The following is a 144,179-nucleotide window of genomic DNA, read 5'->3' as shown; positions in this document are numbered from 1 at the left end:
GTCTTTATTCATAAGCTCAGAAATTCTGCTGAGTGTGTCAGCCTCCTGTTGTGCTGTTGTGGTTGAACATGCATTCTTCTGTTTTAGGAATATTCCTTGCAGATCTTCTCTCTGACAATAAGTTCTTGTTCATTTGTTGGCTTGATTTTGCTGAAAGGATGGGACAGGTAAGCTTGTGAAGAAAAGAATCCTTCATCTTAACTCCTCTGTAATTTTTGCATTTGTCTTCTTACCTGCACGATTAACAGGTTAGCTGATGTGACAGTTTTTTCCTTTTTTAATAACTTCAGGCAGAATTTTATGATTCCCATTGAGTGTCTGTCAGCTTAAGTGTGGCTCTCTGGGCTTGTATACCATGAGATGAAGTGCCATGTTAGAGATACCTGGCTACCCTGAATGACTTGGTCTGTACCCATAACGCAACTCAGCTCCAAGCAGACAGGAGCTTCAGAAATGGAAGCAGCAGAACTGCATCAGCCCAGCACTAAGCCCAGGCTAATTAGATCCCGCGAGAAGCTCATTGCATTACCTAAACCTTTTCAGCATCTTAGGTCACACCTTGTTTTTCCTCCTCTAAATACGTGGTATGGCTGCTTAATGTCTGAGCAGCACTCTCAAGCATCACACCAGTGTGTCCCCATTAATTGTAACTAGGGAACATTGTCCTGACTTTTGTAATAAAAATTTCCATTCTTAAAGCCCCTTTGCTTTTGGCACCTGGCTTGTTAGAGGAGACAGTGTGTACAAACCTAGGCAGCAGGAGAGAGACACACCGAAGCCATTGTCAAACGCCTAACAAGAATGGCTCTGTTATCTGAAGATCTGAATGAGAAAAGTATGACACCTTTTAGAGAGAGCGCTACTGCACACAGAGTAGCAAAACTACCTTTCCCAAACAGAGTTGATGCAATACCACGTGACAATGACACAGGATTTATTTGAAGATGTTGTCCTCACAAGTTTTTCAGCTTGTATGCTCTGTCTGCAAGCATAATAATGATAGTTGAGCCCAATTAACTTTTAAAAGTCAGCTGCAAGGATGGCTGATATTGCTGCCCTTGTTTTGCTGCTTTGAAGACTGTCATTGAATTTTTTTTGTGTGCTGCTTTCTTCTGATAAAACAACTGTGGGAGGAATATATGTGGGGATGAGCAGGTGACAGGAAGGAGGACTGGTGATGGTGATATCCACCAGGACAGAGGTAGCTCAAGGTCACAGCATTCAAGCAGGGTCCAAGAGGTCCGGTCTGCTCTGAGCCCTGCTGGCCCATCTCCTGTGCAGCTGTATGAGCCCACAAATGGTGAGCCCGCAGTATCCAAGTCGCTGTCAGTGCTGTTCTGGGGGTTCTTCCATGTGGACTTCATATTTTACTGTAGTAAAATAATAAGTGAAGAGCCTTAGTCAATGTCTGTAACATCTAGTTAATGTGTATTTTTGCAGTTGTAGAGCAAAATGCAGCAATAGACGACTAAGCCATTTTGATTGCTTACCTAAGAAAGCTCAGCTTAGAGGCAAAATCTGTTTTTTTTTTTAAATGTGGTCCCAAGTTTATCCATCTTTCCAGATGAAGCATGTGAGGTGCCAAGAGCCATTGTGACTTTCTGAAGTCAAAGAGTTGGCTGGTGTAAATTTACCTTGTCCATTTAAATTAACGGAGCTAATGTGATTCTTGCTAGCTCAGGATCTAGCCCCAAGACTCAAATTAGAAACACCAGGTGCGTTACTCTTGTGCCTCCAAGTTGTTTGTAAATAGGCTGCAGATGTTAAAACATTCATGATTTGTAGGGTCTGAGCGTGAGGTCCAGAAATTATCTACTGTGACTTCAAAAGTCAGACAGGAGGAGGAGAAAACTGGAGTGCCCACTCTGCTTATGGAAGGAGAAAATACTACTGTGGAGAGGACTCAGGGAAAAGTGCAGAAGGGAGAATATAGGAATGGCATGGGAATTTTGTGTCCGTTGATGTGAGAGAGGCTTACCCTTGAAACAAGACATTTAGCTTGCTTATCTAGTACAATGTTACAGCAGATAGATGCCAGTTTTAACTGATTATTGCTTCTTAAAAAATATTTAGGGTGAGCAGACACACTACTTACTGAAATACTGCATAAGATACCGTTTATCAAAAATAGCTGCCATTTGGCACCTGCTGTAATTGCTATGATGGAAATAGCAATACATAACTATCAGAAGAAAGGGTGCCACACTTTTAAAAAGCTTACAGCTGTTTTATGTATGTCTAGTGGCCAATGAATAAATGATGCGACATACATTTTACAGATCTGTGAAGTAATGAATTTGAGATTAAATCATACTTAATGATTTCAGGTGCTAGACATGTTTAATATACTGAGAAAAAAATTGCTTTTGAATGTGAAGTATGAATATAGTTACAAGTATGTTGGATAGTTCCTGGGAGTACCTTCTATACCCGAAGAAAATTATTTGGGTTCAGCAGTGCGCCCACTATAACACATGAAGAGCAGACCTACAGCCCTCATTTCAGCTGTTTAGTTCATCTTCTAGATGTCCAGTCACTAAAAGCACGTGCTAAATATTCTTGATTTTACCTGATCCTGCCACTGCTTGCTACTAGAGTCTTCAGCATAAGCCATTACAAGGCACAGAGGAACACAGCTGAACACGTTCATAAGTGTGTGGTGAGGATTTTAAAAAATAATAAGAATGAACAAATTACATTACTTTCTTCCTGAAAAAAAAAAAACCAAAAAACAAAAACCTTCTGTTCATCAGTTACAAGTCTTTCTCCAATAATAAGAAAAAAAAATTATTTTTTCTTCCAAACAAAATGATGTCTGATTTTTTTTACTCACTGGAAGGAAATGAGATCATCTTTAAATCATGGAATTTTTTAGTCATTTTTTAACTCTTAAGGAGAAAGTGCATTGTCTGCCAGGCAGATGAATCTTCCATCAAAGAATTTCAGATGTGATTTTTTTCTTAATGTAATGAGACACTATGTATTTTGTCCTCAGTTCTCTGGAAGGGATCTCAAAGAAGCAATTAATATCAAACTGAAAGACTGACCAACCATCTGCCAATTCCAGCACATTCAATACAACTGATGCTTTATTCAAATACAGAGTCAGAGTACAGACTCTGCCACCAGAAGAATTGATTTAGCTCAGATGGGAAGGCAAGAATGATATGTAATTATACATGCAGTGAAACCTGCTCTTGTAAGACTTTGATGCAGTAAAAGTCTTTTTCTGCTACAGTAAATGAGAAAAGATAGCGGGAAACTTTCAATGTGTAAGATTCAAGGCAAGTCATACTGAATCTTTGCTTGTCAAGAAGTTGTCTGGGGAAGGGGAGGAGCTGCCTCATTACAGGAGGTTTTGCTGTTTAATTTCAGATATTCAGAGATGCTAAAAGGATTAAACACTCAAATCTGATTTATTTTGGTGGAATTGGGCAACATAATCCTCAGGCAACACTTAACTCTCATGCTTTTGACATCACAGAAGGCAGCTGCAGGGACAGGAAGCTATCCAACAAAGGGAGAGGAAATCCTGGGTTGTTTGGTTCAACAGAATATAAATGAAGACGACATTATAATGAATAGGGAATTAAAGTTTGCAGAAGACATTTTGTGTCAGCTTATGACCGCTGATGTGGTGACAGCCTATAAATCAACTGCAAAGTCATCTGGAAAAGCCACGTGAGATTTTCTACAGCCTTGAGAGAAGCTGTAGGTCTGCACTACATTTTTCCTCAGTTGGTTTGCTTAGTTGCAGGGGTATGGGTTAGAATCTTGTCTGGAAACAAGGGCATAAAATCCTCACATGGGTTACCATTTCCATACTTACATAGAAAGTGTCCTCAAGTCACTACGCAGGATGTGTAGTGAGTTAGAGGAAACAGGATTTCTCAGAGTAGAATTTTAATGGCTGTTGTAGAGATTCTAGGTTTTGATAAAGAAAAATATCATAATAGTGATCAAAAGTAAAAAGGATATTTCAAAGAATACCTAATTACACTTCTGTGAGAAGAATACTATGTTGCTGTGTGACATGGACAGAAATCAGGAAGGGTCATATCAGTCAAGCTGATCTATGCAGCATGGAGTTCTGGCAACAGGCACAAAGCACGCAAACTTTCACAGAATTTTTCAGAAGTGAAAATGCTGTTTTATTTATTCCTGCAACTCTTAGAACTTTTGCTTTGATATTACACAGAGCCAGTCATTCAGAAGAAGTTGATTTTGAGTCACCAACAGCTCTAGCATATGAGTAAGTTGAAGTTCAAGAGTTCTACAAGTAAAGTTTGAAAACAGAACTTGCTTCTTGACTCAAGTTCTCTGGCCTTAGGATGAACTAAGCATCTTCATTGATCACCTGTTGATTCTTGTATGAAGCACCTACAGAAAGCACATTGTCTACACACTTCAGATACAAGTAGTCAGTCCTTCCTCCTCAAAAATGCCCTAAGGTCAGCTGTTCAAACAATGCCTGCTTTGCTTTTAATACAAATTGAAACTAATTAGCAGCATGTGAAAATGATTGCTAGCAACAAGCCAGTGTTTATATAGCCAGGCACTTTATAAAGCTGGGGTAGCAGGTTCTCTGTGGTTGTCTATGGGAGACTTCTGTATTCATTTTTAATCACATAGTAGTGCTTGAACCAGACCTTTGCCTGTTATACTTTACATTTCACAGGTCAGTGACCATTTATTTGTTTCTGTAAAGTAAGGAAAATGAATTGACATAATTTTCAACTTTGTTGATTTATTTTGATATGGAGGAAGGAGACTTTTTGGGACTAAACTTTAACTGCTTCTGTGTAATCTGACAGTCTTGCTGGATCTACCATATCTTTTTAAATAGCGCTGCTGACCTTTGTCAACCTACTGAGCTCAAGGAAGTGAAACTTAGTGAACTTAAAATAATTCAGATTCCTTAGCAATCCTTATGCCTGCTGCTATTTTCTGCCACTGCTGGGGAAAAGGGTAGAAGACTTCTAGACTGGAGTCTAGCTTCTCCACACCCAAACTTGCTTCTTGTTCAAGGCTCTTGCTCTATCCACTCCATCTAGCTGCACCTCCAAACCATCTGCAGGTAATAGCACTGTGGGAAAGTTAATTGGAGTTCATGTTTAGTATCAAGAGTTTACTTATCCTGTGCACAGCTTCTGTAACAAGAAGCTCTGTTTTGCCTTTCTCAGCACCCTCCCGAGGCAGCTGTAGCCCCCATGTTTAACTACCTTGGTATATTGGCAGAATGATAGCTTTGATGACTGTTTACAGGTGGTGAGGTGGTTCTGTATATATGGCTGTTTTCCTTGTATTTCGAGATAGTGTTTCCTCTTTTTGTTGTTGAGCATGTCTGTTCAACAACATACAGCATCAGAGAAGCAAGTTCTAGACCAGTTTTCTGGCTCTTCAGGCTGCTTTGCACTGTTCTGCTGCAACATTGAGACCTGCCTTGGCTGAAGGATAGCCCTTGTCCAGAATCATCCACAGTGCTTTCACCCTGTCACCCCAGTAGGTGCTGTCACAGGAGGACTTGCTATCTTGGAGGGAAACAAGGGCACAGGCAAATCTTTAGGCTACTTTCACTTATACTAAGAATTGAGTCAAAATGCAAACAGGATAGATTTCTCTGCACCAGTTTCTTTCCAGCAGCCAAGAGCTATCTGCAGACTTAATGATTTGGCTGCCTGCTGAGAGACTTAATATATGCAACTAACTCCCAAACGATTTCTGCCCTAAAAAATACCTTTTTTATTTCATTCTCTTCATCGTTATGCCACCTAACATGATAGTAGAAAGGGCATGAGTAATTTTTTAGGATATTTCTTACTGCAGATGTGAAACTCTTAGTGGCCCTTATAAGTTAGTACATATCTAAATACATGATCAGACCCTGAGTAAGGCAGGAACAGCTGGTGTATTGGCTGCTAAAGGCTAATCTTCATTTAAGATACTCTGATTGCAAATGAATATAGTGAAAAAGTATGACTCAAACCCCCTGCTGCTCAGAATGTTCTGTTTCTATTCGTGCTATTATACTATTTTTTTCTAAGATTGGGAAGATTGAAAGATGAATGAGATTTCAAAATTGAAAGGAAACATGTAGCTTTATGAAAATTAAATTTTTATTTCTTCCTGATAGCACTAAAGTTAAAAATTATTAACCTTATATTTCTAGTTCCCTTCTCTGAATTTCCAAATCTGTGTTATTTCTTATGAATCTTTGTTTAATAAAACATGAAAACCCTGTAGCTGCTTCCACTATAGTGATGGTTAGTCATTTCTGTTGTCTCAAGCTAAATTAATAAGAAATAGAAGCTATCTTTAGAAGATGAATAACTAAATACCTCTGGTAATGCAGCAAAACTAATTGCGCCACCTATTTCTTCACAGTGAAGAGTTGTCAGATATAAATTTTCACTTTAAAAAAAATCACAATTTATTTACACAATTTGTGATGTGTAATAATGGTATTTATTTTACACTTCACAATTGTATTTAACATCCTTTGACTACTACTTCCTTTTATGGACTTTTCCTCAGGATGCATTCTAACATTAGTATTTCTCATGCTTACAGGGTAGGTCTTCAAGTCTTTACGTGTTTTTAATGCTGCTTAATCCCTTTTTAGTCCTTCTACTCTGCTTTTTTCTCTAATTTTTAACTAAATGTTTTAAATCAAACTTTTAAATATTTTTGACGCTTTTACAAGTTCTTAATCAAATGTATTTGCCAAACTTTGTAACTAGCAGAATACTTTCCAATGCCTTATCGTTGTTTTTCTTTGCTAAATTCATCATTCACAAAAAAAAGATGTTTCCAAGTTCTTCACAAAGACTACTTTGTAGATAATATTACAGAAATGCAGAGAATTATTTGGGTGAACTTGGTGATCCTGAGTGTTCATTAACAAAGCAACACAAAGACCAGAATTGTTTCTATGGGCTATGTGTAAAATGGATCTCTAGTTTACAGTGAGAAAATAATAGCAATATTATTTCATCGCAAAAGGAAATACCACTGTAGGAAATGAGAAATCATGCAGACAAATAAGTCGATGCAGGAATGCTTCACTGTAATGGAAAGATGAGGCTGAATACATTTTGAAATATTTCTCCTTTTTTTAAGTTGAATGTTGTGGTTACTCTTTCACAGTCTACCACAGAAAAGACTGTACAGAGTGTGTCTGTATATAGTTTGAAATGCAAGCATTCACCACTTACTTTGCAGGCTTGAAAACATGAAAAAGAAATTTTCAGGTGTCTCCTAAAGGTATGAGTTTTCCCCTGACTACACACAGGTTTATCACAGCAACTTGAATAACAAAATTATTTTTACGGTGATTAACATATGTAGTACAACTTGTTTGCTGGTTCATGATACACAGACTGATTGTAAACAGGAAAAAAAAAAATTCATGGATCCAGTTTCCAGTGGAGTGCGGTTGTGTGTTCAGTTGCTTCTGTATTTAGGTCAATAGCATATGAGAAATGGAGAGAGCAAAAAAGGCAAATGATTGCCCTTCAGTCTCATCTCAGAACCCCTAGCCAGTGTCTGAAACATAGTATGCTACTTTTCTACCATTTATAGGACTTCATGCGGTATTTGGCGTTATAATAGCTTAGTTGGGGTAGTCATTGTCAGAAGTTTATTGTAGCACTTATGAAAAGATCTCATTTGAGAGTTCTGTGCAGTGAAGGCCTCTGTTAACTGGTCCACAGAAACTTTGCAGCAGCTGGTGCAAGGTCACTGCGCGTCGGAACCACCACCCTACAGAACTGCCTGGGGGAGCAGGAGGAAGAACTCATTTCTCTGCCCGCAGCATCACTGGCATTAAAGGTATCGATAGTCACTGCTGTGTAAATTTTTTCGGTGTGCACAAAAGGAGAGAAAAGCACTAAAGCACAAGGTACCAGAAATAGTATACGCTTTAACAAACCAGCTTTTAAGTGAAAGCCTTTTGGCTTCAGTTTGAACAGTAGTAAATTACAACATGAGACTCCTACAAGAATGTTGTAGTTAGCAGAAAGGTATTCATACATGGATTTTTAAAGCCCAGAGAATTCAGAGTTAAGATTAAACTCACATGCCATCGAACACTTGAAAGTTTGAAGATTTATGTTTAAGTTCCACAAACTTAGTTGGCTTGCTCCCATGGATGATAGTAGCCTCCCCAAATTCTTTATCTGCGTTGTAGTAACTGTTATTTTTTAAAAGTAAGAAGTCAATAAATTTGAAAAAACCATTGCACTTGTACTTCCACAGAAAATCCAGGAAAGGATCAAAGTGTGTGTTTGTATTGTTGGCTGGCTCTTCTCTGTTCCTGAGCTGCTGATGAGCTAAAATTAGAATGTCAGGATGGGTTGCTGGGAACTAATCGCTAATAAACTCTGGTGCTGTGTGTTTAGCTCTGACTGATATATCAAATGAATCATGATGTATCTTGCTTTTTTGTTGTGTTTTTGCCATGAGATGGCAAAAACTGAGGAAGGAACGTGGATTTTATGTCTTCTCATAAATGCTGAAAAACTGCCTGTCTTTGAGTTCCTGCAAGGCACAGAATATTGTAATAATTATACAAGTATCTTTTCTACATAAACACAAGATTATAGGAAATTAGATCTTAGCCCTTGCTTTGACACTTGACTTGGGGAGTGAGGAGAAGTAGGGAGCAAATTTTAGAATGAGGGATAAATTACAGATAATCACGAAAATAGTAGATGGGGCGTTATTAGTGTACAGTCTCCAGGAGTATATATGAATGAGGAATCTGTTCTGTGTATTGGAAACAGAACTGTTATCATTGTATAAATAATTTATGCAATTTAGTGGTGAGCTTTTAATTTCCAATACCTGTGTGTTGTTCAAGAGTTATGAAGCCTGTATCTCTCATACAAATCCCAAAGTGACAGAGGCACTGCAGAGTTCAGAGCAGAGCTTCCAGAAGCTTAAACAATGTCAAACTTCACTGATGCCCTTTCCAGTCATGTGGATCCTGCTAGCTTTGCTTCTGGATACAAGTCAAATATAGCTGCCTGTAGAAGTAATGCAGAAATACATTACCAGTGTTTGGTTTTAATTCTCCCTGTGACCTGGACAGCTTTTGAACAAATTTGGAAGCCTAATTAAAATAATGTATTGAAAGCTGTCACTAGATTTGAACACAGAGTGAGGAGGTAGTGACTCTTTTGATTTTTTTTTTTTAAAAAAAAAGGCAAGCTGGGAACCAGAGTGAAAAATAAAATCCTCTCTTTATTTGATGGTTCCCAGGGGTTAAAATGAGCACACAGTGGAAATGTTTGGAGAAGTCTCTGTTTTCCATTCCTCCTTCTTGCGCATTGCGAACTCTGTTTTATGAGAACTGCAGGTAATATTGGCTCTAGGAAACAAATGGCTGACAGTTTTCCAAGCTAGCAACAGAGTATCCCTTACACTGCTGCTGGCTGGTGAAGACCAAAGGCTTTTTAGCAGTTCTCAGAGATAGCATGGTTTGATTAGAATCAGCACAGAGTATGGCATTCCGTGCTTATCTACAACACGCATCTGTTTTAAGATTACAGTACTTTCTATAGAGCTGCAAAAAATGTGTTGATTTGTTGCAAGTTAAAGGGAGATAGAGCTCACAGTGTGCTCACGCAGGATAGTGCTCCCTCTAAAGCCAAAAGCAAAGCTTGCTGTGACTTCATATATGTGAAGGATTCATTCTCAGCTTCAGAAACAAATATAATGAAAAGACAAGAGAGAGAATATAAGCACTGTGTAATAGCCAAGACCTGAATCAAGTCACTGAGGACAAAGAGTCAGCCTCTGACCCCATCCAGCCTGCAGATAAGCAATTCTTACTTCGGTGAAAGCCAACAGAGCCTTTTCCCATGCCACCCCTTTTGAGGAAAAGGAACTGTGGAGGTTGGTGTGAAGGGAAACCACGCACATGATGCGGTTTGTTTGGCTGTGAGAGAATGTACACATGTTAAGGTGACCCACAACCACCAACTTCTTGAGATTATTTCTCAGCTGTGTCTGTGTATTCATACTTTTCTTCTGAAACAGGGATTTTTATTTAATGTCATCAGCATAATATATGCAGAAACATGCACAGGCACAATTTACTATATGCTGAGGAAGGAAATGCTCACTTTGTACTCTGTAATATCCAAGATCAACAATCATCTACTGCAGTTATAAATACCAATTAAGATTTTCCAGTGTCTGATACTAGCTAGGACCTTCCATGCTTACCTTTCTACTGACATATTGCAATGCAATTTGTGCTTCTCTTGTGATACTGTAGCAGAGACAAAGCTTTGAATGGTCTAAAATTAATCTCAACAAAAAGGTTATTAATTTTTTTATTATTCTTAAAACCCCAGGTTAAATTTAATAGCAACTAAGAGTCTGGTGATTAATCTGTGTTATTCCTTTCAAAATAAACACTGTTATAGTTCCATATCCCATCAGCTCAGTATTTTAGATTTCCAGTTTTGCAATCTTGAGCACCAAGACGACAACTGGGAGTGCAGGCAAAAATTTTCAGAGAAATTGTGTTCACCTCTTGGAGGGTTGTAGGAATATTGGAGGGATTTATTAGTGCCTTTTAATCAATGCAGAAATAATCATCTTAGTGTGATCCAGTTTGATTATGTGGATTTGTATACTTGTGCGATTTGAGAATATAAGCAGAGATGTTTTTGTAGGAGGTAATGGTAAGCAGTAATGCACACTTTCTTAAGAGGCTGTGTCATTTACATGGATCAGTTTCAGTGCAATTAGTTTAAATAGGAAGGTGACAGCAAATACTACCTGCCATTTGTAGTATATTACATAAATAGGCATAGTACAGAGCTAACAGAAATGAAATCTCCCATATTTTCCTTTCTTCAGTCTTAATGCCTAAAGATATTGAAAGCAAAATCCTCCCAAAAATGCATTGTAACCTTTTTCCCATTCACAGCTGAGTAATTTGTTCTTCTCCCAGCCAGGCCTAGAAGAGCTACCTAGTTACGTGTTATTTATCTCTTGGAGTGAATTCCATGTGAGCATTAAGACCCTCTTGTCTTTTTCGGCTTGTGACTGAGGTCTGTGAAGACTGATCTAACTTGTTGGTAGCTTGGTAGGGTGCTGCTGAGCAATGTCACACCCAGGAACTCCCTTTGTTGTGATTCCCCTTTGGTTGCAGTTGGGAGTGATAGCTGCTCCTCAGGTTTCAAAACCTCCAATATGGGAAGTCTGGCTTCCCGTGGTGAAAAGTGAGTGAATGAGGATGAAGACAGCTATAGTTGACGGTAGACACAAATAATGTGGCTTTTCTTGTGATTGTGGCCCTAGTCATGGTTTCCAAAATACCTGACACAGAATAAGTATCCTCTTTATTTTCCTCTGCAGCAAACAAGACCTTATTTCCTCCATAATTTATAGAAAGGAACATAATTGAGAGAGATGAACATATTTATTGCCTGAAGTAACACAAATTTTGGGAAAAAATGTTATGAATAACATTCCTTTATTACTTTCTTGACTGAAATCTACAGAAGAAAATACCTTGACCTTGTTCAGGCTTGAAAAATAGCAGGTGCTCTTACTGAGGCTGCCACAAATGTTCTGTGAGTCTTGCATGTTATGATAAAGCAGTACAGATGCGAGGAAAGCAGATCATGTCCATCAGGAGGATGACAGAAAAGGAAAGGGGCCTTCCCACAATTTAGTTCAGTATTTGGTTCCTTGAGGCTTGTTTCATTTGAATTTGGGGGTTCCACAGTCCTCCTGATGTCTGTCATGACTAATTGCATAATCTAAAGTTTTAAGCCACTTAGTATACGGAATGGCAAAGCTCTTACAAAAGGATGACCAGCAACATATAAAACCCTTCATCATTACATTGCTTGAATCAAAACCACTTGCATGTAAGCATTAGCTGGATAATACAACAAATTGCTGCTCTCTAAGTGTGAAACCAGCCCTAGGAAATCTTGCACTGTTATGAAATTTTGTGATTTATATTGGCTATTAAGAAATATTAAAAATCCCCAACGATGCAAAAGTGCATTGTAGCTGGAGGGGATCTGGAGATGCTCATATTGTGAAGTGATTCTTTATAAGAACAGCTCTTCTTTACTTGACAGCTGCATTATTCACTCTGATATGCTTCCAAAATATTTCAAGTTGTGGATTAGTTGCACTGTTTTAATTACTAAATGCAGGCTTTTTTAAGCAACCATGCTTCTAATGCCTGAGGAATTTGCCCGATGCTCTTGTAAATGTGAAGTCTTTGTTAGTGATAGGCATTTGAAGAATAGCTCAGTAGTCTGAGGGCTAAATAATATCCATATAAAACAAAGATATATTTTCATTTTTCTAGTCCTGCATATGAAAAAATGCTGATCTGCCATAAACTCTGTAGCCTTCTGCCATTTTTCTAACCCTTGGGGAATGCAGTACAGAATGGACACTTGTTCAGTGACTAAAACTTCTTGTCAACCTCACAAAGACTTGGCTTCCCAACCTGATGAAAACATTCTTAGGAGTTTATATATAGCACTGATTCTTTGAGCAGTATTGTTTGTTGACAATAATATTGTTTTAGTTTCTCAAAAGCTCTCTTTACAGGAGTAGTTGAATAGTAGCAGACTAAATGCCACAGTACAGTCCTATGTGTTGTACCACTTTCTTCTGCACCCGTGGACATAGAAGATGCAGGTGTTGGTTTCTCTCACCAAATGTATACTGTTTCATAATAACCATGGGCATAAAAGTATTACTGCATGAAATACACCTTCAGAAAATGTGAATACAGCTTCATGATTTGTAAAATAGAACAAAAACAGTGATTTTTGGATCAAATTCCCAGATGATATCAATTAATTCATATTTGTTGAAGTCTTTCTTTTGTCATATGCCACCATATGGTTTAAGAGAAACAGTTTGGCATAGTCATTTTATCCTCGCTCAGGATTCATCTACCTAGAGAATTTGACATCTTTTTCAGTGATATGAAGTCAATACAGAAGTTGAGCACTTTTTCCCCCACCCCATCAGGGTACTCTCATTTAAAAGTGGACTTCTTTTCACTGTAGTTTACACGATACATTATTTGAAGTGCTTTTAAGGATTTTTTTTTTTTTCTACTTCAGACATTAAGCCTAAGCTTCCAGAATGCCTCTGGGTAGATAAGTGAAGAGAGTTCTTGACTTGCACAAGCATTTTAACTGCATATTTGCTTGGTATGTGTTTGTGGTGACATAACTCATTCACACAATAGTAATTCATAAATGAGGAGGTCTGTAGGTTTCTAATTTACTGTTTAGCACCCATTCTTGTAAAGCTGCCATTTTGCTTACCCACAGTTGTGAGAAAACCCTATTCTCCCCACCTCAGTTTTACATTATGCTCACAGACATAGTATAACCTCATGTAACAGATACAGTCCCTTGTGACATGTTATAATACAGTAGGCCAGCTGGTAAAAGTGGAATGATGCAGAAACATCAGTAACTGTTGATGTCGAGATAAGACTGATGTGAATGTTGTGCTCTGGCCGAATCCCAAATTAGAGCAGAAAACACAATCAGCTGAGGTAGGTATGGTTTGAAGCAGCACTCAAAATGATAGCATCCTGTAGCAATGTGCAAAATGCTCACTAACTTTCAGAGGAACTGAGGATTCTCAGCATCTCTGAAGAAGGCCCCTTCCTGAAGAATAATTCAGGGTGAAGTCAGAATACATGAGAAAAGCTACTTTGCAGAAATGCCTCAGCAAGAACAGTGGTGCAGTTTACACCAGTCTGTCATACCTTCTCAGAAATCAAATTATGTTAAAACCCAGGCTCCTGAGGATGTGGGCACATTTTTACAGCATTGCTCCAGGAATGTTCAGCCAAATCATATTGATAAAAAACATGAGTTTTGCTTGCTTGATTGTGCTGAAAGATACAGGCTGTGCACTGGCTGAAAATCACTGTAAGATGCTTATCACGCTTGACCTCTTGGGAACAGAGCTATACTTGTATGTACAGCTGGTCAAAATTCCTTTTTTTATAAATGTTGTCTTGAGCACAAAAATATTGGAGTTTCTTGTCCAGAATATTCTTGAAAGGAGAAGGGGAAAGTTCATTATCTAAAAGAAATGTTTTAAGAAAACTTTTTAAGAAAGAGCCATGCTCCAGAAAAAGCAGATTTCCTGTGTCCCCCCTTGTCCTGTCCCGCCCCCCCCCCCCCCCCCCCCCCCCCATTTGCAAACATTTCTGGTTGACTAAATTAACTTTTTGTCTTTGCTCTTGCTTCTTTATGGTGTTCTGACCTGGAACACACCAAGCTCCTTGCCTAGCCTAGTGATAGTGTTGCCAGCATTGGGAGTTAGAGCAGACCACTGGGGACTGTAGCTTCTGCTATTTTTCACTTGGTGTTTAGAAACAACCCTGAGACCTAGAATGGCTGAACTTTTACTGGGTCTTTGGCCCCGCTCCCGTGCTAGTCTTCTAAGTGGTTTCACATACAAGTTTAGCATCAATCATGCATTACGGAAAATTCTGTAAGAGGCTACTGAGATCCTCTTTCATTGTTGAAAACGTTCAAAATCTGACCCACAAAGTTTGATGGTACGAGTAAGAGTGAGCTCAGGAATGTTACTTGGTGTTTAGAAGTTTTTTCACTGAGTTCAACAAATACAGGTTCTGTCTCTTTAACACTCATTTTGCTCATACTACCGAAAGTTAGATAGTTTCTAATTTGGTACCAAATTGATCTTGTCAGTGGAAATAACCAAGTGCTTAACATGTTCAAATAGGCTTTAGCTTCCAGAGATAAAAATTTGTAAGCATTACAAAAATAAAACTGTCAGCTGTGGAATATCCAAAGCGTAACTTACTGATGTAAATGGTATCTGTCACCTTCCTCCATTTCCAAATGGAATCAGACTGCCAGCAAAGGGCAGAAATATCTTAAAAAGGGATACTGGAATGGATGTTTTTTTCAGATGGAAGAGACATAAGAATGGCCAGGCACCAAAGCTGCGTTCTCGTGGCCAAGGGGAGGGGAGAATACAAAGAAACCTTAGGGAAAAGAGCAGTCTCCAATTAGTGTCTAGTTTACCAGAGAAAACCTTTTTAGATGCTCTTGTTACTAGAATGGGGGAAATAAATGAGAGTTTTGAAATGAATATAGACCAGCTTCAGAAAGTTTCACCTGATGATGCTGAGATAAGTGAGCATACCTGGAAGAACCTAGCAAGCCTATGTTTCAATAGAAAATACCTATTTAATTTTGAGGAACTAATTATTCACTTTGATTTACCAAAACTGTGTAGTTATTCAGCTCTGCAGTCAGTGGTGAGATAAGGTTGACTTAGTGTCATGCTAGAGAAGAAAACTGGCTTTCACCACAGACAGTCGGTGTGATCCTGAACATGATGTGTCTCTGTTCATGTTGGTGATAACCAAGTAAGTTGTTCTCGATCAGTTCTGCAGGAACTAAGAAAGGACAAGGAGAAAGTAGATGGAGATGTCAAATGACAAAATTATGAAGATGACCTTAAGCATCCATGTATTATTTTCTTTCCCTGTCACATAAATTCCAAAAATCTGAAAGGACAAAGCTAGAATGAGATGGGGAGGGGAAGGTAGAAGACAGCTGTGCATATTTTTCTAAAGAAATTTAACACAATGAAGACAAGAACTTGAGAAAATTCAGTTTCCGTTGCTGTTGAGATTTGATTTGTTGGGGTTTTTTTTGTAGTCATCAAGCAATTGCTTGGCCTTACTTATTAGAAATCCACAAAAGCCACTGAGTTTATGAATCGAAATGGGAAAAAAAGAAGAAAATTTTAAAATTCACCCTCTTATTGTCTGCACATGTCCTAGTGTACATGCTCAAAGACTTCCAGTTTGAAATACAACATGGCAGAGAAATGAACAAAATTAAATACAAGAATTCTCCAGTTCTAATGATGTGCCTTTCAGGGAAAATTGCTCTGCTTACACAACTCATTACCTTTTCTATGTAATGGAAGAAATATTTACCTACCTCAAAGGAATTTATGACTTGGATCCTGACTCTGATTTTATGGTCTCATAAATGGTAATTTCATCAATGAACATTTTGGCTGGTAGAAGGACAGAGGAAAAAAGTCTTTTTTCAAAATACAGACTGTTGCAGGTGCAAATCAGCAAGCATTAGTATTTCCTTAACAATATTTGGCATGACATAAAATTGTAAATAGATCCCCATCTCTCAAGATTCCCAAGCCACTATTAACAATAACGATACAAATAAAAACTGTTTTCTTTTGTGTCATGTTTAGAATCAGTAGACGGTGTTGTTTGCTCCATCTGGAAATTTTAAAAATACATAACCTTAGTGTAGCAATACTGCTTTTCCACTACCTTGACAATACCTTCTAGACTTGAAACAGACTTTGCCTAGAAATGGAATGCAAAGACATCAAAATGGAAGTTTGCATCTAAAGAACCAGAAGAATTCATCTGATGAGGTTCTGAATTCCTTATCTTCTGGAATTCAACAGCAAAACTCCTGCTGACTTGGAGGGTGGCTTCAAACCTCTGTCCATGTCTGGTAAATTAGAAAGAATTGATAATTTAACACGTCAGGCCTACCAGGTTCTTGTCAATTTACTGCTTCCTCTCTTCCCTGCAAACCACTTTCTTTCTGGTTCTTTGTTGCAGGCCATGCTTGCTTTGCTGTGCCTGTTCTTTAGACATTTAGGATGGCATAAAACAGACACTCTGTGCTTGGAGGAGATAGTTGCGTGTATTGAAGTGGTTAACTTCAGATACAAAAGGCTCACTGCTCTGCCTCAAAGACTGCTTTTGCTGTTGTATGCACTTCTTTCTCCCTAATGTCTTGGCATAGTCCCTCTTCCAGAAAATGTCAAGATTTAAATTTAAAATGTTGCATTGCCCCAGACTTCCTACCACTGGTAAAGGGGGGGAGACAGTGTCAGTAACCTCAGTGATTTTTCAGTCAGGCTTTTTCAGCAAATCCAAACAAAGTCGCATATGTCTCAATATAAAAAGGTTTACAAGATTGCCAGTTCCCTCTCAAAGCAGTCTGTGCTAAAGAAAATTATTTAATTGCTTTGCACATTATAAATTATTAGGATATTTGCAAAACTTCCTAAGTTTTGATGTTTTTAGGAGTGGAAGTAATGACCATAGTTCCCTTCCCTGCTTTTACCCCCTAATATAAAATCTGATGCTAATGTGCCAGCAGTTCTGATGCAGGAAGGGTCCAGGCAGCTGTGCCATGACTTCAAGGTGGCCAGGAGCCTGCCTTAAAATTTTCTTCATCAAAAAGTCCAAACTGCAGATGAAAACAACAGAATTCCATTCTCATATAAGCAGTCCAAATGCAGGTGATGTTTGCTTCAGCTTCTGAGTTCTGAATCTCCTACGCCACTGCCCTTGATTAGAGATGCGAAAGTTTTAGTACCTTTGAAACAGCTGCAGCTTCTGTCCTTACGTCAGAAGATAAAAATATTCTGCTCTTTTTGTCTAATTCTGTTCAGTTACTGTAAAATTAGTGCCAAAATTAGGGATTCTGGTTTTAAGGTTACTAAAAAAAAAACTGGTAAAATTACATCAGCTATAAGTTTCCTAGAGTCGAAATAAACATACTTGAATGGCAGAAAGTGACACATTTTCTTTAAAAGGTTTTTCTGGAATTTACCTTCTGTTCACACTGGCTGCCACACAGCACATACTTCTCTTCCTGTTCATGCTTTCTGTGGTTCACATGTGCATTGGTAAAAGCAGTGTCTTAAACAGCTTTTTATTTGTGTACTAAACTCCATGTGGGACCATATGAACCAAATCCTAAATTAAGTAATGGCAAAGATTGTGTACATTTTCCTCCTGCCTTTTTGTCTGTCTTGTAAAGCAGATCATTTTTGCTCAGGTTTACATGGCTACCATTCAAATAATCATGTAAAAATCAGTTTTCTACGAGTTTACAAAGTACTAAACATCTGTAAAAACAGACACTAAGGATTCACTAATTATACCACTAGTTAAAAAGAAATTTCTCTCTTGGAGCTGTAAATAATTTATCTTATGTTATATGCTTGGGAAGAGTACAGTCTCTCTTTCTTTAGAGGAAAAGAGTTGGAGTTTATTCCAAATGTTACAAAGTCAAGGGTAGAAAATACAATTAAAAATGACATTTTGATCATAATCCCCCTTTCAGATACAGTATGCAAAAGAAAAGGTATATTTAGTAATGGATCATTTCACAGAAAGTCTTAAAATATCATTGCTAACCATATTTTCTATCTTTGCTCTGTGTGTGTAGATAACCACTTGTTCCATTTGCCACCTACACACTGATAAAGCTTTAAGCCCCCTTCTCCAGGTGAAATGATAATCCAGTGGTTAGACTGAAATTTGAATTTGATGAGCAACTTTGCAATGGACCTATACCTGGTGACCTGTTGCAAAACCCTTATTGCCTTATGCAAACAAAAGGCGGTAAATGCTGCAATGTTTAGATCTTTTCTGGTGATATCTGGCTTGCGTAGACTTACTGGGCCTAGCTGGGCTGGTGGGACACCTTACCTAGAGAGACACAACTTAAAATGTGGGAACATTCAGTCTGGGGAATCAGGCTAACTCAAGTCTGAAGGAAAATACACAAAATGGCTAGCACAGGATCCTCAGTACTAACTGCTTTATCTGCTTTTACCCCGCTGCCCCTTACTAGTGTGACTGACTCCTGGCCTTGTTTCAGCATCCCATTTCCTTGAGAGTACACACCATCTGCTTGCTAGACCAATCCTGAGATTTCACCTGGAATGGAATAACTAGGTGTCTTTCTGGACAAAATTAGCAATTACGTAGGGTTTGAACAATGATCATTTCACTGGGCAGGAGGGTCCTCTGGTATTGGTCCTCCAACTAGTCTGGTCATCCACTGCCATGCCAGAAAGCATCATATTGGCACATGACCTCCTGCAATAGTATAGAGAGATTAATGCTTAGAGAACCTTTAAAAAGTTTTTAAGATGTCTGAACCCAAAGGAGGGACCACAAGGGACCTGCAGGACAGATGGGATCTTTATTCCAGTGCTCCTCAAGCTATGCCACATGAGATAGGAGAGTTCATGACTGTGATATTGGTCACCTATAGGGATCTGGAGTGGCTTCATCTAGAGGAGTTTAAACACAGCATGGAAACTAAATGTGATCTATACTAAGGTCCAAGGAGCGAAACTACCATGTAGAACACACATATTGTGCATGGCATGAGCCATGTGCTAGAAATGCCTTTGACAGAGGAAAAAATGAAGGTGCATGGGACAGCTGTGGAGCCAGGGTTTGAATTAAGTGGTATGCAGTGTGGATTGACTGGCTGGTGCTGTGTGTGGTGAGGCAAGAGCAGTGCCAATGGGAGCTACTCTGGACCCTTTGGCCAAAGTGATGGGCCCACCCCTTGGTGAAAACCACAAGCGGAAACTTGTATAGTTCTGTTCCCCAGTGACAGAATTTATATTTCACTGTCAAGTGTGTTGTAAAGTGAATAATTCGGAGGCGCTTGGACATTACAAAAGAGAGTTGTGTAAACAAATGCTAGATACACGGTGGATTCCCATTGGCCCTTGAATCAGCAAGGCAGGTATTTAGTTCTGCTAAACAAGGATGGATTTAAACAAGAGGAGAAGGTCAGGGTCTCCATTTTGTTACTTTTTTCTCTTTGCTTTGGCCCTAACAACACCCGCTGCACTGCATCATGCTGCTAAGCACATCAGAACAGTCAAGACAACACTTCCTAAAAAAAGCCAGTTGTCATTTCATACTAATTTCCTGACAGGAATGAAGCTAAATTGGTTAGAATTTTTTTTTAAGCAACATCAGCATTTGGCAAATAAGGATGCATAAAAATAATTGAATATACTACACATTTCACTAGAGCAAGCTTGACTAGTTCCTGCACTAAATTGCATATGTGGATCCCACTGTTTCATCTGAGATCATCTCAGCAGGAATGACTACGGAAATGCAAATTTACACTTCTGCTGAGTCCTTGCAGAATTTACACTATATATCAATAATTAGTTTAAAGATCTTGGAATGGTTTACTTTCTTTCTTAACATTTAGCAATTCAAACATTCTGCTCTCCAAATTAGATAAAATTATTTAAATCATAAAGATCTTTTCAATTTCTGCTCTGGGCCTCTTTTCGCTTGCTGCGGGAAGTTCCAGGTTTCCCTGTCTGTCCTTCATGCAATATATGAGTAAGTCCATTCCTTCATCTAAAATATGCAGGGGACTTTGCACCAATGGTCTTTCAAGAAATGAAAAAATGCTCATTTTTCATATAATTTCTTGTTTTACCAAAACCAGAGTCAAAACAGGTGACAGTATTACTGTTCACGCAAAATCCTACAGATGTTTTGCCATCTATTGTTTTCACAAAGCTTCCTTCAAAAATACTGCAAGCTAGGCATTGTAATGACTGGTGAAGCCTTCTCTGTCTGGAGGTGTTCGTTATCTTGTTAGACTGATAGAGTTATTAAAAGATACTCAAGTTCTTGTGTGTGCGAGCTGTTTTCAACTTCTCCCACAGGCTATCACAACCAGATTGACTCCAAGTCTGTAAGTACCCAAAACTGGCAAGCTCCTAATTGCATTAATCCTTGTACTATAGAAGCAGCAGCAAAAGACCAAGAAGGGTGTGCTAAAAAAAGGGGGGGGGGGAACACACAAACCTCCTAATAACATTGTCATGTTTTCTGCTATTAGAAAAATCCACTTTTTCCACAGGCATCAGAAGGAAAGAAACTTACTTTCCTATGAATTTCTTGGGTGATTGACATGACAGTCTAAGGTGCAAGGTCTTGCTCAAGCCTTTCCAATGGTGGGGCTGTTTAGAGGGGCTTTTGATATTGCAGACTTCCTGGTATCTAACAAGCACTGTGCCTTTTTCCCTCACAGGAGGCACTGGTAGCCTGATTGTACCCAGCCTTCATGGAACTGCTAGGACCTTACTGTTTCCGAGAGTGCCCTCATTCTGCTGTGTTTGGTTGAGCATATTATTATCTGTCCTGGATGGACAGATAAGCACAGCACTTTGCAAGCACACAGTTGCGTGAGGCTATGCACCTTACTAGCAAGGGTGGAAAACAACCTTCTTTGTCAAATTTGCACTTTGGGATATACTTGATTTTCAGGGTAATGTTAACTTTCTTCCAGTTCACTGTAAGATTATGATACATGCCACTCCATCTGCCAAAATTCAACTGTAGAACATATTTAGGGATGTTTAAAAAAATCAGTCATTCTGAGAAATAAACTGCACTCGGATGAGCTCTCTTAATATAAGTTGTTCTTCCTGTTACCTCTGCTCTTTAACTCCGTTTCTGAGAGCAAGGATTATTGCCAGCCACAGTGAAAGGGATAGCACATTTGTGCTGCGTGCTGAAGGTGCTTTTAGCTTGAAACTGGTGGTCCTCCTTGAAATAAGACACTCATGGGAAATGTGTCTGGAGGCCTGACCAACTGAGGCATGCTGCTCTGGGTTCCATTAGCTGCGGTCGTGTTTTGTCATAGGTCAAAGCATGCGAGGAAGTCTAGTATGACAGAATTTCTAGCCATCCTAAGAATAGAATGGGTTGGATGTTCTCCAGTGTTCTCTACTCAAATCTTTTTTTTTGTCAGAAAATGGTGACTCATCACTTCTGGAATGATTTGTGGAACTCTGTCAGTTTTAGCAAACTGACAGCGAACCCTAAGGTTTTCTTCATTGCGCTCTGCCTGGCAGGAGGTTGTAGACCCCAGCAACAGTCACTTCTTCAGCACCATGGGACTTCTATGGGTTTTTATACCTGCCAGGAACTCTCACAGGCATTTGGAGGCCAGAAGCCTAAGGAGCCTTTGGACCATTTGGAGTTTGGCCCACTGTTATGCAGCTGAGATCTCATGCTGGGGCCCTCTGTCAGGCCTTTCGTGTAGACACTGTTGAAATTTTCCAGATATAAACTGCTTTTTCTTTGCTAAAAAATAGCTATTTATATCCATACAAGTAATTTACAGATACTTTGAGTGAAAAAGGGTCAACACATTTCTTTCTTTAATTGACCTAAATTTAAAGTTTGAAAAAGCCAAAAACCACCACAAATTCTCAAACTCCAACATTTCGTTCTGCCCAGAACAGTCCTGCTTCCATATCTGGGAGAAAGAATGGTTGAGACGTTGTTTTATGTTTTTGATGGTGGCTTGTGTGGAAAGCAGGACTTGAATAAAGCAACTAAAAAGCCTGCTCGGTGTAAAAAGCCTACTCTGGACACCTTTGCCAGTGAGCTGGGAAGCTGATTCCTGCACTCCGTCTGCTGCCTCACCAATGGACTCTTGGGGCTTTGCCGTTTCTGACTCTCTCTTGTTACCCTGTGATGGTCTCCTTTTTCGCTTTCTTCAACATTTTTTTTTTTTAAATCAGTTATTTTACATATTTGGAAGCAAAATATTTGGGAACTTTTCTCTTTCATGGGAAACTCTTCAAATTTCTATTTTTTTTATTCAAAAAAAGGAAGAAAAAAGTCTCGAATTTCCTGCAGTCAAGAAATGTCAACTTTTAATGTGATATTCTCAGGAACATCCTTGCTAGAGGCCACAGCATTGCAGCATTAGGAATGATGGGAGCTGGATAGGATAGTTGGAGGCAATCTGAAGTGTCCATTTTCTGTGATGTCATTTTATTTTTATCTGGGAACAGCAGAGTGCTAGTGCCTTGACAGCCAATGTCACAATAAGCTCTGGTTGTAATGAAGGTATGGATGCAGAGGTGCCTGCAAATCATAAGAGGTGTGAGTTTTGGATGCAGTCATCTGTACTACCAAACCTTGCTCACATGTTGTGCTGTTCTCACATTGGGATTTTTCAACTCTTACTTTTATTAAGAGCTATCGTCGCTCTCAGAAATTAAAGAATTTGGGGAAAAAGCAGCACATTTTTGAAATCTCATCTCTGCCACCCCCTCCCAAACATCCTGATGTCACCTTTTCCTTCCATAAATGACTTAGAATAATTAGAGCTTTTTAATAAATCTGAAATTATCTGTTTATCACTGAGTGATGCTATAGCTCTTCAACAGTACTTGTTAGCAGGGAGATGTTGATTAGCTGATCACCCACAGTTTCTTTCCTTTCTCAATCTTGGGAAATGATCCTGGTGAGACTAAAATGACATCCAATACGCTGTTTTCTAAAGACTAGCTTTTTGGTTCCATGGAAGGAGAACTGCCTCTTTCACTCTGCTGTCAAATCTTTTCCTCTGCACTTTCATTTTTGCAGAGCACTGAATATCTGCCTGCCAGGGAGGCTGCAGGTGTTGAGTGTTATTCCCAAAGTCCTCTTCACATTCCGTGCTTGCTGTTGTGTTTCCCCAGCACTGCTCCTGCCTTTTTGCTTGCGAGATTGAAACATGCATTCAGTTCTTGCTAGGCCTTTGTTGCAGGGAAGCATTGATTCTGGTCTTGTTCAGTCACCTCTGACACTAAAGGTGTCTGCATGTTCTCTTTGAAGCAACTACAAGCTTGAAGGGAGAGGCCGTAGTTTGCATTAGACCAGCTGAAACACTTGAAGAATACAGACAAGTCTTGACATACGCAAACCTTTCCTCTGGTCTGAGGGAGAAGCAACAAGCAGGCTCACACTAATTAATATTGCTAAGCCATCACGGCTACAAAACCACCACCACTATAGTATTGTAATGCTTTCTGTAAAAATGCCAGAGAAATAGAAAACAGAAAACTGGGGAGGGGTACTTTGAATTTTTAGTATTCTGCACGAGAAACAGTTCCCCAAACTGAAATAATTTTGTTTGGCATTCTTCCTAGACTTATGCTTGCACTAATCTGACTCCACGGTGAATATGATCACTTAACATGGCTACAAAAGCATTTATCAGCAGGCATCTTTAAGATTGCCTTCCTCTCTTTCTCGCTGTTTCAGTTGCCAGGCCATATTCCCTCAGCCTTGCAGCGCTTCATTTACTTTCCAGTCTGAAGGTTTGTTCTCCAGTGTCTATTCATATCCATAATAATGCCTTTATGTTTACAAAATATTGGGACCGAGCAGGAGACTTATCAGTTTGTAAATAAGAGCAAAATCTATTAGGCAAGCAAGGAAGCAAGAATTCATCTTTAAAATCCCAGATTAGAAACAATGGGTATAAAATTGGCTTGCAACTGTATCCATTAAAAGGAAAATAGGGCTTGTCACTCACTGGAATTTACATTTTTTCTTTCATGCAAGAAGTAAGCTTCAATATATGGGTCATATTAATTACTTCTTAACTTCAGCCATCTTAAGGTTTGCCCCTTAATCTACATGAATTATCTTAGTTCTGTCTGGAGACAGAGGAACAGAGGCAGGCAGCTCCTGAGAGTAATTCAACCCACCTCTCTTTAGAGGTGTGGCTGTCTTGGATTACCTTTCTTCAAGATAGCTGAAGCTAGGTGAGATGAGCCCTATTTCCCAAAGCGAAACCCTAGATTTTCCTCCGTTCCCCCTTCCTATTACTTGACCTCTTTTTTGCACAGGCACTAAAGGAAAAAAAGTGGGTATAGAATCATTTGGCAGAATCCCTGCAGGATGATGCCTCTTTTCTTGTCACTTTTTTTTTTTTTTTTAAAAAGCTGCAGTGATATGGTACAATCTGTAAAGAGTTCTCTACGTTTGGCAGAAATTTAATGCAAAGCATTTATCCCCATGTTGCAGAGGGCCCTAGAGGTATGGTAATCAACACTTTATACAGCCCATGCGGCATTCTAGGAGACATGCTGTAAAGCAGAGCCAGACTCAGTGGCTATACAGTCTCGTGTCTGCGGTAACTCTCACACAGAGGGGAAAGTGGGGATTGTTGTTCCACAAGGAGGTTTGGATAGTTTAATCCTGAGGATCCTAGTGGTAAAGGCAATATGGCTGAAGCAATTTATGTTTAATTTAAAGCCTAGAAGACCATGAGCATTCTCTGTACTGATGGAACCAGTGAGGCACAGTGAGGCTTCTATTTGGCAGAATCAGACCCTTATTTACAGTTCTACTCTATAAAGAAAATTATATATAGATACACTTCCTTTTCAAGGCCAGGGAAATATGACCAGAACAGCCCACTTTGAGGGGGGGGGGTCTTTAAGTTCCCATAAATATTTACCATGGTGTGGCCTGATGCTAAACTGAGCTGGAGAGCAGTGGCTCTTCAGACTGTACGGAGACCCCCTGTATAGACTCCCTGTATGGGGCGTTCTCTCCAATGCAGATAACATTGCTGCTTAGCCATAGCACTCTGCAAAAATGTTACTAGTCAATGTGCAGTAACAACCTTTATTGGAGAAAAATGCAGTCTTGCAGATCCCATCAAAAGATCCTTCTGCCTTTAGCAGAACTGGGGAGTGACTCATTTCCGTACTGATACTAGAGCCTACTCTGCATCTCACAGGCATCTCACCACTTTCTAGGAGCCTCAAAGCCCACAGAAGTAATTTCTGGGTAAACCTTAATTTAACTATTTGAAACAGATATTTTTCCCCAAAATAAAAGTGCCATTTCTCATTGGTTATTCTACTCTATCTTTGTATTTCTCTTTTCCTTAGAAATGGCTGCAACTGCAACAATTAAATTTATGCTTTTAAGAATAAATCTACCTGGAGCCACTTCTACAGATATGAAGTCATTAGACTTTGGCCTTTTCTTTAGATTTTTCCAGGAAGCCACTTCTCTTTACAGTCACCTCCATTCACCCAAGAAGAAAACTGTCATACAGAAATACTACACAGCTTGAGAGAGTAATTGGACCATTTATCAGTTTGGGGCCAAATCTCATCTTCAGTGATTACCTTATGCCACCCTATTCACTCTAATGGTTTTGATGTGAAAAGAGATGGAGCTGATAGAAGTTCAGCCTATGCTTTCAAGCCAAGACTACAGACAACAAATCCAAAGCATGTCGATTTAATGGATACTGATAAAGCCGATGTCTTGGCAGAAACATTCAACAGTGTGCTTAAGTGAGCAAGGCTAGTAGGCTAATGTGTGCATGGTTCAGTACAAACAATTGCACCTTATACTCACAAAGTATGATTAGTAGGAATAAGAAATTCAAATTCTGGTAAATAAACTAATGTTTGTTGCACCAGTAGTTGCGCAGCAACAAAAATGGAAGAAGAATTTTATCCCCCAACATGCTCAATACTAGTCGTGTTAAATTTCAAGCACTCTGATCCTGTGAAACATGCAGATAAACCTAGTTGCAAGGATCTGAGTAGTAACACAGAATTATTAGCTCCGTTGCATTTTCTTCAAATGGATAATCAAGTCTAAACTTGCAGCTTCTTTACTGTCTGACACTTTGCACCTAAGTTTCTGTGTGCGTCTGTCTGCGGAGGTAGCTAAGGACTTCCAGAAGGCCATTCACTGAGCATAGGTGGGGAATATGCTCCTAATTCCAGGCCCTCAACTAAATGGATGGAAATAATGCCAGCCACAGTTTTTCCAGGTGCATATCAAAAGCCAATTACATGTAGTCAAGAGGCAAATCTTATGGTGCCTGTAATAGGTGTGGAAAGCACAGTGAGGTATCATCAGTGTATGTGACATGCCCTTGAAGTTTCTCATCCAGAAACACGAACGGTTTCTGAATAGGGGAACAGATCTGGGAAGCAAGGTTGCAAAACTATATCACTAAAAGAAGCAGTTAAACTGCTGTGTGGCCTGAAAGGCATTTGGGAAAGCATGGAATGAGAAGGCACCACTCAGGGATGCCTTAGTATTAAGTCTGAAATTTTACAATTGCAAAAGGAAGGCAAATAGACTCTGTAAATCCCTTCACTATGATGGGAACAGATGTAAGAGGGGGTCAATTTTCTGGAAGCTGGTTATTTGAAGGTCATTCTGATTTGCATCTTATCATTTGAACTTTACTTCCCCTTTGTTTCCTGAAATGCATTAAGTTAGCTGCCTAAGTAGGAGATGGATTAAAAGCTCCAATAAGCTGATGTCACTCAATTCTTTTCACTGGTAGCTCTATTATTACATAATCATCATAGGAACATAGAGAAAACTAATTGGGAAGGGACTCTTGGAAGTCAACTGATCAAACTACTGCTCAAAGAAGGCTAATGAAAAAGTTGAGAATTTCTAACTTCAAAATCTTCACTGGCAGTGGCAGAAACCATCATCTTTGATTTCAGTCACTGTGGTTAGTGCAGAGACCGGGGAAAGAGGGAGACATTTTAAATGACCTCTTTGATTTTCCTGTATTTTTGTGCTTCTAGGTCTGCCTGGCTCCCACTGTAAATTGAGACCTCTGTAAAGTATGTTTTGTTAATGGGCCGTGAGAAAGAAAATACAATTTTAGCATTCCCTACTCTGCCTGTGTCTTTTGTTCCCATTTTAGAGGAGTGCCATTACAGTGGGAGCTGAGAGAAGAGATGGAATGGGGTCATTCCCACAACCTGTGCTGAGGGAGGAGGCTCCTTTGCCTAGTCCCACAGTACCTTTCATGCTGAAAGATCAAATGTAAACCCTTCTTATGACTTCTGTTACACTCAGAGAGTTAGTACAAAGGACAGATACATTTAAGTTTCAAATAATCGTGTTTGTTAATACTCAGGGCCCAGCTGCATACAAACCTCTGCTGTCCAGAGATAGTTGGAATCCGTCCACATCTGCTGGATTTCAAATTGGCATTTTATGTGTCTCTCAGAAAAGCAGTAAGAGGCACGTAAAGAACCAAGATACATTTTTCAGTTCAGAATTTCCCTGTAATTAGAAATATTTCAAGGCCTCTTTTTCTATTTCAGTAATCTAAAATGGAAAAACTCATCATAAGCAAAAGGCAAGAGATTTTCAATCCGCATGTGAGACATCATTTATCATTAGGAGCTATGAGAGCATGACCATTAATTTTTTTCCCAGGTCTTTTGTATCTTGTATTTTTTAACTCACTTTTGTACTACATTTTTGAATGATAAAGTGTTCAATTCACTGCTTAGGGATTGTTCTCAAACTCTTTAATATAAACCACATCCATACAATACTGAAGGATCTGACTTAAATTAAATCTACAGAAAAAGGGATATTCAAAGTTCTCTATTTTTATGAGTATATCATTCATCTTCATCTGTCACGTCAGCATCTCTCTGTACTGTAAGACTGTGCACTTGTCCATTCTAAATTGCTTAGATATCCTTGAAAAGCCAGAAAAAAAATCAGAAGCAGTGAGCATTTTGTCATTACCTTCATGGAGCCCAGAATTCAGCTTCTAATTAAAGGAGTGCTACTTGTACAGAAGTCTCTGCTCAGTCACTGCAGAGAATTAAGTATCAGGTGTGAGAGGCTGTGGAAATGATGCTCAGCTTAGTTATGCAAGTGTTAGTCATAACTAAGCACCATGGATTGAAATGGAGGTGCAGCAAGGTCAATCAGCTGCCAGGCAAGAACCAGGTTCATTAAGTGCTAAGGGAGTGACTTCCAACACTTTTCCAGATGTTGCATTTTCCTGTATCATTGCAGGGTGAATGGGAAGCTGTAAGCAGCAGTAAATAACAGAAGATATGATAAAGTAGATGGGGGAGGTTAACTGTAACCTTCCTATGAGTTGTTTTCCTGCTACACGTTGCTTTCCCCTGCAGTCGGTTTGCCAGCCCACAGAATGTCAGCTGTCGCAAGACACTGGTTTAGGCACATCTGCCAGTTCTCCAACCAGTGCAACCTGGCTTCCACGTACCATCTAAGATGGCACATATATACGCACACGAACCTGAAATGTTGTTCATGGAGGCTTTCAGTGGTCTGCCACCTTTGGGAACACAGTAAATCGTCTGATTTATCTGTGCTCCAAATTGTGAAGGAATTTGCTCCTGGTACTTTTGGTACCACAGTTTCAGTTCTAAAATTTGTCAGTGATCAGAAGTAGATTTGTACAGAATCTGCTACTTAGAGTAGTTGTGCAGCATATACGCTGTAGAGAACATTTACTTGCTTTTGATGGAGTTTAGATACAGGTTGTCAGAACAAAATATAATCCAGTATAACTCATCACTAGCAACCTGGATAATTTTTAGAGCTTAAATACGCTTAAATACTTCTTCCATTTCTTAAAGGGCAAAGACTAGACTTGCTTCACTATGCCGTCTCTTGTGGAGGAATGCTATCATGCATAGGTCATACTACCTCAGCTCACAGTTACAGGAGCGTGCATAGATATAAATCAACAGTACCCTTAAAAAAACTGATGTCTTTTACGAGCCCTTTTAAATGATTTTTTTGCTATTTATAATAGGGACTGTATTTATTAATAGATTTTATGGAGAGTTTTGGACTTTTCAGTTAAATCAGATAAAAATATGTGGGTTTCATCTTATTTGTGCTGCTGTAACTCCATTGCTTTTAGTGTTCCAGCAGGCAGTGAAATTCAGAGGACAGTTAGACTTTTTTATCTACATTTATAATGAAGTTAATATGAAATTTAGTTTCCATTTCACTTATTCCTAGATGAGCTGTCATAAGAAAATAAGTTAGGGCAATACCATTTAGTCATGGCATATCTAAGAAATCCCAAAGCTTGGATTTCAATGACAAAACTCGGTATCCAGAGGTGATTTTTGTTTAATATTCCCTACCATGTCACTGTCCTGCAGTGGACACGTGTGAGTTTTTAACATTCTGGTCTGGACACCTGCAGCTGCTCTCTCTGTTAACAGCTTTCAACACTCCAAATCTCCAGCAAGCAGAAATGTCCCATTGCAGAGCTGTGTCCTTGCTGCCCATCTGGGGAAAGATCTGCTTGACTTTATTGTCTGCCTCCCCCCGGTGCTTCTAAGGATACCATGTGGTGGGGTGACTAACGGGTGAAACGCTCTTCTGGGAAGAGTTAGCACAAAATACAAGGAACCTGAAAAGAATGAACTTACTGTGTGGCTGGAGGGGGGTGAGTGTGTGTGTGTATGAAATTCAAACCAAATGTCTTGCAGAATTAAGACAGGTTTGCAGAGAGACCTCCTGTGTTCAGATTGTAAGCTGATCATGTTCTGCAAACAGAAAGAGATGAAAAATGAATGCCGTGGAGCATGCAGATTCGTAGTCACCTAGGAACCTGGGCACGTGTGAAGCTGCTGACACATAAGCAGACACATTGAAGTCGGTGCCTGCTATTAAGCTTCTTCCTGAATTGGGACCTGGTTGTGAATTATTATTGGCTTAGTTCTAATTCTTGCCACAAGGGACTGCTTTTAAATCTAAATTCAGTCATTAATGTTTATAAGGCACACTGAGATCTTCCAACGTGTATGGCACTATTGAAATGTTAAGTGTCGTTATAACTCATGCTTGCAAAAGCAGCTGAAGATGGATTTACTTTACGTGGTAGACGGTAATGGCTCACTTGGAACAGTTACACATTCTATTGGTTAAATAACAGGAGTGTTATAAATTGTAGCAGTGATATGTTTACATAATAGACGGTAACCACTCCAGAGGAGCCATAACAGTCAGCTTAATAATGCGTGTTTTGAAAATGATGTAAATATATGTATATGTGAGGAAGCAAAATGGCTGTAGGAGATAGAGACCTGACAGTTCCTGGTAAATACTGCATGTTTTCAATGCTGTATTTTGAAGTTTTTATGCAAACATGTCCATCCAGTGGCTGAACAGGACAGCAGAGCAGAAAAAGAGTTGTATTCCAGGGGCTGTCACGAATGTATACATCAGTGCTATTAAATGAACTGTAGATGAGCTACACAGTGAGCTGCTGAGTTTGCAAGTCAGGCGGCGCTGCTAAAAGCTTTCAGGCGTGTTTGTTCCCCAGCACAACTCCTTCCATCTTCTCGTCCCTCTTTTGGCTGTATACCTTTGCATAAGCTTCCTCCCACACTTTAAGAAAGGTGACCAATTCATTTCTGCCAGGCACGTTGCCTGTCCTCCATCTGCACAGTGCCTCAAGAAGAAAAAGTCCTCCCAGCTTTGTTTTCTGGCTCTGTAGCATTTACCTGGCTATTTCTACCTTACCTTGCCTTAATTTTTAATATTCTGGGTAGTAACGTTCTGGTAAGGAATGCTGTTTTATGAAACAGTATGAAACTGTATCTTCGTATACCATAACCACGCTGTTAATGGTTGTACTCATTACGTGGGGGGGGAAATAATGCGGTAGCATTAACTGTAAGAGTGAAACCAAATTCTTGACTGGAACTGTTCTGCGGATGTTTGTGAAACATTTTTTTAACAAAAGCAAGAATGCCTTTTTGAACAAAGGAATTTTTTTCATGGGGAAAGTATATTTTGATCAAAATAATTCATTTTGGAAAGGAAAAAGGAGGGGGAGCATACAAAAAAGGCATCATTTTAATTTCTAAAAAAATAAAAAATTAGGAGGAAAATCATGATACACCTTTTTTTAAATGCCGTGTCAAAAATGGTCATATCTATCCACTTTATTCCATAGCCGTGTTGATACACCTACCATGACATAGTACATAGAAGAGCTTTACCCATACTTCTTCTACCTTTTTAAGAAAACAGCTGGACTGTATCATTCTCTTTGGTTTCCTCATCCATTAAAAAAAAAACAAACACACACTCAAAAATAAAACTTTTTAAGTATTAAGGATAAGCTAAGAACACTTTAAAACCTATTTTTAGGATTGAAACTATTTTTGGTACCCTAAAATAACAAGCCTAAAGACAGGAAAAATTGTCATCAAGGAGCTCTGTTAACCCCCTGTGCTGTGGTAGCTTTGTGACAGACCAGGAGAACTGTCTGCTTACAGCTTTTGTAGAGCAAGAATCATACCGTTCTTTCCATATTTATCTGGTTTCTGTTTCTCTCTAAATCTGTGGAGTTTGGGCCGCCATGAGAGAAAAGGTTTTCTGGAGGACAAGTCACACAGGAGTCCAGAAATCACACTGCCTTTTCAAATCTGAGCAGTGCTGTGCAGGGATGCAGCCTGCCACGCAGGTCTCCTGGTGTGCCCCAGCCCTTCAGTGGAGCCCGCACAAAAAGTCCTATCGCCTGTGGAGGATTCCTCTGCTCCTCCTTGCCCCAGCTGGCACAGACAATGTGATTCCTCCCCTTGGGTCATCTGGGGTGACATGTGAGGAGGAGGAAGTCTGGTGGAGCTGGAAGAAGGGGCTTTGAAGGTATAGTCCATGGACAAACTGGGATCAGCTTGTTAATTATGGTTCACACTAAAAAATTGAAAAAAATTATTGGAAGTTAGGACGGGGGGCGGTGCTTGACTCCCCCCGAGCTCTTGTACATCCCGTTTATTCCTTAGGCATCTCCCTTTGCCAGAGGATGAACCTGGACTGCAGCTTTAACACTGCCTTGCAGCTCAGCCCCAGCACACACTCGTTGCCCCCTCCCCTCTGCTGTTTGGCTCTCCAGTCTTGTCCTCGGCATCTACAGCAGAAAGCTGGGGAAAAGTCAGGAACAGAAAGGTCTGGGCATGAGTCCTGTGTCAAAGTCGAGAGAGAGGAGCAGCTTTGAACATAATACAGCTTTCCATGTTCCTAACAAGGATTGTTTAGTGTTAGAATAAAACTTACTGTGGGGTTTGGTTTTGGGTTTTTATCTTCTTGGCCTTCAATAATGCCTAGGAGCTAAATAGATTTCTACTATTACCTATTTCGGATGCCCATTTTAAAATCTGTTTTAATACCTTGATCTGTATTTACCCATGATTTTGTAAAGATTTTGCTTCCTGGAGGATTCTCTTCCCAAACCACAATATCTCAGTGTTAGAGTACATGGCAGATCTAGAGGTTTACAGTAAATTAGATGAAGCATAGGGGAGGAGGGGAGTTTGGATTTCATTCTTATCTGTGTGCAGCAAATGGGTTAGCATGAGGACATGCTCAAAAGATTTATTTTCTTTTCCTGTAAATACAATGGAGGGATGAGTCTTTTCAACTACAGAAAAACCACACCCTGCCATAGCAGGATCCCCACCCTGCCTCTGCTCAATCCTTTTCACAAAAAACCCATGCTGTGGGTAGTACAGATTAGTTTTAGATGAAGGAAGCAAACTGGAGAGGTAACGATGGAGGGGTGTCTTTGACTTGCAATGCTACCCTAATCATCCAGGAAAATGCCTAGGGACTGGACCTTGTCTTACACCAGCAATTGCTAAAAGCTCTGTGTCTCATCAACGTTCACTCCAGCTGTGGGACTGGGACACTTTCACTTCTCATATGAAATGGTCTTAGCTCTTCCCAGGCACAAGATTTGAACTGAAATGTAGTATTTACAGTATATCCTTCTCTCATTTATTTTGCGACATCAACTGTCATTAAAAAGAGACTTACAGGAAATATTAGGGGAAAAGGCGAAAGTATAAGAGTTTCCATCAGCAAGATGCTGGGAAAGTGAGAGACACATAGACGAAAAAGGAAAAAAGAAATTACTAAGCAAACCCAGCTGACATGGGTTGACATTATTCTTCCTAAAATCAAAATGTCGTGGCAGCAGCAAGCAGCAAGATGTATAGTGTGATATTTTAACTGGGCTGATTTGTGGTAGACTCACAAGAGTTGCAGAGAGACAACTTCAGATGACAAGTATATTTTAACCAAGATGCAGGTCTTTCTCTTTCCCTCTTTGTCTTAAAGACATATCACTAGTCCAAAGAGTAACCTTTGCTTTCTTTTTCTTACTCAAGCAGTAAGAGAAGCTGGATGGAAGAAAAGAGTTAATCTATAAAGTAGCGAAGTTCTTAAAATCTGGATTTTGGAAAACATATTTGGGAGTGTTAATTGGGGGATAAACTGTTAGAGTTTTCTCCTGCAAGCTCTTCAAAGTTCAGCCCAGTAACTCCAATTAAGTTGTTCTGAAAAACAGTTTATCACCGACAGAAAGTCCTTGTCCTTGATACACCAGAAGGACGAGATGCTATCCAGAGGGACCTGGACAAGCTGGAGAGGTGGGCCTGTGTGAACCTCATGAGGTTCAACAAGGCCAAGTGCAAGGTCCTACACCTGGGTCGGGGTAATCCCCGCTATCAATACAGGCTGAGGGATGAAAGGATCAAGAGCAGCCCTGCTGAGAGGGACTTGGGGGTACAGATAGATGAAAGGCTGGACATGAGCCGGCAATGTGCGTTGGCAGCCCAGAGGGCCAACCATGTCCTGGGCTGCATCAACAGAAGCGTGGCCAGCAGGTCGAGAGAGGTGATTTTGGCCCTCTACTCTGCTCTGGTGAGACCTCACCTGGAGTACTGCGTTCAGCTCTGGAGCCCTCAGCACAAGAAGGACATGGAACTGTTGGAGCGGGTCCAAAGGAGGGCTACAAAGATGATCCGAGGGCTGGAGCATTTCTCCTATGAGGACAGGCTGAGAGAGTTGGGCTTGTTCAGCCTGGAGAAGAGAAGGCTGCGGGGAGACCTCATTGCAGCCTTTCAGTACTTAAAGGGAGCCTATAGGAAAGATGGGGACAATCTTTTTAACAGAGACAACAGAGACAGGACGAGGGGTAATGGTTTTAAACTAAAACAGGGTAGGTTTAGGCTAGATATAAGGAAGAAATTCTTTACAATGAGGGTGGTGAAACACTGGAACAGGTTGCCCAGAGAGGTAGTGGAGGACCCATCCCTGGAAACATTCAAGACCAGGTTGGACAGGGCTCTGAGCAACCTGATCTAGTTAGTGGTGTCCCTGCTCGCTGCGGGGGGGTTGGACTAGATGACCTTCTAGGGGTCCCTTCCGACCCAAAACTTTCTATGATTCTATGATTCTCAGTATCCAGTGAGGAGTGGGATTGACTCCTGCACATTATATCTAAATACTTCATCTGAATAACAGAAAAACTGTTTCTCTCTCCTTTCCTCCTAATACTCATCTTGTGCTGATGACTTAATTGTAGCCCATATTTTGTTTGTAGTATTTTTGGTGGGAAGTTTCAAAATGCCTAGGCAAGTCTGCTACTTCTTGCCACTGAAATACAGGCTTAACTGGGAATCGTAGCTATTTTTTATTAGCTTCAGAAGTCTAATTTTTTATTCTTCCATCTGTTGCTAATTTTTTTTAACAGATTTCATTTCTGAGGCATGAAAAAGACAAACATTTTACTGGGTTTTTTCACCTGCAGGACCTGATTAAAAAACATCTTTCTGCACAGAATATGCTTAGCCTGTGACACCGTGGGTGGGGAAATCTTCTAAATCTTCACGTAACAGGAGACAGATTTAGTACAAAACTCACATTTTACTTATATAATGTATTTTGCTTTATTTGTTTTATAATTTTCTGATAATTTTGATGAAGGCATTTGTATTCAAAAGAAATATATGCAGTACATGTATAGGTATGTATACATATATGTATATGCATGTAATTCTAGCGTGAGTGATCATGGTGCTTTATAGAGATACTAGACTATACATGCTACCTGAATGTACCGATATCTGCGTTATCAAATCTGAAAAGAAATTACGTTAACTATTGTGACTCCGAGGGAGAGTTGGCAGTTGAATAACTAAGTGCTTCCCTGCATGCCAACCTGTACCAGGGCAGCAGGGCTGGTGTGCTCTGAGACTGAGTAGGACCCTGTGGTGGTGCTGCTTAGTTCCTAAGGCATCTCCATCTCTCACTCCCTTCCCTTATTTCTATGTTGAGTAAGACAGTTTGAAGTTTGAATATTTTGTCTTCTTCCTTTCAATATTTAGAGGCATTTAAATAAGTCCCTTTTGAAGAAGCTCTTTGGCCTGGCAGCAGGAATTGCTCCTTAGAGGAAGGCAGCCAGCAAAATACGCTAGAAACAAAAGAAGAAAATGAGAAAAACAGCCCCAGTGGGAATGATTTACAGGCAATCTCAATGAGATTAGCAAATGGATTAAAAGCCAAGTCTACAAAAGGAGGCAATGCAGAAATAAGATACTGATCTCTCTGCAAGAGACAGTGTCCCAGAATTTGGGATCAGCTCAACTGAGCAGTAATAAACAAACAAATAAAATCAAAAAAAGTTTACAATAGTTGGGATCATGAAAAACTTAAAACCATTCTGAAAGCCATATTAATACAAAGCAATCAGGAGAAACAACAAAACTTTTGAGTAAGCTACTGTATACTGCACCTCATAAGAAAATTGTCTCCCCCTGTACCCACTATCTAACATGTACATTATGTTACAAGACATTCTTAGCACTGGCTGACCATATCTTGGTATTTTGCAAAGCACCTTATATGCTGGGCTTTGTTTCTGTTCAGCTATTTCTAGTAGTCAATGCCTGTATTTGCTCTCCATCTTCATCCCTTCCTGAGAAACCTGGCCTCCAAGTCCACACACTTCAGTCAGTTCTTGGAAGGTGGTTTGGAATCTTCCACTGATTTTTTTTTTTTTTCTTTTTGCTCAAAAAATCACTGATACTATAATTTTTAGGAAACATGTACCACTTATGTCAAAATTTTAATCTGAAAATGTTTTTCAGTTCCAGAAATTTGTGGTCCAAGTGTGAGAGTAACAAATTATTTCAGTCTACGTTTTAGTATCTCGTGTTTGGAAGAGATCATAGGTTTTTCCAGATTTAAGGCATGGTGTCTATTTTGGTTTCCCGATCCGTTAAAAGAATCTGACAATGGATTAGGAATTAACACAAAACTTGCTCTAGGCCTCTTGGTGTAAACTGTGACCATGAATGAATTTATAGTAGCAAAATGCAGTCAAGCCATCCAAAGCAATATTTGGCGCAGTACCATGGTGGATATTTCTGAGCTACCTTATGTTGTTCCAGCTCTGGGCCCCCTGCACTGCATTCTGTTGTACAGCAAAGACATGCCGAATTCAGGCTTCGAAGACTTTGCTGAGTTTACCATGAATTATGTTACAGATCAGGGTTTTTTTCACATTAATAGTCACTGCCCTCTGTTTACCACTGGAGCCCACACTTGAATAATTCTAGTGATTTGCCCAGTACCTATTCATAATCAAGTAGACAAACTCCTTAGCCCAGTAAAAAGAAAATCAAAACCGATCAACAATTTACAATCAGCACATTCCCATCCATGCTGTATTTTAAGGACAGATTTTTAAGTGCAGTGAAGTGCTATTCATAATGGAATAACACTGAGGCATTTCCCACACTACAAGATGGGTTCTTTTAACTAGACTCAAGGGACTGTTATTCCCTGGCCTGCATTTCTAGCTCAAGGACGTGGTAGAAAGAAGTTCAGCCCGAGAAACCCATGTGGCACCTTGCATTTGTTGGCAGCTTTGAAGGTCTCACCTTCGAGGCCAAAACTGGCACTGTCCTGGAGTCAGCCCTGACCTCTCAGCTGAGATGTTGTCTGCATGCCAGAGCTAGCTCACAGGGAGTTAGGACATCGGGCATAAAGGCACTCAAAATCCAGCTTGTTCTGCTTTGCTACTGGACACGTAGTGGGGGAGCTAAAAGCAGTCACCTGGGGAGGTAGGACGGAGAAGCCACTGCTTCCTAGCCGCAGCCCCAACCCACTGCGCTCCAAGAGAGCTTGAGGAATAGCGTAGGGAAAACTTGCGGCAGTGCTGCCAGAACTCAGCATTTGCTACAGAAAAAGGCCTTTGGTCTGTAGTTCTGCTCCACGCCAGCAAGCATTACGTTCACTCCAAAAGTGTTTAAATAATTCTTTTGAGGAGAAAAAAGGTTTTATGCTATGAGTAGGGGGATGCAGAAAAGGAGTAAAGAAAAAAAAGAAGAAATGCATCAAAGTTAATTAAAAAATATTTGCTGCATGAAGCAGTTGTGTAGCATGCACTTAAAATATAACATTGGTAAGAAATCAAAATATGGATTTCTTATATATTCAGAATGAAACTCTTCCCTACAGTATCCAGTATCTGAAATCACTAAATAACTGTGAATCCATATGAGAAGTCGTTTTGAAGTTTTTTTAAAAAAAGGGGGGAAAGAATAAAAATCGACTAAATATAACAGTTTGGAAAGACTTTACCTGGAAAACAGATATACCTTTTAGGGTATTCATGATCCAGTGGGACAAGTACTTCTTCTACTGCTTTGATAAATGACCTTTTTTGATGCTTCAGAGTCAAAGGCAGAGCCACTTTTCAGAGTGAATGAAGCTGTGTGAATCACGTGGTCTATGGCAAGCTCTGGAGTGCTTAGCAAATGAAGTCATCCAGACAGGATTAAACAGAGTTATGTCTCCGTAGCAGAGCCTTGTTTATGGAAAATGAGTTTGGGTGATTGGCTTAGCCTAAGCACATACTGTTCTTTTTTGCCTAGGCACACACGGCTTTCTTCAATAAAGTAGTCCCGTCCCAGGCAGCGAGTGTTCCTGGTTTTAGATCATAGAGGTGGAGCTTGGGGGAAGGGGGCTGGACTATCTGTTCCTCTGATTTCCCATGGCCTTGGCAAGCTGCTCAATATATACAGCACTCTGTGCTGCTGGGGTTTTTTTCTAATGAAATCCTACACTTTCTGAGGTCCCTGTGTCTTTTCCAAATAAAGCTGCCAAGAAATACACGAAGCATATATCAGCTGCAATTAGAAAATGGTGGTTCAAAATTACGTTGGTATTTTAACGCATAAACATTCCTATTCTTATCCATCTAAAATGCATAAATTCACCAGCTGCAAGGTTTTGCCTTTATTCAGCTTATGAAAAATTCTGGCAGATCAGCAAATTTAGGGCACAAGAATGGTTTATTTCTATACCTATTTCCCTTGTAATTTCCTTTTCCCATTTCAGTCCCTCTGAGAAGAACCAATTAACTTCAGACATTTTCCACATTCATTAGTATCTTCATTTAAAAAAAGGCAGAATTCTTTCCAGACTGGTATTTTATGACCAGTAAACTATGATAATGTTGCCTATCAGGGTGCAGCAAATAAGGGAGGTGCTAAAGATGTAAAATCTGTGAATAAATAAAACTGTTCAATTCTGCCTCTGTACCTGTGTCAGAATGGAACAGACATCATTACAAAACAGCAGGTTGCTAAATAAAATGTTCCTTAAGAAAGCAGGTTAGAGGCCGTAAATGAAAAGGTGATTGCCAATGCTATTGGAGCTAGTTGCTGGAAAAGAACCTGATTAGCACCTTCAGCAGGAGAACAAACTTGTGACTTCAGCAAAACTCTTCAACACTCTCAGGCATGTAAGGAGTCACTAAAATGTCACCTGGGCTACCTGCCACAACCAGAGCAGTAGCACAGCCAGGGAGACAGGAGTGCCCCATCTGGATGCCACCCGGGGAGTCCTGGACCCACAGGACATCTGCTGCTGGTACTGCCGCGTGCTCCTCTTCTCCCTCCTTCCCTCTCTCCTCCTGCCATTTAGAGATGTCTCATCCGCCCTGCCATGAGCACAACCAGTAGCAGAGGCCAGTGATGGGTAGGAGCACGGTAGATGTGGGGAGTGGGAGCAGGTCCTTTCACATGTGTGCGCTTTTCACGTGATTTGACTGGCTGAGTACATTGCCCAGAGTGGTGCTTAGGTGTACGCTCGGGTTTGGGCCTGATGCTTTGCTCCTTTGCTTCTTCGCCACAGTAGAAAAACAGTGTAGGAAAGAGTTACTTTTGCTGTGTACACATGGTTGATTCTTTGCTGTTTGTCACTGTATTTCTATGGGCTACATTACAAATAATTTTTTCATTATTATCGTTTCTAATAATTCAGTGAAAAACACCAGCAGGTTCTTTTCCAATGCTCTTTTTCTTTTTTACTAATGAGGGGGCTGCAATTGGCTCAAGCTGTCCAGCCAAAATCGTATGTAATACCCAGAAGTCCTCAGATGGCATAAGACCAAGGTAGCTGGTTCTTACACCCACTCATCTTCACTATTTGTTATGGAAAGATGAAGCCCAGCACAGATTTTTCCTGTCCTTCAAACATTTCTTAAATGATGTAGGGTGAACATTAGAGACCAATCAGTAGTGTACATTGGAGTAATGCCAAGTTTTTGTTTTAGGGTTAGAAAAGCCTGTGCAACAGCAATATGTCACACTTCCTCATGCAACTCTCTGTATTTCCTTCTTGCCATGCTGAGCAAGTTGTCATAGAGCTACCGTTTTTCGCTAGACTGGCAGCAACTCTGCTCTGACCCGTTTACCCCAAAGGGCTCTACAGTCTCTTGCAGTGACAGCTGCCCAGCACAGACAGGTCTGACACTGTTTTTTGGTGAAGTTCCAGAAACTTGCTCTGTAATTCTTAGCTGAATCTGGTCTTTCCTATTATTATGGTTTTTAAGCTGCCAAGCTTGGCCAGCATTTCAGATTTACGGTTTGTGGCTACAGTCAAGTACAGTTAATTCTGAAAGGAACACTAGGGTCTAGTTGCTGCTTGAATAAAACGACGTTAAAGGTAGAAAGAGAAAGAAGAGGGAAGGAAAATAAACGCATTTGTGATGGAGCAAAACTGTCACACCAGAATTAAATGAAGGAACCTTTCATAATTCTTAAACTGATCTCACCAAACCTCTGCTAATGTTAGAGAAGCATTTGGTTAGACACCTTTAGTTCCCAAGCTCCTGTTTCTTCAAGACACCACTCAGAAAACTCAGTGTGCTATTATGTGAAAGATTAAAGTTTTCTTGAGTAAATTATCAAGCAAGATTACAACCGCCTTCAATGACTGCTTGCTAAATATTGTTCCTCTGCAAAAACAAAAGGCCCCATTTTTAAGGCAAGAGCTTTGTATACAACTGCTACACTGTAGGTTCAGATATAGATAAAAGAATTTTAAATGCAAAATTTAATATGAGAAACATAATAGCTGCTTGAGTTCTTGATAGGCACAATATGAATGGTGAGTTTCTGATCTTCAATACAAACAGCGCTGAATACAGCCTCCACCTCTCAGTCACATTTGCTGAAGTAATTTACTATCTATTATCATGTTGCCTGAATGGTTTCATTACACACAGAAGACAAATCTGAGCCAAGTATCTCAAGCATCTTTCAGAGTTTGTAAGCACAATATCTTATAATGGAAAGCATTCCAGAGTGCTGAAAAAATCTCATGCTTAAGAATGTTAAGTATAGGACAGTTCACCTCAGAAATTATGTTTAGCCATTTAAAATAACATTTTCGTGATTTTAATTAGCTTAATTCTTCAATATCCTCTACTTAAAAATACAGGAAGCAAGAATTAGACAATGGATAAAAGAGCTCATAATAACTGAAACACTATATCCTCCCAAGAAGTCAGAGATTTGAACTTTGCAGGACTATCAAAGTCCAGCATATATTTTCTGTGCACTAAGCTAAATATTTTAAAATACCGTAGAGAGTTTTAAAAATAAATACCTTACTTAGAGCATTATTCCTCCTAAAAATATTTTTAAGAAACACAATTGTATTTTTGGTTTCTATATTGTTCAAAAGAAGAAAAGAAAGTCTGATGAAGCAGAAGCCAGAAAACGGAGCAAATGCTGCAGTGTTCCTGTAGAAAAGTAAACAAACACCCTCACCCCCCCACTGTGGGAGGAGATGTACTGAGCTACCCAGGGTGAGACTGTAAATGGCAGTGCAGGCAATCACATACGCCACCTTAGGAAAGGGAAACCAGATTTAAAGCTAAGTCAATCCCACTACATAGAATAAAAAAGATAAACTGAACAAACACAGGCATTCTGTTGGCTTTACTTGTCCCTGCCACACATCCATGGATTTCAATGGTCAATTAATGATTTGGGAAGTTTCTACATTTTCATGGGTCTACTGCTTTTTCGGGGATATAAACTCTCTCCTTGATAGTATAATGCATGTGCAGGATGGATACCTGCAAAAATAAATGCCAAATGTCCTCAAGTCAAGCTTAGAGCTCTGCATTTCAGTGTTGTCTGTGAAGCTGATTGTACAATACTCACTCTGTTCTAATCAATAGTGATATCTAGCCTCTGCAACCAGGAAGATGTAGTGATAGAGCCATAGCACCTTACATGAAAAAAAGATGTCTAGTGTTTGTGAATGTTTTCTAAGTGTTGAATAACAGCTGAGACTCTGTTCTGATGGTGCAGGTACCTTTGCAGTAGAAAGACCAGCAATACATGTTACCCAAAACAATATCTGATTAGTGCAAGAATAGCTGCAGCTAAATTTTGTGAGCCTTTTGTCTCTTGAGTTATATCTTCAGGTATGATCCAGCTCCTACAGAAGTCAACAAGAGTCTTTCCATTGACATTCAAGAGAAGCAGGATATAGATAGACCTACAAAGTCAGTAGCCTTTGGGCAAAGATCTTTTGGCTTCAGCTGGAGAGAAAGCAGCCCAAAAACACTGTAAATATTTCAGGATGGAGTTATATACTTGTGCTGACACAGCAGACAGTTTCTTTTTATCTGGACATAAAGAGCATTTCAGCCAACTTCTGGATTTTAGTTGGTTAGAGCAGAGTTTTAAAATTCAGAAAACGCTGCATTACAAGTGGCAGATGTATTCCTCACTGTTGTGGGTCAACAGGAAACAGTGGGAAAGAAAGACATCTTGAGAGAACTTGCCATGTGCTATGTTGATGGACATTCAGTAAATGGCTGCATGTTCTTGGGGGTTAACTGCAACTTTGGATTTGCGCATTTTGGCACATTCATGGATCAGCAGAACTCTAATGCAGCCTTTCTTGGAGTTTTTGCTTGACTGGAGTTGTGTAGTGTGAATGATGGATTCAGAAAAGCTAAGCCTCCTCCCTGTGCCTGAGAAGATCCTTCAGAGAGCCATTTTCCATGTTTGCTCAAGTTTCCTGAAGAAATTAAATATGTGGAGTGAGGCTATTAGTAGAACTAGTGGAAGGGGGTGGGAGAACCTCACAGATCTTCACAGCCAGAAAATTGCTATGGGATTCAAGTTCTCCAGCACAAGGACATGTTAGAAGTGGGCCAAGAACAAAGGCGTAAATGGATCTCAGAAATCCTCAAAGAGACCAGCTGGGATTTAAGTAAATGGACATTGAGCTGCCCGTGTCTGGAAATAAACACACCATATGGGGGAATAGAAGTACATGCACGGTGGGGAAGGCAGGAAATCTAGTTTCACTATTAGATCTGGCATATGTCATGCATTGACTGATGTTAATGAAGCAGACTATATTTTCATCATTGCCTGGTAACTCTGCCCTGTTGATGTATTTGTGCATGCTAAATACGTCCATGTAAAAAGGATATTTTCCTCTCTCTCTCTTCACCTTCTCTTCCCTTCAGTGGACAAATCTGGAAGGTGGTTACTGCCTTTACCTCTGCTTCTGCATGACCCCTTCTGAGAACAAACACTGTATATGAAAGCTTTCCCCCGCAAATTTTTATAGCTTTACTAAAAATGTTGTACACACACTCTTAAAAAATGTCCTATCAGCATAAAATAATGTGGAAGCTCCTTTAGAGTAAATTACTGTAGGAAAAACATATCCTTCCTCTCCTCATACAACATCAACACATACCATTATTACGTATGTGTTCCTGTCTTGAGTCCAACCACATGTACTGCTACATATTGAAATGTCTGTACATTAGACAGTTACTTACTTTGAGAAGCTTCAAAAATCACAAGCAAATTTTTAAGCACATTCTGTGCTTCGTCCTTATGGCCCAGTTCCTGTTATCCATCAAGTCTGTTTTAAAATAGGACGCATTTTTGGTACTGCAAAGTCAACAGTGCTGGAAAGTTGGCAGGTACGCTTGTTTAAACAACATTCCCAACTAGTCTCCTGGCAGGTGTTTCCAGAGTACTTTGAGCACAATTCTTTGGATGGGATATCTGCCAAAGTACATAGCAACAGGGAAAAAAGTGTTTTCCTTTTACCGTAGTTGGGACAGTGCAGTGTTTTAGATGCTGCACTGTGCACCCATTCCAGGAGCTTATTTTGGCACAGGGTCAGAGCATATACAATGGTAAAATACTCAGCATCTTCCTCCCTGTTTAATGCAAGTGAGGTCCAGAATACCAACTGCTAGGTTATCTTCCTGGCAATAGGCCAGCCTCTGACATGCCTCTAGTCTTTCAGCTATATAGAAACCCTTTACCTTAGAAGTCCTTACCATAGACCATCATGCTGAAGAGTTTCTGCAAGTTCAGAATGAATGTTCATTTCACAGCTGGCCAAAAGAACAAAATGCGAAGACTGGGTGAGGCAGGAGAGGGATCCGAGAAGCCTTGTCTGCCTGGCAAGGATTTCTGTTACAGCTGAACCTAACTTTGCTTAACTGAAACCTGTCCTTTAGATTTGAAAAACACACGGCTGGTTTTATAATCCTTCTGGCAGCCTGTCCACTTCTCAGTATGTGTTCTAGACCTAAAATTATCCTCTGTGTTATCCGTGCAGAAATAGTCTCTTAGATATATATACTCTTAGATACATACAAATGCTTTTTGACCTAAAATAGAAACAGGTATGTGGAACAGTAAACAGACATCAAAGGCTAAAGGAAACATCAACTGAGGGATATGCTGTTTTGAAACTTAAACTTTAATGCTATGCTGAAATAAGCCCTGTTCAAAGACATGGTCACAGCATGCTTGGTTGATAAACGAGCACTTAGTAGTCTAATACCAGAGCTGCAGCTGCAGATGACCTGCACTCATGCAGCCTTGGCACAGGTTATGGAGAGTGCTCTGTGGCACAAAACTGGTTTCCAAAATAAGAGCTTTCATCTCAAATCCAATTCTGGCTCTTGATTTTAAGGAAAAAGACCTGTGTCAAACCAAAGCACTTGCATTTTCCTGGGTCTGTAGACAGGCTAACACAAATGTTTCAGAAGTGACCTACTCCAATCACATCAGAACCTTTGACCGTTGAAGCAACTGTGTGTAAGCATCCCTACTGCCAGTTACTTCGCTTGAGCTGTTACTCTGCATGTGACACAACTCCATACCACCTCCTTACTTCAACCCCGTACTTACCTGCCTCACCTGTTATATAGTAAACTACCAATGCCTTCACCTTTCTCATTTGTAACTTCTGCAAGTTGGCGTAGGTGCAGAAACCTGTAGTATGCTGTAAGCTGCAAATGGCAATAGTATGGTGTAAATACTGAAGGAAGATAAGCAGTGTGGGTGGTGAATTTCTTCTGTTTCATTTTGTAAAAATCTCCACTCTCTGTTAAAATTGTCTGGCACAGAATTTTCAGGTTGCCGGAACAGGCTGCCATCAAATCCAGCTGGCCTGTCTACAAAATGTGCAGACTGGCAAGGACGGTCCCTTGTCCTTTGTAACTGCCACCCTTCCTGTTTCACTGAGCCTGTCCTGTTTCCCACCTAAAATTCACCTTGGCCTGAGCTAGAAACAGGCTGTTCTCTAGGGCCTAGGCTTCTCTAGGGAGTTGTGACTTTGCGTATCTTCAAAACTAACTTCAAAGCTCTCCTGCTGTGAATATTTTGCAGGTGACTATTTCTATTACTTTTCTTTGCCTTTTATGCGTAAGTAGAACGGGGAGCTTGTTTGTATTATTGTATGTTATATAGGTTAGGGGGCCTAGGAATACGCATATGGGCAGGCATGCTGTGGGACTAGCCACTCTGCAAACACGACACAAACACAAGCAGCCCAGCATCGGATGCCTCGTTGTCCGGGTGTAAGGGGTGGATGAGCAGGAGAACAGAAGGACACAACTAAACACTACAGGGTGGTATGGTAGGTCTGAGCAGCCCTGCTCTTACTGCTCTGTGCCACTATGAGCATTGCAGCAAACAAAAGTTTTCAGCAGGCTTTAGAAGAAAAGCTAACTGTCCAAAACAAAGCAGGAGTCATCACTTCAAGGGAGCCCAGCCTAGATAAGATATTTACTTACTGTTGTTGTGGGGGAGATTCCACAGTATGTTTTTTCCAGTAAATCCTTAATAAATTGTTTTATATTACTTTGTGTAATAACTGTATTAAAGAATGAAACAAAGAAACATGAAACAAAGAAAACATGCAATGAATCCAGGGGAATCAGATATTCAGTTTGCAGTTTTGGTGCTTGACTTACGAAACCAGTTCTCAGCGGTACACATAGATACCTGAGTATTACTGTGGCATTATAGCCACATTAGCGAAGTGTCCTTTTCTCTTGCTTTGTAGACATATTCTAGTTGTCAATCATTCACTCTGATGATGGCTCTGTTCCCAGGGAAGAAAGTAACCCAAGAAAGTAAATATAAATGGTTTAAGTCTGGGTGAAGCAAAATTTGAGTGAACATCTCCAGAAATGTTTATAGTATTTGCCAGTCTGCGTCGCTCAGATTAACAATAGAGTGAAGAATACTAGTACTTGTACTGCTTGTAAAAAAAGCTGTTTTCTGAGTTGTTATTGGAATCCTAAGCATTTCCAGGTGTTGTGCATGGTTTACAATAGTAAGGATGGACATTTTCCCAGCCTGCTTTTCCTTTTTGTTATGACTTGTTCTACACTTGTGAAGGACACTAGACTGACAAGCCTAGAGAACACTCATTTGTCTTGTCACAGATCATATACACTCCTGATATCTAGGCTTTTCAACTCTGACCTATGATAATATTTCTTGTTGGACTTCATTTCTTTATGTTGAAGCTGTATGCCTTCTCCAAATAATGGAATAAGACCATCACCATTTTCCATTAAAAAAAGGAAAACTTACTCCATTCAAGTTGCATAAACCCACCGTGGACATCAACGCGAACACAATCACTTTCAGCGATGATAATACTTTCTTAGTCATTGCCAAAGCAAGGCAGATAAAGGCTAGTGACATAAAAACCTCAGAATTACTTTATTAATTCTGTAAATCTCTGGCTTCCTCAATCAGAAGGTGGACCTGCTGCATCTGACAAGTGGTCAGGCTGATGGAGACTGCTGTTCGAGGGAATAAAGAATTTTTGATTCCTTAATAATTTGGATTAGGCATATATTTTCAAGCAACTTGCCTTTCACTTCCGGGGCTTCCCAAAAACTATTACTTTGGAAGAATTTTCTTTTAGCCAGTAAATGCTTCTGTTGGGGTGGGTGCATTCATGGTGTAGTTTTTCTTAAGGAATACCTTTACACACATGTGATCTCACAGATTTGCACCAGTCAGACAGGGCCTTGGACCTGGAGTTTTGGAAACAGGAACAGAAATTTTGGAAGAAGGTCCAGACCTTGGGGGACGCTGACTGCCATTCTTACAGATACTTTTTGAAAGAGGAATGCTCCTGAATGTTTTACCTCCCTTACAGTTCTGGATGTAACTTTACTCCAGTGCTGGCATAGCTTTCTCTAGAGTGGGCAAAGGTCTTACAACCAAAATGGAATTTCTGTGAGTGTGGTTACAACATGCTTCCTCCAGACAACCTGACAAGGAAAACAAGAAGGAATGTGCTGAGCAATCATTGTGGGGTTTTTTTTACCAAGCATGCCTGTCATCCTCTTTGAACAGTCATTTCTGAAATTTGTGGGAGTTTATCAGTAGCACTGCCAAATTACCAACAAGGATTCAGTATTAAATCAACTGTTCAGACTGCAAAGAAATCACCACGTTTTCCTCTGTTGAGTGCAAAGTGCATAATAATAATTCATTGGACATTTTCCTGCAGAAAATAGGAATCACTAAAAGCTTCAGAACAAAATGTTTTCTCAGCCTAGCTGAATGGTGACCAGGCTGCTGAGCTGGAGCCAGCTTTCAGATCCCTGTTTGTTTGGAGCTGTGTCTAGGCATGACTTCTGCATCAGCTTACCAGCACACGTCCGTGGAACAGATCCTCTGTCTAGTTTCTCTCTTCAGCATGTGCTGCCATTGCATTCAGCTGCCAGAGACCAAAGTATTAGTTCTGACACATCCCGTTTCCTTTGCTCATCTCACTAACTGAAATACGGCCAGAGCTCTAACCTTTGGATTTTGTGACCAATTAATATATGGGACAGAGAATACCAGCTGGCTCAGTAGTCTGTTCCATTGCAAGGAACACAGACTTGGAAATCTCAGCCCACACAGGACACAAGTATGGAATAACAAAATTTAAACATAGGAAGGACAAGAAAGAAGTAATGCATTAGAACTGCCTACTGGAAGGCAACTCACTTTCTAGGAAGACATGAGGACAGGGCTAGAAAGGCAAAACAGATTCCAGATTCTTTGGAAAGATGCTGTGGCCAGGACTCTTAGGACAGGATTCTCAGAGAAGACACTAAGAGAAGATCATGTATGTAATGTAGACTGTTTTCTTACAGGCTGCTGTCTCCTGAGCTTTGTCAATAAGGCGTCTCATTTCAACAGCTGTTACAATTGTGTTCTGTTCTGTGACACCATCTAGTTCTAAATATTCCAGACTTGTTTTAAAAATAGCTGCAGGACCCAATAACTTGTTTCCCAAGCAAAAATATGAAATTGTCTTCAGACTTCTATATGTAAGCACAATTGCTAGGCTTGAAACGACTGCTCCCTCACAACATCTTAAATATCAGAGACATCCAAATGATTGTCCACATTTTGGACACATTTTTTTCCGCCTGTTTGTAGTCCAGTTTTAATTCTCAGCTTCTAACTTGCTGAACAAAAGTAGTGAATGTGTTTCCAATATATCCTTATCCTTTATATATTTACTTTTTCAGGGACATTGTAGCAAATAAGTTCACTAACAGCATTCTTGGAAACTGTGAATTTTAAGTGCATATTAGGATCCATCTGCAGAAAATAAATTTTTGACTCTTGAAACCTAGTTTTTAGACAAGATAATCTCAAGCAATCATGTTCACGCAGCTTAAATAATTCCATGTCACCTCAAAACTATTGCCATGCAACCAAGTCATTGTAACAGACCATCGCCGTGCTTTTAAACCACCGCTGAGCAGAGTCAAATGAGTTGCTGCAAATAACCACTAGTTGTTATTCTGCCATAGAACAGCAAAAATACCCTGTGGTCAATGTGTACAAACCAGACTAAGCCGCAGTATTTGAATTTTAAATATTGAATATCCTTACCCAACCATCTGCGAATGATACAGTCACTGAAATTTTGAAAGTGTATGTATTGGTGGAAAATTGGAAGGTGCCCACAGATTTTTTCCAAAATGTTTATTTTATTGAAATATGTGATTTGTTGCAAATTATTTACCATTTCTACTAATGAGAGAAAAAGAGAAGAGAAGAAAAGGAAAGGCTGAGAGAGTTGGAGCCGTTCAGCCTGGAGAAGAGCAGGCTTCAGGGAGACCTCAGAGCAACCTTCCATTACCAGAAGGGGAGCTACAAGAAAGCTGGAGAGGGACTTTTTACAAGGGCACATAGTGGTAGGACAAGGGGTAATGGCTTCAAACTGAAAGAGGATAGATTTAGATTAGATGTAAGAAAGAAATTCTTCACTATGAGGGTTGTGAGACACTGGAACAGATTGCCCAGAGAAGCTGTGGATGCCCCCTCCCTGGAAGTGCTCAAGACCAGGTTGGAGGGGGCTTGGAGCAACCTGGTCTGGTGGAAGGTGTCCCTGCCCATGGCAGGGGGGGTTGGAACTAGATGGTCTATAAGGTCCCTCCCAACCCAAACCATTCTATGATTCTATGACTCTATGAAAGCCGTACCAACAGCTTCAAAACAGAAAATGGAAGTAACATTAAATATCTTATGCTACGGTGTAAGGCAGACATTTGTGCACACAGATCAGGCTTCAACCGATGTAGCAAACCTTGTAAGATGGAATTCATATCATATCACTTCAGTCATCTAGAAAGTAGACGTTTAATTTAGCAACAGCTTTATTTCGCTCTATACCCAGTGGCAACCAAACACCTCCTGAGAAAAGTCATCCACTTCAGATGGGCTGAATACTCCTCCACACGGTTACAGAGGAAGCCTCAGTAACAAGCTCAATAGCTCAGACAACTATTTTTCAGTAGGTTAATGTTAGGTGAAACAAATCCTACTTACAGGAGGGCATAGCTTCCACTCAGAGCCAAAATTACAGGCCAAAGTTTGTGTGCAGTAAACGCATTTACATTATGCAAAGAATTCTTTGTCACAAGGGCCCCTGTCTGATGAGGGACAAACACATTCATGACATGGTTGCCCTGCCCCTGGAGTGGTTCTTGCTCTGCGAAGCACAACAGCCCTGGGGCTGGCAGCACTGGGAAAGAGCGGCTCAAGGAACAATGGGCTCGTAGCTGAGCCACGCGCAAATGAGGAAAGGAAGCCATTTATCATCTCTAGGCCGTAATGGAGAGCCACTTCCTATCAATTAGAGACACACAGAAACTGAAAAAAGAAAACAAGAAACTTGCGTATTATGACCTCAGAGCTGGCTGATTCGTTAATGTAAAACACAGGGTGGAAAAAAAAAGGCTGATAATGTGGAATAGTGGGGCATGACTGCTGATCTCATAGAAAAAACATGTGGAAAATACTATTCAAAACACTGGCAAAATGACTTCATGTGAAAGGCAGATTGCTTCTCTTCTAGTGGGCAGAATGTTCCAAAGGAACCTGTGTGCGTCTGCCTGTGTGCTCTTTCCATTAGCAGGCGTGCAGATGGCTTGGGTGTCACAGGGCCAAATGGGCAGTGTTTGGTTCACATAATGTGAGTATCTTTATCCTAGGCTACATTAGATTACATCTGAGATATTTTTCCTTCCTGAGCCCTGGCTGTAAGGTTAGGAGCATTTTCTGTATTTTTGAGGGCTTAGGGGGCAAAAGTGAGTTGCTTACCAGACGCAGTCACACACCTCTAGCTTTCTGGACACAAATGGTAACAGAAGCAGAATTAGGAGCAAGATACAGCCAGTCCTTGTTTTTTAAAACTGGAGTCTGGAGCATGGGCAGATGACCCAGGGACAATCCCTACTACTTCCATTTACTAACCACGTACACTTTTTATTATTTTCAGGGTAGTTATGACTGGCTTTCAGGTAGATCTAAAAAACCACTCCTGATACTGTAAAAAAATAACAATTTACAAGCACTCTTTCATGTACTGCAAAGAAGGTTTAGCAGTGATGGCTTTAGGAAGAGATAGTATGTTTCACTAAAATAGGAGATGTCCAGTATTTTGTGTGGAAGGTGGTGCAGTATCTCCTATAAGTTTAAGAGGAATTTCTCCATGTGCTTATGAATTCTGGCTCCCGCTATTACACACTGAAGCACTACGCTCTTTTTTGCTATTATTGGCAGGAAAATGAGTTTGACGGGCTGATCAGAGGCTTGAGAAACAAAACTGTTGACCTCTGTTTCTCATGCTGGTTTTCCTGCCCTCACAAAATCTATAATAAGCCTGGGCATTGAATGACATCCCACACATGCTGAGAAATGAACACCTACTAGAATGAGACCCCAGATGTCCCTTTGGAGGTGAACATGGTCCTCTCCTGAACAGACATCTCTCCATCACTTGACCGGAGGTAAATGTGCCGCATCAGCTCTAATTGTGTTACCACAGTCTCTGTCACCTCCTTCCTTCCCAGCAAACCTATGCTTCCTATCTGTGTGTTTTTGGAAACATCAGAGTGAAGACAAAACTGAAGTTTTAACCCTTGCCCAATACAAAAAAGCTGTGGAGTCCTTTTACTCTCAGTACTAGGTGCCTGTTTGAGCATTGGTGTATTATTTTGTTCTGGTTGCCAGCTTCTCTGACACCTGGTGCTATGACACAGAGGCACTTTCTTTGACAAGCCTAGTGGCTAAATTAATCATTTTATTGCTCATAACTATTACATGCACCATCTTGCCTTGGTAGTATTATCATCTGGCTTAAACTAACATGCTTCATGTAAAAGCAATCAAGAGCATCCGTTTTAGGCAACAGTATTTTTGTTAGGTCGGGCACTAAGCTGGCTCCGATGTAGCTTACACTGGCTTTTGGGTTTTTTTAAAGAGCTGTGCAGATGCCATGGCAACTGACCCAGGCTAAGAGAGGCGGGCTGGGCATTACTAAATGAGGCTTTGAGGTTTTTAGTGCAGTTCACTGGAGAATAACCTGACCTTCACATGTGTGGCACTCAATCTGGCTTTTAAACTATTTTTTTTCATTAAGAAAATGTTTTTATAATTTCTGACCTAAGGCAAAACAGCCTCGGCATTTCCAAAGACTCTAAAGATTGTTAATATTTGACTAGTCCCTATCGCTTCATCAAACCGAGCACAGGGATGGCGTAGGGGATATGGAGTGTATCAGGAGTTTGTGTTTTTCTGTTATTCATATAGGAAACATACAGTGCATAATAAAACTTTATTCTGAGTTATTGCGTTTACCAAGAATAGATCGAAGAGCTGCAATAGTCTCCAACAGAGATCAGGCACACAGGCATTTTTTCATGCTATGTGGTCTAGAACTAGGAGCAGCATCGTAAAAGAGAGATCTGTAAAAGGCAACACCTCCCTGCTTCTGTTTAAATCTAAAACGGAGCTAGAAACCATTGTCTCATAAAGAACTGAGATGCAATCAGTAAAACTTTCTCTCGTGGAGGTGCAACGTGTCCTGGATTCTGGCGTACTTTTAATAGGCAGATTTTAATCTCATTTTTGGGGGAAGAAAATTACATCCTGATGTAAACCTTTCAGATAGGTGCCTCCTGACATAGAGAACTGGGCAAAATGCCATATTGCCTAGATAAGAAGGTTTTTGTAATGTAAATTGTGCCCCATATTTTCTTCTAAGAAAATTTTCTTTGCTCTCTTTCTCTCATTTTTAAAACAGCTGCAAATATGTCACGTACATTAACGTAGGGTTGAAACTTTAATCCTAGTTTGATGAGATCTATGAAACTGATATGTATTCTGCAATGTGGGAATTAATCCCAGGTGACTGCTTGGCAAGCCTGGCGTCTCTAGTTATCAAGTGCTAGTCTCCTACAAGTACGCATGTGATTGGTGTGTTTTCCAGTGCGTACAGTGTATTCTGTGTTACAATTTAATGAGATAAAGACAAGTGGAATGTGCACACTTAAACAGTTTGAATGATAGTATTTCCTAACCCACATCACCAACAAAGGCTCACAGCTGTTCAGGCTCATTCCAGTGAATAATAGCTTTCAAAGAAAAATGAACCATAAAAAATAGTAGAAATCAAAATGTAATTAGAGGCAACTGGTAATCTCTCTGTCCTAATTACAGTACTGCAATTGCCCTTACTTCACAGAGAGAGCTCCTGGGAGAATGTTGCCCACTGGATTCTTCAGGGAAAAAAATGAAAAACCCCAAATTTTTGTCCATTTAATTCTGGTGTGGTTTCTTCCTTTATCCTAAAGACTGTCAGGTTCATGTTCTTTTAATTTCATTGTCTGGGAACCTGTTAACTGTGATATGGAAATGACAGAGAGAAATTGAGGGTTTCTGCAGTCTTACGGAAGTATTAGGAAAAGTTTTAAGAGAGCATGCTCTGCATCTCTGTAGAAACTAGTGATTTATCATTTTCAAGGGAAATTGTTTAGAAAGTACTTGAAACCAGTTTTATAGAGCAGGATGTATAACTTCATAAATTTTGAACTTTGTGGATTGTACATGTTTCTCCGAATTAGATCTACCCTCTTTCTTTGCTCCTCGTGCTTCATATCCCATTTCTAGGACATGTTTCTCTAGTGCCTGGTTTTGCCCTTTGCTAGACTGTCCGTATTCTGAAAAAAGTTTATCTCTTTTTCCCCCTCTTCATCTTCTCCATTGTTATTCCTTTCCTATAATAAGCTGTTTAATACTGTGGGTTTTCTAGCAGAGGCTGTTGTGGCTACACTCTGGCTGTCTTCTGTAGGGCTTGTGCTTCCATCTCGGATGTCTCTCTGCTCCCCAGATTCCTTCCACTGCTTCATTTGACTGTGAGGGTGGGATTCTTTCATCTAAGGATAGGTGTCCAGAGACATTTCAATTCCTTAAGATATTCCCCTAAGGCGTTCAGTTGTCTGTCGTGAAGTCTCTCACAAGGCCTGTGTCGTATGAGGATGTCTTAGATACTCTAGGACATCTAAACTGAATTCGTTAACTGTGTTTAGGTAACTGAATGGTTTCCTTTTAAGCCCTCTTCTGCTTCTCTGGCAAAACGCAACTTATTCTCTCAGTGACAAATACACAGTCTGCAGGCACAAGCCAGCCCGTCAAATGGCTCTTCTCTGACTTACAGACTTCCTGGGAAGCTCCAGCCATTGCTCTGCTTGTGATTTTTTTTGCAAAGTATCTATTTCCAGTATCTAAGAGTTATACAAAGATGAGTAAGTCACTGTGCCACATCAAGGTTTATCCCTTGATAAACCAAATTTTCCACTCGGATATTGAAAAAAGAGAGGCAAATTATCACCCGTACTTGAATCCACATCCTGGCTTATCTCATCATACTTTTTCATAGGAGGCTTGAGAGGAGGAAATGCGTTCAGAATTCTGTCCCATTTCTAGCACTAAATCCTCATTTCCCAGTTTGTGATTTTCACTTCCCAGTCTCTGATAACCCTATTTCTCTTTACTTTTCCCACATGAGTTCCAGTATGAATGCAGCCCAGTCAGGAGTCTTGGGTGCAAGTCTGAAAGACTGAACAAAGGTATCACCTGGTCAGATTCTGATACCTTTTTAAGTGTCCTAGGCCCTAACTCCATACAGAGCCTCTAGAGTAACTGTGAAGCACAGCACTACTTCAGACACATAGATCTTTGAAAACAACGGCAACAGCCTAATTCTGCACCCGTTAATATCTTACGAAACCCCAATGAATTCAGCATAATTCATCCACGAATTTGGCTGCCCTTTTTCTTTTCGGGGTAAATAGTTGACCTGAAATGCCAGATTATGAAATAAATTACAGAAAATGTGGGTTTTTCTAAGAAATGAATCCAATGTAACCAGAGAATATGCCTCGTCAGTCTGGACTCTGTCACCCTGGGATTTTATGTGTGCAAGTATTACTGGAAGTAGTCAAAGGAAGTGATCTTTGGGAGCCCTTTCTTATGGAAAACAAAAGCCAGGCAACACCATTTTTCTGAGAGGGTTGAACAGTGCTTCTTAAAGACATGCTTAAGTGACGTGGGAAAGCAGAAAATGGGTTATTTTGCCAAATTTTGTATCTCCTCCTCAATATCTTTGTAAAGGCAGGCTGGGAAATCTGTGGGCAGTTGTTACCAGCAGTAGTATTGCCTAATTTCACCTCCAAAAAATCCATCCGTTTTAGCTTAGCTTCCTGCCTTCAGACTCAGCCAATATTTTGAGATAGAAGTCAAGATAACAAACATTGCTGTGCACTTAGGCAGGTATATAATATTGTTCTTGTGCTTGTGTGTGCGCAATAGGATTCCCTCTTGATCTCTCTAATTAGCTCATGCCCTGAAGACTGACTGAAGAGAAGTAACATTTCTACATCATAGCCTGGTCTTGTGGGGCAAAATCACAAGACAGCAGAAAACACACACTTGGCGGTGGAGACAAGTAGTCAGGCTTCCTTCTATGTTTCTAATTTTGTTTCTTTTTCGTGTGTGCAATTGTGAAGGATTAATCACTATTTTGTCCACCATTGTCAAGGCCTATGATGAACATTTGTGCTAGAGAGTCTGGGAGCTTGGCTCTTTTAACTTGTGCTGACAAAGAGCAAGCACGAGAAAGTAGAATCATTCTTTTTAACATCACAGCCTACTGGTGTTAAGAAGTTTTTAAGAAAAAAAGAAAAATAAAAAGGAAAGACATGAATGAAAACAAAGTTGGCAAGACTTCTGGTGTCCTCACGGCAACATGGGGAGCTGAGGCGAGCCTGCCTCTGTCCCCCGCCATGCTGCAGACCACTGGCCTTACTTGGCAGCTCAGCCGCCACTCGCTGTCACAGAGCATCTCCCCACTCTGCCAGGTGGCCAGCGGTCAGTCAGCCCTGTCTCAGGAATGGCTGAACTGCATCTCTTTGCAGAGTGTGGTAACTATGACATTTTGCAAAAGAACCCAGAATTGTCAGTGGAAGCTTTTATAAAGCAACTGGAATCACTTATTTGTAGTGCTTTCCCAGACTTTTCCCGCCTCGCAGCTCTGCTAGATCACTCTTTGCTCTCCTCCATCTTTATTTTCTCACGTTCTTGTGTAGCCACACTGAAGTCTATTGTTCAAAAACATTCTCTTTCTGATTTGCAGGGTTTATGTCCCTGCACATAGTACAGGGCCAGAAATCAGTCTCCACTGAACGAGACAGACTCCCCCTTATTGCCTTTTAACCCTTTCCTTAACCAGTGTCCTGCGTTCGGCCAGGACAGGGTTAATTTTCACCAGACTCCAGGAAGGGGCACAGCCAGGGGGTGGGGGCTGACCCCACCTGGCCAAACAGAGCCCGGTATTCCATACCATGTGACGTCACGCTGGGTTCCGGTGGGGGGGGGCGCGGCGGGAACTCACTCTCGTGGCTCGGGAGCGTGCGGCGCCGGTGTGGTCTGAGAGAGCGGGTCTGTTTTTTTGTCGTGTTTTCTCCTTATCTGTATCGTTGTTGTTCCTGTTTCCCTCTGTTTGCTGTTCTGTTAAACTGCCCTTATCCCGACCCACCAGTTTGTGCCTCTTTCTTTTCATTCTCCTCCACACGCCGGCGGGGGGAGGGGCGGCCGCGTGGCGCTTTTGTTGCCGGCGGCAGCCGAAACCAAAACAACCAGGAAGCATAAAGGGGATGTAAGGAATCAGGTTCAAAACTCTTAAAAGGATAGAATGCAACTTTGCTGGGAAAAAGCATCCTAAATACCTCATTTCCAAATGCAATGATTAACAATCAACAATATGTTTTTGTCCACTCTGACAGCAGAGTTAGGCAATACCATGCAGCACCAACTTCTATGTCACTGATCGTTGAGTCAAAATATTTTCTATGACAGCATTTCCACACAGCTGGAGAAATAATCATACAAGCAAAAGGGCAGCAGCTGTCAGATTTCAGCTTCTCACCAGGAGAGAAATTCTGGGAATGTGACAGACATTTTTAAGTCCCCATCATCTGTCCAGTCCCCCCACCTCTCTCTCTTTCTTGCCTTCATATGTCTTAATCACCAAGTAAAAGAAATTACTGATACGGTATAGTTCTGGTTTCCAATTCATATTGTCTGATATTTGCAAAAAAATACATCCATAAATAAAAGTAGAGCTCTTTGTCTTAGGGGTTGGATGTCTCAGCTTGAGCTATTAAACTGTTCTTCAAGAATCCATCAGTGTGGATACCCATTTGAATCCAGTAATTCCAGGCTGTGCTGTGAAACAAAGACAGAAAGGAAACCTCCAAAACTGGAAGCACACAGCAGCCATTGCCCAGCTTTCAGCCCACCTGAACATACAGCTTGCCTTTTTTGGCATACTCCTAAGTCTCACAGTAAGAATACTGCTTACAAGCACTGTGGCATGAGCAGTTTCTTGAGCAGCAAACACTGATTATCCTGTGACTGCAAGTCTGAAGAATATGGATGAACTGCAGGAAGAGAAAATTACGTAGCAGGCAAGTGCAATCAGCATAGTGATTTTCAGGGTAAATCCTTCAGGGACCTCCTCTGTCTTTGGGAATAGTTTGAATCTGTGCAGATTTTCTTGAACCATTGCAATCTAGAGCATTTTTCCTCACACAGAAGAGGCACTATTTTCAGTTTGCAAATCTTCAGCTAAAGCAAAAGAAGAGTTTAGTACTCTTGAACTGTATTATATGCATCTCATATACATCCTCTCAGCAATACTACAATGCAGAGAAATAGTGCATATTTTTTTGTTGTTGTGTTAAGACTTGCTTTTACTTCTTTGATTCATTATGAAATAGTTTTGCATTATGGGTGCTCACCTTACCATCTTCTGTAGGTATAATCTCTGTGGTCACCTGTAACAATAAACTCCTTTTGACCTCAATAGCAGCAAGAATTTGTATTAGGTAGAATCAAAGAAGAGAACACAGACACTCAGAAAGCAGGAACACCAAGCAGATGGCAGTCTCAGATTTACAGTCTGAGACTCTACTGGTTTCATCAATATCATATAAATAGCTAAATGCATCTAGTGGTAATTTTGTCATACCTAATCATGGGGCCGCAGCAACGGAAGGTGTGTTCTGGAAGGACTTAACAGCCTCATGCAGGGACGGATTCTTGGACCTCAGCTCCTTTGGGCCATTTCAGTCATAAACTGTCCATCCCATTGCTCTCATGGGTGCTAAAGTGGGTTTTATTTCATTCAGTTTGGAAAGCTTCTTTCTGGTTCTTGCATGGGTGCTGGGGCTTTTGAAAATCTGGTCGTTTATTTGAGATGGTCAGCCATTCTGAAGGCAAGTTTCTGCTGCAGTGTTTTCCATGCTTATTCATGCAAAACAGAAGTGTTGGGAAAACCTCTAACCTGTTAAAAACCTACCAACAACACAGAGCAGGCATAGCTATGCCAAAGAAAAAGGTGTCTTTTGATATCTTGTGTCATGAGGAGTCATACAGAAGGTCTCCACTAGGAGGCTCTGCCAATTAATCCCCCTTAGCCCAACTCCTCTGGTTCAGTTCAGCCTTGTGAGTGAGCTCCTACCAGCAGATGAGGGTTGGCACCTTCTGCTAAGTGTTTAGAGTACATAGATTTTGCTAGGGTGTTAGTGAAATACCTAGAAGGGAATTCTGCCTTTATATATGTTACCTTACAGTTACTGCAAAGTGTGTCCACCCAAGATTACCTCGTCTTGTCTTCCTGTACACCCAGTGCCAAGCAACGCAACCACCACCACTTGTACCATGTCAGAATGCCTATTAGCAACTATCTAGATGAAGAACAATCAGCTCAGGCTGAACTGAAGTGTGTCTGGCTGAAAGGGCAAACACTTTGAAAAGCTGGCCAAAATATTGTCCCCACCCTTCCTCAAAGATATATAGCCATTACTCATCAAAGTTATGGCTAACTCCTCGCTAGACTTGGATGATCAAATTTGCACCAGTTTCCAGAAATGCTTTCTCTCACCTTCAGCTCACTAGAAAACTCTGTCACCTCCTTGTAGATGGGCATCTTGCCCCAGTGGTTCATGCAGTTGTCACCCCTAGCCTGAACTCCTGTAATGGGTGTAGAATCCGAAACCTGTGAATGGTTCCAGAAGGTGACTGCTGACATTTTCCGTAGTGTAATGTGCCTTTAGCACGGTATGTCTGAACCCGAGTCCCTCAGCAGGCTTCCACTTTCTCTCAGTACCTGTTTACAGCCTTGGCCATTGTTTTCATAGCAACTGAAGAGATGTCAGGGACAGCTGCACACCTCTGATGTGCTTTAGATCAGAAGGTTCGGGAAAAAATATGTGAGAACTACGCACAATATGAACCTAGTTTTGCTTTGCTATGTCTGCATCTCTTGCCAAGGTAATCCTGCTGTGGAATGCTCTGCTGGATTCTGATCATCTTTATGAAATATTGCCATTTTCCCTATGTGACTGGGTGGGGAGGGGCTTATTGCCTTATATGACACAATTCAACAGCTGGTTTTATTCCATAATCTCTTCCTCCTTTCTCCCAGCTTTCTCCCACCAAAAAACACTTAATAAATGTTAATCCCACATAGCATATACAAAGAATCCCACGCAGGCAATCAAGGACTTCACTATTGCTTTTGATGTCCTGTGGAAGGCACCCAGATAGTACCTTGTTCTGTTAAGGATTAAGTCTTAGTAGCTCATTTTTTCACCTTCAAGCTCTTTCGAGCTTCTGTTACTTTTATTCCAAGGGAGGCCATAAAGGTTTTCAAGTACTCTGAGTTTTAAAACGATTTGAATTCTGAAGTTCCATGAATGAGACCTCCTAAGAGCAAAAGTCAGTTTGTGTGGTTTATTTGCTTGGCTATCTGTGGACTATAATTTGTTTCAAAATACTTGAATACTGAGATGTTCTCTGCTGCTTCAAACCCAATTTGAGCTTGTTAAGATCTTGTATTTCTGATGTGATAACAAAAATGTTGGAATTATTCAAGTAAAGGCAACTGTTTCACTTAGAATGAAAACACAGGAGGGTGGAAGGAGATAGTATTTAGAGCTTGCTTCTAAAACAGTGAAATAGTTTAATATTTAGGGTTATTTTGACAAGTGACTAAATCCAAGGGAGTACAGGTCAAACCACTGTAGAGAGGATAGTTTTCATATGCTAGTAAAGAATGTGAATAAGAGTAAATGAAACTGAAAGGAATACTCCATCAAAATGCGTGTTTTTCTTTGGAAGAGCAGATACGTAAGGGTTGACACAGAAGTCTTAGATGGAAGTGAGGATATGCAGATTGTTACTGCACTGAGGCCAAAACTTCAAAATGCATGCAAGAGTGTATAAATTGCATAGCAAAAATGCCTTTGGTCTTCAAAGTATAAATCACCCTTAAATCAGTATTCCTGTCATACGCAAAATTCATGGCAAACTGGCTCGCCTTCACCCTTTTTAATTTTAGATTATCTTGTGGATCTATGAGGCCCATGGCCAAAAGTTTTACCTGGCTATATGGACCAGGACCAGACTCGGATTCTGGAAATGTGCATGAGCCTAAGATGTGAGGCACCACCTGGGAAACAGAGAACTGCCTTGACTTAAACTTAGCAATAGACCTGACTGGAATTCGTATGACATAAAGCCAGCTGTAAATTTGTGGCTAACACAGATTCTATGGAGAGGAGGATTAAAAGCTCCTTCACAGCAGTCAGGGGTTGTTGCCTTGGTTGTTTATATAGCAAGGGAGCAGTTGTGTGTCTGTAAATCTCTCTCCCAGTTTCCCTTTCCATGGCCATTCTGGCTTCATTCGTTTCTGGCTAAGGGACACACACTGGCAAAACAAAGCCTTGCTATGCTTTGGGACAACTTCACAGCCTAAAATCAACATCTGATGCATGTAATTAGTTCATGAAGTAGACCAAATAAGGCTTATAGAAAACATGTATTTATGTATGACTGTCAATGTTTTGGGAGTAGGGCCTGGGTTTTGGAGCTGTGCATTCAGTGATATACACAATCAGATGACAATTGCTGATTGCATTTCCATGTTACCACAATGGGCACTCGCCATAGCAATTTAAATTTAAAGATTGGACCAGATGACCTTTTGAGGTCCCTTCCAACCTGGGTTATTCTATGATTCTATGATTAAATGAATAATTTGATCTATTTCATGCATGTCACGAGTGCAAGAAAAAGAGAAATAATCATTCCAAACTGCCACTGTTGTAGAAAAACTGGGTAGGTGGACAGGTACATCCAGCACAGACGTTACTTGTGGAGCCATTCATGGAATGAGCCGTACTCCCAGTCACAGGGATTATTGCTGGGCAGTATGGACAGCCCAGAGAGTTTAAACACGGCGTTTGGTGTGAAGTTAATTAATAAAATTCACACAAATACTTCCATATAAATTTCTACGTCCCTGCCAGACTGATGTTGTTTGTCCCGAGGCAGACACCATGAGGCTGAAGCCATGGCTCTTCCTTTCTGCCATGCATGGAGGAATTTCTGCAATAAGTGCAGATTTATACAAGTAAAAAGAGCCTGGTGCAAATGGCAGAGAAGCTCAGAGAGGAGGAAAGATTCATCAAAAAAAAGAAAGATAAAGAACCTCACTTTCCTAGTAGCCATGGATTAGAGAAGTGCTCTGCCCTGAGCCCACAGCCAGTGAGAAGAAGCAGCTGGAGCTAGACAGATCTGCAGCCCACACTTTTCCTAGCATTCTCACATTCTTTCAGAGATTCCCAGAATTTATGGCCAGAAAGGACTATTAGTTGATCTAGTCTGACCCACATTTTTTTGTTCTGAATTACTCCAGTAATTTGTGTTTAGTTGCAACTTCTATCTTCTCAATCTGAAGACATTGAGAAATACAGTATCCACCACTGCTTGCAACTGTTTGTCAAATGATCAGTCATCCTCACAATTTTCAAAAGAAAGTATCTCATTTCAAAGGCATCTATTTTAAGATTCTGGTCATTAGTTATGTATGATTTTTTCCTGGTATTTTCTCCAGATGAGGGTAATTAATGGAGACTTCTCAGTCTTATTCTAGGTGGCCGTCTCCTACTTGTGAAGGTGACTTCCCGCTCTGAATTAATCTGTAACAACATAAGCCAAGAATAAAGCTATCTAACAGTGTCCATGGAGACACAGCCATGGTTTAACTCAAACGATTCATTTTAGTTTTGTATTTTTCTTAGCACAGAAGACTATCCCCCATCACCACCCTTCTGTAGAGAGCTTGGGCCTTGCTACAATACAGCTAATGTACAACCATGGATATGTCATTCTGTCCCTCACCATTCATCCAACCTTGTACGACTACAATCCTTTGGGGTGATAGCTGTACTTGCATTGTACTTACACTTATTTATGTACCATAGTTAGCACCAATGTCCTGATCTCATTAGTAGGTCTTTGTGGCAGTGAACGCTAATAACTGACGAGAAATCTCTGACAAGAACAAAGAAATGTCACTGTTCTTCAGTCTCTGCAGATGGGAATACACAGCAGTTCCAGTGGTTTGTAAGGTCTTCAAATCTAACCACTGGCCATATTTTTCATTTACATATGATCACTTTTATTGGACGTGGAAAACATCAATAAGAAAAATAACTTAAGAGAACAAGCTAATGTCGCACGTTTTTTGCAGTCACCTATGTCATTCTTTCCATCTCCAGCTGTGCTGATTAATCTTTTGAACTCTACAAAAGCTTCTGTGTTCTTTATAGCAGGATAGTAATAACAGTCACCATAGTTATTGCCAGTGCTTCTAAACCCAAAAAGTTAATTAAAAAATAAATTGCCTGTTTTCATTAACAACCAAGTTGCATTATTTTGGAATTTTTTTAATCATTATTCAAATCTGGAGATTCTTCAGGGCAGTCTGAAATTAAACTTTAGTGGTTTTCTGGTTATTCCTCCATTCGATCATTTTAGGGGCAAAATAGAGTGTGTAGGCGGAAGAGAAGTGGCAGGAAAAACAGAAAGATAAACACTTGAGAAAATTCTAAATACCTTTAAAGATTTTAATGGAATATGCTTAGGGAATGAAATACCTTTCCCTTTCAAAGCCTGCAGAATATGTATTTCTTTAAATTTCCTAAAAAGTCCACCAAATCTTGTCCTTTCTAATGTCATGGATAAGGGGAACTCCTGGGGAATACAAGACTAAGCTGGCTGATCCAACAGATCCTCTTAGGGAAATCATAAAGAATGTTTCTTCTGCAACTTCCTCAGATCAGGGAAGCCTGCTATATTTGCTGCTTCCCTGTTTTCCTTTCTTTGTGGAACACCAACACAGAGGAGTTATTTCTCAGAGGTATCACAACAAATGAATGCACAGGTCCAGTGGCTGTAGCTCGCAGTGAAGGAAAACAACATTCCTGATCAGCTGAGCAATATGACTTGCTTACGCCCCTAGCATGAGAGTTCTTGCTACCCAGTGAGACATCAGTAGTTTAGGATCGCTGATTGACATTAGAAATTATAAAATCACCCAGAGTAAACAAGAGGAAAATAGTTACAGTCCCTGGGAAAAAGTTTAGTATTTCGCTTTATTACTAAAAGCAGCACCTTGCTAGTTGAGCTAAAGGAGCACTAGTGCCTTCCCCCTTTCCAGAAAGATTCACACTGAATCCTGATTGTCCAATGCAGATTGCCATTAGCAAAGACAAATAAATCCACAGATCTCTCTCTTAAGACACTGTTTTAATCTATTTGGTTCTGATTACAATTCAAGAACCTCTGAGAAACACATGATTTGTTCAAGAAAGCATGTTGAACACCTCTGAATTTGACTGCCTGTATTTTATCCTTTGCCACAGCTCAAAGGGAGACCCCGTCACCTGTGGAATTAACTGTGCTAACAAAGTTCCAAAAGTGCTTAGGCTCAAACACGAACCTCACTACATCAGTCAGTTTTAAACAATGTATTTGTGCAACACTCCATCTGAATGAGTCATATGTACAGCACTCTTCTGCTCCAAAGGAAGGCCAGCTGGTACTGTTGCAAAAGCCCTTGCTAACTCTGTTCATCTGCGTGTGCAAACTGGTAGTCTTTGAAGAACTGCTTATTGTCACTGGTGAGCCAGTTCTTTCTAGTTCTCAGCAGTAAAAATTGCTTTCCTAGCTTTAATCTCTCTGCGAAACCATTGTAGGTAGGTCTGCTGCTACAGCAATCAAACAAAATATTGTACAGTGCCAAGACATGGTGCTACAAATGAATTCTCAGCACATAACTCTCCAAGAACATCTTTCCACCAAGTCAAAAAGGGGTGGGACTTTTTCCATCGTTTCCCTTGGCAGTCTCTCCAACAACTGTCTCCCTAATTAAAACAATTCTATTGCAGAGTATTTTGCCTGAACTGACTTTACTGAAAGAAATGATACAGTCTAAGAGTATTAAAGCACATTTGGAAGGTAAGGTACAGACAAGAAAAGACATACAATGTAAAAGGCAGGACAAGGTGTGGTTCGTGAAAAAGTAAATGAGCTAAATATAGCTTGTTCCCAAATATCCAGCAGCTCACAGAACTTTAAAATCTGTTTTCTGGATAAAAACCTGAAGCATTTCACAGTGCTAGGGAACTTCTGCTTATAGAAAAGCCACTATGTGGAAAGAGTTAAAAACATGACCTTGGTAACAAAGGACTTCACTTTATCTTGGTACTTCTCTTCCCGCTTCCCAATTGCTGGAAAGTGTCCCACATAGTTATGTGAGCCTCACAGCGCTGTTCTATTGTGAGGCTGACCCCTTCAAAAATGCTCCCTGCTCCTTTCATAAATCTGTAAGTCTTCCAAGTGTCTTGCTCTCCGGTGACATGGACCTTTAGTAGCTTGTTCCTAGCAGAATCTTTTTTTATGTGTTTAAAACGTAAATCTCTTGCCTATACTCACGTGGTAAGAGCAGTAACAGAGCTGCGAAGTGACCACAAGTAACTGCATGAATTTCTTCCTCTTTCCTTCCTTACACAGCCTAACCCACATGCATAGTAGCTTGATGTGACAGGTGCTGCTGCAACTGCAGAGTTTCCCAGGGCTCTGTTCTCATCTCTAAAGTCTGATAGAGTCTTTTTGCTCTTGCTGCATTTCTAAGCACTTAAAATCCAGCTGTCCTTATTGGACCTCTGAAATGAAATTCAGATATATGGAGATTTCCTTCATCCAACACAACGAAGTGTCACACAGGCGCTGAACAGAAACCGCTGCTGTGTTTCAGAGGCTGACAACAGCCCAGGAGCACCATACACCATTGTGGAGGAGTGCTAGGCTAGTAATCAGAGGTCACTGAGACTGCTTAACAGTGACCAGAGTCACCCCCTGCTACTGATAGTGTTTCTTTCTACACGGCTGGAGAAGAGATTGTTTATACAAATAATCTTTATCACACTTTTACCAGGAAATTACTTAACATGCATCTGACGCTGAGTGTGTTCAAGTTGAGCTGATTTCATTTCAAGCCAACTGCTGTTTCTGTGCTGCTCAGTGAGCACAACCCATTCAATTTTAATTTTGTAATAAACAAACAAACAAAGATAATTAATAACATACGCTTTAGAAAGACTCTTTTTCCTAGAGTTAAATGTTTTCCAAAACCCTTTCCAATATAGAGCTAAGAGCAAAACACTGTTCCAAAAACTTCTGTGAGGGCCTGAGGAATGCTGTGCTCTGCGTACATTGCTGTCCTCTCCTTTGCAGAACCGGCGTTCTGAGCCATTCAGCGCACCATCAGCTCTCACCTGCTTGGGTCAGACCTTGGTTTTACGCAATGGCAGAAACATAAAATTATTGCCTTGGAATGGTTTGGCAGTCCACTGTCATCTGTTATCCTACCTCAGTGCTAAATCTGTTAGAGGAAACAATCCACCACCCCAGAAGCAACCATTAGAATGTACAAGGTCAAACCAGACAAGGACTTTTTCTTTGTGGATGTTTGCTGAGTTAATACTAAATAGAGAAGGCCATGTGTCTAATTGTCCTGGGTTTGGCCAGGACAGGGTTAATTTTCACCGGACTCCAGGAAGGGGCACAGCCGGGGGGTGGGGGCTGACCCCACCTGGCCAAACGGAGCCCGGTATTCCATACCATGTGCCGTCACGCTGGGTTCCGGTGGGGGGGGCGGCGCGGCGGGAACGCACTCGCGGCTTGGGCGGGCGCAGCGCCGGTCCGGTTTCGGGAGAGCGGCTGTTGTACGGTTCGTGGTTGTGTTTTCTCCTTATTTGTATCGTTGTTGTTCCTGTTTTCCCTCTGTTTGCTGTTCTGTTAAACTGCCCTTATCCCGACCCACCAGTTTCTGCCTCTTTCCTTCCATTCTCCTCCGCACGCCGGCGGGGGGAGGGGCGGCCGCGTGGCGCTTTTGTTGCCGGCGGCAGCCGAAACCAAAACATTAAATTGGCGCCCAGACGTGGAGCGGGGATAACGGCAGGGCTGAGCAGCGGGTGTTAAAACTGCTTTCATAGATTTTGTTAAAATTTATTATACGCATTTACTGTGCTAGTTAAAGTCGCCGGTAAAAATGTTTCTGACTTTGATCAAATATCTGTGCTACGTAAATCCTTACTTGCTGTATGTGTTTACTGCCATGCTGTTCATCATCGCTGGGAAAAAGATCAGGATGATGATTTTGCTCTACCTTACGATATCGACTTATGATATGATAACATCACTGTGCATGAAATTAGTCTTGTATTTGCATGCGGCACTGCGGTCATTTCCGTACCTCGGATCCTATGTCTTAGATTTTGTTAATAATCAAACCCAGTCTGTGGGGAAAGCCGAAGGGGATACCTTCCCCCACTCTTTCGCCCCCCCTCTCTTCCTCAGGCTGGTCCTAACGGCTTTTGAGAATTTCGAGTACCCGTGGGATGCTCAGGGCAGCACTCTCCTTTTGTTCTGCCTGCTGAACGGGTTCTGGGTTTTGTTTAGGGTTAAGCAAGTCGTTAAGAACATCCTGCAGAGACCTGCCCCGGGGCTGGATAGCTGTGAGTGGCTGGGTGTGTGGGACAGCATGGGCAGATGTCTAGAGCAGTGGGCACCACCGGTGTGTTTTAAACTCACCCCTGAACAAATACAGAATCCGGACAATCTGGTAAAATATCTGAAAAAAGTGTGCTGCCACCCTGGGAACTCCAGAGAGACACAGATCACCACAATGTGCTGGGGTCTGGCCCATGCCTACCGAGCCATGTTCAACACTGTTCAGTGCCTTAAAGGGGAAAGGGGGGGAAGCGAAGCGGCAGGCACTGCAACTGGCGCTGCCCCCCCAGCCGGCCCTGCAGCCCCTCCAGCCCAGCAGGCAGTCACAGCCCCCCAGACTGGCACCGCCGCTGCCACAGCTGCAGGGTCTGCCTCGGTTTCCCTGGCAGGCACAGCAGCTGCTCCAGCCCCAGCTCCAGCCACAGGCATCGCAGCTGAGCCCAATGACCAACCTGTGCCCGTAGCAGTCGCCCCTGTAAAACTAAAGAAAGACGCAAAGAGAGCAGATCGCTCTGGGAGGGATGACGATGAGCCAGGGTCATCGCGGGAGATAGAGACAGAGATCATCACCCGGTCCCTGTCCCTGGGCGAGCTGCGAGACATGCGGAAAGATTTCAGCCGCCACCCAGGCGAGCACATTGCCACCTGGCTGCTGCGGTGCTGGGATAACGGGGCCAGCAGCTTGGAATTAGAGGGCAAGGAAGCCAAGCAGCTGGGATCCCTGGCCAGGGATGGGGGCATTGACAAGGCCATTGGGAAAAAGGAACAAGTCCTCAGCCTCTGGAGGAGACTTCTGTCGGGCGTGAGGGAGAGGTACCCCTTCAGTGACGATTTTGTATGCTATCCTGGCAAGTGGACCAATATGGAAAGGGGTATTCAGTACTTGAGGGAATTAGCTGTGCGGGAGCTGGTTTACTGTGACACAGACGATGAGCAGGTACCCACAGACCCAGATGAACTCCAGTGCTCACAATCCATGTGGAGGAAGTTTGTGCGGAGTGCACCCTCCTCGCATGCCAACTCACTGGCAGTTGTAAACTGGAAAGGTAAAGACGCACCAACAGTAGACGAGGTGGCTGTCAGACTCCGCCAATATGAGGAAAGTCTCTCTTCCTCCCTTGTCTCAGCCGTGGAGAAACTGGTCAAGCGACTAGACAGGAATATGTCCTACTCCCCACCTGTACGGGCCAGTGTCTCAGCTATTAGGGGCAGGCGTTTCTCTGCTCAGGAGAGGGAATACAGAGGCTATACACCCCGGGGCACCCTGTGGTTCTACCTGTGTGACCACGGAGAGGACATGAGGAAGTGGGATGGAAAACCCACCTCAAGTCTAGAGGCACGAGTACGTGAGTTGCGAGGTAAAACAATCACAAAAGGGGACTCTGTTAGGAAAAATGCCGCTCCAGTTTCTAAAAGCCAGCTCTCCAGACCAGGTAGACAGTTTGACCTTGATTCCGATCCTCTGGAGGGGACCTCCAAGTCATTTTTACAGCAAGTGAGCAGCAAATTCTCTGACGAGGATTAGAGGGGCCCTGCCTCCAGCCAGGTGGAGGAAAGGGACAACCGTGTTTATTGGACGGTGTGGATTCGGTGGCCTGGCACGTCAGATCCACAAGAGTATCAAGCTCTAGTGGACACTGGTGCACAGTGTACTTTAATGCCATCAGAGTTCAAAGGGTCAGAGCCCATTTGCATTTCGGGAGTGACCGAGGGGTGGACTTGACCATGGACACTATTGCACAGGTTATCCATGAATGTGAGACATGCGCTGCAATCAAGCAAGCCAAGCGGGTAAAGCCTCAGTGGTATGGAGGACGATGGCTAAAATATAAATATGGGGAGGCTTGGCAGATTGACTACATCACACTGCCACAAACCCGCCAAGGCAAACGCTATGTACTCACAATGGTGGAGGCCACCACCGGATGGCTGGAAACCTACCCTGTGCCCCATGCCACCGCCCGGAATACCATCCTGGGCCTGGAAAAACAAGTCCTGTGGCGACATGGCACACCCGAAAGAATCGAGTCGGACAACGGGACTCACTTCCGCAACAGCCTCATAGACACCTGGGCCAAAGAACACGGTATTGAGTGGGTGTATCATATCCCCTACCATGCACCAGCCTCGGGAAAGATCGAACGTTACAATGGGCTGCTAAAAACCACTTTGAGGGCAATGGGGGGTGGGACTTTCAAAAACTGGGATACCCATTTAGCAAAGGCCACCTGGTTGGTTAACACCAGAGGGTCCACCAACCGGGCTGGTCCTGCCCAGTCAAAACCTCAGCGCCCCGTGGAAGGGGATAAAGTCCCTGTAGTGCACATGCGGAACATGTTAGGGAAGACGGTTTGGGTCAGTCCTGCCTCGGGCAAAGGCAAGCCCGTCCGCGGGATTGCTTTTGCTCAAGGACCTGGGTGTACCTGGTGGGTAATGTGGAAGGATGGGGAAGTCCGATGTGTACCTCATGGGGATTTAATTTTGGGCGAGAATAGTCCATAAATAAATTGTATAAAGTTAGTTGTTAAATAACCCTGTCACTGTCTGTTATCACTGTTATAATTGTTATATTTTGTACCAGTAGTAGCATAGTAAGAATTCTCCAGATTAAAGAAGGATGGACTTTTTCGATGAAAACCTAGCAGAGCACAGCGATGATGGGACTGGACCTGGTTTTCAACAACTGGCATCCAGCAACTTCATCAAGATCAACATCTCCTGCAGACTGTGGGCACGGGCCGCACCAGATACATCAGCCGTGAGCTCCGGATGCAGCAAGTGACCGCCCACCACCACACATCACCTCCCCTGCCACGGAAGACCATAACGACAGATGGAGCCTGAAGTCATGGATTAAATGAACTCAACGGACACTTTAGAGTGATGATCCATAGACTAAGGGAATGATATCTGGAGACAGGAGAAGTGGTGGTGATCAACTGGACAATGGGGGACCTGGGCATGACGTAGATGGTATGGAATAAGGGGTGGATAATGTCCTGGGTTTGGCCAGGACAGGGTTAATTTTCACCGGACTCCAGGAAGGGGCACAGCCGGGGGGTGGGGGCTGACCCCACCTGGCCAAACGGAGCCCGGTATTCCATACCATGTGCCGTCACGCTGGGTTCCGGTGGGGGGGGCGGCGCGGCGGGAACGCACTCGCGGCTTGGGCGGGCGCAGCGCCGGTCCGGTTTCGGGAGAGCGGCTGTTGTACGGTTCGTGGTTGTGTTTTCTCCTTATTTGTATCGTTGTTGTTCCTGTTTTCCCTCTGTTTGCTGTTCTGTTAAACTGCCCTTATCCCGACCCACCAGTTTCTGCCTCTTTCCTTCCATTCTCCTCCGCACGCCGGCGGGGGGAGGGGCGGCCGCGTGGCGCTTTTGTTGCCGGCGGCAGCCGAAACCAAAACACTAATGAAATAAAATGTGATCACAGAGTCGAGATTTCTACAGATCTAAGGTGTCTGATTGGCAACAAAATGTTAGGCATGTAAGAAAATTCCTGAAAATTCCAGTTGGCATTGACTTCACCTGTATGACCTAGGTCCCTTTTTTAAGTCCGTGTCAAGAAAGCAAGACTTTACTAACTTGAATGGGTCAAAAGTCTGGCCTTAAATTTTCTACCTGTAGAGTTTTCAAAAATATCTAGAAAGGGAGCTAAACCAGAACTATAACCCCAGACCCCAAAGCTTTAAGGAAATTTTGGTTGGAAGACAAGCTTTGCAGTCGGGCTTTGACATGAATGGAGCAAGCCCAAACCTAGGATGAGATCTCCTGTGAATGCTGAAGAAAACTGTGTTTGGATCCAGATTCAGACTTTACAACTTGAGGCCATCTCCTAAAATGGTGTAGATGAAGGCCAGAAATGGCTGCCTGCCATAAAAGGAGGCAGAAAGCCCCCCACCAGCTGCGTACTCTGAGCAGCCTAGCTGCCTGCGTACAATAGCATCAACACGGCAGGGGTAAGCCCACAAGGAAGTCTCTGTGGTAAACAGGTTTGCAAAAGCTGAAAGTGGTGTGCATCCTTTGCAGCACAATAGCAGAAGGTTATTCCGTGGCTGCTGCAAAACAACCTCTAATTCCTGTCTAGGGCTGCAAAACGTGTGTTAGGCTTTGAAACTAAAGTTCACACTGGTTTCTGCTTATCACATATTGGTTTACACACTCCATCAGCACCTGCCAGTTCTCAGTTGTCACCACTTCTTTCACACCTGGAAGCTCACGTTGCCGGTCTATGATTGGCACCAAGTTACAAGTACTAAATGGTGATGTTAGTATGCCCGAGATGAACAACATTTGATACTGCAGATGTCTTCTCAAGAGTCATCAACATGAATGTTGCAGAAAGAATGATGTTTGCACCTGAAAGGCCATGTAGAAGAAAATGTACTAGAGTTATGAAGTACACAATATCATTTATGGTGCTTTCCACCTGGGAAGTAAAGTATGCCTTATACACCCTAATTTGTAAGTCTCACTCACACTGTGGGCCAGTAATTATTACTTCCATGTCACACATGAGAAAACATGTCCACAGAGGTATGAGTTATCCCCCATCTTGTCACTTCATGTGCCACACACAAAAGTCAACAACAGAAATAAGAATAGATATACATCCTTGTCTAAAAATCTGCTCAGTGCTGTAAGAAAAGGGACTATTTTTTTAGGTCATAATGATCACTCATGAGAAAATAAACTTACCTGCTCTTCCCAGGGGTCTCTTTCTCCACCATGCATTCCAGCCGAGGATCTTCAAGCACTTCACAAGGAGTAGTGTGTCTCAGTCTATGAGAAGCTTTGGGTTTCCTCTGATTCTTAGAAAGCTGCTGTTGCTCCCTGGAGAGAGGTGCAGGCTGTTAGCATGCATGGTACAACTGTGATAATTTGTAGCTTGAGTGGTTTATTCCAATGCAGAAAGATAATTTTATGCAAAAAAATAGCAGGGGAAAAAAAGACTGAGGTCCCTCTAGGTGTTGCATCCAGCCGTTGTCTCCAGTGGAAGATTCTGAGTTACACTCATGGCTACTTGACTGCAGTTCAGTGATGTGAAGGTCTGCGTGTCTATGTAGAATGGACAAAATGGTACCTTGCTCCCTTCACCATCTCCATGAGCTGCCTGCCTTCTGGTTGCCAGTGAAGCCCCTTCAAAGACATGGCTTCCTTTGCCATGAGGTGGGTGGACATTAAACAGAAAACAGGAAGTCAATGGAGCTTCACTCTGTGCTCCAGTTGTATCATGCAATACAACTGCAGCTGGCACCATTTGTCATGGCACGTGGAAGGAATTGTGACTTTCAGGGAATCTTCTGTGTGACTGAAGACTTTTGGAGTCTGTGTACTAAATGGTTGGGCTGACAGCCACGTCTGGCTTGGTACAGGGAAGGAAAGGAGCAATACTTGAACTGTGTCAATTCATTCTTTGCCAGATTTTTATTGTTCTCACTGACACCCAAGAGGATGAACAACATCAAAACTAATCAATAAGCAGCAGCTAGATATCCAGGTTCTTCAAGAGTCCAAGACTGCCCTCAGTCCACATTTTTCTGTGTAGAAAGGCGGTGATGAAAAGCCTCTTGTCAATGATTATAAGACTGTGTCACCAGCAAACTTTAATCGATGTATTAAAGGCAATTCAGTGCTAGAAATTTCTTTTACCTTTTAAATTATTTTTCACACTGCAGCTAAGTAAGGAAAGAAATTCAACAATGACCTAGTAGTGTTTCAGATTGCTTTCTTCTTCTTGAATTTTTACTGGTTTTAAGAGACTACATGAAATACCACGTAAAAGCTTCCATGAGAGCCACAGAGGATGATTCATATGGGATGGGCAGGGACACGTACCTCAAGTATTCCTTCGAGGGGCACGGCAACCCAAAGCAAGTGTGTCAAACCCTGCTAGCCGAGGCTGCTGCTCAGCAAGCTGTGCAGCGGGCTGAGTGTGCCAAGGAGGTAGAGGCAGCTGGCAGGAACTCTGAGAGGCTAGAAATAGCAGCAGGGAGGCGGAAAGAGAGGACTCGGGTGAGACAATGCACTGAAGGCAGGGGAAAAGGGGACAGAAAGGAGATGCTCTGAGACTGAAACATCCTGATACAGCTCTGGGTTATGGTAAAATTCTGCTGGTGTTTTAGCTGCCAGTTTAGTCACATGGAAGACAGGTCTTCACTGCAGTCAGCATAGTCTCTGGTAATCTGGATCTGAGTGTGGATGTTAACCTAATCTACATTTGTCCCCTCTGGGTCTCCCAGGGAGAATGTGTCAAGCCAGTCTGGGAGGGTCTCTCAGTGCAGCACTCGCCTGAGCTAATGATTCAGTCCCTGAGAAGGGTGGAAGAGCTCACAGCCAGGGCAAACTGTGGGACAGCTCTGGAAGCTGTGCAGTGCTCACATAAGTCAATTTGTGTCCTTGCTGCAAATTAAGCACATTTTTAAAGTAAAAATAGGATCTTTACTCCCCAATGTGCCACTAAGCTTCATGAGCAGATCAGAGAGGAGCGGAAACAGGTTCTGCATAAGAGGCCAAGCTCATTCTGCAATGCCAACCCCAGTTTGGCTACAGCCTGCCAGCACCACACACATATATATGATTGCACTGGTAGAAAAAGCGGATCTCAGTGCCGTGGCTTTTTGCAGGGCTTTACCTGTCAGCGTATCAGTAAGTATGAGAATAGCTAGAATCATAGAATGCTTTGGGTTGGAAGGGGCCTTTCGAGGTCATCTAGCCCAGCCTCCCTGCAGTGAGCAGGGACTTCTTCAACTAGACCAGGTTGCTCAGAGCCCCATACAACCTGACCTTTCTAGGGATGGGGCCTCCGCTACCTCTCTGGGCAACCCATTTCTGTATTTCACCACCCTCATTGTAAAAAATTTCTTCCTTGTATCTAGTCTGAATCTACCCTCTCTTAGTTAAAAGCCATTTAAAGCCATTACTCCTTGCCCTATCACAACAGGCCTTGTTAAGCAGAAGAAATTGTTGAGGGAGGTAATGGAATGGAGACCAGCCTGGGCTGGGACTCTTTATTGTGGTTAACAGGGCAAAGAAAAGAGCTGTAAAGTATATTATGACACTCCCATTTCACAATGTCCTTTATTCTGGGCTTTGACTAAAAGACTCTATATAAGACCCAGAAGTCTTACCACTGATATATTAACTGAGTGTTGTTGCTGCTAGTTGTGAAACAAACAGTCAGGAATTTCTTCTGAATGAAATATTAATGTGCACACACAAACACACAAGCAGACATACTTTTGAAGAAGCATCTTGTTAAGTCTAACAGTACCATGGTTTGAAGTAGCAGTAATTGCAAAGATGTTAAAAAAAAAGATTTATTTTTGAAATAGCAGTCTGTAATTGACATCCAAAGAAAAAGTCAATAGGGATAGATTAAAACACTCAGAACAAATAAACTCAAAGAAGGAAAGAGGTATTAAAGGATAGGAGAAATAAGGGAAATGGAAACAAGGAAAGGAGGCAAAAAAAGCAACAAAATTAAGAAAAGAAAGATATGCCAATTCAGAACAGCACGCCCTTTAAAGGAAAAAAACTGAAATCATAAAAGAGTAACATGCAGACAGCTGTAAATTACTTCTTATTCGTGATGGAGACTACCAAAGTTGATTTTTCAATCTTTTCTTATTTTTGAATCACAGTAAAAAATTGTCAGAGAAAGGTAGAGATGAAAACCAAGCTAATTGTTATATCAGGCAAATATATGTATCAAATAGCAAGTATTATAGAAGTTCTTCAGAAAATTCAGCCTGACTTCAACAGAATTTCCTCACTCACTAATGAGCATCACTACACTTTTCTCTACAACATCTGACCCCATTGCCTAGCTGCCTTGTTCACCCCACCATAAGGCCTACAAACTCCTCCATTTCTAAGCACTTTTTATATTAGGCGGGCAGCAATCCCTCAGGACAGGAGGGCTCCAATTGCTGCATGATTCAGAGATCAAACTGTTGTAGCACTGGACAAGATGTGTCCTTATCTATACTTCAAAGCATGTGAAGATGCCACAAATATTCACTCACACTTTCATCCCTCATCAGTCTCAATTCCATCTCAATTTGTAGTAGGTAGCAGAATTATCAACTCACTTTCTCCAGCCATAGGTCACCAGAGACACAAAAATGTTCTTACAGACAAGGCAAAGTCAAGCAAGAAATGTTATGCACCTTTGTATAAAAGGGAAGACTGACTTTAAACCAGCAATGCTCATTTGTCTGCTCACTGCAGTCGATATCTGGACGTAGAACCTGGGGAATACACACTCCAGAAATGCTAAATTGACAGAAAATGCAGAGTGTTATTTCTCCACAGACAGTGGAGTCAATCATGCATCTTTTATTAACTGCAAAGCATCTAATTCTCAGTTATGTTAAAGTCTGTTTATAACACTTTAATATTGTAAAAGGGTCATAAAATGGGTGTAAATTGCACTAAAGCTTTCTCTAATAGCCCCTACATCAATATAGTAATGCAGAGAGCCTTGAATATCACTGAGGCTGTGGATTAACAAACTCTCCCTGATCCTTGCAGAAGTCCTTAATGCCCCCAAGGCTTGTCCCCATCTACCAGATGGAGCTGGTATCCTTCACACCTATTGAGAGTTTCAGGTGAGCACTATGTAATTTTCAACGTCCGGTGTTAGACATCTCCAGCCAAGAATTGAAACTACTGATGGTACCCCAGCTCGTCTGGCCTGAGTTGTGAAGGGAAATGCCTGCCCAAACTTCAGGGCTGGTAGGATTGCATGGAGAGCATCTTCCAGCTGAGGAGATGTCATACCAGCTGGAAGATGTCAGAGACTGTGCGTGCACAGCCTGAAAATGGGGCTCTCAGGCTAGTTTGGTGATGGTCTCAGTCACAGAAAAGGAAAACAGCAAAAGTCAATTATATTAGCTGAGTTATTTGCAAGCCACAGTTAGCCCATTTGTTCCAGGGTCAGCTCTGCTGGAACAATATCCAGCTCCCAAGGCATTCTGGATCCTCCTGTACTTCTTGCTTCTGACCTCTAAAGCACAGTAGCCACCTCCTGTGACCACAGACCATAAAGTTGCCTTGCAGATAAAAATTATGGAACCGTGCATTTCCTTTCTAAGAGGAACAGCTGTGCTATCGCAAATAAATTTGTTTAAAGATCCTGGTCAAATGAGTCAGTTTAATATCATCAGTGTACTGCATTCCTGAATAACACAGACATCATCTTCTGCTTGGTGAGGTGGGAGGATGCTTTCCTTGGTTCTGGGGCTTTGCGGTTAAGTATTGGGATTCTTTCAGATTAGATTTAGCGATATAATCTATCGTAGATTCACAACTCCCTTTTGTTCCAGTGGGAAAAACGAAACAGAAGGACCTCTATGTTATGCTACTTACGTTCTTTGATACCTTCAGACATTTTCTGAGGCTTGGCATCCGATGTTAAAATACTTTCTAATGAAAAATCCAAAATAACAAGGTTTGATGATAATAAAAACTACATATTATGTGGTGATGGAGACAGGTTCCACAAGTAACCACATTTTTGAGCAACTTAAATTATCTCCCAAGTATATCTGTAATAATATGGTTCCGTGTCTTTTAAAAATGCCACTTTGTCTGGACTTAGTTTGGCTATTTCTTTGTACGTGTAAAAGAGTTAAGACGAAAGATGGAGCATGCTTATGGAAATGTGCAAGGTTTTTCCCCAGCTCAGTTACCCATCATGAGAAGTACAAGAAACTGAAGAAAACACTATTAAATTCTTCAAATGTCTCTTGCTTTTGGAAAAATAGAATGGAATTTCTCATGTAAAAGTTTGTGTGGTGAGATTAATGGTGCTTCCTGCTTCTGGTAGGGCCAGAACCACTGCGGGAACAGTTTCTCTTCTGACACCAGCGTACTTCTGTTTTCACTGTTGGGGGTATTTATACATACACAGAACAAGCCAATTCAGTGAAGCTTAAAAATGGTTGATTTGCTTCTAGCTAAAAGTCAGAGCTCATGTGAACAGCAGCACCCTGAGAGTCTAGTGCTAATTTGAATAATATTTCGAAACTTTATTTTGCTAAGTGTCATTCAGGAGATTTGTACAGAAAGCATCAGTAAGATAAATCTTGAAGATAACATTATTCTTGTTGCCTCTGATGTATGCAGGAGTTGATAACAAGCTGAATGTCTCCTTCTGAGGGATGATTACACACAACAGATGTTTTAATTTGATTATGTCTGTGAGATAAGCACAATGCTGTGTTAAGTCCAAAGACTTTTTATGAGTCTTTCAAAACATCTCGCAATGAATGTAACCTTTTGTAAATGCCCTTGCTTGAGGCTGTGTGTGTTCTCATAATGGTACAAATTTATTAGTAACAAGTTGAAACCAGTGATTATGCAAAAGAAGAAAACTGCATTTAATAGTAACTGCAATTCTGTGCTCTGTAATACCCTACATTAAGAGAGAAATAAGACGCAAGCAGTGATACAAGGCACAACAGCTTAATACTACTCCTCCTATCTGAAAAGGACTTCTTCAGCAAATGATGCACAAGATGGGCAGGGCGTTTATCAAGAATGCTGAAAGGCCAATGTTCCATGTCAAGCACACTCAATTCAAAAATTCGCAGGCAGATACCAGCTTTGTGAACAGAGCTCTTCAGGGAATGGAAGACTTTGGTTGCAAACAATACAGGGCTACAAAATTTTACTTTGATTTGAACCAAAATGCCAAAATTTCCCTGAAAATAAACCTCTTCCTTCGCTGCAGTGAAATCGAAGTGGTTCATGTTGCTCCCATGTTTTGTTTGTATATATAACATGGAGAGAACAAAAAAATTTCAAAACTAATTGGCTGCTTCAAAATGAAAACCGATCTGTATCATACCAAAAAGGTCAAAATGGGAAGTATCAACTTTTCAAAGCAGATTTCCTATTTTTCTTTTGAAAGCAGTTACGACAAAACTTACTCGGAGTCATGAATGTTTTTATTTGGGTCAAACTACTCATTCCAGTTATGTCATTAATAGTTTTGTCAAGACAGTACCACCGTACTATGTACGCCGTTGCCTTGTTTCATTCGAAACACAAATCACAGACAGTAATTCCAACGATTGCCATCGGTAAAGCATCTTGTAGCTTACTTTATATGATGTATACAATTCAAATAACATTTTCTTTAGGAATTGTGTCATCTAACATCAGATACCTAAAAAGTAGATGTCTGGGCTAATTATGCTCTCTGTCGTCAGCTCATATGTCTAGAGGTTTTTAAAATATGTAGAGTCCTCACCAGCAGCCGTTCTGTTCACCCAGACTTTGTCCTCCATCCTGTGGTCCTTGAATCTGATCTGGGACTAACCCACTACAGTCAAACAAATGAGACCGCTCCTTCAGGTGGCAGGAAAGGTGCTAGGTTGTCTCAGCCCTCTCCTGGAACCTCACTCCAAGGCTAACTTTTAGACAGCTAGAGTAAGGTGAGATGTCTTCACTTTATGTATGTCAGCTTTATATAGGCATGCACATTACTCTGTGTTAATGCAGCCATATAGGCCTTCTTTAATTCTGAGTTAGAGGATCTGGGAAGTGGCTTGTTGTGGGATTCTTAGCAACACTGGAGCTAACAAACTAATCAAAATAACAGCTTTACTGGGCACCGCAGCAGTTTTTGGCTGTGGGTAGAATGATCTGGGGTTAAAAGTGTATGTTGCGTACAGTGAAACAACAGTTTTTAGTAAAAATGCAAGTTTTGTGGAAGCTTGAAAGTGTTCTTCGTATGAGAATAACATTGTAGTTTGCATGCGATTTTGATGGAAATAGATACTGCAAGCTGAGAAATGGCTGGAATACCGAAGGGAGATAATTTTTACTCAGTAGTTTTTATGGACTGTTTTAAAAAGCTGTACCTAAATCTGCAGCAAAAAGCACTTAGCTTGTCTTCACTAGGAGGCCCTGAGCTACAAGAGGTACTAGCTTGTTTGTGTTCTGGGTATCTCTTTTTAAGGCTCAGAAAGAAAACACAATATTCAGTGCTTCAATATTATGCCTCTCTGAGCAGTGAACTGAAATCAGCTCACCCTTCCTTACCCTGTCAGGCTGGAGTTAATTATTTACAGCTTTAATATGCGGCTCTTCAAAGTGAGCTCTTTCCTACCTCAGTCAGGCTGAGGTTAAATATTCACAGTTTCGACCTAGAAGTGAGTTATAAACTGCCATCTGCAAAAAGGGAACTGGGAACTATGAACAAGGAAATGGAAAGAAATGACCAGCTTAGTCTTGTTTTATGTGTTTTGATTGTCCAGGAAATCCTGATTAAGCTGCATTTGGGCCCTGACAGGGAACCTGACAGTAGTCAGAAAGGCAGGATGTGAGCTTTTGTTAATAAGCCTGTCTGGGACAAATCTGTGAACCGAATTGGGGTTTACTTCAACTTCAACGTGGACTTTCGGTGACAAAGTTACTCCTCCACTGAGGATATCCAGGTAACTTGTACTCCTTCCACCCCAAAACCTTCTAGTAGCATCTACCACTCTCACAGGCTCTCTGAACACCCAAAGCGCAGCTGTAGCACAGTCCTCACTGCTTGATGTGTCTGCGGAAATGAAAACAACGCTTATATGGAAATACCAGACTTCTGAAATCCACTTCTAGTAGACTCCTCACTGGGCAGCAGGCACCGTGTCACCTCACATGAGAGAGAAGGCCTGTGGTGCCAGGGTGCAGAGGGATGTGATGCTGGGGACCTGAGTACAGCCCTCCCCGAGGCCTCCATCTCCCGCAAGCCCCTCTCCTACTCCTAGACCCCGTGTGAGAGAGGCTGGCCAGAAGGTGCCCATGGAGGAGGAGAGCCATGGCACCCGTGTGAGGGAGAGAGATGCACGAGAGGCAGAGGCCGAGTCACGCCTGAGTTGCGACAGGTTTGAACAGTAACATTAAATCTGTATTTAATGGCTTTTAAGCTTCTTTTCATATGGGAAGTTAGTCACCAAAAACTAACTGGAGAATTTAGTATGCACAGCCAACTTTCTAAGCAAACAGCAACCCTTTGGCACCTGCAGCTTGACAGCTACAAGGAGAGAGAGCGGTGTGTACAGCATACAGTATGTACTGCTGGGGGGTGAGAAACGCTTTCGTTTAGGTGGATTACTGAAAACACAGCCTGCTTCTACCACAGAGCTGGTTCACAGGAACTGATAAGAACACCCCAGCCTGTGCGCAAAGGGGAGTCCAACATTTTTCTTACTTCTGGAAGATGACAACTGTGTTTGAGTAAATCTTGACTGTATTTAAAGGGTGTGGGGGTGAGGAAAATACTCTTGGAGAGGTTTATGAGAATTTGCACCATAAATGGGGACTGCATTGTGAAAATATGCATTTAGGGAGTTTTTAAAACTAAATTTACATAAAATCACAATGAGATTTTTTATGTCTGTTATAGGCCAATTAAATGCATTATGCAAACATTCCCAAATTCATACAGAGCTGCTCTGGGTCATTCAGAACATGATTACCTATATTGCCCCTGAGGGCTTAGCCCTTTTTCTGAAATACCCAGACCTGTATCTCTGACTAGTGCTGTAACCGAGACAACGGTGAGTCACCAACATTTGAGCAGAGACCCTCAAATTATCCCCATGTGCATCGGTTTAGCTTTCAATCAATGCCCAGCATTTAACTCGGAGAGGAAGAAAGACGCTGTGACCCAAAAATGGGTCTTGAAAAAACAGCTGGCTGTGTGATGGCTGGATTTACACCAGCAGAGAGCTCAGGCCTTATTCATGTTGAGAGTCTAATGCTTCTGTCTGGGCCATGCAAAGCTGGCATCACCAGGGTGCTCCCACTCCCTGAACCCTGTGTGCAATTTCTGCCTGCTGGAGAAGGCAAAATCTCTGGTAAAAGCTAAACCGGCTTCGGAGAGGGGCAGAGAAGAACTTTATCTGTGTCACATATGCAGCGTTTTGGATCAAGCAGTGCACGTCGAGCCCATCGGGGAGCAAAATGCGAAAAAAAAACAGAGGCAGGTGACAAGCTGTCCCACTCAGTTTCACCATCTGCAAGCTGAGGGCCCAGCCAGTCCGTGTGAACGTTTCCTGTTACTCCCCTGCCTTCAGCCTCCCCTGCCCCCCGCTTCGGTTCATCGGGGGGTGACGTCCCTCGGTCCGACACCGGCCCTGCCGAAGGGGGAAGCAGCCTGCAGCGGCGCCGGCGAGGTGAGGGACGCAGATGCAAGCAGGGACTCTGGGAAGCCCCCGCGCCCCGAATGGCAGGGCTGGGCCCTCCTCAGCTCGCGGGGAGAAGGAGCTGTCGGAGCTGGCGCTTTCCCGCCGACCCCGAGCCCCCTCGCAAGCCAGGCCGCGGCCCCGGGGGCCGTGAGCGGTCCCCGTCCGGGGCGGGAGGGAGGGAAGGGAGGCAGGCGCAGGGATCCCGGCTGCACGTCGGGACCGGCCCCGGGGCGCTGGCGGTGGGAGAGCCGGACCTGAGAGGGGCTGGCCTCTGGCAGATGATTGACACCAAACTGGGTGAGGTTTCATGTTTAAAAAAAAAAAAAAGAAAAGAAAAGAAAGAAAAAGGGCGAGCGCAGGGGAGGGGATGGCTGTGGGAAGGGGGAGAAGGAACTACTGTAAGAGTAAGAAAGTCCTGCCCAGCTGTTTGCGAAGTTTAAGATTTCCTGTTTCCCCTGCAGCGCCGGAGTGAAGTTTTTCAGTGAGTCACCCGCAGCCCCGAGCAGCGGAGCGGAGCGGCGCAGCCCGCTCCCCCGCCGCCCCGCCAGCCCCGCCACCGCCGCGGCCTCCCCCGCTGCCCGGCCGCCCCGGCTCCGCGATGACTCCCCGGCCGCCGAGGAGCCTGCGGCGGCCGCCCCTGCACGTTCCCCTCTGGCTCCTCCTGGGCAGCTGGGTCCCCGCGCTGCTTCGGGGTAAGTGCGCGCCGGCCCCGCCGCTCCCGCTTGACAGCCGCCGGGGCCGGGGGCAGGAGCGGGGCGGGGGGGACGCGGTCGCTGAGAAAGTTTTGAGGCTGGAAACGTTTCGGGAGGGGTGAGCGCGTCTGTGTGTTGCCCTGCCGGAAAGTAAGGGCTGGGGATCTGGGGGTGTCGCGGCAAAAAAAATGAGAGGAATTGGCAGGAAACGCGGCAGGGTCTGCTCCGGCGGAGGAGCCCGGGGAGGGCGGCTCGGCAGCTGACGGCTCTCCCCGGGGGGAGCGGCAGCCGGGCCCTGCAGCTGCTGCGGCAGCTCCCGCACCTGGTGCGGGCCGCACCGTGGGCCCGGGGCGGGGGAGCAGCCGGCCGCGGCCCGCGCCTCCCGCCCCCCTCGGCGCAGGACCCGGCCCCCGGCCCGGCTTTTGCGGTGCCCTGGGGCCGGGGAGCGGCTCGCCCTGCGGGGAGAGGGGCTGAGGGTGCTCCGGGGTGGCTGCGTGGCCTGAGCCGGTGCGTGCGGCGCTGAGAGCTGGGGGCCGTGCGTGGCCGCGGGGCTCCCTGCCGTGGGGGTCGGCGGCTGCTTGCCGAAAGGGTTGGTTTGCGTGCGGGTGTCTGCCCGCGGCGGAGCTCGGCCGTAGCTGCGAGCGGTTGGGCCGGAGCAGCGGTCAGTCACTCCTGCGGCGCTTGGTGCTGGTGGTGTTTGATGCGCTGCTTGTGACAGTTTGCATCCCTTGCTCCGTTTCCACCAAGACGTCCTTAGACGGGTTTTGGAGGCTGTGGCTTGCAGTATTCTGCGTCGGATAATTTGGAATGCGCCAAGAGCTTAAAGCGCTGCTGCAGAAACAAGGTCCTTGCCCCGAGAAGCTTTCTGACCTACCAGTACTAACCCAGACACGTGAACTAACATCTGCAACTGCAAAGTTGGGCCCTAAATCATACTGCAGTGCAACCGGTGAACCTGAAAAGAGAGCATCAGGTTGCAGCGCAACTACAGCTGGAACAGTTTTGAACAATTAAGTAGATTTCTGAGAGGCACGCCTAGTTCTAGCCTTCAGGTAAGGTGTGCAGACACCTGAGCTTCCACAAACTTTGCTCTGTGCCCTCTGATTCTCCTTTGTGGTCCATTCGTGGTCAATAATGATCTCCAAATTGTTGCTAATGCATGGTAACATAAACTACATAGCTCTTGTATAGCTACTGCCAATAGCTATGTACAGTAAGAATAACTTCATGCTTCGTTAATAATCCTGTCAAAGTCAACTGGTTTTACGTACCTGCGAAGTTACTCATGGATGCTTAAGGCAGATGAAAAGATCTGCTTAAGAATAAGACACTAGGGTGTCCCAGGGCTCAATATCATATTATTTTAAATGTGGGGTGTGTAGCTTGTTGTTGATTTTGATATATATTTTTATTATTTCTGGTTAATATAAATCATACTCAGCTAGTGATGGCCTTTATTTTGACCCCAGCCCCAAATGTTTTGCAGATTGCCATCACAAAAAGCTTTAAATGAAAAAGCTCCACTTTTGTTAATCTTGTGTTATTTATTATTATGCTTTTTTTTTCATTCAAGCAGTATAGACAGTCTCAAACTAAAGGTAGATTTTTTTTTTTTTTAAATGGCATGTCTTAAAAATTTATTCTTCTTTATTGTCCAGTGGGGAAAAAACGTATATAGATTGGTCACAATTCAGTATTTTTTGTACTTATCTTTGTCTACACCCTACAATAACTAAAACTAAGTAAACCTGTTGTCACGTAATCTATCCCATAGCTCCAAAAGTTGTTTTAATAATCACCATAGGATTCCGTTGTGTGTATAACAGGAAGAGTTGGTCAGAAAACAACAGTTCCATGGGAGCAGAAAGTGTGAAGTTTGGCTACGGGTTGTTATGTGGCATCAAAGTGAAAACTAGAGATGCCAAATGTTTGGGGGAAATCAAAACAGAAAAAATAGCTAGTTATTTTTTAATAATCAATAGGTCAGCAGTTCGGTGAGGATGAGGCAGGAGAGATGCCAGTCTCAGGAGAGCTCACTTCCCAGGTATGTCTGCTAACCAGCTGGCACTTCTTGGTGAAAAGGTTAATAAAGCCCCACTTAAAATTTCATTTCAACATTCTTCACAGCAAAATATTAGACAGGAATGGGACATTCCCATAAAGATTCTGGACAAAACCACAAATTTGTGAGCAGGTCCGATAGGAGCTATCTACTTTGTGTACTGCACACAAGTAACTGAATTTTTTTCCATGGAGTAAAGGGACAAGGTGTGATTTTTTTGAATTATTTTGAATGCTATATTGAGCATTTAATCAATAAATGGCAGCGCAAACCAGCAGTTGTCCACATAAGAAGTCAACGCTGCTATGTCCAAGTAAATAGGAATCTGTAATTTATCTTGGGGGGTATCAAAACCAGAAATTTGTTCTTTGGAATAATCAGTGTAATAATTGTTCATTTCTGAATGTCAGGAATTTAATTTCTCCATTCAGCCAAACTCTACTTGCATTATTGTCTCCTTATTTTTTAAAAGCCATATGATAGTCAATTAATTTATGGTAACTAAATCAAATTTAGAGCTTCATATAATTGCAAGAGGGAAGTATGAAAACAAACAACTTCATAACATGGTGGAACATGTTTGTAACACGATCAAATCTAAAATGCATTCCTGCCCCCCATTAAAACTGGCAGATTTCCAGTTATTTCAGGAAGAAAGTAGGAATAGAACTGAGGTATTATTACATTTTCTTCTGTTTATAGGGTATGCTTGAAGTCTAGGACTTTATACCTGAGACTTTGAAAATCACTTCTATTTAATTGCTATTTTGAGCTCCTTGGCATTAACATGCTTTTATAATATTCAGGTGGTGAATTCCATCTAGAAATGGTTTCTATTAAAAAATGATGAGCCAGATCTTAAGCTGCTGCAAATGAATATAGTTCTATTAGCATCAGTAGAGTCGCACAGGCTTATAGCATATGTTTCCTGAAACAGTTCCAAAAGTAATTTCAAAAAAAGGATAATGGAATATTCAGATTTTTCCATATTCATAATATTTTTTCACTTATATCTTATAAACATTTACTATTATATGACCTACATTTAGCCAAACAGCATTGCTTCAAAAAAATACTCCTTTCTGGGATGAATTGTTACAATTTCAAAGATGCAGCGTGCTATAATGGTGGCTGATAAAAGTTGTCATTGTGACAAGGTTAATTCTGAACTTAGGAGCAAAGATGGTATCGGGCTTTTACCAGAAGCAAGATTCTTTATGGTTTGTTTTTTGGGTTTGTTTGATTTGGTTTGTTGTTTTTTTGGGGATGGTTAGGACTAGGCTTTTAGAAAGGAGTTGCTCTTTTGAGGCAAGAAAAAAGAGTGTAATATCACTGTAGCACCAGTTGTTGGAGTTTCCCGTGCTTATATTTCCTCTGCAGGATATTTTAAAGATTATATTTTTGCGGTTGTGGCATAGGAAATTTTTTTTTCTCACTAATGTATGTCTGTGCTACATGCACTTCGCTAGCATCCACCTTGTATCACTGTCACTCCTCTGACCTCAGAAGAGCTGTGCCTCACTTATGGTATAGTAAGAATGAGCAAAACCGAGTGGTTGGACACAATTTGTTACTCTCTTGGATTTTGCATAACAGGGTGCATTTGTGTCAGCTAGGTATGAAATATGTCACTAGTGCAATGGCGGATTTTGATCTGAAAGTGATCCGTGCAGCCTCCACACTGGCTGGCATGGCTCCGGGTGAGTGTTGGTGGCACAGTGAAAGTCAGGGCTTCCAGCCACCTTTGTGGCCCCATGGTCTTGGGATCAGCAGGAGGGAGGTGAATCGCTACAGTCCTGGTCTGCCCGTGGTCCCCACAGACCATCTGGCACCTGGTGAGCAGAGGAACGAAGCGGTGTCCAGAGGCGAGCTGGAGACCAGCAGTGCAGTGTCTCCTTTGTCACGTAAGAGACCTTTGACTCAGGGAAAGTTAGCAGGTAGGCACATTCCAGGGACATCAGCTAGTTTGTATTGCTAGTGCATTGCAAACTCAGTAAAATGGACTAAGGTATCTACCAGTTCTCTGGAGGTGTTGGAGAGTACAAGGGATTGCCAGCATGGAGGAGTGGAGAGCCAAGCCTGTTAAGAAAATGAAGGTTGGCTGAGTCCTAGTTTAAGAGATTTAGTGCAAGGTTTCAGTTTACTTAATAGTCAAAGTCTTAATAGTTAAGGTCTTTAGCCTTAATTTTGTTGGAGTTAGAGGGTTTTTGTCAGTTTTTTACTATAGGATAATAGGAACTGTTTTTTAAACTCTTATAGTCAAGAATAAAATAAAAGGTGACAACAAAATGCTTGTACTTTTTTATGAACTATAGTTCTGCAAGGTTGAAATAGACCAAAATAAATTAGAAAGAATATGTCTTGGTTTTGACAGACTAGTTAGAAGTCCTTTTGAAGTTTAACTTCACTGGCAGGTGGAAGTGATAAGAGTTGTATGAAAAAACAGTGGAGAAACTTCTTATTACATGGGATAGATTGCTTTTATAGCAAGGAGTGGGCATACACGGTGGGGCAGGGCATTGCTGTTAAGGCAAATGCCACTGATCTGTATGCTACTGTACACAATGAGTTGATACTAAATATTTGTGAGATTGGTTTGTCAGTGACCCAGCTAGGTCTTCAATGGCTTTTTTTCATTGTATGTCTTCATTCTAACATAAAGACAGAGCAGCAGCACTGGTATTGGTTGAGTGCAACTATTTATATCCTACTGCCTAAAAGAACACAGCTTTAGTTAGTGTAAGATGTTTAGGGTAAGATACGTAGAGAGAGCAAAATACTTCAAACACCATCCAGTGATGAAAAACTCATCCAAAGTAGGAGTTAGAACTCACATATCTCACCAGGAGTAGCTTAATTCTATTTCTGCTGGTGACAGCATGCCGTCATTTGTTTGTATCCATTAACTTCTAAGGATTTAAGCAGAATTTAAGCATGTATTCAGGGGTCTGCCCTGCAGTCCATATGGATTCCTGAGTCAGGGACTGATGTCCAATTGTTTACATTGCTGCGAAGTTTAGCGACTGTTTCAGATTTTAAGAAACAATAACATTAGCAGTGGCAGGAGAAATACTAGCTGCCGGTTTGTCTACGTTTGTGCATTTTTTGAAAATATGCCATTTCCTTGCTCTTCCTCTTGTGCTGAATGCTACTGCCATTGTTACAGCTGGAACTAGCTGTCCTTTCTTCATATGGGTTTTAAAGCCTTTTCACCTCTGGGAAGATTGTCTGGGGAAAGAGTAGTTTTCCTTTGCTCAAACAACTGGTATTTAGCAAGAACTTCCTGCTGGCATTCATCCCTGAGTTACTCTGGTTAGAATTAGAGCTGGTTGAGAGTTTTTGACACTGTTTTTCATGGGAAAATGCTGATTTGTCAAAACTGAAACAATTTGTGGAAATGTACCAGTTTCCATTAAACTTTCATCAGGAAACCTTTTTTTATTTCCCCTAGTCCACGATTGAATTTCTGATATAGAAAGAGAGAGAAAAAGAAATCATTGTTAATCAATAATTAAAATAATCACTAGTTGAGGACAGAAAAAAGACAGGATCAAGTGCCTGGTCTGACTCATAGAATGCACATTTGGATCTGGAGCTCCCCCTATCAGCTCTCCCCAGGATACTGGAGGGCTGTCACTCTTGTCATGGATGCGTGCACAAACACCCCCACACCCACCACTTCAAATGATTTTGGTTTCACTCTGGTTGTGAATATGAAAATGTATAAAATGTTACATCACTTTGTGGGGCAGGAAAAACATTTTCCTGACAGTGTTTTTTAGGCTGACCTGTGTTCATTTGCCATGTGTTCATTTTCTCCTTGTTGGGTGGGAATGACAGTGCTCTGAATGACTGGTGTCTGCTGGTCTTTGTTTCATAACATAGTAACAAGCTGTATTCAGAAATCTCTGTCATGTAGAGGAACCACAATTTTTATTATAAACAGTCCTGATAGTCTGATTCCAGTTCTCCACTCGCCCGGAGTAGTATTTTGGCAAAAATTCAACTGAAATTAATAGATTTCAGGAACAGATCGAGGAGTCTGCTTCCTCACACTTAAAGCATCCTTCGGTTTACAACCCAGCAGATATATCACTACAATGACACCTAGGGTTAACACTGTGCCTTAGAAACCGTAATCTCAAACAAGGGGTATTAGAAAGCTGTCTTCTATTTCTTACATATGTCCTGTTTGTACCCAAGGATTTCGGCCCACGCTCTCAAAAGAGCTGTTGCCCTGCTCCGTGAGTAACATTTGAGGTTTTAAGGTAAAAAAGAAAGATTTACCAAGCAGCCAAAGCCATAAGCTTAGCCAGTGATTTGAAAGTCACACCATGTACTTTCTGGTTTGTTTATAGTCACCAGTAATACAAAGCTTGAAAGATAGCCTCTGCCCTCTGTGCGGTTGATCGGTTCCTCCAAAACATTGCATTGGTATACCTGTGGGCTTCATTTAAGTCAGCGTTTAAACTAAGTTAAAAAAATGGGTCTATGCAGAAGACACGAGAAAATCCATCTTGTGTTCCCAAGGTCGTGGTGGCTCTGTCAGGGCTTAGAGACTTCCTTCTGTTAGAAATGCAAGTGAATTTGAACAGTGCATACTCAGAGAGCAGCAGGAAGGTTTCACAGTCTTACTCCTCAGAGCAACATTTTCCAAGTAAAGAACCAAGCGTGGTTCTTACGTGCCTGGGGCACTTTAATGGGCCTCTTTAAAAACTAGCATTGTGCAAGTGGAACGCGTGCAGGGCCAGACTGTCAGCTGGCATAAATCAGCTTTACTTTGTTGAAGGCAAGGAACCTGCCCTGATTTATACCAGCTGAGAATCTAGCCATGGAATAAATAATAGGCCACTGTATGTTATGAGGCTGTAATTCCCTCGAAGAGGCTTTTGTGATAGCAGTCTTACAGGAGTCAGAGTGATCCAGTTCTCTTTCTTGGAGCAAAAGAGTAATTTGACTGCAGTATTTTGAAGTCCTCAGAACCTTAGGAAGGAGAGATTTCAGGCAGTTGAGGGAAGGAAAATGTTTCCAAACTTCTTGTAATGTATCATTAAGGATTTTTTCCCAGGAAGAATCATGGGAGGAGAATTTGGGAGGCTGAAGATTAATTGATTGGGGGTAGGTAGTCCCCAAAAAAAGAGAAATGTGTAAGAGGGATGATTTCTCATCGAGACCAGGCCTTTCCTTTGAAAGCACTCACGCACATTTCCCAAGCGGTATGAAAACTGAAGCTCTGTCATCACTAATAAGCTGCCAGTGCTGGTGTAAGTAATAAGAAAGCAAAGTGGAGAATGGGAAATAAGAACTAATAAGGGCAAACTTCTCCTCTGAATGTGGATGCGGGTTTTAATTTTGTTGAAGGTTTCACCCACAAGGGTCGCAAGTGAGCTAGTACTCATTTTATTGACTTAAAAAGAAAAGGGGGTTCAGTTAGATTTTCCAGGAGTTAACTTGTAGTTCTCCTGAGCCTAGATATTTTAGATGCCAGATGCAGGTGAGCCACCTCCCTCCGGTTTTAATCCTGCTGTGGATTCTTCAGCCTGGAATGGGAGTAAGCACATCACGTGTATACAGCACCTGTTGGCACGGTTAGGTGGTGCCTGGGGCTTCTGGATGATAATGTGGTAATTTTGTAGATTTCATCTCACTAAATAATATAAGTACGTTTTTTAATGTTGCTGTACAAGAGGGTGAACTTAGAAACAGACCACAGATGATTACTAATGGCTTATCACTTCTGGGTGTTTTCAGGGAAGGCACAAGAAGCAACTGTCCGGGACTCTCTTGTTTCTTGAGATGCTGATCTGGTCTGATCCTTGAGATCTCACTAACAGCTCAGATTCTGTAGACAAATCACTGTATAAAGCTGTAGAACAGCAGTGGTTTTGATAACAGGGCTATAATACTTAGGCAACAGTTGAAGAAAGGTCTTTGTGCTCAAAGGGAGCCAAAATTTCTTACCATTTTTACTGCTGTCCTGTTTTTAGTGTTACCTGGCTGTCCTGACTAACTTCCATACGCTTTGTGGCTGGAGCAAACCTGAAGTCATAGTTACATCAGGACTTACCATACCTCATGCACTTAGAGTGCTCCAGGACAGTAGTGTGTGTGAATAACTTCTGTCCATTGAAGTGCATGCTTGGGGAAATATGGTAGATGTAACTAGGCTTTTTTCCCTTTCCATTTTTTTTTCTCCTACTGTCTAGTCTCATAAAATATTCCTTCATTAGATAGTATCCACTGTGCAATTTCAGGCCAATGCTAAAGGGAGGACAGAAGCTACATGTTAGTTTATTTCACTTCAATTCACTGTAAAGCTAGTAATTAACACGGAGTAGCACTTCTCTGTTATGCCGAGCAAGACGTTACGTAGGGTCCTTTTTTTTACCTTTTACCCTAAAATGATAAAAATATACGCAAATAAGGATGTGTCTTTTTCATTATGTTATCAATAGTGATAAGATGGAACAACAATACAATCACATGTGGGGGTTCAGCATCTGACTAGTACTGAGTTGCTTCCAGAGTTCACATGATGGTTGGTCGCTTCCTGCTCTCAGGATGCTCCCCCCTCAGCTCCATAGCTATCTTACACTTTCCTCTGATATGCCTGGATAGTGACTCCAGGGTGTCCCATTCTTCTCGAGAAACTCATAGAAAGGGTGCAGGAACAAAGAAGTAAATCTTTGTGTCTTTCGCTAATGGGAAGAATTTAATGATGTTTTGAACAGCACAGATTTGTCAATCTGTGATCAGGAACCCATGAAGATTTCAAGAAAAGAGCTGCCATATGCAGGTGGTGGTTGATCCTTTATTTCCTTTGGCTGGTTCTTCCTGCGAGCATGCAGCAATTACCATTCTCATTTGTCTCCTGCGTGCAAGGAGATCTGTACTTCTGCAGTGACTGTGCTGTGGCAGCTGGCCAGCTGCCCTGCTGTGTACCTTCTACCTCCCCACAGTTCCCATTACCGATTTTCACGGTTGCATTGCCTCCTTTTCCTGCAGTGGTTAGCGCCTTTGCCTAGAAAGTGGGAGGCCCATGGTCATGCCACTCCTCAGCCTGAGAGTATCTAAACTCCATCAATGATGGGCTCTGAGAGGAAGGATGCTTGCTGGCTGAGACTGGGCAGAGCTGTACGGGCGGCACTCTGCAGAGAAAGGGTTGACGTGTGCGGGTGGTCTCCTGAAGCATGTCAGAAGAGAAGAAAGCCTGTTCCCTGATGGATTCATTCATTATTTCAGCCCCTGCAGGGTGACTGATATTCTCTCCAGGGAGTTCACAGCACAACAAAGAGAGACTTTACATACAGGATCTTTTTTTGTTTTTTTTTAAACTGAAAACAACCGTTTCTCATCCTCATGAAAAGATCAGAGAGGACCATGTAATAGTCATGACTTTGTAAGCCTCTTTATTGAAGCTTTCACAAAATAACTAGGTCAGCGATACGTGCTTCTGGGCTATTGAATTTCCCCTCTTCCCCGCAGTCTGTTCTTCTGTTTCCTCACCCAACTTTACCACAAGGGAATGCCTGAAGTCAAAAATCTGGGAAGCTGATCCTTTTATTGCATTTGTAGTATTCTCATCTGGTACGTACAGTGCCAGGCCATCAGGCTTGCAAAGCTGGTGTAGCCCAAGTTTGCGTGTAAACAGCAATACCACATTGTCTGGTTGTAACTAAAGCCATATCTGCTCTCTCTTTGCCTCTAGATAATAGAAACAGGAAGATGTTCAGCAGGAAGACTGGCGAACTGTTCTGGAAAAGGGAATGCAACTAAAAAGTGTTTCTTTGTTTTTCTTTCTCCTTCAACTTGTTTTTCACACACTTCTTCTTACATTTTATACTTTTTCCTTGAAGTTTCTGCCTGTCTGGGAGCTTTGCTATTCCCATTCTTCCCTGAGGCCTCACTGGTACCGTGAATATTAGTGCAAAAAGAAGCAGCCTAGAGCTTCCCATATGTACATGTCCCTGCCTTTAATGTGTGTAAAGGAAGATTAAAATGTGATTCAGATTAAATCAGCAAAATCCAGTAACTTGGGATTCAGAACGAGGACCCAGGCATATGCCATGCAGATTCTGAGTTGTTTAAAAACTAGGTGCTTGACCCTAGAGGGAGGATTTCAAAGTATCTGTATTGGGCATGAAGACTCCTTCTATACGTGTTGGAAGGCTCATTCTTTTACATGGGAGGAGGCAAGACTTCTTGGTGACTTCTAACTGAGAACAGCTATTGCGTCTTGACCCATGGTTAAGGCAGTGAGCTGGGAAGAGAGAAGCTTGGTCTCGTTCTCTTAGTCACTGGAGAACCAAACTCAGACCTCCAGCTTCCCATGATTTCATCCATTGTATTGTTGATGCCACTGTTAAACTTCAGTACAGTTATTTGTATTAGCGTATCCACAGTTTTGACCAGTTCTGCTTAACATGTATAAAAAAAAAAATAATGCATTGACATATTAATTGCAGTTTCTATAGACAATTACAGAATGTATGAGAAAGTAACAGAGATTGTTTCAACGCTGGTCTGTGTGATTGGGAAACTGAGGTTCAAAGAGAGTAATAACCGCAGTTATTTCTCAATGGAAGTTCTGGATTAAAGCCCTCAGAGCATCCAGAAGTTCTCATCAGCCTCAAATACCCTGTCAAGTTCAGTAAGATACAGTTAGCACTTTTTTGTCCTCTGTTTTTCTCTGGTTAAGAGGCGGTGTGCTAGGAGCTGCCAGGGAACGGTGATGCGCAAGGAAGCTTTGGTAGCTTGCTTCAGTTTCACCATTTAAGACCTAACTCTTTCCTCAGTTGTCTACATATGTATTATTCACTGTTTAGCCAACTTGCACTTCCCCTAACTTGGCTTCTTCTGTTCTGATAACTTGTAGTATTATTGTCAGGCACATACCTACTGGTGGTTTCAAGTCAGCAACATATTGGCCTTCTCATGGGTGAAGGTGGGTAGCAAATGCTAGAAGTAAACCACTAATTTTTGAAGTATCTTATCCTTGAAAGTTAATGACAAGGCACGTTTACCACTATCGTAACCACACACCTAGAAATAGAAAACACTGACACCTGCCTTTCCAAGCTGTTGTGCAGCATGAGTAGTTAGCCTACCCATGCAATCATCACTCTTCCCTTTAAAAGGCGGATTTTATTGTAGGTTCCCATTTTGGGCTTTTGAAATGGAGGTGTGCATAGCTTTGACCAGAGCAGTAATTTCTACTCAACTTGTCCTTAGGCCTGCAGTGGGTTAGGAAGGAGGTGGTACTGTTTGTTTAGGGAACCATGCTGCCTCTTTAGCATTTTCAGATATGAGTTCAATGTTAAAGATTGCCTGCCTTTTGAAAATGACAGACTGTTGTGGTTTTGCACATATAAAGAATGAAAGAATTAGGAATAGTACCTACAGTTGCTAGTCCCTGGCTGGATACAGATTTGGTCAGGTATGCAGGCAGTTTACTATGCCTTAGTAAGTTATCACACATCACATAAACACCAGTAACTGGGAGCATTTGCCTCAAGGCAAATGTAAAGTAGTGCAGCCTGGCTAAATCTGCTCTGCTGGAATGCTAAACTGTGGGTAGGGTTGCTCACATGGAAGTTCACTACAGTTAGTTGATGGAGAATAAGGTGCTAACTTGGTGTTTTAGACTCTGCAGGGATGAGATTATGAAAGGTCAGCAAGCATCCGTTCCAACAAATGAAAGCTGTAGGTGAGCTAAATCACTCCAGAAACAGGGTGTGCGTTTGTAGCAAACAGGATAATTTCATTATTACAGCCCTGCCAAGGGATGTGATGGACTTCCCATTGAAAATCAAGACAGGGTTTCGCTTGTTCAGCATGTACCCAGAGAAATTAGGGCTTTGTAAAACTAGCTGAGTGGAATGATTTCACTTGTAGAAGGCGAGACTAGGAATATTATCCCAGCTTTTCCTGACGTAGAGGTCTTGTAACCTACAATTCTGTGATGCAGCAGGTTACCACCAAGAGGCTGGTATCACTCATCCCTCTCAGAATTAGGACTAGGATCTCTAGAAGTAGCAAGTAGTTAAGCTGCTCTGCTAACTAAACCCATGCAAGGATATTTGAAATATGCATGAGTTACAAAATTTTACATCCAAGGAAGGAAAAAAATGTCTCCATTCCTACGGAGCACTTTCCTCTGATACAACCTACACTATTACTGCATTTGGAAACCTCGGAGTTGTTGTGTTTTGTGAGAATACTTTTTAAAACATATTGTGCATACACGAGGGCAGTATTTGTGGAAAATGCTAGAATGACAGCTTCAGAGAATGAGCTGCCCATATCACTGAACAGTTCCACCAGAAACCATAACAAAGCATGCAACTGTCTCCTGAAGTCTAAAGGGATGCTGAGTGCTTCAGCTACTGTGGCCGTGTTATGCACAGCCTCCTCAATGAGTGCTGTTGAAATCGTATTTTCATGACATAATTATTAATCCACTTGGTATTTGATTAAAATGATCAAGACATTTCATAGAAGCTCTTAAGACATCCTGCAGACTATTGCTGATTTCTACAGTTGAGTAAGTGCCCTCCAGATGAAGGATGATGATGTGCTACGATCAATATCCAGAAACATGCAGTGACTCTAAACTGTTAAACATCAGATAGTATAATTTGACATAGCAGCACTCAGAAATCACAGATTAGCATCTGCTGAAGATCTTATCCTATTAAATTTAACTAATACATGTGACAGCAAACATCTTCTGTCCTGTGGTAGCAGGATGAGGAATGCTATGTTGTTGCGAGAAATGAACTGCACCGTTTAAAAGTTTATGATGTGTCATCATATTTTGCTTTTTGTAAAAGCTTTTTGTAGTTCTCAGTTGTTTGAAACAATTGTTGAAGTAATTGGATGAACTTTGAGATATTCAGATCAAAAAGAAGAGGCAATGGAAGGTTTGCTTCTAAGCTGCTGCTCGATACATTTGGTCTTGTGTTTCTGTTTTATCTCTTCCCAAGCTTTCTCCCCGAAATAATTCCTTCAATAGAAGCAATTGTTTTGTAGACACTTAAATCAGTTTATTTTTTGCACTATTTTTTCTAAACAAGCTTATCAGTGTGTATGCTGTATTGGAGTGCTGCTGGAAAATTATGATCTTGAGAATGACTTAAGATGCAGCTTGAAAACCTGAAATAGTGGGCTTACGGAAACAATGACCATATCAAGAGCAATTGGGAGAGAAAAACCCTGGAAATCCAACTCTGTGTACCTTTCACATTCTGAGTTTATTTACAATTTTATTCTGCCTCATCATAAACAAAGTGGAAGAGTTTGCAGTCCCTCACACATCTTCAGGCAGGTAGACTAAACATTTTAGACCAGCAAGTTCCTTCCCACCGAGCTGCATCTAATGCAGGAATGTCCTCACCTTACGCTGTAATGCCAGCCCTGCTGGGGGTTGGCTGCTGCAAGCAGTGAGTAATGTTGTATTGTTGTATGGAGTCAGAATTGTGGTATTCCTACACGCAGATTTTTTAGTGTCCCGGGCTAGTTTTTTTAATGTGGGGCCTTATCTGCTGGACCATGCACACATGCAGCAGAGACTGTCCTTAAAATACTAATTTTTATAGTATACTGAATGAATTCTTTGCGTGTGACTTAGAAATAACAGCAAAAATAAGGAACTTTAAGTGAACTTTCAAGGGATGTATTTAGGGATGAAACACCTATTTATTTCAGGATGGACAGATTTCACCCGTGGCTTTTATTTTCCTTTAAGCCCAGTAAAATTTCAGTCTCAAACAGAATGGCAAAGATAAGGACCTTTCAGTGAACTTTGCAAGGAATGTGTTTAGGGGTGAAACACCTTTTTATTTCAGAATGGACAGGTTTCACCCATGGCTTTTATTTTGCTTTAAAGCCCAGTAAAATTTCAGCCTGAAACAGAAATGAAGGAGCTGATTACTCTTTCCATTGTTTCGGCAGGATGGTGTTGCCAGCTACTGATTCAGTCTCAATGGAGGGAGTCATTTGCAAATGCGTTGAAAGAACAGCTAATACCTGGGAGATGTGTTAACAAGTTTACCTTTGGCAGACATAGGAGATGTTGCTTTGTTGGTAGAGTTACTTCTTCATCAAGAAATCCGATAATTCTCTAACAATGTGCCACAGCAGTAGGATTTCTACAACAGAAGTCAGCAAAAGAAAATTTTTTCTAAGGTTGAAGATCATTAGAAGTGTGTATTTTATGCATGTGCCCTTTTTTATACTCAGTGTATAAGTCCCATTAATGGTTGTGGAAGTTAGATGCATCTATCAAAAGAACATATCCCCAGGGTTTTAAATTCTGTTATTCTGCTTCTTTGCGTGTAACTTGACAAATACAACCATCCAAGCTACTGAGTTTGACAAGGATGTGTATTTTTCCCCTAATCCACTCAAAGTGATTCTACTCCCAAGGTGTTACATTGAATCTAACTTCCCTCTGATTTACTATTTTAGCTGAGCTGATGGATTATAAAAGAGAGTAATTTCTTTTTCATCCTGTTTTCCTGAATCTGTCACTCAAAACTTGCAGTGTGGGGACAGAACGGTTCATAAACACTGTTTTCCTGGAAGAAAATGGCTTCTCACATTAAAAAGGAGCTCTGAACAGAGCTTCCGCATAAACGTATTTGCCTGTCAGTGACTGACAGAGAAGCTTCTGTTTGTGTTAAGGCTGTGGACTTGTTAAATGGGATTTCTTATTGGAAACAGTTTTTCAGATAGACTAGGAAGGATGGGTTATATTCAGGTATAAACAAAGGAATTGCATAGAATTCTGTTTTACCAGAATCTGTATATTACAATGTAAACTAGTACCGTAGTAGGAGCATCCTTTGGTCAGGGGATGTGCCTTAACTCAAATTCCGGATCTCTCAAATATTCCTCAAGTTCAAATATTCTTCTTCGAAAAGTTAAGCAAAATGGGGTCTTTTATGCTCCTTTGTGGTCCTTTGTGCTCTCTTACTAAGACAATTAGTAAGTTCTCTTTTTATATTATGCTTAAACCAAAATCCCGAAGTCTTAAATTGTGACAACAAATTTTGTACCGTAAACACATCCTTGTTTTTCTTTCAGTTCCTTGTTTGCTTGTTTATAGCTGGGAGGGAGGGATAGTGGCAGTGAATGCACTTAAAAACATCTTACTAATACCCTCCTTTTATCTGGAAAAACAAATACTTATAAATCCCTCTGAATCATGTAACTGTGCAACGACTGCATGTTTGAAAGCACAGTTGTCTGATTAATCCATTTAAATGCTTATTTTGAATGGGCAGCCGTGAGTCTTTGTGTGCACATGGCTTCTCCCCATACTTACTGGTGTGTTATAAAATACCATAGAAATTCTAGTTTGGTTCGGTAGCAACCAGCATACACACATACATGTTTCTATTGTACAAGATAGACACTCTTCCCATGCAGAGCACATTGTTGATTAAGGTGGACTGAAGAGCTGTGGCTGAAGCCAGTTTGCTCGGTCACTTCCCATCCTGGCTGTATAGGTTGCTGAGATCATGCTTAAAGAATGTGCGGGTCCTAGTCAGAGGCACAAAGCACCCCCTAACTCATGGCTTGAACATGCTCCAGCAGTTGACACAAAAGGTGCACTTGTGAAGGGCTGGTACAGAGGTGCACTATGGAGTAGTGCATGGAAAAAGATCGAGGAACTTTAGTTTGAATTCCTCTGCCTAGGTAAAAATAAACCACTGAACAGCAGAACTGCAATTTACGTGCTCCAAACCATGTCATTGTACCTAAAATCTTTTTATGGCTTACTTATGCTATTTGTGTCCCTTGTGCTTTGTAACTATGAAGTATTTCCTACTTGTGAATGTGACACTTAAACTGATATTTGAAAAGATGCAGCCCATTCCAATTATTGTGTTACATATTGAGACTGCTTTTGGTTTTGGTTTTGTTTTGTTTTTTTTTTTTAATTACCAGACCTATTATTTAGGTTTTGCTTCGTTTGACTAAGGTTTTGTTCCTTGGTCCACAGGATCTTGCTTCCAGTTTACGGAAAATGAAGTGCAGTCAGAATCAGGTCCTCTGAAATCAGAAATGGGAATTAAAGTTCAGCAAAAGTTTCAGAACAAAAGCTGAAACTTGGGCAATACTTTTGTGTGGGTTTACAGAGCTTTTTCCCAGACTAGTGGAAGTTTCAGGTAAATGTTCATCAGACTTTTCCCCTGAAACAAAGCAGAATTAGGGTAACTGGCTGAATTTTATTTTTGTGTTCACGTTACAGATCTGCAGCAAAATCAGATGTTTCACTTTAGACAGAGGATATTTGTGCTTCATAGTACTATCTGTCCCATTTATATAGTCGTTTCTCATGAAAAAGTGTATTCTAAAAACAAGACTGCTGTGACTCCTTTAGCATCCTGTGAAGAGGAGACATCTGCGAGGTCTGTGTACTGAGGAAAGAGTCACAGAGAGTGATACCTGTCTTCTCACGCCTCCCATAAATGTTGTTAACTGACTTGAGATACCAAAAGTACTTTTTCTACACTTCAAAGTCAAAATAACCCCCTGTCTGCTTTCATAGTGGATTTAAACAGCTATAGGGCCTGTCCTGAGGTGCCTCTGCAAGTATTTCTGGTGAGAAACATCAATCCTTGGAGTGCTCCCCGAAGCGGCATAATCCATGTGGATGAGTCCTAGGCAGGTCCCATCTGCCTTTGCAGTGACGATTCCTGGCAGTAAAGAATAACTGCAGAGCCCTTGTCTCCTCTCCTGGAAGGGCTGTGACGTCCCCTGTCTCAGGGCAAGTGGCATTTGAAAGGAGACTGTGCTCAGGTTGGAGACAGCAGCAGACAGCCAGTCCCCCACGTCCCTGGCGCAGCGGGCAGCCTGACCTTGCCCCAGAAGTAACTGCATCCCTAGATCCACAGAGACTTTCCTCTACCCTCAGCAGTCCTGCTGCTGTTGAAGCCTGCAAGTTTTGCATTACGCTAGCTGTGGGTTCCCACTCCTCATACCACATTATTTATTGTGTTTGTGTACTCGGATAGCTGTCTAGACTGGAGAACTGTTCTGGGTCAAACTGGCCTTTCGGAGGGGGAGGGAGGTGTGGTAAGGTGTGGTCTGATCCCTCTGGGAGGGAGCAGAAAGTGCAAGGAGGGATGTGAACAAAAAAGACAGAGCAAGGGAGCAGGACTGCTGTTTTTTTGCAAACGGAAACTGTTTGTGCAGTTATTTTCTGTATGGCCTCACTAGAGAGAAAAGGAAAAGGGAAGATCTTTTGTGTTCACAGTGCTTAAAAAACAAATTAGTTGTTTTTCTTAAAATGAGCTGAGGACTTCTCCATGAGGCAGATAACTGTTGTTCTCAAAACATATGTTTCCTTACATCAGAAAGAACCAGCATTCAAAATAAGATGTCAGAAAAGGTGTGTGAGTGTGAAGGAGGCTCTGCAGTGGCATCCCCAAAGGAGGGATCCGCTGAGGGCTCTGGAAAGCTGTGTGTGGCAGGAGCCTTTCAAAAGGGAAGAAGGGTATGGCCTTATGCCTTCCAAAACCTGTCCAGAAAGTGTGTCGGTAGTTTTAAAGGGATATTACTAAAGCAAATAAAATGACAAAAAAAAAGCATGAAATGGCAAATACAGGAGTGATACTTTGTCTGGCTCACCAAGCAACCTAGCTGTATCAAAGGGAACTTGGGGGAGTCGGACGTAACTTTGAATTTCCTGTTTTGTGTGATTTGTCACAGTCCTAATGTCTGTGCTTCGTTTTCACTACTTTAAAAAGCAAACAAAAATCTCCCCCCAAACAAACATATTTCATGACCTTTCCTGGAGGTTCTTCTCTGAGACCAGAGAGAGGGTTTGCAAGTGCCTGCCGGTCTCCCAAGTGAACCAACAGTGTTGATGAACATCTGCTTGCCCGTATTAACTCTTCGGAAGGTACAGCAGCTGCTTTTAGGGATTATTTACACAGTTTCCTCTACATTTTAGTTATCTTAGTCTGCTCTTTTGAATACGCTAGAGTTCAGTGGACATGCAGTTAGCAAGAGTTTAACTGTAGCAGGAGCAAGAGTTGACTGTGGTTTCAGGAGAAAGATTTGGCTTTTTGCCACCTGAGTTGCTGCATGCTGCCAGTGTAGCGATTAGTCTTGAAATCATTAACATTTTTCGTTTGGAAGAGGTGATTTTCTGCGGTCTGTCTAACCTGCCTTATTCCTGTTGAAAATGCTGCAAATAGATGGTCACGTAACATGAAAGCTTTTTCCAAGTGCAGAATTCACACCGTTTGAGCTTATAGTTGATTTTAAAGTAATTCAGTAAACTACAACTTTGCGTGTGTTAATTCTCAATTCTGATGCTGGCTACACTTGTTCCTAATACAACCTATACTGAGATAAATCAGCTTTAAAAGGATTTGAAGATCCGCATGCAAAACTGTAAAACCTCCACCCCTTTAATCAGTTAAACTCATGTGATGGTGTGCGTATGCCAGGCCAGCGCTTAGTTACTTTAAGCCGTTCGGAAAGTTAAGCATGACAAGGCCATATACTAAACATGAGTAAAGCCCCGTAGGAGTGTCATTTGTGAGTGTTTGGCCAAGCAAGTATGTTACTATTTTTGATTTCTGTGTGGCTTTGGTTGTGAAGTGGTCTGTGGGAGTGGAGGGCAGGACTCCATCTGCACGGTGTGCCATGTGGCTGCCTGCTCTGGTGTCACAGTGGTGAGCTGGCGTGACACTTGTCTGTATAAGGGAGAAGTAGGAACTGTACCCATGCGCCCACCTACTCTGTCCATCACAGGTACCACAACTTCAATTCCCCATGGGAAGGACTGCAGGGTTTGGCAATACAGCATAGCTGGAAGCTCGTACCACTTTTGAAGTTAGCTTCTTTGCCCCCACTGTAGATCCTGATGTGTTCTGCTGCCCAGAAGTTTAGCAGAAGATGCAGTCACTTGCTGTATGATATAGACTTCAAAACTTCTCTGCCTTCCTCCCACTTGTCGCCTGTCCAGTGAGGATGCTCCTAAAAAGCAGACAAGATTTGTCTTTGCATTAAGCAGATATCACAAGACAGACACTTATGACTGCTTGTAAGTAATAAAGGGGTGCCTTTAGGTAAGCAGCACTGATACCTTAAGAATATGGTTCATTTTTTTGATGATCTCATGGATTTTTCCGTTTGTGTGTGACACTGAGCACATTCAGTAGCCTTGCAGATAAACTGGAGAGCCAGGATGTGTCTCTACAGAATAATTCATGGCTAATAGAAATATCTAGACCATAACGTTGTTAGAAGATGTCCTAAAGTACTGTTCCACCTGTCCTGGGTGGACTCCTGAATTTACCTTTTGGAAACTGGGAATTTAGTAAGGGCCGAATGACTCTCTAAGGTGGACATTCCTCATTTCTCTTGTAGTAAGAGAGATAAAAGGAAGAAGTTTAAACTAAGCTTTTGGAAGGAATATGTGCCTCTTTCAGGACAAATGATTCACCTTCCCCAACGCCATTATGAAGAATCAAGAGCCCTATTGTATTTTGAAGTAGGTTGTTGGTGGTGGTGTGACTGTTGAGGGGGCAGGAGTGGAGGGAAGCATGTTTCTATAAACAGGCTTTCTTAACTAGCTGAGGGGAGAGGTACGATGGATTCAGAAATGCCATTCAACCTACTTAGAAGATTCAGTTGCATGGTTTTGTTCTGGTGAGGCTCTGTAGCTGAGAGTGGAGGCACAGTTGTGTTTTTCTGAGTCAGAATTGTTCCTAATTGTGTATGTTTAAATGTTGGGGGTTTTGCCACAAAGACTCTTCTGTCGTGAAAAAATCTTTGCTTCCTTCTATGTCACAGAAATAGCTGTTTAATGCTTGAATGACTGCTGTCTATTTTTCAGAGCATGTAAGTTGGAAAAATAATATTTGTGCAAAGCTGAAGTGTTTATACTCTTTCAGCTCTGTTTCAAGTGAAGTAATGGCAGCTTTCACTGGGTAGGCAAGAACACAAAAGAAGGTGAAGTTGCAGGATATGCTTTTTAACGGACAGGTCAGAATTAGCTATGCAAATGTCAGTTCTGAACCATGAATCATGCCTATTCCAACAAAGCAGGAAAGCTGGTTTTCCTAATCTTGTGAACCAGGTGAGCATTGCTGTACTTCATACTCACTGTATATCTGAAGTCACAGAAGGAGTTAACCACCAAAGATAGCTTCCAGTAAATTCCAAAGTTAATGCATTATGCAGAGAAAGACCCTGTAGTCATAGCTGAATAAATTGGTCTTCGTGTTATATCACATAAGGTTCTCCAGTGCTGTGTGCTGTTTGCTGACTGTGTTACGGAGGCTGCGGGTTAAAGTCGGGAGAAGATGAAACGTCCCGTTGAGTGCCCTATGGGAAGCCATCATTTAGATTTTTTTTCAGCCTTTTTGCCTGGAGACAGTATTCTTTTGTTCTGCCTACCATGGAGTGCTAAACAGTGGCCAGAAAATGTGGAAGAGAGCAGCAAGTTAAAAATTTGCAGGTAAAAATCCATCTCATTATTCGAAGCATTATTTTTATTCCCTGTTTTCAGAAAGCATTCACACTTCTATTGTAAGTGCTGCGCTGGAATCTCCTCACACCTGCACTGATCTCAGTCAGGAGACACGGCAGCGAGCTCCCTTCTTAGGTGCGTTCGAGACAGTTCGCTGCCATGCCCTGTACTAGTGAGAAGAGCTCAGCCCATGATTAAAACTGCCAATGCTGGCTCATTTTGGAAACAGTGGATAAAAATAGCATTATTTTAGTGCTTGAAATACAAGAATGATTTTTATCTTCAAGATCTCCAGCTTAGTATGCTGTTCCCTCCCTTATTTTCTCCGATTGTGTCCCTCCCTCCCAGCTCCTGCCAGTTTTGATTCTGTTTCTGTGTCAGTGCCTGCAGCAATCCCTAAAGCAAAGTTTTGCCAGTTCCACTTGCTGTTAAAAGCCAGGCACTTCCACTGCTGAGATGAGTTAAACGAAGTTTTCTAACTCCTGCTCCTTTTCCTTTTGTCTTCTCCCTCTGCACATACCCTCTTCCTCTCCTTGCCTGCCGGTAGGCAGAAAATAGCAGTTTCACAGATTTCAGTGCAGTCCATCAGCGACCTTCCTGCTGTGCACCAGTTCTTCTGCTTTGGCCTTCCTTCAGCTGGGGGTGGCCAAACTACTTCTGGCTAGGTCTGCCTTGTCAGAACAGCTTCCCTAGTCTGCCCTCTTCTTTCCTGGCAGACTTCGTGGGTTTGGCTGAAGGGCAGGTTGTAGCCCACATAACCTGTTCAAAGGACTGTGGGCCCCAGCGAACCATTCTTTCCCCCATCTCATGGTGGCTGCTTTGTGATACGATAGGTTGCAGGGCTCCGTGTGTGTCTCATTGCATTAACAGTTGTGGTGTTGCCATCTGGTAGGTGTGAGTTGCATTTTTTTTCATATGATGGGCAAGAGCCGTTACATGATAGGGAGAAGCCATGACATGCATCTCCTCGAAGTACATCACAAAGAAGCGTGTTCATAAAAAGGAAGTTTATTTGGTCTTTATTCTTTGCAGAGACCTGACGAGGTTTGGTCGGGCAGGAAAGCAACACAAAGGTCCCAACCACTTTGCAAACCAAAGTGCAATTGGTACACTTAAAGGCATGTTTTTAAGCACTGACTAAGGCAGCTGTTGTGCTAGCTGAAGCTCAAAAGGAAGCCTAAGAGGTGAAACACCTTCTTGGGGAAAAAAGGGAGTAAGTTACTGGGGGAAGACCAGGGTGACTTCAGTGATCTGTGACTATGTACGATAACAGCTCGAGGCAGAGAGATTCTGCAAAAGAATCTGTAGGAATGTGGTTTTCTGGACTTCTGCCACAGGGACAGTTAAATATCTGGTGAGCTAAACATTTATGGAACCTGTTTTCCTCTGACATTTCAGTTGTACTTAAAAGATAGCTCATATTTGGCTTTGCAGAGACTGTCTCAGCACTGTTGATAATCGTTGTTAATCTTAATAGAAACAATCACAAAAGTCCTGTGCCCATGGTAATCCTACTGGGGTAAATCATAGTTGAGATAAAGGACTGCAGGGTGCAAGACAGTATGAACTATGCGAGTTCATACTCACAAAGTGAGTATGGGAGTATGTGTCACAGAGTGACACTCCAACTCGTGATGGCATTAAGCTCAGAATTGGCAGCAGTAACTGAAAAATTGAAAATAGGTATTTCACAGGGTTACCCCAAAGGTGTTGCCATGGGAGTTACTAGGTCATCTGCAGTGTTGCCAGCTGCTGTGATTTTATGATGAATCATATGATAGCTGACATTTTTCATGAAGATCAAGCTCCTGGATTCCAGTGATTTATTTTCTTTTTATCTTTTCATTTTGTAAGTTTGACAGTAATTCCAACCCTCCCGCTTATGGCCAAAGTTTCAAAACATGACTCAAACGCACTCTAAGAGTCCAGGCAGCAGTGAGAAATAAAGGAGAACCCAGCAGTTGCTCTTTGGTTGCGTTTGTTTGGGGGTTGATTATGGTTCTGACTCTTCTTTTTTGTATTACTGCACTGAACGTAATCAGTATAATTAAGAACAACCATCAGGCTATGTCCAGGTCTTAAAAGCAAAGCTCAGATCACTCATTTTCTTTAACACCTTCCCTGATGCAGTTGATTTCGTCAATGTCTGTAAGGCAAAGAATGTGGTTTTCAGTCATCACATCTCTGCTTTCACGATGCTGGCAGTGTCCACATTGCTATCAAAGTTCTGCTGAGGTTATAGATTGTGTACAGGGGGTGGTAGGCAAAATAGAAAAAATGCTGTCTTTAGTACTGTTCCTGCAAAACCTGGTGTCTTTCTGTTGGATGAGAAGGTAATGCAGCTTGGACATTCTGCATAGCTGCTACCGTGCTTTCCAACCACTGAGACATGATGTTATGGAACTGTGCTCTTTGGGAGAACAAGGACAATTTCCTCCGAGGCTTTCTGAATAAGGCATCCTCCTCCTTGCAGATTTCCATGATGTAGTGGAATGAAGTCTTAAATCAAGCCTCTTCCATCAGATGGAATCCTTTCAAAGCAGCCGAGTAGCTGAGTTCACATCCCAACATCTCCCTCGGCAATCTTTTTTTTCAAAGGGGTGGGATCTATCTGCTCAGCAGTGCTATTTTTATATGTATGTATGTGCCACAGGCACTAGATGAGAGGAGAGAAATGCAGTAACTATACTACAAGATAGGAGTAAGAGAAATTAGCTGCTGTTTCTGAAATGCATCCCAAGACATAAATAAAGTTTTCCTGTGTAGACACTACCAAAAAGACAGCATGTTGGTTTGGGCTTTATTTAAGTGTTGTTGACTTTCGAGAGTTCTATAAGGATACTAAAAAGTAAGAGAAATGTAAACTATAGCCTGTTTCCTCAGTGAAAGCTACACATCTACAAACAGCAGACACAAAGCAAACAACTTCAAGACAATCAGTAGACTGTGAGTGAGGCATACTGTCTATAAGGTCCTGAGAAGTCATAAAAAAGATGTGAACCATAGAGTAAAACTGTTGTCCTGCAAGCCTGGCTCCTCTGGAATCCATGGAGTTGATATTTCCTATATGGCTGCTCTGGTGTCTCTTCCATAATATCCAGCCCACATGTTGGTTTGCATGTTCCATGCGTTTTAGTCACGGTGACTGACCTGTGCTCAACTGCTTGCTTGAAAGCCTCATAGCCAAGAAACTGCAGTCTTTTATTTGAAGGCCTCTACATGGACAAGGAAGCAAGGAAAGCTAGAATTAGGCTTCCGGTAGAAGTCAAAATAAGAAAACTAACATTAGAGGGTAGATGGAAAAACTCACATGTTAGGAAACAAGCACACATTTTAGGATAGCTTTCTTCAGATTTTCAAATCTGTGTTTTCTCCATTGACTTTCCCATTATAGCCATTTTTTTTTTCTCATGCAAAATGGAAGGTTGCTTCTGTCCACAGTGTTCAGGTGACTTTGGTTGTCTGAACGGGAGAAAGCTTTGAGGAGTTTGCTCATGTGGTATGAAGTTCACAACAGGATAGTCAAGCATTTTTAGAGATGTACATTCAAGTGACTACTGTAAGAGGAGCAATCTTGCTGGTTGTGAACCACTCACTGCTTGTGGACCACTCAGGGAATGAGTGAATACACTTCCCTAGGTAAGAACCCTACCAACTTGTCATTCTTCAGGAAGGATTATGTTATTAGAGACAGATCTAAGTTCATGTGATATGGAAGGAGACCAATCTTTCCTGGGTGTCTAAGTCTGCAGAGTCTAATGTCAGGCTGTGATGAGAAGAGAGTGATGCTGAGGTTCACATCTGACTCCGCATTTAACCTCAGGCTCTTTGTAGAGGTTGAGTTCAGCGTCAGCCTGAAAGGGGAAGGTTAAACTTGTCTTTAACTCAGTTCATTGGGATCTAGCTGGTTTGTCGCCGTGGGCAAAGCTGAGCTGTATTAACAAACAACACACCAACACCTGCTAGAGCAATGTGACAGCATTAGGAAAAGTAAACTGCAGTCTCACTTTAAATCGGATGCCGAAGTGTGGAAGAAAGTTTGTCCACCTGCGCAGTTTATCCAGTACCTTGAACTGCCAGAGGAATGAATAGGGAGGCACTGCATTGTCAGCCTATACTACCAGAGTTTTTGGAAGAAAATTCAAGTGTAGTCAATTCTGGAAGTCCTAAAACCCCACTAGCTTTTGCCATTAATTTAACCTGTTCAGAAATTAGCTGGGCCTGACTACCCAGCCTTTTGCTAGTAATTGAATAAAGGCCTACCACTGTAAGTTAGAAACTTAAGGTTTGTGACCTTGCAGTGGATCGCTGCATTCGAGATAGTTGTTTGGTTTTGGGGGTTTTGTGGGTTGTTTTTTTTTTGCTTTGTTTTTTTTTAATCAACTTGCTTGGTTTGGAAATCCCTCCTTGGAAAAGGTCCAAACATATTTTCATATGTTTGTTCCAGTGGGTGAGTCTTGGCAGAACCTGGCATGGCCGGAGACGGCACAGGAATGAGCCCTGCCTCTCAGCAAACATAATGTGCTTGAGCCAGTTTACCTAAGGATCTGCCTTCGTGTGCCTTTTGGCTCCAGCGCTGTGGGCACTAAAGACTGCTGGGCCGTGCCTGCGGCAGAGGCATCTGTTGTGACACAGCTGCCCAGTAAAACACGGAGACATGTGAGCTCAGAGCTGAAAGCAGTGTAGATGCTGCTGCACTCTTTGTGGTTTGAGCAGCAGATGTCTTTCCCTTGTGCTCCGTTGTGAGCTGCTTGGCACCCTGCCATGGGTTTTCTCTGTGAGTTTGGGTGAGTCACTTCATCTCTCCCTTGATACTTGCCTGTATTGTTCATCCAGGCTTTTAGGACCATAGACTGTCTCTTACTGCGTAGAGCGACAGTCCCTCATTATCATGTTGTTTTGATCATTGCTGGAACCTGGATAAATCAATACGGCTATTAGTTTCTCTTCAACATGTGGTAAGTAAGAGGTACCATCCAGAAGAGAGGAGCCATTTGCTGTAAAGATGATTATATTAACACCTATTTTATAGAACACTAGATTCATGACCTTTTGAGTTCCTACCGCACCTGCTTCAATGAGGCTTGGTTCTTCTGCATGGCTTCTGGGAGCTGTTGCAATGCAAATGATTAAGAACAAGAAATGTTTACCTGAGGCTTAAATTTCAGCCAGTCCGTAACATACTGCCAGCATTCTCCACCCAAGTAAGTGCTCCCAGTGAGCTCATCATAACACTCCCCTCTGTTAAGGAGCTGCTTCTATACCATTAAAATCATTGGGAGTTTTGCCACTGATTACAATGGCAGTAAAGTCAGAGACCTTAGGTCAGTGCCAGAGCATGCTAATGGTGAGAAGGATGTGTGATTTGGATGAAGAGGGAAGACTTTTCTCTCAGTCCCTCACAACGGCTCAGAAATTCATTGAAAATGTTAGCAAGAGGCCTTTTATTTCCTTCTGGAAAAAGCATGTACTTTTAACTCCTGTAATAAAATATTCTGTGGTAGTAATGGTAGTAAATAGTGAAGTTCTAGAAGGAAAAAACTGATTTCTCAGCTAATGGAGGAGAAGGAAATTACAAATCTCTGGTTGCCTGTTATTGGTTGACTAGCAACATTTGGCCACAGAGAGCAATATGAACATAGTTTTAACATGCAGGTGGCTACAAGGAAAGGGCTGTGCTATTTGAAGCCCAATATCTCCTTTAAGTGGTTCAGCCTACTTTTCCAAATATATTACAAAGTGAGTCAGACTGAAACTGTTGTAGATACTCTGCTCCACTTCAGATAGTTGCATATTCATTTTAGCATTACAAAACAGTTGATGTTGGCATTTTCTGTTCCTTGTAGTCATGCTGGCTTTTCAAAATAGCTTTTGAACTAAAAATATGGTTCCTGAAATTCATACACTGGGACAAAAAATATCTCTTCCCTTACTGCTACCACACTGAAGCAGAGGTGGATGCTAAGACTTGGAACCAGTAAGCAAGTAATTCTTCCATGCTTAGGTGCAGAAATGTAGCTGTTGGGTCAAAGTAGACTTCAAGAGACTGTCATTGCAAGTTAGTTTGAGTTCAAGTCCCCTTGAGTTAGCCCAGGAGGACTCCAGTAGCAGGTTACATGAGCTGCGCAGATACCGTGTTGCATTTCCAGCTAGAGTTTCACTCACAACTTCTGACAGACTACCTTAAGTTGAAAGTCAGTTCCAGCTGTGTTTTACTGTTTGAGCAGTAATCAGATTAGGGATGACACCCAGCTTAGTAAAGATGAGTTTACAAAATCCATCATGATCCATGTCATAATGATGTCACTCACCTACTGTGCGTTCTCACTATGGCATCCGCAGTTACTCTGGCGCACAGACCATGATGCAGTGTATTGTGCATGGGGAACAGGTATGCTGCCTGTGAACAATGCAAATGGGGGACTGCAGAGTAGTTGTTTCAGTGCAGCCTGGACTCAGAATAAGCTTGACTCTGCAAATTACAAAGCAACTTTTGCTCCCTCTGAAGTCAACAGAAGTTGATTTCACTTTTCAAATTCACTTTGATTAGGCTGGTCTTGACAGCATGGCACTTACCGTTTTGTAAAGAAAATTGGTAGCTGTGAAAGATCAAAGGTTTTCTAATTTAAGGTGGGAGGGAATGTTTGCTGCTGGTGAAAACCTGAACTTCAAATGAGCAATAACGCAATCTGATAATCTACCATTATTGATTGAGTTTCCTTCTCTTTTTTTTTTTTGTTAAGCTGAAATTATGTCACCTGTAGACAGAAATAAGGAAAGCGGATTGCAAATACCAAACCTATGCAAATTTTGTGACATTAAAGTAACAGCCTGCTCAAACCAACATCAGTGCAAGAGCAACTGCAACATTACTGCTATCTGTGAGAAGAGTAGTGAAGTCTGTGTCGCTATATGGTAAGTTTTTTCTTCATACAAATGAGGGAGGAGAGCACACCCTCATTCATCATTACTTAGTACTTTCCTTGATTGCTCTGATATTCAGAATGTCCCTGCTACCTCACCACGCTTTGCTCTCTCGCTTCCAACTTGTATCTGTGCTCAACATACTGAGAGTTGCTTGAGGTTAATAACAATTCTGATATGAAATGTTCTGGGGATTTTTTACTTGTAAAGCTGTTCAGTTCCAGCTTATGCTGTTATTGGAAAAGAGACATGGTTTTGCTCAAACCATTAAGCTCATTCCACCCACAGCACTCCGAGTAGAAACAGATTTGCTACTCAGAGAGGATTTTGGTGGCATTTGCTGAAGAAAGACAATTATCTCTCAGGTTTCAAAGTGAACTAGATTATGTAGATCTATCACAGGAGGCTTATTTACCATGTATAAGTAGAAATACTTTCTCTTAATGGTAAAAAAAATCTTCTGTGTATGTAGTGACTCTAATGTAGGTGTAGTGCTTTGCTTTTTATACAGTGTATGTCTAGGTTCAGAGAAAACAAGAGTGTGTGAAAATGAGTTATAACACTTTTTTAGGATTTGTTGACTCTGAACTTGCATTCCAGCCTAAAAACTGGGGTTTTGCCCTCCCATAAATGGTAAGCCAATCCTACCAAAGAAAGCCGGAAACACGATTAATGAGTTCATAAGTGGACAAAAGGAACAGAACTGAGTATTTGCAACATTGCTGCTGATTTAGGAACAGAAGTAGAACCACTTACAGAAAGGCATAATTAATTCATTTACTGAGGGATTAGTGGTATCCATTGACTTGAAGAGATGTTCAGCATAATTGGAAGTAGACATTTGAAATGCAGGATCAGTCCATTGTGCTCTTCCACATTTGTCCTGTGCTCCTTTAGTAAGTGGTCAGTGTCTATTATTGCCATACAAAGTGGCTGTAGTGCAATTTGAGATACATTCTGTGGTTTTTGTGACAATTTATCCAAAAGGCAAATGAGTTGAGAACTGTATTTAAAGTGCTTTTTGCCTCTTGAGTCTTGTGGCAGTGAAATGAGATCTGTGGACCAGGACGGAACACAGGAATATGGTCCAGATTATCAGCTGCAAATATTTTCCTGATAGCAAGGCAACTCTAGCTTACACCAGTTCTATGGTTGATATTTGGTTTGTGTTTGTTTTTTTTTTTTAAATTATAAGGATAACTCCTTCAGTGCAGAAACTGTGCTGATTGTAGGCTTCAAAAGCAAAACGAAAAGGCCAACTCACTAGAAATTCCTCAGATTTTGAGGAAATAATTCCGTTTTTATCATGATTTCCCACAGATTTTTACTGTCTGCACAGTGACCACAAAAACCAAAAGTATGTTCTGAAGTTCACAGCAGTTCATTGAGCATTAGCTTGAATAATGCTGGGTGAGACTTTCAAAGGCACTTATTGGAGCTTAGTGGTAATACGATACAGGAATAGCTGTGCCATTGTACAGATGGCCCAGTGTGAGGAGTCCAGACACAGCCAAATTTACTCCATTCAGGAAAGCCGGAGGAGAACATATGATACTCTTTAAGTCCCATTTGAGCTCTCAAAAGCGGCAGATTTTGGGCAGGCACAGTCCTGCCTGCTCCCTTTGTAAAATATTCCTTCTTTAATTTCAGTTTTCTCCTTTTAATTTTTAGGAGACGGAATGATGAAAATGTGACATTAGAAACAATATGCCATGATCCCCATAAAACACTGTATGGTCACATGTTGGATGACTCCAGCTCAGAGCAGTGTTTGATGAGGGAGAAGAAGGAAGATGGGGGATTGATGTTCATGTGTTCCTGTACAGGTGAAGAATGCAATGATATGCTCATTTTTCCATCAGGTAGGTTTAATAATTTACCCTGCATTCCCAGGCTACCTTGCAAGTAATATTAACTGTGTCATACCAGTGATACCAATGGACTTTTGGATTGTATTTTATGGAGGAAAATTTCTAGTGGCAGGAGGTATTTTGGTCTCTTCTGAGTCTTGCAAAATGTCAACCTTTTTTTTTCCATGTTCAGAGGATATTTCTTCCTACCAGGCTGTCCTCCTTTTGAAGTAAGTCTGATACTCAGTGTCGTAGTTTAACCCAGCAGCTGGCAACTAAGCACTAGACAGCCACTTGCTCACCCCTACTCTTCCCCCTGCAGCAGGATGGGGAGAAGTGGGCAAAAGGGGAAACTCGTGAGTTAAGATAAAGACAGTTTAATAAGACAACAAAATAAGTACTAATACTAATAATAATAATAATGAATATGCAAACCATACTATATACAATACAATTTTTCTCACCACCACCATCCAATGACTGATCCGCAGCCAGTCCCCAGGCAGAGATTGCGGACCTCCTGGATTTTTGCAAATTCCACAAAATTCTCAAAAAAGGCTGAACTCCCAGAGAAGTTTGCACTCACAGACAAGAGAGGATTCAAACGTCCAGAACAATGAAATACAAAGAGCTTCCTGCCCCCCCGGCCAGCCCCGTTCATAAACTGAGCATGCTGTTTATGGTATGGAATATTTCCATTAGCCAACTTGGCTATCTGACTGGCTATGCCCTCTCCCAGCTCCTGTACACCTGCTCATTAGCTGACTGTGAGAAACTGGAAAACCCTGATTTATAGCAACAACTGAAAACATCAGTGTTATCAACATTCTTCTTGTACTAAATCCAAAACACAGCAGCTACTTGGAGGAAAACCAGGGAACCAGGACACTCAACTCAAGACATTGCATTTAAAAAGTGAATGGATGGGTGGATGGATGGATGGCACACGCATTGCACTTAAAACATGCATGGATAGGTGGAAAAGCATGGAGGGATGGAACACCTCGCATATGAGGAAAGGCTGAAAGAGTTGAGGTTGTTCAGCCTGGAGAAGAGAAGGCTCCAGTGAGATCTTGTTTTGGCCTTTCAGTACTGAAAGGGGGCTTATAAGAAGGATGGAGACAGGCTTTTTAGCAGGGCCTGTAGTGATAGGACAAGGAGTAATGGTTTTAAACTAAAAGAAGGTAGACTTAGACTAGATATAAGGAAGATGTCTTTTACAATGAGAGTGCTGAAACGCTGGAACAGGTCGTCCAGAGAGGTGGTAGGTGTCCCATCCCTGGAAACATTCAAGTTGAAGGCGTCCCTGCTCATTGCAGGGGAATTGAACTAGATAATCTTTAAAGGCCCCCTCCAACCCAAACCATTCTATGATAAAAGCTGATGAAAATAAAGATGAAAGCAAGATGTTTAGAGTTGTTCTATGGACCAAAATGCAACATATGCTAATTACATTTTAAAATATAAACAAGAGGCAAATGCCATATTTAAGGTCCTGCCTCTTCTAAAAAGCTGTATTGCCATAGTGTGGCATCTGTATATACAGATACTACTGAGTGACTTGATAGGATGTGAATTTAAAGTCAGCTTCTCTATTGTAACTTACCACCTGCACTTGTTCTATGGTGGACATAAAGTAGCTAGGAGGTTCCTTCACTGATGGGTATGCTACCTCATGCTTACAAAGGCACAAGGAGGTGTATGTGAGTTCAGTTAAACCGGTGAAATCTGGACATAGACCAAATCACAAGTGCATAATCTGTCCCCATTCTGCTTCATGAATGCCTGTATCGACCACTGCAGATACAATAAAGGCAGTGTACAGGTGTGTACAGTGCTGATGGACCTTGTGCTGCACACACAGATGCGCATGTGTGCACGCACACACCTCACTTTATTTTCTCATACCTGCTAGATCCCACAACGATTCTTTTACTGAGACTGTCAGGTCTTTCGCAGGCAAGTGTGAGGCCTCCTGTGAAGAAGTTTGTGTGCACACTTGTAGATAAGTATGGCACACAGAACCCATCCTTATCACCTGTAAGTGCTTCAGAAAAGGATATAATCAAATCCTTATTATCTGAGATAACTAAGGGTTGGGACACTGTTTCTGCTCCTGGGAAACATGGTACATGACTGCACTGAGGCAGACAGCTGTGTGACAGCTTCTGGCTCTTGCTTCCCAGCCCTCCAACAAGGCTAACTAGTTTAGGTTGCAAAACCACACTAGATTAGCCAAGAGCAAGCGAGAAAGTCTTTGCCTCCCTTGGCCCAGGCTGTCTGTATCCAGTGCCACCTCCTCCCCTCTTCCTCATCCTTTCCCCAAGCTTGCTTTGAAACCAGACAACCTGACTGCTGATCCATAGTTTTATGACCAACCCTTACTTGGGTGGGCCTTAAAGGAGTTGGAGTAAATGCTGGTATGGATGTGAGCACGGGTGGTAGACCCAGGACCTAATTCTAATAGCTTGCCTTGATTTTACTGAAGAGAGCATGTTCCTAAGTGAAAAAGATGTTACTGTGTGTCTGTTGCCTAGAGTTTTTAAGCGAACCACACCCTTGTGGATTTTGGCTAATTTGTTATAAATTAGTGACATTACGGCTGTTTCTCCTGGAGCTACATAGCTGAATACAATTGCTCTGACAAATGTGTGTCTTCTGTGTGTAGGTTTATGAAAACCATGCTGTAAATCCAACACCAAGTGCCTTCATTCCCATCAACTCTGCAGCACCCCTCACACTTCCAGAGCAGCCTAAAGGAGCTGTAGTATAAATTAAATCCCAGTCTTTTACCCTAGTTCCTTTCACTCTTTGGAGTGGAGCTTTTACTTCTTGGTCATGTGCTGTAAACGCTCTAGGTGACTCATGAAAACTGTGCCCTGTATTTGCATGTAGTGAGTGAGTAACTACAGATAAAAATTAATGTAAAACTTCAGTTTGTAACATATCCAATTCATTCACAAGCACAAGCATTAGCTCCAGTTAGGAGAGGGGAGAACTGAGGCTTTGTCATTCCTTTTTTATTGTTGTGGATTAGTGTTTCTTTTAAATGAAAACAGCCCCTTTGGGTTGCTTGCCTGTTTAGCCATGGCAGGAAGACAAACGATTTTTACAGTATCAGACATGTGGTTTCCTGTCTGTGTTTAACTTTGAGCAGAACATCACAGCCAGCTGGTCCACAGTTCCTCCAGACAACTAGATAATAGCCTGTAATAATTTTGCCTTTGGAATGACTGTCATCCAGATCTATTCTGTACATTGTTCTAGCCTTTTTTTCTCTCTACATTTCTATACACCAGATCAAGAAATTTTGCAGTGTTTTTGCACATGCTGTAGTTTTGGAGAGTGGGCAAGAGCTAGTCTAAAAAAGCCCGGTCAAAAAGTGATTGTACACATTTATTAGCAGAAACTGAGATTATAAAAATGATTGTAATTTTTCACCTGATAATCACAGCCTTTCCATTCAATCTATTGCTATAAATTATCAGTGTTCTAGCTCCTCTTCTTCCTGGCTGCACAGTTAAGACAGACCAGATTTAGTTTGTTCCTGGTGTTTCTGAGGTAAGGAAGAAAATTGCGGGTAAGGTAACAAGTTCTGATTTCCACCAGAGGTTAGTCACCATGTTCCGGTGATTCATAGCTGAGCTGTTACTGCTTTTAGAAGCATTGGTTTATAGTAATATTCTCTTGTATCAGTCTTGACTGTGAAGGGTAAACCTCCTGACTCCATTTTTAGATACAAACATCTAAAGGTTTTGGGTAATGGGAGGTGTTGTGACTCAACCAAGTGTGGCTTTGGAAATGTTTGAAGTAGTTACATCCAAATCAAACCCCTCTTTTCTTGTATTGACTTTAGTTCAAATTGCTAATCTGCAAAATAAGCCAGACACAGTCAGATATGTGCCTAAACATGCCTGTAGTTCTGCTGTGTCAGGGGGCTTCTGACCCTGATTCAAATCCCTGGCATTTCAGGCCATGGGTGGAAAATACTGTGTGCAGAATCACTCCAAACAATGTTCTGTAGCTTTTGGAGAAATAATATACAGCAGACAGGTAGCCACTGCAAATCTGACTACTCTGTGTTTATTTTTTAATCCCTCTCTTTTTTGCCAAACAAAATTGTGGGTGTCGGGCAAGCAGCTTACACCCCTGTGGTGGAAAAATGCTTCTCATGGCAAAACTCAATGCCAGTCTGTTTTAATTATTATTTATTCAAGTGTCTAATGTCAGCATTACCAGAAGGCAAAGCCAGGGAGCAAAACCACTGGAAAAGGTTAGCCAAAATCAGAGGGGGAAAGGCTCTGGCTGGCTAGAAGTTGGCTAGGTAGCAGACGCCTGGTCCTGCTGTCATGGAAAAGATGAGACCAGGACTGGATTACCAGGGTATTTTCCTCCTTGATGTCTAGTTGTATCTGGCGGATCTGCATCGTGCTTTACCTTCTTATGTTTTGACCTGTTGTGATGAACCAGGTCTGTCTGTAGTTGTTTGCACAGTTCCAGGCCTCCCTTGGTGTTTGGGCGGCTTTGTTCCTCAGCCTTCCCTTCGCCACACCATCTCCCAGCCTCTATTCATCAGCCAGTGGAAACATGACAAATGCCTAACAAAGTTCTTCTTTATTAACAATCCTAAGCTGTTTGGCTGATGTGAAGGCTTGTTTACCTAAAGGGACCAAGTAGGGCTATGCTCTTTCCAGCCTCATGTCTGACCCGTTCTCCGAGGGCAGAGATGCCCAGGGACTCCTTGTAGCCAAGGAAATGGGTTTACCTGCATGTTACTCGGTGCATGACCTACCTGCTATGCAGCATTGATACCTGTGAATGTAGCGAATGTGGCAGGTGTAGCGGATGTAGATAAAAGTTATCACTTTAGGTCTCAGAATCATTGCACAACAGATTAATTAAAACAAAAGCAAGTCTTGGTTCTTTGTGAATAATTGGGAAGGTTGTAAGGTAAGAGACTCCTGAATAATCCCTTTAGGCAGCTCCGCCTTGGGAGAGCAGATGCGCAAACTACAGAGATAAGCAGGCTACAAAGTGACCATAAGACATAACAAAGCAACCTTGAAGGACATGGTGTATGTGATCTTAGAACTGAGTTTGTGCAGAAGCAAAGGTCAACCAGCGGACACCGTGATGAAGAGTATGAGCCTTCATCTGAAGACCCCTGATGACCGCCTGGGGACACTAACAGACATGCATGAAAGACATTAACATATGCTAATGAGTTCTCAGAAGAACCATGAATATGACGAGCATTTATTGGGAATGTAATGAATATGTAAGTTAACATAGCATAAACACCTAGTAATTGTGTCTTTTTGGTAGGCATATTTGGGTGGAGCTATGCCCTGTGCATCCAGCACTGCAATAAAGGATGCCCACTTTCTAAAACTCCAAACTCCAGTTTTAGAGAGTGAATTATTTTACCGCTTTCCGGTAACAGCATAACCTCTTCGTGTTGTGCAGGCTCCTTCAGACACATTCATTCAGCAGTGTGCAAGAGAGTGACCCCAGCGCTGGAGACTGCAGACAGGAAAACAAATCCTTTAACTACTGTTGTCATTATGCATGCAGTTGTTATCCTGGGCATTGAGTTCAGGCAAAAATACAGAGATCTAAAAATCTGGAAACAGGCTTTCCAGACCTGTGGCACAGCTCTATTTGGTTTAGTCTGATTTCATTCTAATAATTTACGTGGTGATCATTTTTCATACTCACCCGTCTTGCCATGCTGTGCAGATCTCCATGCAGTTTGCAACTGAGGTGCCTGTGGGATTGTTCCGGCAGTTTCTGTTTATTCCTCATGGACTGCAAGATAAGGTCATTATTTTGGGCATTCCCACCGCACCCGCTAGCAATAAGGGAGAAACCTTTAGCAGCGACAATGTACGTAAGTTTTAATGATTATTCAAATCATCCAAACAGTTGCCTTGAAATATCGAAACTTCAGTGATAGAGAAGACTGGCAGGCCAGCAAGAGTTTGAGAATAATGAAGCTGATTGGAGAAGTGTGTCAGGGCAGGGGGAAAGTGTTGTGCTGCTAATAATCTTCACATTCATGAAGGTTTTACGAAGTTTTCTGATTGAGAATGTAAGAGATGTGAGTATCTGATTAATCTATTGTGGCTGAGTCATTTGCCCAAACGAATTACAGCCTATGGGTTTGCAGTGTGTCAAGTGCTGTGATTGCTCACTGTGTACGTTTGTTACCTGGGAGACCTGGTGTTGTTCTGCTGCCTGAATCACCACAAGCATGCCTATGTGATGTCTTGCCCTGTGCCTAGATCACAGGAGATACGGATAATGTTTTAGAATTTCCTTAACTTGGTATCTCTCGCTTGTCTCTAACATGTTGCCCCTGTCTTTTCCTTTCTTTCTCTCCTCTTCCTCTCCTTACTAGAGTCAAAGCATTAGTGATTTTACTTGGCTGCATAGGAGGATCTCAGACTTAAGAGCAGACTTAAGACCTGTGCACAAACAGCTGCCAGGCCATAAATACTCATGTGATGAGTTGTCCAGTGCTCAAGGAACAGCAGAAGGGAGATGATTACAGCTGGACTGCTTCCAAGTGGATTTTAACAAAGGCTTTCATTAATCTGTTTTTCTGTTATTCAACTAACATGTTCAGAAGGTAACTGTCCTCCAGCTGCCCCATAAAAGAGGTCAGTAGCATTACGTAACGTTGCACAGAGCCTCTCACCGCTTGTGTGTTGGCATTGTTCTCTATGTTTCCTCTTAGGTATTTGCAGCCGCAGAGTCCCACCCAATGCCTGCAGCTGTATGTACCCAAAGGAGAGACTGTCTAATACTGAACATCTGATTCACTTAGTGGGATAGAAAGGAAATAGAATGGAAAGAGGCAAAAGAAGCCAAAATTTTGTTTTGCTCTGTATTATTTGTATTATTTGCTTCCTAGGAAAATAACCATGCAGAGCTCAGTTACACATTTGTGTAAAAACAAACTAGGCAGAGCTCATCCAGTCTGGTTGCCGTATTTGTTACAATTTGCATCACTTGAGAGCTTAATAAGTGTGGGAATGTGGCCAAGCTTTTATCAGGTTGTCATGACTTTAATAATTACAGACAGAAACAAACTGTAACTAACACTGGCAACATAATATTTTGGGAAAGGTTGGAGGGGTGAAACTCAGGCTGAGAACAAAAATAGCGGTTAATATGTGGCATCTGTTGGAACATATTGAAACTGGAGAGATTGATTTGTTCCAGAAAGCCACCAGCAAACACCAACCGACACTGAGTTGCATGACTGAGGCATGTATCACAGCAACAGAGTCACATGTAAAGTTAGAATATGTTGACTTTCATATCACTGAATAGTAAAGCTCAGCTACAAAAGTCAAAATATGTGAGAGATAGCACATACACACAGTGAAGTGACCTGTTAGAATGGGAGAGAGAAGAAGGGAATGCATCCAGGGGTGGTAGATTTTAAACAAATGGGTGCTGTGCCAACAAACCAAGGAATTACACTTTCTAGCCAGCAGTGAGGGAATAAAACAGCAACAAACTATTTGTTCTGTCTTAGAGCTTAAAAGTTTCTTAAACCTCCTGGGTGCTGAATAGCGTACTTGGCAATCAGCTGGAAAATGAAGTTCTGCTTACAATAGAAAAAATACCGGTTACATCATTGCTGCCCAGCCTTTTCACTGAAGGAAGCCACCCAGAGGCAATCGAGTTGCCTGCCTTCTGGCCCCATGACTAAGATGCAGCCATTCCCATCAGGTGACAGATGCATACACATGACTCTTCCAACATGTAACGCATGTAACTGGGTCACGTAACTGGGATTTTCCCTGGGGCATAACATAGATGTCTTGAGTCCTGATCACCCGATCGTGGGTAGTCGTGTGCCGAGGGCAAAGCTGCTGGCCTCCATGGGAGAGCAGCAGTGAGTGTGCCACAGCTCTCCAAAACTGCTTGTGCATTTGCCTTACTACTTTTCAGAAAAAGAGGTAACTGGTGGCACTGGGCAATGGCCTGCATGAAGTGCTCTAAGGACCGGGTGTGGTTTGCCAGCCTTGTGTTGACTGCAGAGCAACATTCAGCCAAAAGGTCAAGTGAGTGAGCAAACATCCTTAGGGCCCAAATTCTGAGCCACGAGGATGGCAGTGCTTTAGAAAGACAGCTTCAGAGGCTCTAGAGATGGCTTGTCACTTCTGCTATCTTTGAGCCCTTATAGCAGGCCAGGCAGACCTCTCTAGGAGGCTGCTTCAGCAGATACTGTGTTTTGGATACGCTGACAATACCCTCTTTAGATGAGGAGATGAAGATGTACAGCTCCCATGCAAGTTACTGGCCCTGACAGACTTAGTTTGCCTAGTCCAAAAAAAACTCTTGTCAAATTCGGGAACTGGCTGCAGGAATTTGTCTTTCAGGAAAGTCTGCAAGAAATGCCAGGGTTTATTTTCCACTGGATGGCAAGATAGAGTCCGCTCTGGTTTTAAATTTTAGTCATCTCTGTCTGCTGCCAGCAGATGGTTCAACATAGAGCTGAGGGAGGGGTGGAACTGATTTTCTGCCCCAAGAAACTATTAAGTTGAAAAAAAAAATCTTCATCTCCAGCAAGGGTGGAAAATTATGTTTCCAAGCAGCTGTCAAGATAACAAAATGCAGGTTAGTTTGAGGTGCAACATTTGAGTTTGATTATTTCCAAATATTTTGTGTCCAGATCAACTGCTTTCCTAAGGAAAAAGTCCCCTTCCAATAAAAAAGCTCCTCATCCACAAAGACAAAAAAACCAATTCCTGTAAAATTAGCAGAAGTTTTTAAACATAAAAGTTGGATCAACTTTCAGACCACTTTTGTCTTCAAGATAGGGTTTCAGGGAAAAGTACAGGATGTCAGAAGCAGAGTTGCTGTTTTGAAATCAACATTCCCCATCTAAAAATATTTTGCTGAAGATTTCCAAGCCATTTTAATTCTAAAAAGACCAAAATCAGGCAGGTACATGAGACACTGAACTACAGAATTTCATTGTCACTTGAGGATTCTTCAATAGATATAAACTAAGTTACCCCAAACAGCTGCTCAGAGTGGAACTTAATTTCACTGAAAATGAAATATTTTGTGGAATTAGTTTTCATCCAGGAAGTAGCGCTAAAGAGATGGGCAGACTTTTCCATATCTTATTGCCTAGTGTCTTGCCCAGCAAGCGGTATGCACATAAGGTTCAAACTCACGTTCTGCCCAGTTCAGAATAATCAGAGATGAAAAGCTCTTCCCTAAATCAAAGAGAGCAGGACTTGAACTTGGAGGTCCCATACCCCAGCCTAGTTCCCTCACTGGTGGGGATTCAGCAGTCACATCTCTTGCCAAGTGGCAACATTTGAACAGAATTCTATTTATGCAAAAGCATTCAAAAAGTGTTAGTTTTCATTCCAGTGTGGAACTGAAACCAAACTTTGAAACCTCAGAATTGCTGCAAAACGGAGTTATCCTCCAGTCAGTTCAAAGGGCTGCTTTGTGTCTCAGGAGCCTGCAAAATAACTAGATCACAGTCCCAGTTCTGGGACCGTATTTTGCCACTGGGTGTTTCTGGGGGTTTTTAAGATGCTAGGCAAGTTTGCAATACATCAGTGTCAATACGTTTAACCTGAGTTCTGCCAATATCAAATATATTCTTGCCCTGCTGTGTGGCTTTGACTAGCAGTTGAATGGGCAGCAACTTTAGAGCTCACGCAAGCAGCAAACAGCACTGAAGTCGCTCTCTCAGAACTGGCTGTGCATTTCTGCTGCCCTGCACGTTAAAGCACGGGTCTTAATTTTACTGCCATTGTTTCATTTCTTGTTTCCAAAGTTCAGTGACACCGGAGTTCGATCAAAGGCACCCAATCCAACGTAAAGAATTTGCAGGCAAAGCGCTGTTGTGCTTTGAGGCTTCCTGACTGAACAGGGGCTGTACAGTGTTTCCATTTTCCTTGGCACCTGAGCCCTATTCCCTGAAGGCTTAGGTAGTGTTAGGGGTTGTGCAGATGGCTTGTGCTTAGTTTAAACCGCATACAGGAAGCTTTCTTTTAGCTCGACTTCTCTATTGTTATGCTATATTAATAGGCTCTTTTGAAGCTTAAGAAAGGACTGATCCACCGAAAGAATAGTTCTGGGTGGAGAAAGTTATTAAGGAGCATGTTTGCAAAACCTGAAAGGCTGTTTCATTTAACCGTTTCCTCACCTGCCTGTGCAGCCACGTTTTGCTCATTGTGGTGCTTATAAAAGAGGAAGCTGCACTCCTGTTTTTGAAATTATGGGGTTTGAGTCATAGATATTTATTTATAAGCAAATGGACGTATTTATTCTTGGATTCCTGTAGTCGAGCCAGATGATGTTGGCTAGCCACTATGCAAACACACAGATATGCTCTGAATTTTGATCCTGCCCTGACTTTGTACACAGATTCAATGGAGGAGTACCCCAGCCTGAGCTTGTGCTGGAAGGGCTGATTTTGTTCTGCTGATATCAGCAGTCAGAATCAAAGGCAGCTCTAGAAGAGCCTCGGATCAGCCCTCAGTGCCACCAGATCTTTGCTGGTGCTGTTCTGCTGGCCGGCAGCTCAGTCCCCTCCTAAGCTCAGGGTTCAGCCTCCTCGGTCCTGACACTCAGTTCTCCCTATTGGGTGCTCAATCTTGTGCTTCCCAGGCCTTGAGTGTGACTTGTCTAGTGCCTTAAGAACAGAAAACGAGCACACCCTTTGTCCCTGCTGCTTTAGGTGGGGATGTGCAGCCATAAGCTTTTCCCCCCACCTCCCTGCTTCTTCCCATGGACAGTGCCAGAGCCGATGTGTCACTTTGCAGCAGGTGTGCAGGACAATACAGTGCTCAGGGGAAGTGGCCAAACTGCTCAGCTTCTGCTTTGATTAATTTATTTTTTTTTCATTCCTTTTCAAGCAGTTCCTTTCAGCAGTTTCTTCCTTCCACCCAGAAATCCCCCAGCACCACAAGCAGACTTTCTCTTGTGCAAAAAGAGGAAGAGCCAAAGGGGCTGTGAAGTCTGCTGGAGACTTCTCAGCTGTAGGCCAAAATAATACAGCCTGCTCTAGGACATTGTAGGAGTGATCAGAGACCCTCCCAGAGGTAGTTGTAACAGTCAAAAAGTGGCAGCTTTGGGTGAGTTTCTTCTCAGTTAGAGCTGAATATGCACCCAGCTACCTCCGACTGCTTGGACTCATGGGGAGAAAATTGAAAGAGAGTTAATACGTCTTGAATTTTTTCTCCCTCATTGAGAAAGACGTTTGTATTTCAAACATCTAGGCTACATGTTGCAGCTCTGTGACAAAGTAAAAGGGCTAAAAGGGCCCCAAAGAGGCATGTTCACCTTTGTTAAAAAGTATACCATAGGATATAGGTGACATGTTGCCCAGTTACAAGAGCAGAGTCCAAACTTCAAGCATACTTTTCTGTGGTCAAGAAAGAAAAAAAAAACAAAAAAAAAACAAAACAAACCAGAACCCCAAATGTTCGTCAAAACTATTTTATCTGTTTGTTACAGATCATGTTTGCTTTCATGCAGTTGTGGCCTGCTTGCAACCAAAGCTCTGGAACAGCCATCCCACAATGTAGTCAGTTGTCCTGCACTGGGGTGTTTCCCAAGTTCTTTCTAAAGCAGATTTTCTGAAAGCAAAGAATGCACATGGGAATAAGCAATACATATCTTCTGTTTGCTGACAGTGACATTGGACTTTCTAAATATATTCCTCCAGTAAGAGCCATCAACAAAACTGTTTGGTCTTTCCCTTCCCCCCCTTCAACATTTTGAGAAGCAGAAAGGGTGCCTGTAATCTGCAACAAAGGTTTTTTTCAATTTAAAATTAAAATAAAATTTACTAACATTTTGATCCCAAGGGAAATCACTTGAGAATAGGGATTTGCGGTTTGCATAGCTGTGGCAGAAAGGACTGGCTTGAAAGGAATTGGCTTAATTTTGCATAAATGAAGGAAATTCATTCTTTGTAGGTGCTGCTAGTGAATGCCACTGACCTGTGCTAGCTGGGAATGTCAGTGCTGGAAAGGCACTTCCTCTTCCTTGAAACCCTGTGAGGGAGGCTAGGATTAAATTACTTGCTCTGCATCTGGTTGATGAACCTTTCAAACAGAGGAAACACATCCTGGCTCAGGATTCAAGCCTTCTACCAAATTAAAGAGAATATACTCTTTAGATGTCCCGTCACCTGCCTTTGAATAGCCGATGACTCCTGCTGCTTGCCAGCTAACTGTGTTTCCAGTGGAAAAGTGATTACAAGTGAAATTGGAGGATCAGAGGTACTGCTTGTTCTAAGTGTAAACCCTTTCCCCCCCCCCCCCTTTCAGCATTGCTCACCTTCATTTTGAGAGGCACAGAGTAGGGGAAACAGAGGCTTGTGGCTAAGGTAGTTAGTGGCAACTTCCCTTCAGAGCTCGTTAAACTTTTCCTTTTCGTATTAGCTTATTTGGCCCAATACACAGAACCTGAGCCAGCAGCATTTCTGTAAGCATCCACCAGAGCTACGTGCTGCCAACACAAGCCACTCGCTTAACTCTGGTTGCAGCTTCAGTTCTTTTAGTCCATTTGGGTTAGACTCCCAGGGCTTCTTCCAATCAATCCTCTCCCTCGTGGAAAGATAATGCAGCACATTTCTTCTGACTCAAAAGGAAGAAGTAGGCTGGGAGAGTACATTTCCATGTGTCCAGTCAAATCAGATTCAGACAGATTCTGACTCTCCATGTTTAATCCATTTTCAGAATAAGACTGTTCCCTTTTAAACTGTTTATCTTCCGTAATAATGCTGAACTAGGTCACTTCTAGAAGTGATAGGGTAGCTCTCACCTCTAGAATAATGTTCTGTACAGTTTCCAGAACATGTCCCTATTCTAGAATATGTCCCTGTTGTTCTTCTGTTCCCTGTCCCTGTATGTTCCACCTAATAATATGTTAGTGTATGGACTGGACCAGCTAAGAAGTTTGGAGTGAACCACCTACTGCTTTACAACAGGGCAGCCAGTGTACAGCCAGCAAGTGACACAGAGAGGATGTTTTCAGTTACATAGATCCATGCAAAAAAGTACATGGGGGGTGACAGTTCTCAGATGTGTCATACGTGCCTGATTGTGCCTGCAGGATTCAAACACCTCTGCACATGCAGGTGTTTGAATTTGTTCTAGCAATGCTCTTTCACATACATCAAAGTATGAGAATGAGTTTTGGTTTTCAGATGTGTATGCAGGCATATATACGGTGCCTGAGTGTTAGCCTGCAGTAGCTGTGTGCAGACAGGCTTCCTGAAGATGTCTTTACATGGATTCCACTGAAATATATGGGATCTGGATGATAACTGGGCAAGTGGGAATTTACATGCTGCATTATCTATTTATTTGTCAATCCAATTCTTAGAAAAACTAGTGTATTCTAGCAAGTACTGGTTAAAAGGGCAGATCTATCAATAATACATCGACAGAGTAAGTGCAGGAGACTTTGGCTGTTGTCTTCAGGAAAGTAAAGTTTCATCCTTAACATTGAGAGGCTGAGAGAAGAACAAAGCTATGAAATTACATTAGGTTCTTTCTCATTCAGTTCCAGCTCATATAAAATAAGCAATCAGGGAAGTCCTGGTAAGTGGAAGCCTATATGCAAAACAACATTTTGAGGTAAGAAAGCAGTGATAATTTTCATTACTTTTTTTTAGTGGAGGAAATAATGTATTGCACTCTGGATAAAGATTATAATGATTGATAGCCTCCTGTATCCATAAAGCTATGATATGATTTAATGTATACCCTCCTTCTGTTCTTCTTTCCAGAAGACCCCCATAAGCCAGAGGAGAAAGATGAAATTTCCAAAGTCACAATCATAAGTCTTGTCCCGTTACTGGTGATTTCTGTTGCTGTGATTGTTATCTTCTATGCCTACCGCACTCATAAGAAGAGGAAGCTCAACAAAGCATGGGAGAAGAATGTTAAGCCTAGGAAACATAAGGACTGCAGTGATGTTTGTGCCATTATGTTAGATGATGACCGCTCAGACATCAGCTCTACATGTGCCAACAACATCAACCACAACACAGAATTGCTGCCCATTGAGTTGGACATCGTTGTTGGCAAAGGAAGGTTTGCTGAAGTATATAAAGCCAAACTGAAGCAAAACACATCGGAGCAGTATGAAACTGTGGCAGTCAAGATCTTTCCCTATGAAGAATATGCCTCCTGGAAAACTGAGAAAGACATTTTTTCAGATGTAAACCTCAAGCATGAGAACATACTCCAATTCTTGACAGCTGAGGAGCGTAAGACAGATCTTGGGAAACAGTATTGGTTGATCACTGCCTTCCATGCTAGAGGAAACTTGCAGGAATACCTCACACGGCACATTATCAGCTGGGAGGACCTCTGGAAACTGGGTGGGTCCTTGGCCCGTGGGATTGCCCATCTGCATAGCGATCACACACCCTGTGGTCGCCCCAAAACACCTATCGTGCACAGAGACCTAAAGAGTTCCAACATCCTGGTGAAAAATGATTTAACTTGCTGTCTCTGTGACTTTGGGTTATCCCTGAGACTGGACCCTTCTCTGTCTGTGGATGACTTGGCTAACAGTGGGCAGGTAAGTTGAAAGTTTGAAGGTGGGGGGAGTGTTGTACCAGTTGGTGTGTCAGTTCCTGGGGTGGAAAGAGGAAGAACTCTATGTTGCCATATTTCCTGAAAATCTTAAAGTGACGGTATTTATAAACAAAGAGGCTCTAAACTGAACATTAAAGCAACAGTGAGAAATGTGCAATGAAGGTTTTGTTATGATCAGAGAGCATATGTATACGATGCAACCATCCTCTTTATACACGTATACTTAGTGTGTCTGGCCTTGTTAGCTGCTGTTTCTGGTGCTGCTGCAATGCACACACACAGATGATAAGGATGTGCTTCAGATTGTGAGGTGCCACAGTTTTTGTGCCTGATGGTAGTACAGTTTTGTGTGAGTAGACACACTCCTGGTGTACCCCAGCATAGGTTAAGTCAGTCGTCTATCCTTCAGAGGCTTAAACAGATAACTAGAGTGATGGATAATAACTTTAAAAGGCCAAAAATAAACTTGCTTAAGTTTATGGCACTTTTTCCAAATGCAAGCAAATGCAAGAATCTCAAATAAAAATAGTTGCCCTGTTGTTGCTTTTTCAACTAAGTAATATGGACAATACTCATCTAATTCACAAGGATACCAGGTTTAGGAAAGCTCTGAAGATGGAATTTTTCAAGTAAATCTCTAAATATTGGCTCTTCTAATGAAAATTCCCATATAAATTCAGATCATTTAAGTTAATTCATAATTATGTCATTAGACATATATTTATATATGTATTTTATATTTATATTTTTATACTTAGGTCCCATCAAAGCCTGTCCATTTACACTGACTTTTACTTCATATGGAGCTAATATTTTGATTTAGAATGTTTTCAGGGACAGTTCTTCAGTCAGTAGTACTCTGTTAAACTCACAGGAGCTTTGCTGTTGTTTATCTAATCTGTCTTTGAAAGTCTCCTTAATGAGAGGCAACTGTCCTGGTCTCATTTTCAGAGGGTTTGTTAACCAGCACCAGGAGTAATGATAACCAGGGAAGTTGTATTTAAAATAATACAGACACCACTCACAATTACACATCATTTCTCTCCAGCATGCCAGACCTTTTTGGAGTTCAGGGAAATCACACCATATTGGAAGTCATAAGACTGGTTCCATTTAGAATAAAGCGAAAACAGAGTATTCAGCAGTGTTAAGGCAGGGGCTCCAAGACTCAACCCCACAGACACTTTGATTGCTTAAAGCCAACCCATATTTCAAGCTGATTTCTCTGGCATTGCTCACAGACACTTGGAAGTAAGAGGGTAGTGTTGAGGGCACTTCTACAGCCCACACTGACACTGACAGCAAGGTACAGCGCTGCCGAGAGCAGATTACTGCTTTGGAGTCAGTGTCCGTGGGCACTGGTGTTGAGATCCACTGTTTTACTTCGTTTAGCTTTGCTGAATCTGTTGGAGGGTGACCCAGCCAGTGTCATTCTTCTCTGTGACAAGGAGTAAGATGGTGTCAAGTGGCTCCACTTCAACCTCCACCTTGTTTCTTCTGGGCACACAAGTACTGCCCGCTCAAATTCCCCAACGTGCCAACTTCAGTGTTGCAGCTTTTGCTAAAGGGGTCTTGCACCAGAATTTGCCTTATGCCTAATTTCTAAGCTTTACCCTTTGACTCAAACCTTTCCCACCAGGAGGTCCAATCTTTGAAGGTATATAGTGGAGGTGACTTAAATCTTAAATCGAGGAAACCTCTGTCTTCTTATGAAGTAGATAAAAGAGTGTAAGTATTTTACCATTTTTCTGGTCAGCCTTAGTAATATTGTTGGTGGTGTTACAAAGCCATTTTCTTTCCCATCTACTCAACTACCTTCCATATTATGCAGATGTAGACATTATTGACCATGGAGTACCAGTGCCCTTAGTGACTGGCTGGAAACTGTCTTTTTCCACATTAGAACCTCTGCAGTCTTTTCAGTTTGGCCCCCCGTGATGGTTAATATTTGTGGACATTACTTAATGTGAATACATAAATCTGTACCTTTGTCGTGTTATATTCAAAGGACTGGTAGGTGTCAGCAGGGCAAGCAGTTCCTCATCTCAGCAGCATCAGCAACCTTATAACAGATGGTCTCCCTACTCAGATAAAGAGGGATGTCTACTGCCCCTCTGACTGACACACCTTAGGCACAAAGCATCCCTCGACAGCTTGAAAGAAATGCAAGGTCTCCAGTAAAAAAAGATCCAAAAGTCATAAAAATTATAATGTACCACAGGAAGAGAGATGGTCCCTCATCAGAAGTTTTGGAGAAGCAAGAATTGAAACCAGACCAGTCTCTGCAAAGAGAAAGCGTATCCAGAGTCCAGAGGGGCAATCAGCTCTGAATTTCTGGTCTTTAGATACCTAAAATGCCTTTGAGACTCGGGACTCGGGTTTCTGCGAGATACAGAAAAAGTGTCTTTGACCCAAAGACCAAATATTCTAAATGCAGATAAAAGGCAGAGTGGAACATATGATAAATCCTAAGCAGGATGGAAATGGGATTGATTCGATACCATTCTTCAAGTAATTTAAAATTTTCTTTGCATTTCACACCATACTTTTTAGTTACAGGGCTTGATCTTTCATTGTCCAGCAAAGCTGCAGAATAATTTTCACTGCTGCAAAGAGAGTGTGAAATACCAGACCAGAACAGCACTTTTTGACAATCTAAGAATCTATGTTTAGGCATCATTAACGCTTGTTAAAATCAACAGGATTTGGAGGGGGTGGGACAGTGGGCTATAGGTTACAGGTAACCCTTCTTAAGCTTTGGATAGGATCTGCTTGGGGAAGAAGTTGTGTGTTGGGGAATGGATCTGGGACAGAAAGAGCCTCTGCTGAAGAGTTTCCATATGTTTGTGTTCTGTAGGGGAGGGAGGTGCTGGTCAACTCAACGGTGCTGACACATGATTGTCCCAAGTACCCGTTCAGTTGCTCACATGCTTGGCCTTAAATTCGTCACAGAGCCCACATAATAGGGAATTTAACTTTGGGACCAATCAGATGAGCTTTTGTCTGTCCTCTGTTTATAAAGGCTTTGATCCTACAACAATTTGAATGTTTTTGACACAGAAATTCTCTGCTGTTGCAGGGTTTTATGACAGAGCTATGGCCATGATCTTTCCTGCGGTCGTCTTGTGGCACATTGCACTTTTTGTGGAACATAGTCCCATTTCCCCTGAGCATGGGGTGTTAAGACGTGTTTATAGAAGCTTGTGAAATGGGTGTTGCAGGGCTCTCTCAGGAACTGCACATTTACCATGTGGCCACCTGCAGTCACTGGGCTCTGGAGTGATTGCTGTAGCGCAGTCTACAAATAGCTCATTTGAATCACATGTCCTACTGTATCACCCACTTGGGCTTGTTCATCTCTGCAATTAACCAGTCTCCAATTTGAAGTTATCTTTGCCTGACCAAAGACTTAGTATATTTGCAGTTTTTCAAGGGGAATAAATTTTTATACCTACACTGTGAAGAGTTTATCATTTGAGAGCAACTGTTCACTGATCAAAAAATTCTTCCTTAAATCCTTTCTTGTGATAAAAACAGACATTTAAACTTTGCCTTCTGTAATATGAGGTTGTAATCTAATCTCAGCAAAGCTGCTAAAACCATTGCTGAAAATTGCTCAGCATGAATAGAGTTTATGAGAATGGCTTTTCGAACAATGGGGCCAATTTTGGGGTTCAATTCAAATGTGTGCTTCTGCATTTAGTATTTGGGTGTTTGCTTTCTTCTACTGGGCCTGCATTTACCACTTTCTTTTTAAGCCTGCCATGAAAAGAAACAGCTCACACTGTAATACGCAGCACAAAGAATGCAATGTGTTTCTTGCTCATCTGAAAGACACTTGGTCAGCAGCGATTGCTTCAGGCCCAAAGGGCAAAGTTTATCTGTGAACAGCCAAGAGTGAGAAAGCTTGTCAGTGTCAAAGTTATTTGCTTAAGGAACAAAAAAGGGCTGCTTTTTTTTTTCTCTTTACCAAGGGAGGTGCAAGTAAGTTGGTAGTCAGCACAATGCCAGATTCCCCTGGCAGCAGAGAACACAATCTGTGTCAAGTATGGCCTGAATTTTTGGATACATGTCAAATAGCACCCTTTCTGTGAAAGCTGAAGTTAAATCACAGCAGAATCCAAAACATTAATTATAGTTTCAGGTCCTGAGCTCTCCCTGATCTCCTCTGCTGTAGGTTGGCACAGCAAGGTACATGGCCCCTGAGGTTCTGGAGTCCAGGATGAACCTGGAGAACGTGGAGTCCTTCAAACAAACAGATGTGTACTCCATGGCTTTGGTCCTCTGGGAAATGACATCTCGCTGTAATGCTGTCGGAGGTAAGTGCCATCAGTTTACTTCTCTCTGAAAGTATGTTTGGATAGACATGCTCTTGTGGTTGTCTAGGGAGGGGGTGATTCTTTTTAACTCTCACCAGTTTTTCTAGTGTACCTGGATGCTGTAAATAAACAGGCCTTCAGTAGTATGAGGTGCACATGTGGATGAACAGGCTTGAAGGGCAAGCACCTGAGAGCTCAAGAAAACTGGTCCTTGATTGGAGTGAGGAGAAGTCTGCTGTTAGGCATATGGCTTTTAAAGATTATTGTCTGTTTTTTCCTATAATATCTTGAGTAGCCATGGATTGACTCGGTCTGGTTGACCTCACCCAAAATTATTTGAAACATAGGACAATTTGAAATACTAAGACTAAGAAGTGATAACTGCCTCCCATTTACTTTCATGGAATGTTAATTCTGAAACCTAATGAGAGCCAGTTAAGTGTCACATTTACTGATTGATCATTTCAGTAAGAGCCATCATAGTGATACAGAAACCTTCCTGCTTTCCCAAAATTGCCAGCTGCTGCTCATCATCTTTTGTGGTGTTGCAAGAGATCATCCATATAAGAAATCAAGGGATGTTTGTTGCATAAAGTGCAGTAACAAAATAAAAATGGTTGGAACTAGCTGTCAGAACAGCTCCAGGAAGAGCTGCTGTGCTTGTTCATATGCAGAGTTTGTTCACTGAAACAAAATCTCCATTTCTGCATTGCCTAAAGCTGCCCCAGAATTCCCATTGTGCAGCACTGGTATGTGCTAGAAATCAGAAAAGTTGCTGTTGAGATATCTGCATTACATATTGCCATGTTTGAAGATTTTCATCTTACTTTGGGCACTAAAATGAGACAGTTAAATATAAAATTCTTCAGTCTGCTGGTATTGCCTCGCACTCATTGTAACAAAAACTGCTGTGCAGTCCAGGGCTCGCATAGGCAGTCTAAGGAGTGGGGTTGTAAAAGGTAACACCAATATGTATGCTATAGCAGATATGCAACTATGATTTGATTTTTTACCCTTCTTCCGAAACCACAGAGGCTCCCTTTTCGTGGAACTTGGCAGGGTTGCATTGTGAAAGGCAGCCACAGACAGGACAATCTTGCAGGCTAGAGCACTATAGTATGGGGAACATAGTGTACAGGAGGGAAACCAGTGTCCCATGAGAAGATGTGCCTAGCTGATCCTTGTTTCTCTGCTGTCATCTGTGGGATACCACAAGGGTGTCCGTGGAGGTCTCTGAGGCCACTCTGCACCATGTATGTATGGCTGCATCCCGGTGTCCATGTGCAGGCGGGAGGAATGCCTTTACCTCAGGCTTCTCCTATGTCTGACCAGCATTTGGTCTTGCTGGGTGGGCTGGACTGCAGGCAACAGATTTGCCCCTGTTTACACCCTGCTGGGAAAGCTACAAAGCAAGTATGTGTGCAAACAGCTAGTACTAGCATGAAGGCATGAAAAAATTTCTAGTCAAACATTTCAGGGAAAAAGCATTTAGTGCTTCAGGAACTGAACCTGGCATATTCCAAGGCAAACCTGTCCACATTTAACTGTCGTGGTCATGCCTGTTTCTAAATGCATTGGCACAACCTCAACCTTTCATTAGCACTTTGTAAATGTGGCTGAGGAGATTTAAAATGCAAGAAAAAGGATCTTTGCCCTCTCTCTTGAGCTCTATCTGTTTCTTGCATTTAGGAACTCACCTTATTAATATAAATATGAGCTGTTCACTGTTGGAGTCTTTTATCTTTGCTGATGCCCGAGTCCCTTCCTGTTCATTATTTGCTGAGTACGGCGAAATGGAGATTGTGGCAAAAGCAAACCTTATGGCTGCTGTTCTCAGAAGGCAACTGCCTAAAAGAGGATATAAAGGGAGTTTCGTAAGGAAGGAAAATCACCAGCGTGTTTAGCTTAAAGAAACTGACCCTTTATAACCTTGAGAAGAAAAGCTGAAGTCATTTCAGGAAAAGGAAAGACTTCTCAGGCCCAGCATCCCCTTTGCTTTCAAGGTGGAGCTTAACCCCCACCCACATCTTGATTTTCCCTGTTCATTTTGTCCTTCAGTCATCCTGATCTCCAGAAACACAGTTCTTGAAATTTTTTTTTTCGTATTTCAATCATCTTTCCAGGCACTGAAGTCCTGAGCAAAACCGTAGGAGTACTTGGGCAGATCTGTGGGGGTGGAACCTGGGCTTAGTGTCTCCATCCAGAGTAGTTAAAACTCCCAGGACGTAGCTCCCTTGTCACGTACTGAGCTGCAGCAGCACTGCACGTTTTCTGTCATTTCCTTTGTAGATTTTCCCCTGATTTGTGCAGTCTGTCTTTGCAACCAGCTGGTGAAATACCCTTACAGTGATTCACAATTTACAGCTCCCCCTCTGATTTCTTTCTCCGTCTGTCACTTGTGAGACTCCCTCCTCTCCTCACAGCCATCCCCAGGAGCTGCTTCCGCTCACGCAAACCCCGCTTTTCTTTTTAAACTGTTAGGCACAAAGAGAAATGACCTCCTGTATAAGCTGGAGTAGGTTGACCTGATTGCAGCCAGCCTTTCCAAAGGAGCCTAAAAGATTTAGGCACCATCTTTGCAGGGCAGATTTGACTGTGGTGTCGGCTCCCTGTCACTAGAGAAAGCCCATGGCAGCATAGAGGGCAGGAGTGGCCGTCTAAGCCGAGGCAGAGGCATTAGCAACTTTAGTTAGGGATGGAAGCGTGTAGAGGGGCTAATTGTCGTTCAGCCACCTGAAGGTATGGTGACTTATTTCTTTTGCAAAGGGAGCTTTCAGGATTCATTTTTCAGCATGCAGGTGTTTGGTGAGTGTGGGAGGCAATGGAGGCAGGTCCTTTCACTACAGCAGCTTTGTGAAACACAATCTTCACGCTATGCCAGCCCTTTTCAGTCAGCAGACGTTTAAACAAAAATACCCTGCAGCATAACCCATACTGTGAAGCTGCCGTAGTAAATAAGCAGGTGGGGACTGGCTTTCGAGAAAGGCCATGCTGTTCATTGTTACTTTGTTGTACTAAGTATGGAGAAGCAGAAATGGGACACGAGGGAAGGGGAGACAGAGGCAAAGATAGAGTTTGACTGATTTTTCACCGGAGTATAATTTAAGAGGCGTATTTAGAAACTCAGCAATACTACTTCGGGGAGAACTTCAACTGTTCCATGCTGCCGTTAACTTGGTATTTCATTCAGCGCAACAGCTGTGCACCAGATGCTGCACGTTGCAAGAAATATAATTTTCATCTCAACCGCTTGCTTTCAGAGTGACACAGCTTTGGCGACTGAGGCAAGTGTAATTTCTCTGACAGCCTCCTAGAAAGAAAAGAAAACCATCTGGTTTGCATCAGAGATGCTGCGGGTGGGGGGCTGTTGAGGGTGGCAGGGAAGGAGGAGAGGAAAGGGAACTTCTGGATACACGGGGCTGATGAAGAGGGAGAAGAGAAACCCTTCAGAAAATGGTGACTTTGCTCGTGCAATATTGTACTGCCTGGAGTGGTAGCTGGCTTCGGTATAGCAACAGGACTTTGTTTGAAATGGCAGCCTTGCTTTACCAGAGCTGTGTTCAATGTGAATAAAATCACTGATTAATCTTATGCTTACTTGGAAAGAGTCAACCAAGAGCCACAGCTTGATAACTAAACATTTGGGCATCCCATACCTCGTGAAATGCTCAGCTTTCAACATATTGACGTAGAGAGGTGACAGTTTCTGGCAACAGGGAGCATTTTGACAGCCTATACAGTGGGGCTGTGCCTGTGCCTTGGGCTCTGAGGTGGCTATAGCTGGGGCCTGATTTAAGCCTCTCCTTCTGTGGAGCGGAGCCCAGTTAGGGCACATCTGCACTGTGCTGGCTTGTGGTGGCATATAACCCCAAGCTGGTACATCCACACAGTGCAGCGTCACCCCACAACAGTAATTCATGTCCTAGAAATTTTCTACGCATCACCACAGTACATGTGAGGTAGCAAGTGCTGTCCTTCAACAAGCCCAGGCAGCTGTAGATAAGATCGCTGCACTACACTCCATGTTGGCTGCTGATGTGCTCTGCGTTCCTCTACTTTCCCACCTCAGGATCCAGCACACAGTGACTAAGCAGCCTGTAACCGTGAGCTGATGGCAGAGCTCGTGCCCTCCCAAACCTTTGGAAGGGTGGCTGTGTCTTTGATCATCAGATGTGAAGTCACTTAAAACATGTCTGTGCAAGGGGAAACTGCACAGTGAGTTCACCCGTCCCAGCGCACCCTCACCCTTCCCAGCTAGCATCTGTATTCTGAAGGAATGGAATGGGGAAGCCTCGGGAAAATGTGAAGTAAGCATTTCACAGCTCCTTAAACTTGGCCATGAAATGGCTTTTGAGCCTCTGCTTTATGCATTATTATCCCTTTGTGCAACAGCTACATAGATCCACCACCCAAATTCCTCCAGCATGAAGAAAGCTGGACATGACAGCATGAGCTGTCACAGTAGCTCCACCATCGATTGATTTATCCCTTCTGTGGCTCTTCCCTTGTAAACTCTAAAGGGAAGGGCTTTTCAAAAGGATCTAAGAATTCTCAAACACAAGGCTACTGCTGTGGACTGTGCTTCACAGCCACTTTTGCTGGCCTTATTTCACCTTACTCCTGCTTTGATTCTACAAATGAGCCTTCATATTCCAGCCTGCGAAGTTGTCCCACAGACATCAGAAAGACAGATCACGAGGGAGCATAGCGAGGGTTTGCAGGTGTGCTGTTCTGACCCAAAGAAAGAGAATTGCACTGCAAAGAGCTTAGAGTAGAAAAAGATCACGTGAGCGAGGTGTATTTTTCATGAGGGACACACAGCCAAATTTTCCAAAGCATTCATCAGGCACAACAAATAGATTTTCAGTAATGCCTCTGGAGGTAAAAATCCAGTCCCAGCCTTTCTAAGAGTTATGGCCAGGCCAGTGTCAAAGGAATCCAGAGGTACAGCAATTATTAGAACAAGGTAGCTCTCAGCCATAAAGATTAAATGCTGCAGGTTAAAGTTGAAGGAACCTTGCCATTTCTGAATCTAAAGGTGCTGTAGTTCATGGTACCCAAGGTTTTTACGGTATTTCAGCCAGTTGTCATTTTTAGTGCCCAACTGGTCTAAAAACAATCAAAAGAAACATATAAGGCCTGAAAAATAGATTCAGGATCTGTATACAGCCATGCACAAGCAGCTAGGCACAAACATCTTAACCTATCTCAAGCTGACATCTGTTAATCTAGTGTAGCACGTCAACATGATCCATGAATAACCCCAGCTATTACTACAGAATGTGTCTGACACCTGATACTCCACAGCATAAGGATGATTTACTGTGAGAGGATTCAGTGGGCTTTTCTTTCTAAGGGAAAGAGAAGCAAGATAATAAATAGCAAGAAGATGCTGCACGCTTTTCATACTGAGGGAAAGCACGACTGTATTGCTATAAAGTCATTACAGTGAATTGGCATCTGGCCTCAATTTCTCTTAATTTACCATAAAAAAAAAAAAAAGACAAGCCAACAAAAACCTCCAAACCTGAAAATACTAATCAATCTTTTTATTTGGAAGAGGAGTGCTCATAGCATAGAAGGAATTTCTCAAACAGGGAAAATGTATTACAAACCTGTCAGTTCCCCAGGAAGACTTTCCCTTCCCTGACTTGAAGCTGAATGGCCCTCGGATTAAGCTCAGCGAGAGGGAACAGTTCAGCACCGCAGCACCAGCTTCTCTCTCTTGGGCATTCGGACTCCTCTGACTCCGCGTACTGCAAGAAGATCTCAGAACCTTGACTGGAGTCCATGACCACTACCGCAATCAAACCGTGACTGCTGGAGATGGTGTAGGAGATGGCTGTCTAGGTCATGCTGTTTAAATTTTCCCAGCAAACTTTAATATTTCAGTTAGCTTTGAAAGTAGAGGTATCTGCTTCGTAATCATTGTGCATCCGCTGTATCATAATCCAGGTCTGACCAGCAAGATGGCAACTTCCCAATTAACTTTAGGGCTAAAGTCTCGTAAATTTACTTTGGCTGAGTAATCTCTGTGGCTGAAATTGGTGTGCCTTTCTTGTAGAGGAAAGAAAGCAAAGCAGACTTTAACCCTTGAGTCTTAAAGAAAGTGATTTACATATGAGAAGATGGGAGTTGTGTTTCGGGACTGTAGCCGCTCTCCAGAGCATTGTGTGGACAGTGGCCAGCACCAGATGGTTCAGGAGAAGGAAGGAGAGCTCTGCAGAAGGCGTCTGTGGGGTGATCTGCTGCACTGCACAGACAGTTGTTTGCAGCTGGATCTCTAAACACTGAACATTTGAAGCACAAGGTTTCATATCCCTTCCAAAATGTTGTTATCGTAACTTGGATATTTTTTTAAGCATTAGAAATTCTTTTGCTGTAACCTAATAAAGTCATCATCTTGTGGCCATCACGTAGACGTGAAATCTACAGCCTGACTGTAAGGTTTTGGAGAGAAGTCCAGCTTTTACTTGTGTTCAATACTACCTTGTTTTTATCATGAGACATGACAGAAGGATCTGACCTATGTTATACTGATCATTAGTTATTTTCAGTATTTCATCATATGACCACTTACCTAAACAAAGCCAAGCTTTAGAGGTTCTTCCTGTTTTTTCTGAGCCTTTAATCATTGTTATCAGCCTTCCCAGAGCTTCTTTTTGCCATAAAACAAGAGGAGTGAGCAGCACTGGATACTTCATTTGAACTTTGGTTGTAACGTTACGCAACAGTACTGTGTCTCCAGTCTCATTCATCTCTCTTCACACATCTTCTGGGCACTCACATGCATTCTTCAGACTGCCTTGTAGATTACACTTCAGTTTCTCTTGCCCTCAATTAATTCCTAGAAAGAAATAAGAGGCAGCAGAACAGGCCAGCTTCATAAATCTTTATCTAATACTAGCAAGTCATTAGGCCTGTGCGTAAAGTCTCCATCTGTTCCCAAAGAAACCGCAGCATTTTCTACACTGTGTCAGCATCTACTGTAATATTTCCGCTCTCAGAGATTTCTTGAGTTTTCTCCAAAGGTCCCATATGTCTGCCTCTTCCTTTCTCTCTGCAAAGAAAAAGCAAAGAAAATCTGCAACATGCAAACAAAAACTAGAATGGCAGCAGCCCCTTCAGGAAGCTGTGCCCCCTGCATCATGGGCCAAAACTGACCCATTTTGGGAAAAAGGCCTAAAATAAGAGCAGACTGCTACTTTCCACAAAGGAGCGCAGCTTAGTAATAAGCAAGGGGCACACAGCAGCTTCCAGAATTATTCCTTGCTGTATCTTTGTCCTTTTCAAGCAACCGTTTCCTCCTAGCAATCTGGCACATTAACATCTATTATGAGCTAGATAGATTTCAGTTTATATTTCATCTAATAAGTGTGTGTGGACTCCATGGGGGCCTAAGTGGGGGGACTGGTTCTTGGAAGCCTGGCTCAAGCAAAACTCACCTTGAAGCTCCTGTGTGTTTTACCCCAGCACAGATTGAAAGGCTCACAAACCATTGTAGGTTGTTCTGGTGCTCTCACTGTTGCTAATATGATTATATACTAAAAGATTTAAATGAAAATTGTTTAGTTGGCTAGGAAAGAGAAGAGGGGGGAGGGGGCGTGTGGGAGAAACACATTTGAAACATTTTTGAAAATGCCAACTGGCTTTGCTTTGTTTGGAGCTGGTCAAGCAGAACAGTGGCACTGAGCAGCTAATCAGTAGCTCTTACTCCTCCAGAGAACAGCCAGCTCCCTTCACGCTTGGCACCAGTGCAGCTCAGCTGAATGCCCTTGTGTTTGCTTATTCTCTTGGCAGAAGTGAAAGAGTACGAGCCCCCGTTTGGCTCTAAAGTGCGAGAACACCCCTGCGTGGAAAGCATGAAGGACAATGTCCTAAGAGACAGAGGGCGACCCGAGATCCCCAGCTCCTGGCTTAACCATCAGGTAAGAGCACGTCATGTGAGCAGCGGGGAGCTGCACTACACATTTAGCTGCTGCCTGGAGCCCGAACCTTCTCTCAGTGTTCCGCCCAGCGGGCTGGACCTCTCTTTTGCACAGATTAGAGCTCTGTCTCATGGTGACACCGGTTCTGCCGTGGTTCAGACGCCACCGTGCTCTGCACTGTACTTACCCTAAAGCCCTGGGATTTCTGCTGCCCACTAGTGTAATCTAAAAGTGATCAAAACAAGAATATTGGAAGCCTGAGATCCGACAGTCATCCAGCCAGCCACAGAATAATTAGGGCCTTAAAGCACACTCTGTTCAGGCTCTGAAAGGTCAAAGGGAACAACTTCACACATGGGCCCCTTCAGCAGAGAAAACAAATCTCAGTACTTTATCGTGGAGGGCAGTCATAGTTGTATCCCAGCTGTTGACAGGTTTAAGAAAATAGGAAATGAGTCTTCAGCAAGCCAGTCTGTTTTTATTCAGGTTGCGCATTAGCAGTCTGTTTCCCTTACACGTCGTGAAGCGCTGTCAGCTTTCCTCATTCACAGACACCCTGGTTGCACTTCCTAGGTGATAGTTGCAGCCTGATTTCCCAGTAGATGAACCTGAATGGAAACAAACCAAATGCGTGAATTTGTTCACCTTTGCTCTGAGCAGTTTTATCAGTAGAGATAAACTGAGAATCGTATCAAACGAGAAGTGAGGCTTGGTCATTCCACTTGTCAAAGAAATATGTTGAGTGGTCTTTACAGACAAATGGAAAGCACTGTGAACATTTATAAAAGCCCAGGCAACCAAGTATTTCCATCAGGAGCGATGTAACACTCCCTTTTTCATTCCAGTTGACATGTTAAAATCATAGTCTAACACCTGCTTAGGAAAGGCCAAGTGAGTGGCCAAAATCAATCACCTTTCCAAGCAAGAACAATGCATCTGCCACCTGGTGACTATGGCAGAGCGCAGCCCCTTCCTGGACCAGAGGGACTTGCTCCTTATGTAGTCATCTGTGATAAGTAGTGTTATTGAGGAGGGGTGCTCTAATGGGGAGGAGAGCTATATTTTGACGGACACTTGGCTATCTTATGTTACCAGTACTAAAAAGCCCTTGACATTTCTAGGAGCCATAGATACAACCATCTTCTAAATAACGAGTTGAACTGAGAGATTATATTGGTGCTCATCTTTATAGAAAAGAACTGGTTGCAGAAATTTGATTAAAATGTGGATGAGCTGGTAAAAGGAATCATGAGTTGACTGCGGTATTTTGTTTTCCACAAAGCCAAATTGAAGTCCAAACTGGTAATACATGTGTGGTACTTTAGAAGAGCCCAATTACCAAAGCAGAAAAGAATCCTGAGTCAGATCATTTGGGAGAAAAAAAGTTAAATAGCAGAAAATGCTTAAAATTAGGAACAGTGTGAGAACGTTTCTCAGCATATTCAAAAGACATGGTCTCGTGTAAAAAAATGAAGAATGGTAGGGTACTGATTAGGGAAACAGAAGAACAACAGGAAGATCTGTGGTCAGTAAACTTGAGGATAATGACAGCTTTGTCAAGAGTGAAAGGAAACCTAATGTAGTACCAGTCTGTTGCTGGAAATGAAGGAAGGATACTGCTTATGCTAATACAAAGGCAGACACGGTCAGCAAGTATTTCTGTTCTGCATCTGGGAAGAGTCAGATGACATACATGTAATAGAAGGTGATGAAAGCCTCTATGAAGCAGAAGCCATTGGCACTTACAGCAGGCCTGGGGTAGTGTTAGGTGGCCCAGAGACTTACCTGCCTTCAGGACAGGGCTACTCCTGCGGGCACTGCAGCGGAGCGCGGCATTACGTGGTGGTAGAAACGGGAAATGCCACTGGTTATTTCTCAGAGAGAAGTGTCCAGGAGTTCATTTCGTGCACAGCCAGATGTAGTGGCCGGCGTAGGAGTGCCGGCATGCCCAGGGCGCCTGGGCAGGGCAGCTCTGGGCTTGGGGCTGCAGCGGTGCTCGGGCACGGGGCAGGCCCCCGGCTGCTCTCGTGGCAGCAAGCCTGAGCGTGTGGAGCCTGCAGCTGGAGGTGCTGGAGTAGAGCTTTAAGCTACACTTGGATTCAGTCACCTCTGGCTTTAGGTAGCAAGTGGAATGGTCACAGGTTTGGACCGAGGTGTCCTGTGCTCAACTTCAGAGACTTCTTCCCTGTGTCAGACCCAGACCTCAGTCTCTGCCAGTACAGGGCAGCCCCCTGACCGGCAGGACCACGTGTCTGCGCTTGTGTGTCACCAGGACGGGCACAGCCGGCTCCGCCAGGGTTCAGCTAGGAGTCTAGAGCAGGAAATGGATGCCTGGTAATGCGCTCACAGGACATTTAATGAAGGTAGATTTAGTTCTCTTCATCTGAATCCCTTCAGCATTTCGCATTGCGCTGTCTGAAATGCAGTGACACATTGGCTTCCGTGGGGCTGTGACAGTTTGCAGCAGCTGAGGATCTGCTTTGAACTCCGCAGAAGTTGCTCTTACTGTAATGGCTCTTCCATATTCATTTCCTTCCTCTGCAGTCATCTTTTTGTAATGAACTCATTATTCATCATGATAAAATTCTGGAATGAATTTACGTATTATCATTTTTTCCCCCCTTAATAAGATTTGTTGCACTATTGATTTGAAGTTAATGTTTAATATTTAATTTAATTTACTGCTTGTAATTTCAATGCCAGGAGAAAACTAATGTTATTTATATACAGACAATAACATTCTGCTATTAACATTGACATCAGTCAACATCACCAGTTAGGTAAATTATGCAATTAATGCAGTGTTGTGAAATGTTATTTTTTTAAATAAGAAGTTTAAGATAAATCCTACTTAATGGGCTTTTAGTGTCATAAAGCAAAGCACACAATTTCCTGGCAAATACCTCATGTTTATAAAATGCATTACAGAGATGCAACTGTTTTTTGCTCCTGTAAACATGTGCATCAGCATTGAAATGAAGGTTAAATAGTTACATCTGTGAGTGACGTGTGTTTAAGTGTTTGTGGGACTGTGGCCCATATTTGCACATAGATTTTGTTAGTCTGCAAGGAATTCGTAAAGGGCTGAGGTAGGGCCTGATATTGCTGCTAAGCAGAATTTTGTTTGAGAAACCCCAACAGAGTTCAGGTACACAAAGGCCTGAGTAGAGTGGTAAGGCACGTTATCCAATAATTCTGTTTGTATTTATTAAAAAAAAAAAGACTCTATACGATTCTATAGCACTAGTCCAAAGGATCATTCTTCTTGTGTCAGAACACATGCACAGAAATGACAGTGCCAATGATCTAAGTTGCTGAAAATACTGTACTAGGGCTTGTTTTTTGGAAAAAAAACCCAAACATGCCCGCATTACAGTAGCGGCAGAGCCCATGAAGCACCTCCAGGACAGGTGAATAACCCCCTGGACTTCAGGGAGCAAACTTTCGCCCGCGGGTGTTGCTGGTGACTGGCCCCATCACCGCTGCTCTCTCTGTGCTCCCTGCAGGGCATCCAGATGGTGTGTGAAACGCTCATCGAGTGCTGGGACCACGACCCGGAGGCCAGGCTCACGGCGCAGTGCGTTGCGGAGCGCTTCAGCGAGCTCAGGCACCACGACAAGCTCTCGGGAAGGAGCTGTTCGGAGGAGAAGATCCCCGAAGACGGCTCCGTGACCACCACCAAGTAGCACACGCCCAAGAGCTCCGAAACGGAGAGAAGTCGCTCCTTAACGCATTCATCTTGGCGAAGGAAGAAGTCTCGATCGGTGCCTTGACTTGCTTCCTGGAGGACTGAGGCTGCCACTACTCCCTTTAGACTCCGGCTCCGGACAGGGAGATGTGTTCACGGGAATTAAAAGCCGGGGAGTAGGTGTCATACCCTAGTGTTGGCTGCCGGCATCGCGTCGTAGGAGGAGCTATGTATTGTTAGCACTTCCTCAGGAAATGAGATTTGAAAATAGCCAATAACATTATGCACTTTATTAATGCCTGTATATAACTATGGAATTGCTATTTTTATATATATATATATACATACATATATATATATAAAAAGTGTGTGTAAGTATATATATATCTATATATATATATCTATATATCTATAAACAGCCATGGTCTGAAAAGAAGAGTTTAAAAAAAACAAAAGTGCTTCCAGGAAATTACCGGTGCATTGGAGATCCCAGCCCGCCCTGAGGGAAGGAGCCCGGGGAGCCTGGCATAGCACGACACCAGCAATTGTGCGCTAAGCGCTCTGCCGAAAAGATAGGACTAATATGCGATAAGACGGTGGCTTTCAAAGCGCGCGCCGTAACCACCCAGCTGTGGCCCTGCAGGAGCAGTGTCAGGTGTCACAGCAGTCAGGCCCATCTGGCTTCACAGTTGCACCTACGCGTTCCTGTCTGCAGCACGTTTTGGAAGGTTCAGGGATGCCTTTGCCCTCTCGTCTTAACCCCAGTGTCTTCATAGTGTTCCAGAACGAGAGGGCGAGGAGGTTTGGTCCCTCCCACACATGTTTTTCCGTGCAGGGGTCATTAATGTTGTATCTGTATTGCTTTGAATTCACGCTGCTTGCAAGCAGGTTGCAAAAATCAGCAGGCTGAGTTTTCCCCTCCTCCCATCCCCACCCCCAAACCATACAAAACAAGACAGGGCCAGCAATACTCCAAACAGATGTTTTATATTTGCTGTGCATTCTGTGTGCAGGCAGTACAATTTTTTTTTCCTGCCTTGTGCCTTGATTGTGTTGTGGTAAGACCGAACATTTTTTTTCCCTGTACAGCATGTCTAATTACTTGTCACACCACAGTCTGACCCTGTTCCACACTTTCTAGAGAAAAGTAAGAGACAAGGGCCAGTGCCTTTATTTTTGCAAAAGGACCTTGGAGGTGAGGGAAAGCTCCGTAGCGTTAGGTTAATGGCATATGCTGCCCTCAGCACTGCTTGCATATAGGGCTGCCCTCAGCAAGTCAGCAATTAACAGAAAAAACCCCAAACTCAAGGAAAACTATTTATTCCAAAAGGATCCCTCAGACATTGCTTACATTCTTTCAGTTCTCCAAAATTTTTAAGACCATTGACGACACATATGGCCTATAGAAATGACAGCAATGTGTTTAATAAGTGCTAACAATTTTGTCTTCAGGAGTTTTGCAGTGATTTTTTTCCACTTTTTTCTTCCCCATGGCATGTAAGCAGGCCTTGGAGATTAGAAATTCAGCCAGCAAAAACCAGTCCTGTACAGATGTATCTGGTGCAATTTATTAAACACCTTTGACAGATAAACATCGATACTTCTCTAGAAGACATTGCTGTGTAAGTCAATAGGAATCATGCTTATTCAAATAGGAGTTAAGATTTATGATGACAGATACTTTATTTGAAACGGTTTTGTATCTGCTTTTTTTTTATTATTATTTTAACCGAACTACTCAGAAATATTTAAACAGAGCAGGGCAAAACCTCAACAACTACAGTGGAATCCAGAGGATACTATGTCAAATTTTATAGGGGGACATTGTTTTTTGTAGAAAAAAAAACGGAAAGCGGGCAGAGGCGTGGGGCTGCAGAGCAGCTGGCGGTGGGAGCGCGGCCGCGGCGGGGCCCGCTGACCCCACGCACTGCGCTGCTGCTGCGCCGCCGCCTCGGCGGCCCGCAGCCGGGGGAGAGGGAATGTCACCTCTCGTTTCTCTTCCTCCATCCACACTGAAGGTCAAGGAATGGCGTCCGGTATTTCCTGACAATACTGACATTTTTATGAGGTTTTTTTACTACTACATGTAAGGACATTTTTTATTCTTTTAAGGAATATTTCACCTGTACATCATGTATGAAATAGGAATGTGAACAATATATACTCTTGTATATCAAATATTTCAAGCACTTAACTTGCTTTGTAAACAGTTTTGGGGTTTTTGGTCTGTTTTGTTGTTTTGTATAAATCAAATGTTTATTGGAGCAAATAACACCGACTTGAGTTTGTCTTTCATCTTTGGAGCAGCCAGAGTAGGGAGAGGGTTCTTCCTAAAATGATCCCTATCCTGAAATGATTCAGGCCCATTGGCCTGAATGTCATGGTCAGTGTGTCCAACGGCCTTTGCATGTGTCCTGCTTTGCCAACGACTCCTTCCTTCAGTCTCCATCCTGCCCTTCAGCAGAACGATGCTAGGAGATACCCAAACTTGCCGGCCTCTTAGCCCCTACAGTGTAAAACCTTCACTAGTTTCTGGGGAGGGGAGGGAGCAGAGGGTTCGCAGCTGATGCTCTCCTACCTCTAGGTTCTCAGTGCAGATAAGGCCTTAGCTACACATCAGTCGTTTTGGTGCTGGTATTAAAGCCAGCCAGAAGCCAGCCCACTAAATCTGTGTCACCGAGAAGGGTATGATTAATGTGTTTGTGCCTTACAGCTACTGCGCTCCAC

At 42.2% G+C, this 144,179-nt stretch overlaps 1 protein-coding gene across 2 annotated transcripts; it reads left to right on the top strand.

Annotated features, from left to right (window-relative positions):
- Nucleotides 1–80,815: 80,815 nt before the first annotated feature.
- On the top strand, nt 80,816–143,718 carry TGFBR2 (transforming growth factor beta receptor 2). Of its 2 annotated transcripts, XM_075418968.1 has the most exons (8): nt 80,816–80,878; nt 81,352–81,582; nt 108,884–109,055; nt 110,736–110,926; nt 124,701–125,500; nt 129,695–129,836; nt 137,637–137,764; nt 141,271–143,718. In XM_075418968.1, the coding sequence occupies exons 2-8, from the start codon at nt 81,489–81,491 to the stop codon at nt 141,448–141,450; spliced, it is 1,707 nt and encodes a 568-aa protein (XP_075275083.1). In that variant the 5' UTR covers nt 80,816–80,878; nt 81,352–81,488; the 3' UTR covers nt 141,451–143,718. The 2 variants fall into 2 exon arrangements, with proteins under 2 accessions (XP_075275083.1, XP_009936350.2); XM_009938048.2 differs by lacking the exons at nt 80,816–80,878; nt 81,352–81,582 and adding an exon at nt 83,591–83,626.
- The last annotated feature ends 461 nt before the right edge of the window (nt 143,719–144,179 follow it).

Source organism: Opisthocomus hoazin, chromosome 4, assembly GCF_030867145.1.
Source record: "Opisthocomus hoazin isolate bOpiHoa1 chromosome 4, bOpiHoa1.hap1, whole genome shotgun sequence".
NCBI classification, from domain to species: Eukaryota; Metazoa; Chordata; class Aves; order Opisthocomiformes; family Opisthocomidae; genus Opisthocomus; species Opisthocomus hoazin.
This window is presented reverse-complemented; position numbering and strand designations above follow the sequence as displayed.

Excerpts from the sequence above, each read along its gene's own strand:
- TGFBR2 (XM_075418968.1), top strand. The coding sequence starts at position 81,489 with ATGACTCCCCGGCCGCCGAGGAGCCTGCGGCGGCCGCCCCTGCACGTT. Across the intron at positions 81,583-108,883 it reads GGTCCCCGCGCTGCTTCGGG|CTGAAATTATGTCACCTGTA; the intron begins GTAAGTGCGCGC and ends TTTTTTGTTAAG. Across the intron at positions 109,056-110,735 it reads GAAGTCTGTGTCGCTATATG|GAGACGGAATGATGAAAATG; the intron begins GTAAGTTTTTTC and ends TTTAATTTTTAG.